We start from the raw sequence: 144,179 nt of genomic DNA on the forward strand, positions 1-144,179 counted from the left end.
ACCGAGTATAGGGCTTCAATAGTCTTCGAATACTAGGCTAGTTCACAACCCTACACCTGTTTGTTAATGATTGTTTGAAGTACTTAATATAACTGTTATAAACGAGTTAGAAACAAGACTGCTTCAACGTCATGGCGAGGTTCTCATTGAAAACTACTCTAGGTCACAACCCTTCCGTACCGCGACGTGTTTGTAAATGATTGCTTGATATGTACTTAATATACGTTTTTAAACGAGTGACTGTTTCAACGCCATGGCGAGCTTATTATTGACTACTACTCTCGTTCACAACCGTACCGCGACGTGTTTGTAAATGATTGCTTGATACGTACTTGACATAAGTTTTTAAATGAGTGAGAGATTTCAACACCATGGAACCCGTGAGGATCCGGGTAAGAATTGATCTTCAGTAACCCATGCTTTTCATAAGAGGCGACGATCGGCATCGAGTGGTCATGCTGACTTGGTTGACATATGTCATTGTATCCCAACTGCGTAGATCGATGTTCATGCTGTTGATCACTGGATTGTCTGGTCTCGATTATTTACAGACCGGCTCCATATTGCTGGAATACTGCTGAGTGTGGCGTAAATCTAAACTCACACACTCACTAACGCAATCGACATATGCAAACGGTGCTAATACGAGGAAGCGGGCGTACAATGCTCCTCCTCGCCCTGCATTCCTCTTGTCAGCTGATTTCCAGTTACAGTTCTTGCTATATACGCTTGTTAAAGGAGAAGATACTCGAAAATAATATAAAATATCCAAACACGTTACAGTAGTAGATATTAGATTCGAGTGTTGGTCTATGATAATAATGAAACATAGCCACCTCTATTGAAGTATGTCAGTTGATGTTATGACAGGCTGAGTGCGTCGTAAAACTAAACTCATTCACTCACTCACTCAACACCATGGCGAGGTCCTGTCTCACAATCTAAATACGTGCGGTATCTTATCTATCTGTTCACTTATCCGGATACCCGGTAGTATTTTTTATGTAACTGATAAGCCTCTGGAAACATACATGCAGCTTGTGTTCTATGTTTCCCAATGGAGTTGATCAGAATGAAAGTCGAGAGAACACTGATCCACAGACAGGTATAGTAATGCAAACACTGAGCATGATTTAGGATGTGGGTTTATAAATATATTTTGAATAAAAACGTGCTCATTATTACTTTACAACATATAAAGGCTTCTCAGAGTGTCGGTTTCGGGAGTATGGACTCTCGTCGCGACAAGCGGTCGCTTTGAACATCCATCTCTAATCAAATCAATATAATATTTGACAAATATGCGTGCACGAGAGCTTTGTGTAGAGAAACAGCTCGAGATCCCTGCAGTTGCCCCAACAGGTTTTCCACTGATGTGATCAAATGGCCATTCGTGATAACAACTAAATGTTGTTGGGAGCTGAGCCACACGGCAAAAGCAAATGAAAAAGGTCATACCTATTTGGTTTTCACTATCCCACGACTATATTTACGGTCCATCACTTTATTGTTTGGTACATCTACAGGCCTCCGTCTTATGGCAGGAGTACAGCTCTATGGTGCCAGGCAGTGGACACAAATAATTGTGCTAATCCTGTCGGTCGGATAATGTTTGTCTTTTAGGAGCACAAGGTATCGCTGGTTTTCGGTGGTCCATTCACGTGGTTTTCCTGTCGTCGTGCCGTTTGCGCTAAGTCGGGTCTGGATGGCTGCCTCTGTTTCTTCTCTGGCGTTGGTGTTTTCTGTTTCCATCTAGTAATTTAGATATTTTGTAGGTTTTGTATTTTGTACATCAAAGTATTTGCAGAGCTATATTGGCTTTAAGAACAGTTAGAACCTCCGGAACTGCTAAAGGGTACTTAGTGAATCTATCCTGAGATGTACACTTCGCCTGAAGAGACTTAACATCAACATGACTTTCTATACTTTCCATTCTGTACAAAAACATAAATATAACAAAACTGGTATAAAAACATTTATAACTGAAGTTTATAATTCTTACTATCACAATTTAAAATACCAAAGCAGGCAAGGATTACCAGTAACTGAACGTAGATCACAATACTGGAGTCCATGGTAACTTACAGTAAGTACCTGGAGAGCAGGTTTTACATCATCCCTTCAGTTAAATGATACTTACTTATTTAGCCGAAAATAAACTGAACACAGTATTAAAACCCCTTTGAAGTTGTATTGCATCCTTTTCCGTAACGACCTAATGATAAATAAACATGTGGTATTTACTATGAACAATGCAGCTAGAATATCCTTGTATCAGTTGTCTTAAACATGAAGGAATACAGCGCCCCATCTCAAGTTTTATGCCCACGCCAGGTCATTGAGTAAATGCTTTTAAGTTTATCGCTGTTGTAACATGTGTACATATGTACTTTGCTTTAGCGAGTTATTGGTTGCCCATGTAGAAACTGAAGTGACATTTATATCATAGTACTGGTTGCCACGTACCCAATGTCAGTGCTTAGTACCATTAAACACAGTATGTATGAGCTTTGGGTTACGCAGTTTCACCAGGGGCAATTACTGCATTGTAGGCTACGAGAACGGTTTCTATAAATAAACTGAATAATTGGACTCCCGTGTATGTTACTTGAATCTATAGACTCTCAGCTCGTTTGCGTTGGTCTGACGGCATAAAACTTCTTCTGTTATATTTAATGTTGACAGCACTATAAACCGGCACCGGTCGTACCATCAGAAACTGATGGAAAGCTATGAAAGCTACGTTCTGCTCCCTATTAACTCTTCGTCATCATTATCATCCCATTTTGTCTTCAGGGTCTTTATTTCGTCTTCATATTTCTACAGTTTTATTATATATACTGAACATCATTGAACATGCACCAGTCTAAAATTGTCCATATTTTCATCAAGATGGATTTCAGCATGACAATGATCAATGAATATAACTAACATGAAGTCGAAGGGCAGTCCCGTTGAAAAAATGCTTTAGAAACAAATTTCTCTCCACAGTATGTCTATTAATTCCAAAATGCATCAACATGCATCCACGCCATGAAAAAAGCGCGAATTTCATTCTGAAATCATGACTCTGACATTAAAAGCAGGTGTATGAGAACAGATTCTCATTGTTTCACTAATGATTGTGAAACGAGGACAGAGATGCCGAGGTTAACACCTCACGAAAGGAAGCACAGTCGCCAGATGTATCCCCCATGGAGCACTTGTGGGACGAAATTGGTCAAAGTCTTTCGCGGCGACAACAGATGCGAAACATCCGGGAACTTGAGGCTGCACTATTGCAGAAGTGGAATGCCATCCTCAAGAACTCTATTCGGACGCTTATTGACTCAATGAGGAGACGTTGAACTGCATGTGTCAATGCAAATGGCGGCCACACACGATATTGACTTTTCGATTTGACCTCACGTGTTTGATCCTTTCTGACTGTGGAACATTTCAATGAATGAGCGTCTTTTCTGTGTTGTTGTGTTTGTCAGTCGTCCATCTGTTATTATCCACTCAAAAAATATCAATTCCTTACACGTGCTTTTAATAATCTGAACTTTTATAAGTGGTGCGTTTTCAATGATGTTCCGTATATAAATGCAGCCAGGCTGGTTAGATCATCACTAGCACGGAAGCGTAGCCTAACCAAATCTACCAAAAACGTTTCTGAGAATGTGGGGACTCCCGAAAATGCATTCTTCTACATTACCCAGATAGTCAGAAAAAGGGATGTGTTCCTTGCAGCAAAGTACGTAGGATGCATTTCTTACGCAGGATCCGCATATTTGTCATGCTTTTCCCGAATCTTGTCGAGCAGTGTCAAAAGAGGGTTGGGTTGAAAGTGTCTGAGGCTGTACACATGCCTGTCCAGAAACTTAAAATGACCAGTTTCTATCTATCATGGGTCGTACCATGGAGGTGAGGTGAGGTGAAATTGGATTTAACGTCGTGCTTGAGAATATTTCGCTCATATGACGACGTGCATGCGTGTGTATGTGTATGTGCGGCTGCTTGTACTAGCCCAGACTTAAGCTGGTTTTATAGTGCTAGCCCACTGAGATACCACGCCGCAGTGAAGCATGAATACCCCACTCAGACACATTATACTGACTCCGAGCCGACCAGTCCTTGTTGTACCCATTAATGCCGAACGCCTGGCAGGGACCAACAAGTACCATATTTTAACGTCTTTTGGTATGACGCGGTCGGGGATCGAACCCGCGACCTTCCGCCCTCCGCGTGGACGCTCTAACCACTACACCACGGAGGCGGTCCGTACCATGGATTAACCTTGGAAAGGGTCTGTTCCTTGGCAGTAAACAGTTTCACTTTGCAGGCCAGACGACTTCATCCAAGTGAATGACCCAGAAGGCTTGCTCCCCTTTTGAACACGTTGCACATAACCTGGAGTAGCAGACATTCAGAGTTTTCCTTTGACATCTGAGCCTGTGCCGAGTTGATGTGGCAGTTCACTTGTTTGAAACTCATTTCTGTGCCATCCAGCACTACAAAATCATCAACACAATCTCTGAGATTATGTCTAAACCTTCTGCTGTTAAAGGAATGCTTTGTTTTCATCATGAGCCTAGGTATGCTTCACAAAAGAATCATTAGACAAATATATGTCCAAAAGTGCGTAATACAATTTTGTCATAAAGAACCTTCTCGTTGATCAAACCACGCCCTTCGTTATAACTGATAGATATACGCGATTATTACATTAAGGTCAACCAAATGACGTAGGTGGGGTTTAACCTTCCTCTTTGTTAGGCTAGAAGCTCAGATTCAGTTACAATATAATATAAAACAAAGGACTAAAATAATCACCCTGGAATATTCATCTTCCTCCTCAAAATGAGTTATGAAGCATAATACATCTCGAGTTGAGTTTACCAGCAATCCATTGACGATTTGAGTACAACCAGTAGTCGCTCGGGTATAGGTAGGTGTGCATGAAATATTCTAATGACTTTAAAATGCACTTGATTTATCAGTTTTTTCAGAGGTGAGGTGAAATTGGGTTTTACATCGGTTTGAGAATATTTCACTCATATGACGACGTGCATGCATGTGTATGTGTATGTGTGGCTGCTTGTACTTGCCCAGACTGAAGCTGGTTTTATAGTGCTAGCCCACTGAGATACCATGCCGCAGTGAAGCATGAATACCCTACTCAGACACATTATACTGACTCCGAGGCGACCAGTCCTTGTTGTACCCTATATAGAACAAACTTTATGGATAACAACTTCTTTTTATTCGTGAGTGCGACGTTTCGATACAGATTCTTGTACCGTTGTCAAGCATATCGAAACGTCGCACTCACGAATAAAAACAACTTGTTATCCATAAAGTTTGTTCTATATTGTACTTCCCAACTTCTAAAATGCCACTCAAAGAAGTTACTTGTACCCATTAATGCCGAACGCCAGGCAGGGACCAACAAGTACCATATTTAAACGTCTTTTTGGTATGACGCGGTCGGGGATCGAACCCGCGACCTTCCGCTCTCCGGGCAGACGCTCTAACCACTACACCACGGAGGCGGTCAGTTTTTTTCTGAAGCCTATCCAAGACGCTTATAACTTCTTGGCATTTTTCTGCTCCAAATAAATAATATCATTGGAAGCGCAGTATGTTGATGCAAGATCCGTAAAACACCCTGCATTTATACTGTACTGTCTATTCAGAGATCGTTCTCATCGGGCTCGTCACGCCGAAGACCCGGGTACGAATCCCCACATGGGTACAATGTGTGAAGCCCATTTCTGGTGTCCCCCGCCGTGATATTGCTGGAATATTGCTAAAAGCGGCGTAAAACCAAACTCAGTCTTTCTCATCGCATTCAGCATCGTCATCGCAATCATAATCATCGTCGTTAGTGACCTTCACATATTGTATTTGTTTGCAGCAGAGACTGCTTATGTTTACGGAACGGACTATACATCATCCGATACATGTCAGCTGGTGTACTGGGATATGTCATTATGTTTCTGTTTTTTTGTTCAATAATGTCTCAGCATGAATCTGCTCATGTAGAGAGTCGACTTAATCTAAAACAGCGCGAACACACGTTCTCTCATGGAAGTCCGTATGATATATGCACGGCCAAACAAGCAGATCAAATGAGTAATGTATACAGCTAGTTCCGGATATTAAGACACTTGTCTCTCACTTGACCAGGTCCTGGACACATAATCCCCTTGATCGGCCCTTCAGCTTTTCCGGAACGTTTGAACATAAGAATTATTCTGTCCAAGTATATTCTCGGTTAATAAGGAATAGGGATTACACACAATCTAGCGACGACGTTTATCTTGGAAAAGCGTACGTTACTGGCGATGTCAGCATCTTCAAAAGTATGACAGACACTGTTACATATTGTTCTTGACTGTTCCATTGCCTTCGACCGCCTCCGTGGTGTAGTGGTTAGAGCGTCCGCCCGGAGAGCGGAAGGTCGCGGGTTCGATGCCCGACCGCGTCATACCAACAGACATTAAAATATGGTATTTGTTGGTCCCTGCCTGGCGCTTGGCATTAATGGGTACACCAAGGACTGGTCGGCTCGGAGTCAGTATAATGTGTCTGAGTGGGGTATTCATGCTTCACTGCGGCGTGGTATCTCAGTGGGCTAGCACTATAAAACCAGCTTAAGTCTGGGCTAGTACAAGCAGCCGCACCTACACATACACACGCATGCACGTCATCATATGAGCGAAATATTCTCAAGCATGACGTTAAACCCAATTTCACCTCACCTCACCTCCATTGCCTTTGATGACGATGCAATACTTGGGAAACTGAAATTAAAACAGTATTCTTTGGCAAGTTGTGGTTGAGGTTGAGTTTTTGTTTAACGCCGCACTCAGCAATATTCCAGCTACATGGCGACGGTCTCTAAAAATATCGAGTCTGGACCAGACAATCCAGTGATCAACAACATGAGCATCGATCTACGCAATTGGGAACAGATGACATGTGTCAACCAAGTCAGCGAGCCTGACCACCCGATCCCGTTAGTCGCCTCTTACGACGAGGATGGGTTACTGAAGACCAATTCTAACCCGGATCTTCACGGGTCAGAAAATTGTGAATTTGTCAGGGGTGTCATTGCGTTTTCACAAATCCGTCAGCTATGTGTGTGCTCTATTACTTGGTCAATCCGCAAGAAATAATGCTAGTAATAATGCTGAGACGCTGAGGTTGTGAAGCATGTTTTTTTGTGGCAAGGCATTTCACATTTTGCAGAATATATTGGCAACATGATATCGCCTAAGATCTTGGAGATACCGACTAACCACACCAGTCCAGAGTCTTTCTGGACAGGGCACTCGCTGCATCCTACACTGCCTGACATTTCCTGGTCTATTTCCAAATGTTCTACTCAGACCTTCAGTTATGGTTTACGAGCTGCAGGAATAGGAGCAAGAACGCACTACTTTGTGTTTCCCCACATAATCGACTTTAGAGGCATTAGTGCTTTCTTTGACATCATCCTTCGTTGGTTAACGTTCACTTACTCAGGAACAGTTTGAATCGGTGACAAAATGTGACTCAAAGTTGTACCGGATGTCGACTTTGTGCAGATAGAGTCATGACGTCGGGAGCCATCTTCTCAAGTTCTTCCTGCTCTGCAAACCATCAGGTGCTATTTTGTCTGTCTGACAGTGCTCAACACTACAAGGTCTGGGAGCTCTGAACATAAATGTACTGCCGTGGTCACTAGAACGCAATGGGAAACAGAATCTACAGCTATTCCGACAAATTCGTCATGAAGTAGGGTTGCTTTTTATTCCAGAATGTGTCATTCGCAGGTTTCATGATTTGATGTATCGTGGTGAGATTCAAGAATTGGGCCGTTTGCAAACTTTTGCTAAGTGCTGCGTTTTTATCGTTTTTTGTCATACACAGTCTCCACAAGCTTGCAGGCATTTCTAGACTACGCATGATTCCTCTAGTTAATCAAGAAGCTTCCAGATTACTCCACACTTCCAGTTTACATACAGTAACTAGATCTGATGTACTGAACTGTAACAGAATCAATGTAGTACTATTACAACAGTTTACACTGCGACACAAAAGATATTTAACAATGCCGCTCTTAACAGACATTCGGAAGTGTTATGCATGTGTCATCCAACACAGGTGTGTGACATGACGCTGCTGTACCACCAGCAAGTGTCCACTGTGAAGACACTATTAAATCCAGTACCAGACACAACAAGCACATTCTCCAAGACGGAGCCTCAGTTAGTGAAGACGCATATGTTAAGCCACAAATAGATATGTCCAGTACAATAAATCCTCTCATGACAATCTGAAATGCCACTAGTTTCGGCTTTCGGTCTTTTGAAGAGCTCCTTATGACGTCAGCATTCATTTCAAGTGGTAAAATAGGACGAAATACAAATACACACGGACAATTCAAATCTAATGTCTGCATCAGATATGTGCGTTGTTCTGTTCCTATAAGGTGTTTGTTTCTCTGATAAAATAGACGCATGATGTTCATCGTTTAACTAACCTTTCTCTTCGTAGTTGTCTAAACACATAACTTTCAACGTACACAGTTGTTGGAGTAACATTTTCATGATCGGAGCAATGACAGTCTTGGCATTTTCACATGAAAAAGTTTACTTTGCTTCTAAACATGAATGTCTGAAACCAGGATCTGGGCCTAGATTTTCGAAGCTCTCTTAGCGCTAAGATAGTCGTAAGTGCCATACGTTAACATTAACTTACAACTATCTTAGCGCTAAGAGAGCTTCGAAAATCTAGGCCCTGGTTCAAAAGAACTTACTATACACTTGAAACTATGTTTGAGCATACAAAAGGGCATACACTATTTGAAGTGTATCAATAGTGTGTTGATTGAAATTACCGCGTTTCTTAATTAGCTAAGTAGCATTTAACTGTGCCGAGTCAACTGCAAGGGAAATGTTTGGTCCGAGACAATATTACCGAACCCACTACAATGTAAAGCAAATCTATTTCGTTTCTATTTCCGAAACGCTTTTTTCTTTGTAAACAAAAGAACCTCTGCACAGTAGTCGTAATTCAAACTGAATATTTGGATTTTCGGATCCATCAATCACTCGATAGTCTGGTTTGTTTACAGGCAGCGCAATTAAGTAAAGTCTTTGAATGTATAAATAGTACCAGGTTGCATTTGTACAAAGCAACTTTAGCACTACGCCAGTCGTAAGTCCAAGTTAAAGGTCACATGCAACGTAAAACACAACTTTGCAGATTCTGATACCTTTCGGTATTGACTTACCGAAACAAATCATCAAAAATGCAAATTCAACTTATAAAGTTAAAAAATAACACGATGAAAACAAACGTTCGAAATCGGAGTTCAAACGAATCACTAATTTTCCCCCAGCGCTTGGGGGAAAAGTGGTTTCAACAGCTGGGCTGCGCTCATAGCACATGCGCAGTGAAATAGGTTCGCGGAGCTTGGAAGCGGGTTGTTACACTTGAGTGCACACCCACCCGATCTGACTGGGCTCGGTATCCCGGCTGCTTCGTTAAAACCCAAGTACCAAATATTGCACTTTTGATTTGCAATTGTACGCTTATAATTTTGTTTATATGTTTTTTCATAATCAGCAATGTATATTATATGTTATGAATAAGTGATAATTGTGTTTTATTTATGTTTTATTTTTTGGTTGCATGTGACCTTTACGGTATGGGAGTTATGTTGAGTTGAGGTGAGTTGGGCTTTACGTCACATCGGCATTACTTCAGCCATATAGTGACGAGAACAGGTCTGCATTCATGAACAAGTACAAGGTCCAAATGAGTTTTAGTTTAAAAACAAATATATTCATTACATTCTTATTTAAAAACAGAATATATCATAGCAACAAATCCAAAAGCAAGCGATTCGTTTTTCACATTACATAGTTACAATTGTATGGGAGTTACGATCACCTTAGCGTTAATATGGCTTTGTGCAACGGCACCCAGAACCACTGAATGTCGACATTGATATATTCATGCAGTTGATACAGATTGTTCGTATTTGTCTCATGTCCAGCCTCAACAAGCAATGGAGTGGGAGAGCGATAAAACATATATCTAAATGAAAGTAAAAATGTATTTAACTAATTGTCTTTATGAATTGTTAATATTTTGATCACTTGGTAATTGTCTTCAAACTTTTTTTAAAATAAATGTAGATGAAGAGAGATCAAGATGACCTTTTCCTCAATGAGTGTGCAAGAGTAAGAGTGTTTTATCAAACCAAGGCACAATTTCCATAGCGCTGAGGCAAAATGAGATACAAAAACCTTATTACTATTTCAAGTCTGAATTAACATTCAGGGGAGGCGAGAAATGAAATAAAACCCCAGTAAATTATACGGGACAGCATTAGAATACCAGTCCTTGGCGTCCTTAAAAGCCAGGGAGTAAAGGTCTGTGTTCTGAATACGACGTACGTCAACTGTTTTCAGGTTCGTTAGCCATGAAAAAATCGGTAGATTCATATTGAGATATCAGTTCAACGAGTAGTCAGACAACCCGATTAATTTGTGTGGATCGATGCTCATAACTTCAGTCACTTGTTTCTCTAGTCCTGACTCAATTATTTACCAGACAGCTGTGATATATTTGGAATATTACTGAATATATATATATATATATATAAGTAAACTGTATATACGTGTTATAGTTTGGACGATTCCGGGTAAGGCTTGTCGTAACAAGAGCGAATACTCGTTGATTTGTTGAGGATGCTTATGATGTCAGTCATGATTTCTGGTCAAATTCCCATTATTTACTGTGAGTGAGTATGGTTTTAAGCCGATTTTAGCAATATTCAAGTTTTATCACGGCGGGGGACACAATAAATGGGCTTCACACATTGTACACATATTGGGATTTGAACACGGGTCATCAACGTGAGTTGACGCGTTAACCATGAACCCCATCGCCCCTGTTAATTACAGACTGCCGTCATACAGCCGAATCTGGCACTAAACCACAAACAAACGAACAAGCAAAGATATTTCAGGTAGAGATAGTACTCTACATTTAATTAAAACTATAAGGCGCAGCAAATCCCAGACGAAGAGAAGAGATGACATAGTTTCGATTTCCGAGATATATTCACGGCAGTAATTATATCCAGGCTTTTGTTAATCTTAGATTTGACGAAAAGTGATCTACATGTGATAAAAGCGGAGCTCCCGTATCTCACAATCAATTGCAACGAGATAAGAGGGTTCATATGAAGGTGAAACTAAACCCCACATTGGGCAATTTGTAGAAGCGTGTCCATAATGTTTTGAATTAACTAGCTAATGGCTGCATTCAGATAACGAAACAGGTAACGAGCAGATCACATTAAGCCCAATCACAAGTAACAGCTTCCGTTGGGATAACTCGGATTTGAACCGTGATACGTTTTCAGTTCCAGCTTTAATGACTAGACGTCACTATTTGGCACCATATTATTGTACGTTCTCTAACTTGTATAAGATGAAATCATTGTTCGCATCCAACAAATTGTCTATTCTTAAGAAATTATCAAAGTTTATATCTATTATCAATAACCGTGTTAAAGCTACGCAAAATCTGTAAATTATGCAACGATCCTCCAACAATGCAATTAAATTTATGTATACTATGTATCCTATGCTCTTGTACAACCGTGGGTGGTTAAAAGAGAATAAAGATTGATTGATTGATTGATACGTTTTCAGTTCCAGCTTTAATGTTTAATAAAGAGTCATCTAATCCAACGGAACATACATGATTGGAAAAACGATACGAATGGTGTCAATACAGCTTTCATATACAGATTACCGATGTGAAGAGGTTTTGCAAAACGAGATGTTAGGATTTGTTATTGAGTACCGATCTGACACACCTCGCGTCAAAGTGTCGACTGTATAGTGTTATGCTCTCAACACCCATGCTCTGCTTTGTAAATGTTTACCAAAGGGGGATTGAGTACATTGGGGGTGTTACAGCATATTAAGAATACAGTGGAGCATTATGCAGGTTTCCAAAGTGTAGAGTATTTTTGTGTTTTTAATGTATGGCTAAATCTCAGCATCAACGCCAATGGCTGAAGGGATGGTGTAAATCCAGCTAGGCTCCATGCAGGTAGCAAAGGTAATGTAAGTCCCCATGGGCCCTAGTATGGTGATCTACCTTCAGTTGTTGGCGATCTATAGCCCGTATGTTATATTGTATTGTCTTCTTTGATTGGAATATTTTAACTTTGCTCGCTAGTTTTATATTTATATCTGTGATTCTCTAGTCTTTTTACTGTCCTTCGTCGGCAGTTTTTTTTATAATATACATATTTTTCTTTTCAATATCAAATGTTCTCGTCACGATATGGCTGAAATATTGGAGTGTGACGTTAAATATTAACTCACTCACTCACTCACTCACTCAAAGTGTAGAGCGGTAAAACCTGCAGATGGCCTAGATACACGGTGGACTCCCTCTAAATGTCGGTTTAGAGGGATGTCAGTTCAGAGGGAGTTTTTAGAAACTCATTACAAGCACTTAACATGCAATTTCACCAATCTATAAATCCATTGAACAAGTAATTATCTGTTTGATTGGCATTTTAGAAGTTGGTGAGTAATTAGCAAGTAATTAACAGTAAATCCTATTACGCCTTGGCAGGCTACCTCTCGTACTCGTGAGTGTTAATTGCTATGCTTTGGCTGATACAATTTCTTGTGAAATTACAATGTCGGTTTAGAGAGAGACAATTTGCACTAAAAACATGTTTTGGGACCGGATTTGTGTGTCGGAATTCGGAATAGAGGGATATCAGATTAGAGGGAGTTTCTTATATGATATTACATAGGGACAAATTCGGAACCAAATAAATATAGGCAGCATTTTTATTTTCTGTGTTTCACATAGCCGGACCGGCCCTTCTAATGTTATTGCCGACTCGAAGCTAAAGCATACCGCCTCGTCATACAAAATGTTTATTCTTTTAATCAGTCGCTGCCACAAGTCCAAAGAACGCGAGTGATTGTAATAAGAATTACAATTAATGAGAATCAAGAACATTACTCTGATAATTTTGTCTTAATTAAGTTTTTTCTTTTTTTTGCCCCGGCCAAGCAACCCATGTTCAGAATTTGATGGCTACGCGAAACATATAAAAATAATGATGCCCGATGTCGGTTTACAGGGAATGCCGGATTAGAGGGATGTAGGTTAAGAGTGAGTCCACTGCACTTTCAAAACACAGTATCTCAATTGCAAATTGGTCATGACATAATTCAGGATGAATTCTTTGAATATTACTGAAGAGAAGGCACTCGAGTTGAGTCCAGCGGTATACACATACATACACAAACATACATTTCTGATACATATGACATGCATTGCGATTGTGACGTACAGATACACTGTAAGCTGTCATGAAGCGGTCACATCCTTACATTGCACCATTAGTTGTGAAAACTAATATCAGGTCACAGACAGAGGCAACGCCAAATCTGAAGCTGTGCCATTGTAGATTGTACACCATTTTCTTACCATGGTGTAAAGTATTGCCCGACACAACAATCACTGATCTTCCTGATCATTTAGAGTTTAAATAAAATACTATAGTTTATCTCACTTATGGTCAAACTTACAGCAAGTGGAATCTTGTCTATATCAGAGATATTATAATTCCACGTGTATCTTCCATATAGCAGTGATGAACTAAAGAGGCAGTATTTCGGAGGCAATGCTATTCTATAGTTTGACAGTCTAATAGTGCTACACATGCAGGTTAAAGCACCCACTGGACGCCGTGTCTGTGACACTAGTATTTCCAGTATCTGACACTGATGGAATATATATAGCGACAAAAACATTCAAGTAAGCAATAGTTTTCTTTAACCAGATCATGATTTAAAAAAGTCGTATTCGAAAACATCCCTTTTCATTTATTTATATCATCCATTGCATTATGTTCACTTTTAATTTTTCGTTAAAGAAATTAGAGATTTCTTTCTGTGTGTTTTGTATAATTCTGAGACTTAACTTAAAAACAAGACAGTGTTTCCAGATTTTCACTTTGTATTAAAGTGAATAAAACTACATTACATTTGGCATTATTATTACTACCAAGATCATGAGACAGTCAGTCACTGCAGCATTTGTGTAGGTCAAATGCTAACTGACAACTACAATGAGACAGTTTAATCATCCGTTGAAATGCAGACGTCTTAGTCATCAGAGAAACAAATATAGCTTTTAGAGACCTACCAATGTACGCCCACATGAGATATGCTGCAAGATCTACAATAGTTTAATAGTTCGGTTGTATTAGTATTTCATCCCATTTTACAACCAGAAATGAATATTGACGTCAGTGGGTACTCTTCAAACATCACCAAGACGTTATATCGACGAAAGCTGAAACTTGTGGCATTTCAGAATGCCGTGAGAGGTTACACGATTAATTATTGTACTGGACATATCTATTTGTGGATTAACATTTGCATCTTTGCGAACTGAAGTTATGCTATACTTGTAGAACAGCGTGTTGCCATACAGACCATATTGGGTCGTGTTCCATGTACACGTTTCCGTTAAAGTTCTGTTAAGGGCGCATTGTTGAATAATGTTCTGTGGCAGTGGTATAAGTTGTGATCAGTTTTATAGCACCACATTGATTCTGCTAAGATTCAGTAGAGGCCAATTTACACTTATCAGAGGTGATCACAAAGTACCTGATCTAAACTACCAGTTGTCCGACTTCCATTTTGGATGGAAGCCTCGGTGGCTGAGTTGGTGTTTGACTTTGTGTGCTGGCGATTAATTGCCTAACTCGGAGAGTGTGAGTTCGAATCCCGGATGGGACTCAACCTAACAAAAGTACTAGAATTGGTACTTTACTGAGAGAGTGTCATCCCAAATATAACATATTTGACCACTTTCTAAATTGCATTGTGTATTCACAGTGGTATGCTAGTAACTATATTTATACTGGGTGTAAGTGAAGAGTAATCTAGAAGTGTGGTGGTACTACCCAAAAAAGACCCCAAAAACTGAGTATTAAGGGAATTTTAAATGGGAGGCCGAATTAGAAAGGTAAAAAATATGAAATAGGTAAAGAGAAATATAGATCCTATGGTCATGTCGCTTGTATTTATTCCAATGATATACGATATCGATGCCACTGATATTTAGCATTGTCATCAGTCTGTATACTCTCAATTTCAAACGTTTATCTCTGCTAGATCCTAGGATAGATGCAAAAAACTCATTAACGTAATATTCAGACAAGAAATGCAGCTTTGAGATGAATGGTTGTGTGTTTATCCATCTCGGATGTACTTTGTGAAACCAGTAGTGTCTATTGGCGGTAGAGTAGAAGATGCTGAGCACAGTTGTACAGAAGTACCGGTCCCCACATTCAACTGGCCCGCTGAGAAAAAACGTATTTCGTTCACGCGTGATGTTTTTAAACGTTGTTTAAAAGAGAGGTATTGTTATTAATCGGGAATATTATGTACGATATTGCTGATGAGGATGTTGTTGGACGGATTACTTAAATCGCCTCAGACAAAGTAAAGAGATTAATGTATGCTATACACAAAGTGTGATGTCCAAAAAACATCTTACGCTGTGTCTCTTTGAGTCATCACAACAGGCCCTTTCTCGTGTATATCCTCACATAATATTTTATCAGGCAGACATATCCGCTAACAGCAACAATGCTTACACGCGAAACATCTTGTTGGACAAGTTATTGACATGTGAGCAAGAGGTTTAGACTTTGTCTTGTGAGAGGAATCAGTTGTGGGGTAAACCACACGAAGGAACAGTATTACCCTCATTTAGACATGAAAGCCTGAATGTGTCAGTCGAGTCCCATATGACCAATGTTTTAAATGTACGTATCATTACGGATCACAATGTGTGTTTATTACGCACCAGGTGCTGTTCTCAATACTCATATTGCAAACAAATTCTAGAAATACCTTGTTTTTATACATCATACTTAGAGAATAGCACATTTCTATATTCGGTTGGGCGCAAAATAGCTGTAAAGTCGTTTTGATTGGATCACTGAAAATCAGATATAACGTCAGGTTTTCACAAAGAGGATTTGAAAGGATGAAATTAGGCAGACATCGTTAGCTCTTAGACGTCATGCCTGCAAGCTGGGCCTGTGTCAATATCCCATGACATTCTGCAACATGTGTGCCAATGTAGGATGTTTCAACAAAGATATCTGAAGCGGTTGCTGGAGACAAGATAGACACTAAGGATTCCAATTATGCAGGTGAAATTGTTTGTCTGTTTGGGGTTTCAGTTAACATGCACTAAGTAAAGAGTCATGCATCATAACAATCATTTCTAATAAACTGTCTTGAAATAGTCAATAAATATTCAAAGGACGCACACACACAAAAACTAGGTTAAGTGTATTTCCTCCCCCTCCCCCTCTCTCTCTCTCTCTCTCTCTCTCTCTCTCTCTCTCTCTCTCTCTCTCTCTCTCTCTCTCTCTCTCTCTCTCACACACATACATCCGATACACTATAGACTATACACGTTTAGTGATACATACGTCAAAGACAGCGACGCAACAGCATGGTGAAATGGCCACATGTGTCATGAACAAGCAAAATCAACAACGCCCACAACGACAACATCATACGTCTCCATTGAACAGACACAGAAACATGGACATTTAAAGACCACACGAAGGAACTTTATGTTCGCCACAGGTAGGTGGAATATTCGCATGTTGACAGAAACGATATTTAATTTCAACGGTTGTGTAATATAACCGTATTATTTTGACAGCATTGGCTCGTTAGCGAGCAGCAGTCACGCCAGCGATGTAATGACTGGTAACATATGGTGACCACCTCTGAAAATTCCTATCATCACTGATACCTCAAGACTGCACTGTACTGACCTGCTGTCGGGTTTTTACTTAACAAGGGCTGATTTGGGAGTATAATGGACATATAGTGAATATAACGTGGAACTATATAACATGTTGTACGTGTTGTAGTCTGCCCCACAGTCCCTGAACCACATATTTTCCCCTCTGCATAGCCCTCCCTTCAATGCTAAAGCTCTAGATGATAAAAGGTCCCATCTCACTCAGCCTCCTTTCCAATTTAAATGGGTGTATTTGCTGCTATCAAAATTATGTGTATTCAGAGTTCGTCTAGACGTGTCGGTACAGTTCCACACACGTATATATGTATGGAGGTTCTGGGAGCTATGAACCGTCTATACAATCATATTATGAACAAATGTTTTTCATTGTTTTTTCAAACATTATTGACATAAATATGTATTTGTTATATCAAAATATCAAACAGTAGTTAATAGCCAATTCCTAAGTAAATCCAAGGTTATCAATCTAATCTTGGTGGATAAATAGTTTGTTTAGTTCTATTTTGTGTTGACACTGGAAATACATATTAGTAATTCACACTCTTCTGGAACTGAAGATATAATGTAAATATGTTTATTTAAGTAGGTGATGTTAAGAATATACAAAAGCATAACCTTGAGCAATCACATTCAACTGAACACAATAAAAAGCCTACAGTCATTTTATAAGACGTTTTTTGAGTTTCCACAGAATACCAGCTTTCTGACATGTTCAAACCTGAAACACACACATGCATGATGATATTCGGAGGAGCTACATGTAGTCGTAGCAGAGGGATATTTCCCCAAAGCGAATTTCTAAGCTGCACATACGAGTATCATGAGTGTTGTGTTAAGTTATATCTGTAGGTAGACCTCCGATAGAATTATGCATTTGCATTTAAACCAGCTGACTGATGGGAACGTCTATAGCAGTAGTTTATGGTATATGAGTGTGTAAGAGAGAGAGAGAGAGAGAGAGAGAGAGAGAGAGAGAGAGTGAAAGAGAGAGAGAGCGAAAGTGAGAGAGAGAGAGCGAAAGAGAGAGAGAGAGAGAGAGAGAGAGAAAGAGAGAGAGAGAGAACGAGATTGTAAGTTTAGTGCAACGTAGGCAACAGCAGTCAGGATCTGTTATATTTCATCGTGTGTGTTTAAATATGGTTGTTCATATGCTCTCTCTCCCTCGCTTTCTCTCACCTCTCTCTCCCTCTCTCTTTGTCCCTTCCTCTACCTTCTCTCCCTCTACCTTTCCCAGTATGTTCTCTTTCTTGATGAAATATAATTTTGCGAAAACAAATACACTCATTGTCAGTTTTTTTGCTACAGACTGAATGCATGAATCATGTATTCCAGATAACCCCATTATTGCATAATGCATGGATGCGAAACATCGCGTTTATTGTATTTCATTCGGCGCTTTGGACCTGTCTTTAAAAAATGGGTAAAGATACTTTTTGAAGATACTGAATCATGTGTTTTAGTAAATGGATATGCAAGTTCCATTTTCAACGTTTCAAGGGGTTGTCGCCAAGATGATCCAATATCACCATAAATATTTTATTCTGTGTGCAGAGATACTAGCTAGCAAATAGGATCAGAAGCAATGTAAGTATACACGGCATACAAATGGGGAAAATTCTATCTCTTCTCGCCCAATTTGCAGAAGATACTATACTAACTCTAGATGGCTCAGAAAAAGGCCTCTACGCAACAATGAACGTTTTATCTTCGTTTGTAAGATTTTCTGGATTGAAGATAAATGCTGAAAAAGTCAAACTGATTTGGATCGGGTCAAAAAGGAGAACAAGATATAAGCTCGGTAAAGAGTAGAAAATGGAAAATGTATTTTAATCGGCGGTTGAAAAACCCAATAGACCGGTACATTAAGCAATGCATGGACGTGCCTGCAAATCCAGTCAGAGCATGCATGACAGAAGTGCACATGCGGCAATTTACAATATGAAAGGAGTAGCTTCAAATAAACGCCCCGACTTAGTGAATAACGAAACCATTCGCAAATCTATGGCGTTAATCGTCTTCTGTATTTGCGTTTGTTTCAATGGTACAAAATCCGTCTTTTGGTCCCGTGGCAGGATACGATGGCCGTTTCACCAAACCTGATGTCATCACTGTTTTCATGTGATTCATAAACACATGCCACTGATTTAGTCGGAATCTTTCAGTGGACTCAGCTTTTAGTAACGATTTATCATGATTATGTAGCTGTTATTTATTCACGTTCTGTACGATACCTTTGACATAAATCCCCATCGAGGCATATACAACCAAAGAAGGAATCGTTTGTCTTGGCCGTCAATGTGACATATAAATTGTTTTCAATGACACGCGGTTTGTCAGACAGCGCAGACAGCTTACCCTTCATTACCAGCATAAAGCCATACAGGTTCAGCCTCTGGTCCAATTTAAGTGGTCATAAAACCGAGCGGCATTTGATGGATCTCACGACTGTTTCTAATCCCACATGCGTATCGCTCAATCTGAGACACGCCAACTTAACAACATGGGAACTATAGACCACATTTGTATAGCCGGTTGCGACTGAGGCAAAAGCTACTGCTGCCTTCTCAAATGGTAATTTCGTCTAATGACCCTGGAGCATGTCCAAAACATCCGGCTTCTTCTTGGGGTCAGAAAGTTGATGGTGTTCCTTCATTTTGCATCAAGCTCAAGAGTAATATAACCCAGGCAGACAGAAAGAATTGATAACAAGACGTAAATGGTTTGAGACGTTATATGTCGTGTAGAGAGACGGCGACCATCAGTGGTGCACTTGTGCCAAATCCTTTGTCTTTTGGACAGTAGAATATGTTTAAACAAAATAGAAAGGGGGTCAGAGAATATGTTCTTTTTCAGGACTGAAGAAAAGTAGAGTTGTACGGAGATTTTGGTCAAACTAATAACAATAGAGTCTTTATGAGAGACTAGGTTTGACCGTCCATGTGCTGGTGGAATCACAGTTACCAACAGAGGTTTAGTTTCCCCTGCGATAAAAACTCAATTTTAGGAAAGTGGTTTTATAAACATTTTACGTGTGTTAAGAAGGGCAGACAGACAGTTCTTTTACCGTCTATAACAGTATGCTATAATGCTCGTTATGCATACTCACAATGTGTATTAAATAGAGGGTTCATAAGATCGAAGTTGAGATCGAATTTCAGTATGAACGTATCTTGTAGACTTACAGCCATGATTCCTACAGTTCCACCATGGTACCTGCCCCTTGAGGTGTTTCATTGTTCTTTTTGCTTCTTTCTGTTATGCCAACGAAGGTCCGGGTTAGAATATTGATCTTCAGTAACCCATGCTTGTCGTAAGAGGCAACTAACGGGATCGGGTGGTCAGGCTCGGTGACTTGGTTGACACACGTCATCGGTTCCCAATTGCGCAGATCGATGCTCATGCTGTTGATCACTGGATTGTATGGTCCAGACTCGATTATTTACAGATCGCCGCCCTATAGCTGGAATATTGCTGAATGCGGCGTAAAACTAAACTCACTCACTCTTTCTGTGTTAGCATATACACGTAAATACCTACACCATTGAGGACAGGTATCTGCTGTGATCATAAAATGATACATAGGTCTGTTCAAAACGCACTCTGGGTATCGGGCAATGTGGATGGATGCTGCATACCGCTCTTCATAAAACGTAAGTGTTGCCAGTTTGTTTTGCAAAGCAATGGTACTCGATCAAATGAATCAGTACTGAAACTAGCATTGCTCCAAAAGGTATGATAGCTGTGGGAATTCCCAACCACTTAAAAGCGCCAACTCAAAATTTGATAGAGATACTTTATTACCAAAATATAATATATGTATATAATTTTTCAACCATCGGAAACTGGACCATAATACAAACATAAAATATGAAACATGAACACTTGTAGACGTTGAAGCATTCTGTTGTAATGGCTGAACAACACCACGATACCATCCACTGTCTTGGTAGTATCACACTGCTTTCCTTTGTCAGACTATTGGTCAGTTGGAAGTATATGAAATGTACATTCTGTTTAAAGAATAATTGATTTGCATATTTTATTGGAACATTGATCGGTAACATGGATATTAAATGAACGTTTTTTATATGAGTGTTTGTGAAAAAGAAATATGTTTAAGTGGACCATTTTCACGGGATGTCAAATTGCTTATGTCCACTACCGGAGGTCTGATTCATTCAAGGATGTTTTTTTCAAAATGCACGGTAAATATATATAACCGCTTATTTGAGAATTCTTCAAGCGACAGTAGTTGAGACACTATTTGGACAGATGCGAACAGTGATGTGAATGAAACCTCTGTGTGTGCAGACATTTCAAACAGGAAGCCGTCCACGACCACTGATCCAAGTTACTATCTTGCTGCAAGGTCGTAATATAGCTGGAATATTGGTGAATGTGGTATCACAAAAACGAACAAACTGAATCTCAAAGAATAAACAACAACCACATCCCTCTATGTCGCAACAGCCAATTGGCCAACTCCATTTCGGCTGCATCTGGCTGCACCTCAGACCTGCTTTTGTGTCTTTGTTCGTTAAAAAACTCACTGATCAATATTCAAGCAATAAGGGCGGTATGTAAATAATCGTGTCTGGACCAGACATTCCAGTAACTGACAACATGTGCATTGATCTACGCAACTGGGTCACAATGACATGTGTCAATGGAAGGGACAAAATCCTTTCCACATTCATAAGAAATCTCTGCCAAAAGCAGAGTCGATTGTACAATGGTGACTATATCATGAGCAGATGTTTGTTTCAGCAGTATTACAGCTGTGTGATGTTGGTTGTAAACAAATCGGGTCTGAACCAGACAATCCAGTGATTGTCACCATGCAATACGATGACAGAGCATGTGTTTATGAAACAGAAACACTTTGAAATAATGATGATACCAGGTGTTCGCTAAAAGGTGAGCATATCCTGCCCCACCGGTGGAATCCGTCATAAAGTCTAGTCATTTGTTCACCTGAAATAATTTGGGGAACGTATGGCATAACCAAGTTCGTTGCATCGACTCTTACGACAAGCATTGATTGCTTAAGATCCACTCATACCCGGATATTCACTGCTAGCCTTATACCTACCTGCCTCATTTACTCCATGCCAGAGAGGCGGTTGGGTAGCCTAGTGGTTACAGCGTTCGCTCGTCACGCCGAAGATCCGGGTTCGATTCCCCACCTGGGTACAATGTGTGAAGCCCATTTCATGGCCGTGGTATTGCTGAAATATTGCTAAAAGCGGCGTAAACCTAAACTCACTCACTCACTCAACACTCCATGCCAGACGCAGACGAAACGTATAATCCATTGAGGTAATCGTCCGTCAACATTTATCAACAAAACAAGAAGTGTACACGTGGATACAAATTGTACTTTCGGATACAAATATAATATAAGCATGTACCATACTTGATCTGCAGTACAACATGTTTCCATTGGCAATACACGACAATAAAAGAGTATATTTCAGCAGTCGGCCTGAAGTTAATGACCAAGGCTTGTGTTAATGTCATCCACAGAGGTCACAAGATTTGTTTCTTCTTTCACGTATATGTCTTCAATTATCTTGGGCATAACCGGTGTGACTGCTGGTGAAGAGCATCGCGACTTGGAGCTCTCTTCCTGTATCGTAGTTGGAATGTTCAACGTATAGTCCATGATCTCTTTAACGTGTTTGTCTGGTTCCACTACACACTGCCCATTGAGGTCTGTTTTCTGGTCATCCACTAAGTGCTTCTTGATTGACGGCAGTTTGTGAAGATGGAGGTGTTCCCGGCCCTTCGGGTCCCGCCTCTTCCCCGAGGAGTTTGAATCTGTGTTCAGGGATCTGAGACTGGTGTTGCTGGACCGGGAGAACCTCAGACTGCCAGACCTGGAGGAACTGTCACTGCCCCTAATGATGCGGATGAGAGGGTTGCGGGACACCCTGGCTTGGACCTGGCCATCCTCGGGGTTGTAGTCCACCATCACCTGCACCTGGTAACAGAGTAGATGAGATGATGATATAACACAGAGGAAAGTCTACATCATTGGTTTTGCGATGTCTTCATGCTGTCAGAAGGTTGCTGTTTCATGTTATATATTTCTATTTCTCAGTTCATTTCTTTATTACAAGACGTCCAGCGAACCATGATTGCAGTTTGTATTTATAGTAACCTGTTTGGTTTTTGTTTAACGCCGACCGCCTCCCTGGTGTAGTGGTTAGAGCGTCCGCCCGGAGAGCGGAAGGTCTCGGGTTCGATCCCCGACCGCGTCATACCAAAAGACGTTAAAATATGGTACTTGTTGGTCCCTGCTTGGCGTTCGGCATTAATGGGTACAACAAGGACTGGTCGGCTCGGAGTCAGTATAATGTGTCTGAGTGGGGTATTCATGCTTCACTGCGGCATGGTATCTCAGTGGGCTAGCACTATAAAACCAGCTTTAGTCTGGGCTAGAACAAGCAGCCGCACATACACATACACACGCATGCACGTCTTCATATGAGCGAAATATTCTCAAACACGACGTTAAACCCAATTTCACCTCACCTCACCTTTGTTTTTAACGCCAAACACAACAGTACAGCTATGAATGCGTTCTGTAAAGAACAGAGACTGGATCAGGCATTCTAGACACTGAAACTATGAGCAATCAATTCACTCAAGTTAGGTACGATGACACGCACCAACCAGGTAACAGAGCGTCAGATCTCAATAGGCATTTTTGCCCGTTTCTTTGAACGAACTAGCTTCCTCTAAAATAGCTCCCAAATACTGAACATCAAATATTGGGAATTAGGGGTATATTGGTTATTACAACACCATTGTCTTAACATATGGAATAATTCACTCGACCATTCTCGAAAAAAACTCCCAAATATTGATAATCAAATACCTGGCATCGTATGGGAATTATGGTTATTACAACACCATTGTCTGAACGTTTGGAATAATTCACTCGACCATTCTCGAAAAAAACTCCCAAATATTGATAATCAAATATTTGGCATCGTATGGGAATTATGGTTATTACAACACCATTGTCTGAACGTTTGGAATAATTCACTTGACCATTCTCGAAAAAAAATTCCCAAATATTGATAATCAAATATTTGGCATCGTATGGGAATTATGGTTATTACAACACCATTGTCTGAACGTTTGGAATCATCAGTCACCGAGTGAGTGGGTAAATGAGTTGAGTCAACTGTTCACTAACTGTATTGTAAATGTAATGCGTTCGGAACAACCCACTTTTGTTGGAGTCATTTATAGTTAAAAATTAAAATATATACATTCAACCTAAAGGCGATTCCGACGATTATTTGGTACAAAAAGGCAGCGTCGATTGTGCGATTCTGACTATATTATAATCACGATGACATCAGGTGTCAGTGAACTGTTGAGTGAAACCTAATCTACCCACTGATCCCGTCATACACATGCACAGGCTAGTCAATTATTCACCTTTACAAAATACGGGGACATGTGGTTTATGTCAAAATATTGTATTTTGGTAACTGATGCGCCAAATGTGGAAATGTCTTCCACATGCCGACCATAAAACTATTTGCCAGATTCACTGAACCTTAACTGTTATAACTTTGATTGAACGACTTCTGAGTGAGGGTCGAATGACACTCTTTGAAATGTTGGTAAACGGAGCATACTCAAGTGTACGTCAAACTGTTGAGAAATGTAAACACCTGCTCAGGCTGGAGCTATTGGAACTTTTCCCGACATTAAGATGATTTTTGGAAAGTTGAAGTCATCATTTATGTCATACAGACCTGTGGAAAGTTTTGTTGTTGTTTCTGATGTTCCTACCTTGCGTCACGAAATATGGCCTTGAACAATAGGTCACAGATAGGACACATGTTTCACGGATATATTTGACTATTTCACTAAGTTGATAGTAAAATAGTCAAATATATCCGTGAAACATATCTTTTGGTTGTTGTTTCATGGTCTATTCAATATTTCTTCAGTTATATGGCGGTATTTTTATGTCTTTCTCATCTCCAGCATCAACCAGAAAGACAGCGGGCAAACAACTAGATAAAGATGTAAACTAAAAACTGTTTTTGTCGCCAACTACGTAACATATTTTATGAAATTTTCAAAATTAGATATCCTGCTAATAATGTTTATTTTTTTATGTCGGTGTAGCTTTTTTCCGACAAAAAATGTTAATAAATGCACATGCAGAATGATCGTACTACGTCGTTTTTATGTGTCTGTACAGGTAAGAATGTAACTATAAATCAGGGTATAACTGTAAACAGCGTCGGGTAAATTTGATGCAATAAATCTTTTTATATTATTTTACGTCGGAATGAAATTTCAGTTCGATGGGAAACACAGAATATACCGACTGCCTTGCGAACGGCTATGGTTGCTGGGCATCTGCTCTAGAATTGAATCTCCAAGGAGGACAATCACACATATCTCGGTCCATGACCTCCCCATACTGTCGGTTATAATGAACTGAAACCACCTGAATCAAACCAGACTGAATTGTCGGTCGGTGCTGTGATATCCGTTTATCGATTTTTTTATATCGATCTGAGCTAAATTGGTCACGGTATGACTAATGATAGATCTACTGATTGTACAAAGGGAAACCTATCAAACTGCTTTCGGTCGAGAGATATTTGCGACATGATATACTGTGCCGTCAATGTCCGGCGTTGTTTTGAATGTGACACGTCAATTCCACTGAAACACCAGTATCGATTTTCCGACGAAACAGATTTCATTGGGCGTAAAAGGCAAATAAGCAGTGAAAATAACAGTGAAATAACATGAATGGATTACTGAAAATCGCTGAAAGCTTAAGCATGTCACTAAAAGGGCAATGTATACGTAATCGGCCTAACAGCGATATCGAACGCAATTTGATTATAGAATTAATATATGTTGTTACTTTCACATATATCCTTATATGAATGTCAGATTCGGGGTAGACGTGGTCTTCAACAACATGTTTGTAGTAAGAGGCCACTGATGGGATCGGGTGGTCGGGCTCGCTGACTTGGTTGACACATGTCATTGTATCCCCATTGCGTAGATCGATGTTTATGCATTTGATCACTGGTTTGGCTGGTGCAGACGCGATTATTTAGAGACCAACGCCATATAGCGTTGAACAAAGACAAACAAAACTAATATGAATGTCAGATTTCTTAATTTTTGAAACATATATATTTCACAGCAGCGTCAGTATCAACCATGTCCGACTCCAAATTGTTTTTTGATTGATTTTGCCACTTTCAGCCAGTGAGACCCTCTCATAAGTAATGTGTATCAGGATGGATGAATTCTAATACTCAACTTGCCTATGTATGTCCATCAATATGCAAGTAACCCTGACTCTGGCTTGTAGATTTTACAACGTATGATGTGCTGTCAAGCAGGTTACGACAACATATTCAAATGGATGTCATATTTGGTTTACGTTGCAACTTTTATAGCCTGGTAAAACTTTCAAAACGTTGACCTTCTGACTTGTTAGATAAAGTTCCAAATTTGACGCATTTGTGACACAAATGATTCCCGAAGCAAATCTTTATTTTATCCTGTACAATCCATGTATGTTCAATTGTAGTTTTCAAAAAGAACAATTGACATGTATCTGCATGTGTTTGTGATGGGAACCAGGGGAAGAGGCATCATGTACAGAACAAGGTGCGAACATCTTGTATCGACACTGTTTGATGGTGATTCAGAACAATTGACATGTATCTGCATGTGTTTGTGATGGGAACCATGGAAGAGGCATCATGTACAGAACAAGGTGCGAATATCTTGTATCGACACTATTTGATGGTGATTCAGAACCACATAATAATGTCGGAATCGTACAATGGAGTCTGAATTAAGCACAAATTACTTGTGAATATGAAATGAAATGAAGTAAAAATGTTTTAACTCCCTGACGCGATAATTTCGTCCTGGCCGCCATATGGCTGTCAACAACATCATCATTCCAATGCATGAGAAGTTTTTTTTAAGAATTTCCCGGCGAAACCAGACAGAACCACTTAATTTAGAGTGCACATTAGTATTGATCCAATTGAAATCTGATAAATTGTCAATGGGTATGTCGTTCTTACAACATATCTGTCAGTTGTAGTTGTGTTAAAGTGACAGCTCAGTTAATATATTTTTCCCCACAGAGAATTTACTTCCTCCAAGACGTCCATTCTATTAATGGAAAAAATCTTTTCACATCGACAAGAAAATAGAAAACCCTCTCCTCATTCATGACAAATCTATGCTAAAAGTCGATTGAAAAAGTGTGCCTATATCATGAGCATATAATTGTTTCAGCAGTATTACAGCTGTACGATGTTGTTTATAAGCAAACCGAGTCAGGACCAGACAATCCAGTGATAAAAGACATATCATCTGGCAGAACTGTGCAAATTCAAAACATCAAAACTAAAGAATGATCAGTCTTAATATTTGCCGAGGCAGATTCCTACTGTCTTCATATTCACAGAAGGTTTAGAGGTTTATTCCAAATTTGACGCATAAGTGCCAAAATTATATCATTGTTTTCATTTGTACCAGAAATTTCCTTGGGTTCTCCTTTAATCGGAACAATTGACGTGCCTTCCTTTTCTGGAACACCAATATTCGTCAATATATGTTTGCTATTTAGTATTTTTGACATAATCGGAATAGTAAGCTTTTGGTAGGGATTTCTTATGATTTACAAAATGGTGTTGTTGCTCTTATTTTCTGACAGGGAACTTGAAGCTTGAAGTACCAACATTTGCAAAAGGTTTCTGAGCGGAAGTGGAGGAATCCATTCTTATATGAAGTCTACACTGATGTAGACAAACGGCATATGTCATGATTTCAGACGATGAGACAACTGATATAGGAAACACGTGTAGCTGAGTTAGGTGATATACTGACAGTACTCACCGGTTTCTCATGACGAACTCCATACCGCTTGCAATGAATAAATTTCCATAAGTACTTTCTGAAGCTTTTACTTGTGTAGAAATATAGAATGGGATTTAAGGCACTGTTTGTGTGTCCAAGGAAGATTGAGAAAGGCAAGATGACAAGAAAATCTGTTGGTTCCTCTTCCGTCTGAAAATCCAGGTACAAACTGACAATATAATACGGAAGCCAGCAGATGGCGAACACTATAGCAAGGGCTATCAACATCTTAGCAACCCTCTTCCTCCCTGCCATTATCCTTTGTGACATTCCCCTACTTATTTCGGACTCACAACGTTTCAGATTCTCGTCCTCTGTCCAAAGTTGCTTCCCAATTAGGCCATAACTGATACAGATACCGGTTCCCGGAATGATGTATACAATGAAGAACAAACTGGCGTCGTACACTTGACGATGTAGGTCATCTGGCCAGTCTTCGTGGCAGAAATGAAACGTCTGTCCAGGGATTATTTCTTCCCTGTCGGTTTTCCGGTATACCAGTAATGGGGACATCACACCGAAGGAAATAACCCAGATGATGGAGATCATCTTTGCAGCCATCTTGCAATTACTTATCCTCTTGAATATCATGGGATGTCGTATGGCTAGGAGACGATCTAGACTCAAGACGGCGATTGTGAAGACGCTTGCACATACCGTCACGCCTGCAAAATACATACATTTCAATGTGAATGGATGTAAAGAACATGTTGGCAGAGGCAAACTGTCAGAAACATCTTCTCCCTACAAATATAGTCTAATCTTAGTTACGATTGTTCTGAGGTTCTATTTGCTATGGTAACAAAGATCATTAGTTCTAATAAACACTTGGGCTAATTGTGTATGTTCGTTCAAGCATTTCCAACATCCAAATAAAGATGAAACAATGTTTAGAACCACAATTTGTGTTACAGTTATTACATCATTTGCAATGTTGGTATTAGAAATATTTAAATATAGTTGTCATTATAGGTCAGAGCGCATATACAATATCAAGTCCACTGAGTGACTGATGTTTCTAATGTCAATGCTCCCTCACAAACTCGCGGACGTCATACCTCTGGCTCCGTCGGTGTAATTAGTTCAGTTTCGAAAACATCATTTGAACAAAGTCAGTAAAATCATATGCAAGCACATCCAGCATTAACTGCAAGAACGTCAAATGCAGGAAATTTAATACACGCCATTCATGTGATTGAACTATCAGCCAATTTTCAAAGCCTACATCTAATTCTTTGTACACTTGAATTATATCTGTTTTCCTTTACATTAAAGGGGTCGAATGCAAATATTAACGAGCATTATTAATCACACATAACCTGATTTACATGTATGAATAGATTCATGTTCAACTAATAAAACTTTAGTTAGTAAAAGTAAGAGATGAAGATGTGTAATATATTTCTATGTCTAGGGCTATGAATCCCATGTAATACTCAGCATGTTTTTGAAACTAGTAAGCGATTGATAAAATATCTGCTGAAGATTTAAGTAAATTTGCAACAGCTACAAAGAACACATCCATAAACACCATGCAGTCAGTTAACACAAAGTAAGATTGAAATCATGTCTCGTGTGTTATTTTTAAACATTTCTCGTCAAACAATGTTTTGTCAAAGTCTTAAGGAAGGGTGAATTTCGCGAAGTTCGCGAAACTAATGATGCGTTTGAGAAGTTAAGCACATAATCGGCAATGCTTATTCGCAAACCGACAGTTACTCCTTAAGTTTCCTCAACATAAAACCAGACTTAATTCTAAATGTGTTGGGTGCGATATTTCCCCTCCTAAATGCCACGAACACGAAAGTCGTCGAGTAGTTAACCTGTTTTACCACCATTTATCATGGCATTGTAAATATACATTTACTCTTAGCCAAATATATCTGGAACATTTACAATGTTTTCAACTTTGCAGCTAGAGATTATGTTTCGGCCGGGGGACATCTAATGGGTACGTTCACCTGAACGTCACAAATCTGTTGGCTTTGATATTAATCACTCATCGATCACGTCTTCTGTCAATTCCTTTAATAACCTCTCAAGTTACTTACTAGGCCATTGTTTGACGATTTATATGAACTGACAATACATATTTGATTTTTATAGCATTGAAGTGCATGAACGCTAGTAGTAATTTGAATGAAGCTTTTGGACAGTGTTCTTTGCGCGCTCGAAAGAAATTGTATTTACGACAACCATTTTTGACGGGAACCTATCAATGACAGTTCTCAGTCTCCTGTCCACCAATTCGTACAAGAATGATTCTTATGCTGCAAGAGGATCACGAGTATTTAGCGAAATTACCGTCTCCATTAGATGTCATCCTCTGATGGATGGTAACACTAAACACATTATTATAAACAAATATTTCAGAGGCGATATATCAAACCACAGACCTTCAGCTCATCATATTCGCTTGATTAAATTCCAATATGATCTTTTCCAAAAGCACAGAAGTTAGCTCCATGTCTTTTTGTGGTTACATGTACCAACAGGAAATATAAGAATAACGCACCGAACGGTGCGGTGCTTGTATGTGAAGCTAATATGATTAGTGTGCATAAACGTATTCTTCGTATAGCATTCCTACGTTGATTTTGGACGGCTAAATGGATTCGCGCTTGTTATATATGCATCACTCCGAGATGAGAAGGGGAGTGTACTGTTTCCCTTAGTTGTACAACTCAAATTGTATTTGTTATTGCACAGACGTAGATGGGAATAGTGCTTATTATATGGGTATTTATATAGCGCTATAGTCCATTCCACATGCATGCTCAAAGCGCTTCTTTGTGTTTCCCTCGATCATTGAATGTCAATCTCAGCGGCACATCTTATTACCAATCTCAACTCCACTAGGCGCACCGAGTTAATTTGACTTCCCCATCCTTACGAGGTACCCATTCACAGCTGGGTGGACTGGGACACATAGTCACAGTACTTTGTTTACTGCACGTTGCTGTACCCGCAACATGTGGCCGTATTCATGTGGCCACCATCTGGTCATTTACCAACGGATTCGTGGGTTCTTTTAAGTGCACTGGGTTGTGTATTGTGCATTATGAGTTGTGACAACACTGAAAGAGTCTGCACACAAAGTTGGTTCCAAAGTTTTTACGCCCGGTCACAGGTGGGCTCGATCCCGACACTTCCAAGCTCGCTGGTTCACCAGCTTGCCGCCTTAGACAGCTCGCCGACCACGTCCCCCGGTGCTTATACTTGTAAAATAATTGTTTCTGTTCACAAAACAATTGTTATCTTTGAGGAGGATTCATCGAAATGCATCTTCTTGGCTCTATCGTCTTAAATTTTTGTTTTTGTGTTTTATGGTCCAAAAATAGTGTGTGCTGATACCAAGTCCACGTACATTCTTAATTTCCCAATAATATTGTACTAGCCGCAGCTTTCTATTGCAGTAATGCAAAATGCACACATCAGTTAAGGCAGAGTTAATAGGACATGGCATCTCGTAGAATGATGATCTCCACAGAGGTGGGGAAGGACTGGAAGGTCGTCAGACGTTTTGATTTATATGACAATGTCCAGAGGAAACCAATCTCGTTTATCTAACTTGGGGGAAGATTGTATTTACATACGATAATGCATATGGCAATCCCATGTGCCACTGTGATTTGATTTTCTGATCCTGTAATCTACTTGTTGTTAAGTGTCACGGAGAAACACCCAAGACTATGTCTGGAAACTGAGATGGCAACAAGTGGCGTCATGTCTGCCATCAAGAACCGGCAACTTACAGTACATATGTCTTGCAATGTCTTAAACTATATATATGCAGGTTTGGGACTCGTATGTTTGGTTGTCTGAAGTTTTTAATTTTGAAATGATTTGTTCCTGCCCAACAACGTTTGTAAATACACAATATTTTAACAAATTTGTGTGTCCTAAATTGGTGAAATGATTTGAAAGAAGGCTGAAGGAAAGGAGGAGTGTATAGACTGTGTGAGATGGGTTTAATGAGTTCGTGTTTCAACAGTCTCTTTGTCAAACATATATCAGACATATGGGCAAAAAGAAACTAAATTATGTCGATGGAGAAATGTCTGTTTCCAAATATGTGTATTGGACCTGAGTGACCTGTGAATAAAATTCAACCAAACCAACACAGCGTGTCAATCCGATTACAGTTATCTGTTTTCGCTGTTTCAATGTCCCACTTATATCAAGGTATAATGTATTTTCGTTGAGCAAATCATTTTGGCTTGTTATTCCTGTTTGCCAAGTTGTAAACATATTTATACTTTTACTAATTTAATTTTTCCCTTGTGTAAATATAGTTTTGGTTGACAAGAATGAACTAATCCAGCATACACGTACTGAAAGTTCAATTAGAATACAAGGTCGTAAATATATCTTGTTTTGTTTGTCTGTTTATTAACGCCACACAATATTCAAGCTTTATTACGACAGTCTGTAAATAATCGACTTTGTACCAGACAACATGATCAACAGCATGAGCATCGATCTACGCAATTGGGATACGATGACATGTGTCAACCAAGTAAGCGAACCCGACAACCTGATCCCGTTAGTGGCCTCTAGCTGTTAGCTGTTGCTGCAGAACTATTCCAATCCGGATCTTCACGAGATCGGGGTTAGAAGGTGATAACCCACACAGCATTATCTTTGTAAGTTTATGTATTTAATGGTCTGCAAGGTTTTGCTTTTGCATATTAATATGAGTTTTTAAATCTATGTTAGTCAGGTACAAAGTTGTATCATCCGAATCTATAAAGGCACGTAATACCACATTCGAAATCATTGCATGAGCATGCTTTGAATGGATTTGAGAGAGATCTTGGCTCAGACTGGGTGATGAGAGCTACCTTCATCTACACCATGACGAAACCTCTCAGGAATTAATTTCGGACAGTTGGCCCGTAAATGGTAGAAAAGTAACTTTTTTTCTATTTTTATATTATTTTGTTAGGGTAATGAACTTCTTGCTTGTGATATACCATTAACAGTCAAGATCCGGGTTAGAATTGGTCGTCAACCCATGTCGTAAAAGACGACTAGCGGGATCGGGTGGTCAGACTCGTTTACATGTCCTCGTAACCCAAATGCGTAGCTTGATGTTTATGATGTTGATCACTGGGTTATCTCTTCCAGATTCGATTATTTATAGACCGCCGCCATATAGCAGGAATATTGCTGAGCTCGGCGTTCAACAACAAACCAACCAATCTTGTACCTCCGATCTGTTTACGTCTATTAATGAGTAATGGTATTTGTTCCATTGCATCCCACTCCAGACATGTAATATCCATATGGTCTCCAGGACATTGATGTACCGGTGGTTATTTGACTTGACCCCGTTCCCCTACGTTATGCAAGATACCGCATGCTTATTTTTATCAGAAAAGACATTCCTCCAGACATTCTTGTTTCAATTTACAATTTCATTTTCAGTGAGACGTTACATATATAATTTCCTCAAGAAAAGACATTTATCTAACGACTTTTTCTGAGTTTCAATTTCCTTCACTGTTAGATGAATTATTTCTTCATTCAAAGACAATCTGTCAAACAATTTTTGTTTCACTTTACAATTTCAGTCACATAGCAGCAATCAGTTTTAGAACTGGCACTTAAATACAGCAATGAAACACCCTTCTATGAGGCATCTGTCCCCGGAGTAACACGTCGTGGTGCACATCAGCTTATGTTGCCATTTCTGGCTTTGACTGCCAGATTTCGGTATCCCATGGGAGGCAGACCATATGCGTGGCAAACAGAGCCTGCCTGTCCTGAAAGCAGCCATATTCATCTGGAAGGCCAGACCAGTAACGCTCATCGTTTTCATAAATGGATGTTCCCGAATGATTTTGGTTCCGGACACAGATTAAAGGCTGCACTTATTATTATTTTTTTAATGTAGAGTGATGCTATTACCAACTGAGATAATTGAAAGCGGTGGACAGTCAGCGAGTTTAAGTAGTGATGATTGATTTCCCCTGCCGGACACTTCTACTAGAATCTATGGTCATCTGTGTTTATCGTTTAAAAAGCTTTCTGTTCCTGGTCATCGTGCAGAAAGACTAAGCACTTCGCTTCCTATTCACCCTAAGCTGGTGGTCCAGCTTTGGTTGTTGGTTGCTAAAAGCATGGCGGAACTACTGCTGTTCTGAGTCAGGCAATGAACCCATTTTAACTTCCTATGCAAACTGGTTGAGGACTACCGCTCGCGCAGCATATGCTTACCCTTCTGGCGAACACCTGGTGTCATCACTGATTTCAGTGACCCACATATCATTTACCTCTGTTAGCCTTTCAGGCAAAAAAGAATCTCCTTCTACGGATAATCGAGAATGGTTGTTTGTTTTATATGGCGAGGTATGATCAAATTTTGTTATCTTGCTCTTAGTGACTGGGGAATGTGATTATCTTCTGTGTTGTTAATGTTACAGATAATCTTTAATCATCAATCTTTAATCATCAGTCCTCATCAACGCCACAAAATATTCGCCATTTCGGACTTAAATCCTACATGACGGCCACACACGGGGTTCAGCTCTTTTACAGGGAGTGAGTTCAGATTGGTGACAGACATATGTACCTTTACAGCGAAAAACTGCAAATACTGATGATCAGCTGATCAATCGCTGTTTTGTATATCAGAAACAAAAGTGAATTTATTCACATTTTGTTTGGTTACTTTTGTCGTTAATTATTTTCGTCATATTCCTCCTCCTCTTTGAATATGCTATAAGAAGATTGTAGGTCACGTCTTGCAGCATTCCATCTGGAACTACCAATATGGTACGGAATGTTTATCTTCCTCGCGGGATAATCATCTCAAATATTATGTATCTCCTGATCATGCACATATGAAGCGGGCCGTTAGTGAAGTCGTGGGAGGAGATTCCAGCTGTCAATCGATGGTTGAGAGCATCTCTTCACCTTCCGTGTTATTGTATTAGAAATACTTCTCTGAACATGCTTATCGTCTACTCAGGTGGAAATCTGATTTCCTGGCAGCAATATCACGAAGATAACTGAAGGGCCATGTCACGTACACAACTGACACAGAACCTGCGCAACTCGGACAAGAAATCTCATTTGCATATAAATCGCTTTGCACGTGTCGGGAACAATATCAATCAGAGATATTTATCACCTCAGCATTCATTGCATTTAAGGGTGTGCCCAACATCGTGAAAAAAATGGTAATGGATGTTCCTGGTCTTACAGAGAGAGTAGTTCATTAAAGTTATCCAACTCACGAATAAGAAGATTGGTGTTTATATTCTATCCCACAACTTACGTTCATAATATATGGCTAGGGGGGTGATGATGATTTTAAGGGGGGGGTCACCCATTTTGATCTGCGGAGCTAGGGGTGTCAGCAATTTTGTACACACGTACTAGGGGGGTCAGCAATTTTGTACATAAAAATATGTATAAAATTATGTTTAGAAATTAAGGGAAGGGGACGGGGGATCATTGATTTTGTACATGACACGCAGGGGGTCACTTATTTTGTACATGAATTTTAGGGGGTCATTCACATTGTACATGCTTCTAAATAAAAATCATCATAACCACCCACCCACCCCCTAGCCATAAATTATGAACGGTCCCTAATAGATTAATTACTGTCCTATACCCATGACTTAAGAAACGTATTAATTACCGCTTCAATAAGGACAAATACAATGCTATACATTTTGACATAGTGTTTTCATGAGTCGGCTTTCTGTAACTGTGGGCCATGTCTCGCTGTAACTTGTATAATGGGCCGGTTGCCTCTTTTCTGTGAGTGAGTTAAAATGAATATCAACGTTTATTTTTTTAGCCATATTGAGACGGGACCAAGTTTTATCATACATACCCCTTTAAGGAATAAACTCTTATTACTCGGTACTTTGAAAAGACCTTGTGAAACAACTGCAGTGTGGACAATCAATCTGTAACACATGCATTGATGTGTGATTGTGTGTTTGTTGGTTAATATAAAATGTTTAAAGAAAATATAAGTTTTGAAAAATACCTTTATCTACCTAAAAACGTCTATTATCCAATCTTGAATATTAGAACAAGAAATCACAATTTACCAATTGAAACCGGACGCTGGTCTGATACCCCAAGAGTGGAACGTTTGTGCCATCTATGTAATTCCCCAGCGGTTGGTGATGAGTTCCACTACCTGTTCAGGTGTGAAGCCCTTCTCCAGCCGCGGTCTATACACATACGTAAAGATCTCTACGAATGGCCTAATATGTTCAAGCTAAAAAAAATGTTTATCTAGCACCAGAGTAAAAAATGTGAAAAACCTGTCTAAATTCATCAACATCATCTTCAGACTAGTTGCAGCTGCATGAGAATCATGCTAACTTACTTTGTCATATTTCATTGAAAATTTCACTATATATATGTATTTACCTTATATTGCTGTCATCATGAGTGATTATATTATCATATGCGAATTTATATTGTACTTTTCTCATGTACCACCGTTGGTGGGTTCTTTTGAGAATAAACTCTCTGTCTGTCTGTCTGTCTGTTAACACCCACTCAGCAATATCACAACGGCATCTAAATAATTAAGTCCGGACCAGACAATCAAATGATTGACAACATGAAGATCGATCTACGTAATCGGGATACGTTGACATGCATCAGCCAAGACACTAAGTCCAATCATCCGTACCAAAGGTGACCACCGCGTGTTGCTGAAGATCAGTTCGAGACCGAATCTTCACGGATATGTTCATTAATGACAAACGTATGTACATTACCTCCTTCATGCATATGCATGGTGCATGCGCTGTGGTTGATGCACAGTCAAACACAGATGTGTCGAAGTTGAAGGAAGCTACCAATGGTACGAGTTACCCGTGGCTCCACAGCACACAAGGAGGACTAGAAAAGGAATACCCAAGGTCCAAGCTTTACAGACAGCAGTAAGTTCGACCTTGTATATTCTGTCTGCCATTGCTCTTTGTGCGATATGATAGATTGTGTTTGTTCAGCAATAACATAGGCATGCGTGTGGTGTTTGTATGTTACACGAGTAGGAGACTGTTGAAATTCATGAATATTTTTATTTCATGTAAAACAAGGGAAACATACGCGAACACGAAGATCGAAGTATTACCCTCTTGACAAGAACGACACTTTCTTTCGTTGGGTGCGCAGGCTCGACTTAGAGGATTACTGCAAAGTGTACTATATAAACATATATTTACATACAATCAGCATATGGAAACGGGACTGTACGTTAATCTGAAATAACTGGTCGCGATATTCACCTCGGGACTGTCCTCAGTGACACATTTACATAAACATATGCGACTTTTCCGTGTTCAGTGTGACTAGTGAAATTGATTTAATTTAAACCAATGAACATCGATTAAGGTATTTGTATTTCAACCTTTTCAATTTAAAAAAATAATTAATCATAAATAATTCCATCTTTTGGGTTTTATTGTTATTTCACTTCCATTTTCGTTTCACTGGTTCTGTCAGAAACCATACACCGTTGTATGGATTCTGGTTTTGTTGATCATTTTTCAGTCCGATAAGGCCTGAAGGGTCGTAGACTATTAGCCTCATTCTTTGGCCATCTGACAGGCAGGTCGCTGTGCGTTGTCTGGTCAAGAGAAAACACCGATACCATCAGCTGACGTCTCTTGTCACGTCCAGTCTCCTTGACCACTGGGGTGCCGGACAATCTGTCCAGCAGAAACCCGTAATATTTCAATCGACGGATTACAGGAAGGGTTCTATTGAGACAAAATCTATAGACTTCCCCGTGATTTCCACTACTGTATATCGAACGACAAGCAATTTCCCCCTCCTGTCCATCTTCTGGATCTAGCGAGGATAAGCCGTACATGCTCTGAAGGATCTCCAGGATCAGGGGGGTAAATATAGCTGACTATTAAATCCAGTTGGTCAGTAACAAGAAAATGTCAAAGTCGCCAAACGGCTTTATGGGACTGCGGTTCGCTGATTATTTTCCGCGCTTTGGCTTTAATATCGCCAGGTACTTTGGCAATGAACAACACACATTAACAGACTAACACACAAGCCTAATCACACATCACCAACACGTAGGAGGTAACGTGTACATGAAAACTTGATATGTGAGAAATGTTAAATTTACCCGTTGACAAAACCATCGTGACAATTACTTGAAGGTTCAGAAAGATACCTTAATTTCCATAATGCCGTTGCACATTTAAATTAATGTAATGCTACAAAACTGAGACATCACATCAGGCAAAATATACATAACATCGTTGAGGGACGCCACGCTGCTACTCACTGCTGTCGGAATCTCCCATTTCCGGGCCTCAGTGTTCTTGCCGATGTTGACATAATGTATCAAAAAAGACGAACGCACGCACGCACGCACGCACACACACACACACCACTCACAGAAGCACAAAAATCACACTAACATGCATAATCAATATGCTATAGGACCTGTTATCACATGCTTCCAGCGCTGAAATTCAGATTAAGAGTGTTGTCACTTACGTTTCGTAAAGTATATCATTCTTCTTTTTTACCACCCAGAGAAAGCATGGGAAATAGGTAATGTCGTTGACAGACGATTGGACGAATCTGAACGCACAGACTAACTTGAATATGATAACAGCAATATGCTGCTATCACCAGAAGTGAATTGCAAGATTGCAGAAAGATATTTGAATTATGTTTCAAATTGAAAAAGGTTGAAATACAAATACCTCAATCGATGTCCCTTGGTGTAGATTAAATTCAAGACGGATGATGGGTATCGTATTTAAATTCCTTTCATTTTTAATTCCGTTACCCAAACAATTCCGACATCTCGGCGTCCTGACTCGTTAATGAAAATAGTTTGTTTTTTTCTTAAAAGAATTGTTTCCTTCACCATTGTGAATTTAAAGTCTTATCAAAAGTGTACTTCAAGAAAACAATGTCTGTCAATGACGCTTGTTAGAGGGAGGGTTGGCTGGGGATCACGCTGGATTCCGCGCAAAGACGTTGCAATGTCCCAAGGGCCAATTTCTGTCTCATTAAACTTCGACACTGTCAGATCTATCACACCGATACGGAACCTCTGTATTAACATCCGACGACACAAATGAAGTCGTGTAAGTCTCAGTCTGCGTGGGTCGTTGAGCCCATCATCTGCCAACTATGTCTCTTCATTTTTGTCCACCTCAAATCAGATATTTCGATGTTGTACAAATAACAACACAATCAGAAACACAAATATTCCTTCGACATGACTCATGGAGAGTGCAGATGCAACGTCGTTTAGAAACGGTAAGTACTCGTAGTTAGAATTATCTTCAACGGCATTGGAACAATTTCAGAACTTCGTTTCAGTTCTGTGGTTTCAGTTCGAGTTCGAGATAAGATGTGCTGGCTGGAATGCGTCACTCACTCGATCCCATAATTCTGAGCCTTAACGCTGATTGACTGATTACAAGCTTCACCCGAAGAGACCTACTGTCACTTTAAACACATGGAGTGAGTGAGTGAGTTAAATTTAACGTCACATCGGCAATATTGCAGCCATATCGTGACAAGGATTTGAATAATAAATAAAGTCAAATTATAAAACCTTGTGAACGAAGTAAAATAACTAGAGGATCACAGATATAGATATAAAACTAGTATGGAAAACTAAAAACTATAGAAGACAATGCTGTACAAAAAAGGCTATATATTGCCAACAACTGAAGGTAGATCACCATACTAGGGACCATGCGGACTTACAGTAGATTAAACACATGGAGATTCACCCTCGAAATGCATGTTTTACTTATATTTATGTTATGGTCTCTCTGATTTAGTTAGATGCATATCAATAAAAATAGTCGTCTTGCACAATCAAGTGTGGTACTTGATTACACCTTGAGAGGAAATATTGATTGATTTTACTCCTTTTGACCATCCAGCAACCATACGATGCATCCGCATTAGAGTAAATGGTCGCAAAGACTCACGTACATCACAGTGAGGCAATCGTGGCTATATCAGCACGAAGGGCGTTAGAAGGATCTATTTACAAACGACTACATTAGGCTTAGGATACGAATACTTTCCTCGTAGAACCGTTTCCTCTAAAAGCCAAGAATAGGTTTTTAGTCAGTCAGTCTGTCAGTCAGTCAGTCGGACCAAAACTCGCCTACAGCATTCATAGAATCAGAGGAACTGGTAAACTCTGTGTCTCTTATTGAAGAAAAATATTTATTATTTAAGTCTTGACAGTTTATATGCTTCTCCTTGTTTCAGAATTGACTTAAATATTGTAGACATCAGTACAAACATAGCCATAAAGCCTGTATGGGACCAACGGTACCCAGAGAGTTCCAGTTCTGACAGCTTAAACATACAGATCTTGCGTCATTCCGAAGTCTGTTGCCTGTCATTGTCTGGAAACAACCATTGTGAACAACGACCATTATGAAATAAGGCTCACTGAATAGTATGCAGTATTTATTGGCACTCCTGTGTGTGTCAGTGAATGTGGTTTTACGCTGATTGTGCAAGAAACCAGCAATAACACGGCGCCGGACATTCCTCCTGAAGAGCTAGCCCAAGCTTGGTGATGTTGGTAGGTGCTGGGTCTCTAGTCGAGATGGTCATGCCAAATACAGTTTTGTGACTCTCAGGTCGTTCCCATCCGTGCAACGTGTCCTGTTATGTTTATTGTGTCTAACATTGTAGTTAGGGAAACTCTGGGATATTGGTTTTCCGTGTACACAACTATCTCCTGCTGTTTTAGGTTGATGTGAAATATTGCTATTGTTATCAGAAGCTGTTTTAAGATTTTCCTTCACGGTATTGTAAAAGTACATCTGAACGACAGTTGCATTCAAATAATTAGTTTCCTTATCTGTTATCAGAAACATTTTTTTCTTAAAATGACACAAATTATCATATCCAGATTAACATATTCAGACCATCATGGTGTAAATTGTAAATGTTCTAGGTATCACCTGGCATGCATACTCAGCTCTTTTGGCTACTGAAATCTGAGTACTGGCACATAGACCTACAGTTAACGTGAAGTAAATGGGTTGTGTTATTTGTTTTTCTTTCTTGAACATAAACAAAATACTTACCTTGTAAGAATGTTGTTATCTTGCACATGAATTCTCCATATATCCACACTTTGTAAACAGCTTGCCCCACGGCCATAGGCACACAGATCAGACACACTGAAAAACATATAGTCATACACTTAATGTGAGATGCATGGTTAGACACAGTTGGAATGCATGGTTTTCACTGAGGATACGACTTTTGAAAAAACAACGGAATTATTGGAAGAAAGAACAGAAACCATGAAATGTACTCTGAAATAAAACAAACTGTCTCAATAAGGAATACACAGATTAATGTGATGAAAGACCAAAATGGGTACAATACTCTTCCTAAAATCAATGTACTGGAGTGGACGCGACTAATCGATTCCTATATTCAGTGAATATTGAAGTGAATATATTCATTGAATCCGACTACAAACGCATGACAATGCACAGGTCAACAGAGTGATGATTCCTTCTTTAGGAGAGATGTCGCATTGTCAAACGAACAATGTAATATGGAAATGAATTGTTTGCTGGAATGTGATTTGGCGCATTCATCACCAACGTATGAACGTATGTTTATGGATAATATGAATATGTGCTTGTAAAACCTACCAGCGGATAATGTCATTACCAACGTGTCTGTGAACATAAATATTTTGAATGTACCATGAAGCATATGTTTGTTTGCCTACTCAGAACATGAAATGTATAAATCCTGTTATTGTGGGGGACAACAACAGTATGGCAGTTCCATAAAAGAAGATTTGAATCTTTATATTGGTGGAATATTCATAAATAGCAAGTCATCCTCATTTCTGTAAACTCATTTCTCCAGAAACGCCCCATGCTGTGAAAACAGCAGCAACTCATTTAAAAAAATGTTTTCAAGGGTTCTTAACTAAGGAAGCACAAATATCCATTGTTCTCCAATGTTTAACCATTTTCACAGTGTGCCAATCAGTCGTGCCATTGATTATTGGATTCAGAAAGATCTTGACGCTGCAAATTCCAAATTAGACTTTTACACAAGAGATACTTCCTATGCAGTAATAAACCTACTATATTGAACATCTAAAGCATTTTATTGTCGATAAGATATACACCATTGATGAATACAATGTTTTGGGCAAGTATGTACTCAGTTTAGATAGGAGCACACATAATTAGATATCCATTCGAACCTATATGAAAAGGAAAAATGAAAGTCTACTGAAGCCATGTCTCAGCACATCTTACAGTCTAGAAACACAGAGAAAGTGTAGGCGCTACAACTCATCTCTGGATTATTGGCTACCCTTTGATCAATGCTGTACGACACTACTGGGTAATCAAACAGACATTACTAGCAAGGAATAAGATCGCCTTCAGTAAATTTCTCCCAATTCCTGGTGAGAAAGAATAGCCGCGGGATGATCGACATTGGCGATATTTTGGGACATTAATACTTGTATATAGACGCAAACCTCAGATTGTCATCACCAGTTGTTTGTATCTTGTGTTCATAAGCCAGTGTAAGTGGTTATGACATTCAGGTAATCAAGTAAAATTAATCAATTTTATATATACTTCTTAGTCAGGATCCTGATTAGAACTGGCCTTCGGTAACAATTGCTGTCTGGAAGATTTCGGTGAACTCAAAGACTTGCTGATAAAATCCATCACTGGAACTTTTAATGGAACAAAAATATATGGGACAATACAGGTGCATGAATAATTATACCTCAAATCGAATAATAAAACGATACAATCTAGAAACCTTCATATGAGTTTATTGATTTACGTGATTTGTGTTTACAAAAAATGCAAACAAATGAACTAGTTTCTTGAGAACAATGCTTGCTTACTGTGAAGTTTATCGTCAATGCCTACAGACTTCCATCGGGAATTACCACTGTCTGCTAAATCATTGCATTCGTTTATCTTTACAAAATATTGAATCCATATTGACCCAGGACAAAATATAGTATATATACAATGCCATATTGCATGAATACTAGTCATGCACGAACATGTATGCACAATTGATCCAACGTAATCTGAAATAGCTAGTTCGCCCTTGCTAGACATGTGATTAAAGTCCTCATTTATCATGGCGGACAATGTCCAGGTTGCTGTAATTGCTCCTCTGTCTTTGAGAGATGCGAGTGTTTTAGTGATAGACGAGATATGTTGTTACATCGCTCTAATGGAATAAACGCTTTTTAACAAATTGAAACACTGAAGCCCGAGTCGTTTGATGTGTAGCGGCCCTAGAATTTCCGAGTGCCGTGGTGGGATTCGAACCACGGACCTCTGATCCAAAGACGGACGTCTTGTCCACATGACAAAAGAGGTTAACCCCGTCAGAATGCTGACATGGTAAGGACGTCATCTGTGGGATGATTCCACGCCCTGGTACAGATGCATTGTACAGAGTTGCGTCCTTTTGACGTTCCTGAAACCTATGACTGACTGAGTTTGGTTTAACGCCGCTTTTAGCAATAATCCAGCAATATCACGGCGGGGGACACCAGAAATGGGCTTCACACATTGTACCCATGTGGGGATTCGAACCCGGGTCTTCGTCGTAACGAGCGAACGCTTTAACCACTAGGCTACCCCACCGTCCCCTGAAACCTATGATCGCTGGTAGTAATCCCAAATTCTTCCTGACAGCAGCATATCCGACCTCATTGAAGTTAAATATGATGAAGACTTGCGTCAGTCAAGATGACAAGCCGTGATGCAACAACCATATTATCCAAATCCATTGGCATTATAGTATTTGTATTAATTCGATCGTTCAGTGAAGGTGACAGAACCCTTTCCCACATTCATTTGAAATCTCAGCCCCAAACAAAGTTGAGTGCACTATTCGGACAATATTGCTATGAATCACTATCAAACAGTGATGACACCAGATGTTTCTGGGAAAGATAAGCATATCTTTACCAACTGGTGACATACGCGTAAGCCACAAACATATGCACATCGATCAGAGTCCATTGTTCTGAAAAGAGCACTGGAATTGATAGTAAAAGTAAAAAATAGTGAATTTCATCAAACGACATCTTTGTCACTGATGCGTCAAATTTTCAATATTCTTCATATGGCCACCATGAAATAACTGAAACGCCTGACTGAGCCTTTGAATCAAACTTGTGGGAGAGAGTCTAATACTTGACCAATGTGAAACTGTTGGTTCCTAAAGTTTGAATTGGTATGGGGCATTTTCGGGAATTGATTTTGGTAACTTGTGTTTTATTAACTGTTTTAGTTACCTTGGTCGCGTTCTTCTGAGGTTCTCCAAGAAGCACCACTTGAAAAACGCCACTCGTAATGATATCATGACAGCACCTACAGACATATACTCATGCCAATAATGGTTGTCACCCCCCTCCCCACCCCAACCCCACACACACCTCACACACCCACCCCACACCCCCTCTCCAATTAAAACAATTGAAGGGGGTGACAACCATTATTGGCATGAGTATATATTTTCATGTACTTGAAAATGTTGCTGAAGCAAAGTGGTATGTGACGCAAGGTCCATGGTTATTGATGCAAAGAATTATGACATTTCTGACTGATAAATATACGTCTGACATTTTGTTCAATTGTATCTATGGGGATAAGATACCATTATCAACCTGGCTGATTTATTTTTGAAAATACCGATTGCTACCGAACGGTCGCTCATAAAATAAGAATTGGTTTCACGACTTGAATAAGTAATGGGACGAAATCTATATCAAAATGACGAAAGACTTTCGAAAATGTCATTTCATATCTTACGCAACTGTCAGCTGGATTAAACAAAACTGTAACAACTTTCTTTCAACGTTCTGACATTTAATGGGATCCCCGGCTAGAATTGATCCCTGTGCCATGTACTAAATGACTAAATAGATTATGTGGACATGCTCGGTGATTACGTGACATCGTACCCGTCAGCGTGGATCGGTGCTCATAACATCCACCAATGGTTTGCGTGGTGTAAATTCGAGCATGTTCATGTCTGTTTCATATAGCTGGAATACTGGGGAGTATTAACAAACAGAAAACGTAAATCTGAAGGACCAGTGAGCTCATCCTGTCAGTGTTTGCCTCTCAAGGTGAACTCCTGAATCTTGTCGTCTTTACAATTGATGCTTAATATCAAAGACCGCCTCCGTGGTGTAGTGGTTAGAGCGTCCGCCCGGAGAGCAGAAGGTCGTGGGTTCGATCCCCGACCGCGTCATACCAAAAGACGTTAAAATATGGTACTTGTTGGTCCCTGCCTGGCGCTCGGCATTAATTGGGACAACAAGGACTGGTCGGCTCGGAGTCATATAATGTGTCTGAGTGGGGTATTCATGCTTCACTGCGGCATGGTATCTCAGTGGGCTAGCACTATAAAACCAGTTTCAGTCTGGGTTAGTACAAGCAGCTGCACATACACATACACACGCTTGCACGTCGTCATATGAGCGAAATATTTTCAAGCACGACGTTAAACCCAATTTCACCTCACCTCACCTTAATATCAAAACATCACAACGCTTGTATGATGTCTGGCATTGTTAAACTAGCGAAATGTATACAGTGCAAGAAACAGACATTCAGGTCACTAAACACACAACATTATACTTCATTGCTGACATTACTATCTATCCCAGGTCGTACCATACCTAGATTCGTTTTAAAAATGATATTTGTTGTTACTTTGCCGTGCGGTCTACCTTAAACAAGTAATCTTAAAGACTGCAATCAAGGTCAGTATTTAAAGTTGGCTTTCCATGTAAAACTGCAGTAAGGCATCTAAGTGACAAGCACTATAAACCTTAAATAAGTTAAAGTACACGCATTCACGCATGCACGTACGCACGCACGCACGCACACATGTCAACGAGATCTTGTTGCCCTCGTTAGGATGTCTGGATCAGCAGCAAAAGGAACTGAATCACATCGATGGGGAAATTAATATTTACTCATGCCAATAATGGTTGTCAGCCCCCTCCCCACCCCAACCCCCACACACCTCACACCCCTACCCACATCCCTCTCCAATTAAAAAAATTGAAGGGGGTGACAACCATTATTGGCATGAGTATACTTATAATTGAAACAATTTTTGAAAGGGCAAGCTCGTGTCTATTCGTGTCTATGTTTAATATACCTTTCTAAATTTAACCACGCATGAGTCATCCTTCATCGGAGTTCTAATTAATCGTACAGGTAATTAATTCTCTGACACTGTACACTTGCGAATTATGTCAGCTACAAGTCCCTTAATCTACTGTCTGTCCTAGAAGCGTCGAGATTCGCGAGGGACGGTAACATTCATCTGAGGTTACTACTTCTTTAATCAGTCCTCACAATGAATCTAATCACATCTCGTGTCTTGCGACAATGTGCATTTCCAATATACTTTATCAGTAATTGGGCTAGATGAACCTGTTTATATCCTCAAATGTGATGAATACCAGTCGATATCTCTTCTGTAAAAATTTGTCATTTTCTCTTGCTTATTTCAAGAGTTTATTTGCAGGATATACAATGATGTTCTGTTTTGTTTCTGTTTTTCCCGTGCAAACATGCAATTCATTAATTCATTAATACATTGATACCTTTTGACTGAGGTATAGCGCCGAGCCGCCCATGTGCTTGTGTCCGTGTTTTCCCTGCCCCAAAACTCAAGGGAGGCAACTCTTCTGCCTTAAAGCAAACAGCGCATACCGCACAAAATAAACATACACTTAGATTTCGAACACATGAAATTAATCTGTCAATAGCACGTACACAGAGGTGGATTAAATAGTGTTGCGGTATAGATTTGTTCAATTAACAGTTTTGCCCGTGTTGGGAGTACATACCGTAAATGTACCTGGAAGCGTGTCCATTCATCTCACACTACAAGCACGATGTTTGTCTTATCTTTTGTCTGTAGCAATACCGATCCAACGATTCCACCTATACTTACATTTCTACTAGATTCCACCTTTACTTACATTTCTACCAGATATACCATTTGGATGGGCCACGCACCGTCACCAACACTACAACCATAGTCCCTTCAAACATACATCAACATATATATTTGAAACCAGTAACAGTATTTAGTGTAATGTCTTTCCTAAAGGGAATATCTGCCACCAAGTGACCAACACGAGTTTAATAGCAACTGATCTAAAACTCCTTTGGCAATTTGTTTAGTTTAGCTTGTAATTGGCTTCCAAAAACAACTTCGATGCCAACATAGGTCGGTTAGTTCACCTCACGTCAATCGGAAATCCTATAATAACCGACTGCTTCTTCGCTCTGGGAGCATCAAGCTGAGATGTAACTGGTGTCGTAGTTGCAGTCACACGGATAACGACGTCACATTTAGCAATTCTCCCTATGGCTACTTTAAATCCTATTTAACGGTTCACACGCTGACGTGCTTCTCGTAAATACAACCGACAAAACCAGTTTCCACACTCATAAGAAATCTCCCCAAGACGTATTCTTTTGGGCGATAGATTCATTATTCGAGGCGAAACATTCCCCCAAAAGACTCCAATCATTGTGTTCTGTCTGTACTTCATAGGCATCTACCATGTATGTCAACATGCTATTATTCATACTGACCCTGGACAAAAGGTATCCAAAAATCACCTCCAAGATCTTCTGAAGAGATTCCGTGGGCTCTCGTGTTAAAGCGTATACATAAACAACTTCAAAATAACAACAAAATATTCATAAAGTATTTCATTTCATAGAAACTAAGTGTATATAATGCTAAACCGAGCACCCGGAATTACATCAACTATCAGGTCCTGTTGTTAGCACCCGTCATAAACACATGTACATGCACGTCAATGGTTTACTTGAAAAACAAGGGTATAAAATACAAGCACAATAGGGACTGCCATGTTGTACATGCAGGTTGTCCACAGACAAGCCTATTCTAATGTGTGTTATGATACTGATAATGTGTTCTGTAGCACGGTGTATAGCAAGCAAAAAATGTTGTGTGGATGGGTGTGAACTTTAAGTACCTCCTCTCCATGGATTTCAATCGACATCGACTATGATCCACATACTGTCCACACTATATCCTATTCGCTTTCGAACTCAGTAAAATTGCTATCTTCCTATTTAGTGCTGTCACTACTGTGGCCTATTTGAACGACACTGACACGAGCTTTACTTTATGTGACCACTAGTGTTGGGAATTGGTTGAATTCTCACAATTTATGATTGATTCATTACCAACGAACAATCATCGAAAAAAATTGGTTAGCGTCATTTTTCAGATTTTCCTATCCAGGTTGTTATTGCAGATATGTATAACATGATGCAACTTGCTACTTTAAAGTGATGACTGATATATCATGAACATAAACTTCCCGGGGTCTTCAAGAAATATTCAGTCATGGCTTTTCAGTTAGTGATGTGAGTTTTCTAAGAGGCCCTGACACTTCAACGATATGTTCCATTGTCAAGTATTTCAAAGACTAAAACAGTAGTTCCAAAATCGTTTATGTTCGATTATGAGAAATGTGATTGATTGCTTGATTGTTTGGTCACTGCGACCAATCTTCGATTATTTCAATCGGAACACCACTAGTGACCACACGGCAACAAAGTATGGTGGTCAATATGAGGACTTGAACTAACATAGTATAATACTATGTTTCAGAGTTCGTTTTCTTTTATTTTTAAACTATTTTAGTTTGAGACAGGTGAGCTACGGAGCCCCTTATTACGCTTCATTATCGGTCTTAACATTGAAACCACACATCAATGAACATATGTTTTGGTTATCGGCGTCTATAAATCATGATGGTGAAGGTCAATACAGATGCCACTAGGACGTCGATGGTCAGTGGTTAAAGCCCTGACTGGTCAAGCTGAAGAACCCAGGTCTATTTCGGTTCACTAGTGTTGTAGTGAAAATGGAACAATCGCGTGGCCAATGAACCTATTTATTCATGCCCATCGGTACTGAGCACAGAATGATGTCTTAATGTCCGATTATGTAGAATGAAGTCCGATGCAAAACCCTGCTTTGATTTATTCCACTTGTTTTCGTTATATTTTCATTCGAACAAATATCACGACTATCTTGTCGCTTTTATTTCCAAAATGATTTCGAGTCTTGTTGTTAAATCATTAACTGGTCATTCGTGTTAGATTCCTTCGCGCCTCCAAGTTTAATGCATGACTGCAATACTTCAAAAAGTCTTTCTTATATACATCGCCCTCAACATTGAATATCAATCACCTTCGTACATTCACGTCGTACATTAGCTCCAGTCCATATAATGGATTTCTTCAACTACCATAATAATAGATACTGCGCTACTTCAAAGGCATTCCAAACTTCATGAATATAGAATATGGAATAAAACCTCGACGCCCTTACAATATTAACATGATAGCCTGAATTAATCGAACGGTTGGCAAAGAAGGAAATGATCAAAGCCTTTTTGCACAAATGTATTATCATCTAACCACCAGTGTATGTAAGCGCACACATCCAACACGCACACCAGAAGAGTAGTCAGTGTTCTTGGAACATCATTAACTAAGTCATTCACACTCCAGTTATTTGTGCATTGATTTTGTGCCATTTCTAAATCTGTATAATGCCATTTCCGAAGGATTCAAAGGATCTGTTTTAAGCTTTTGACAGATGGAACTCTTAATGGGCTCTGGTTTGGCTACATTGCTGTCATCAACTCTGCAAAATACACCATAGTGTCTTAGTAATATATAATTCTACTGATATAGATACTGACATATGACAATATTTACATAATCCTCACATAAATCTATTTGTAAAAAAAATATGAAATGATCGCTATGGTTTGGATTCATTGATTCATGTTGAAGTTTACTGGGAATTTATTATGTGGATGCATGGAGAACGTTGTTAAGCTGGAGGAGGCGGAGAAGGTGGTATGATGCACTCGTCCACCAATCCCAATCTACTGTATAAACTCTGCTTTATAAACATCGCATTATTATTTGTACATCACTGGCTTCCACGCCTGTCTTTGGTCTACTCTCTGGCTTCATCAGCTTTCTGCCTAGCCAATTATGTTAATTATGCTGTTTTCTTTGTTACATTGTTACATCCAGTATATATATACGTCCCCCTTCTTCATGTTCCATTATGCTTGACAACGGTACAAGAATCGGTATCGAAACGTCGCACTCACGAATAAAAAGAAGTTGTTATCCATAAAGTTTGTTCTGTATTGTACTTCCCTACTTCTAAAATGCCACTCAAAGAACTTAACAGTATTGTTCTGAACAACCATAATCTCGGATTCGAGTTATAGGCTTCGAGCAGAATTACAAGATCCATCTCTACATCAAATTATCCCTCCACTCGATGTTGTGCTAACCGTGAATAACAGGCGAGTATCGTTGCTAGTTAGGTCGCCACATTTAAAAATAATGAAGATAAATTCAAGAAATTTAGTAACTAGTCACATTCCATAAATGATAAATGGCACATCGTGGCAAATAAAGAAAAAAAAGATTACTTTGGGATCATATTGCAAAAAAGGCCTAACATTTCCTGCTTGCTAACTCACTCAGATGAGAGAAGATTATCCTGAGACAGAGTACTGCATTTTATGGACACGATTATTGTTTTCATTGACAATTACACACAGAGACTACAGCACGGTCGGTTATAGAAACGTATATGACTGACATCTGATAAGAGTACCGGGCCAATATAAAAGTTGCTCTGTATGAATACAAAGATAAACATGATGGCAGAATTGGATGGTATTATATATCAAATCGTACACTGCGTAAGCTATTGTCAGTGACGAACGTATCTCTAACGTCCGCTGCGGTGGAACGATAGGGTTGCCATTTATCTTATATATTACTAACAATAAATGGGTGTCTGGCACAGCTGCAACTGCAGCTGCAACTGAATCGAATCAGTGGTCAAGTGAGCCATTTTCATGTCTGTACTTTCTTTTCCCCGGAAATTGATACGTTGGATATTTCAAACCAAAGTATGGTGACTGATTTTTTATCTGCGTATCCATAAAATGTAATAAGGTTGCCTTGGTACTGGTATCTGCAAAGAACGTTGGTCTGTGTTGTCCACGATAGGCGGATGCTACTGAGTTAGTGAGTGAGTTTTAGTTCCAGCAATATCACGGCGGGGAACACCAGAAATGGGCTTCACACATTGTACCCATGTAGGGAATAGAACTCGGATCTTCAGCGTGATGAGCGAACGCTTTAACCACTAGGCTACCCCTCCGCCCCACTGATGCTATTGTTCATACGATAAGGTGACTAATGTAATGATTGTGAAGGTAAAAAGATGATAGATTAATTTTGTTCGTGTAGATCGATAATCTGATTTTGCACCAAGTTGGAGGATACATGCTCGACATCTTGATGGTAAACGGCTGATTAACATACGGATGGTGTCCTCGAATAGCCGGAAGCCTTTCGCCGAGTTAATCTGTGACAACCTGGGTAAGATGCGGTCTGGCATTGTCATGTTTCACTTAAAACATTTAATAAAATAATTCTTGCGAATGCAACACCAACGAATAGCACAATTTCGATGGCCTGTCAAACATCTATGAACAAACCAAATCAGTTCGCCTGTTATGTCTACACAGACCCCAACTGATCATGGTCAAGCATTGTTATCGTGTCATCCTGGTCGCCGTTGAGTCGCCAAATGTTTTCTGTCATCTGTGAATCGAAGGCCAAGCCTTGATGGGTCTAATCATGGTTTACACCACAACAACCTGTCTTTGGTGTTCATGAGCCGCACCTAATCATTACTTCCTTTGGCAAACTATTAAGGTCACAGCCTTCCCAGAACGCATGGCGGACTACTTAGAGCTCGCTTTTTGTAGAATCTGATGTTACCTTCCTGTTATTGTGTGGTATTCTCTGTTGATAAAAGGAGCCGATCCGACTCTTTTATAAAGGGCAATTAATGCAATGAGACGACCTTGTCCATGTGTCGGTGTTGAGGGCTGACACGCCCAGGTCTCATTTCAACCCCATCCGTATGGCGGTACTTGTTCAGCATTCGAGAAATTACACGTTTTGATTTGCAAAACATTCGGGCAACTTTGAATATAAACGTTCCACCCTTCTATTGGACTCACAGTTTGTCACGTTGTCTCTTCTTTCGGATACTGTTTCAAGGTCATTTTGAGGTCGGTTGCATTAGCGATAGTGAGTAATCTTTTCGCGCACACACATTGACGTCGGTGTGCACGTGCATCTCGTGCTGTTCATGCATAATTTGAAATTTGATATCATTTAATATTGCGTTCAGATGAACTGTACTGTAAGTATCAATGAAAAATTGATGTACGAATCCGTCAACCAATTCAATCAACAGAATCATATTCTACATGAATTTAACAAATAATTAACCCAACAATAAATGTAATGTGCCATCAATACAAAGTTTCATAGTATAACAAGAATGGCTCTGCTTTAGCCACATCGATGCATTCTCAGCTTTCTAATCATTTTATACCATTTAGCATGGAGATGAACAATACATCACGGAACACCGGTATTGAGGTTCAGTTACCTGACAAGACAGAGTGAAGCTTCGTGTTCAGTTTGATTGAGACTGAACGGCATACGACTCCACACAACACGATAATTACCCACTTAACTGTAATAAACGCTGGCAAAGTACTTTCCGGAACCGTCGGGGATTGATTTCCTGTGCAACTGCAATCATAGGTACCAACTACATCTCGTCAGAGGTATCGTTCTGATTCCTTATTTGAGAGCATCTGGATCCCGGATCCCGGATGCCAGGGGATGTGTGACCTAATCACCCGGCTGTGTATATTTAGTTAGACCTGGACACGGTGTAGTAATGTACTCAAACGTTGGGAATCGATTTTAAAGAACTGGATTCCCTTTGTAAAAATGATAAACTTCAGTGTTGAAGCTTTATACGACTGCCGACAATTTTTTGCTTTGGCATAGACTAATTCACAACTGATCAATGAATATCAATGTGTAAAAGTCAAATACTCTCCTTTAAACAGTTGATAATGTTGTGAGGGGTTTACCTCTACGCCATCCAACTGTACGAATGTCAACATGTGGATAAGGAATGCATATATTAGAGTGACAGACACAAAGTGTAATACGTTTAACACAAAGAATGCATGTATTAGAATGACAGACACTAAGTGTTATACGTTTAACACAAAGAATGCATGTATTAGAATGACAGACACTAAGTTTACACGTTTTACATACTCTTTATATTTTAGGGTGAATTAGAATTTTCCGGAAGCTGTACACTAAACACAAATACAGTGACGTTTTTAAAAAGGTATATGTACGACTGCTGCGGTGATAAACGAGACATAAAGGTAGTTCTCTACCAAATTAGCTACCCTCACCTGCCATGTCCGCCGCTGCCATATTGCACAGGTAAAAATTGGTCATACTCCGTAGTCGGGTAGATGTGAAGACGATGATTACCATGCAGACGTTGCCGACGAGGCCGATGAGCAACACGGGGACGTAGAGGGTGATGAGGACGATGGTGCTGGTGTCTGCAGGGGTGTAGAACAAGTTACCCAACAGCATCGTCTTGTTAAGTAGCTCATACGCGTCGAACATTGTGCTGGTGTCGTTCCCAAATGCCATAGTCAGTCCGACTGGGGGATTGTATTGCATTAATCATGCATAACACGACAAGCTGTTAAATAACCAAAGGATTCATACCATCTGTTTGATTGCAGAATAATATCCCCGGTCAATCGGATGAAACATCCAGCAGGCCTAAACACATTATAAGGAGGCAACGGTGGAATGTTCCCCTTGGCATTTCTGTGTTGGGTAGGTTAAGTCCTTTCATTTACGATTCAAGCCGAAGACTGGAAGGGGTGACCATTGAAACCTCCTAGCTCCAATCCTACCAATCAATTCGTGTCACTCATCTTAATAACCAATCGAAAGCTTATCACAAATGTAGGTAAAGATAATCATCCAGGCAGCTTCTCCAACCACACTTAGTAATCCAGTGAACGCTGTCAGTCTCTTATAGAACGTACCAACGTGACAGTCGGACACTATAACATGGGCTGCCACTAAGGCGAGTAGCATTGGCCTCTCCAGCAGTTACAATAGAAAATGTATTCCACTATCGCGAGTATTGATTCCCGTAAATCAGGTATGCTACACTGTCGGGGGATGCTACAGATAGTGGCGACAACTGGAGCTTACAGTTTCCGTTTGCGTGTTTTACTTAACTAACATAACTAGCTATGATTTTGTATACCATTATACCACAAACAATGACACGCTTTTACATATAAGAGCCGTTGCATTCTTATAGTTTATGTGACTGGCCGATGTGAACTTTGTGGATAAAAGTTACGAAATGTAAAAAGCCTAAATAAAAGTATGAAATACGTTGATTTGAAAATGCACGTTACACGTTATTTCCTATAAAACACAGTTTGAAAGAAGAGAAAAACATGTAATAAACAGAATTGGTGTTATTGTGTTATTTTTACTATATATCATTTCATAAACTTTAAGTTCTATCAACAGACACCTTAGATGCCAATAAACGTCTTAAGATTCTAATTCCAAGTAAATGATTGGGAGTCAGCGATGTTTTGTCCGGAATATTAATAGTCTGTTTCAGAAAGTATTTGGAAAAGGAATCAAAATGAGTTTTACGCCGCACTCAGCAATATTCCTGCTATGTGGCGGCGGTCTGTAAATAATTGAGTCCGGACCAGACAATCCAGTGATCAACAGCATGAACATCGATCTACGCAATTGGGATACAATGGCATGTGTCAACCAAGTCAACGGTCCTGACCACCCGATCCCGTCTGACGTCTCTTATTAGCATGGGTTACTGAAGACCAAATCTAACCCGGATCTTCAAGGGTCTAAGGAATGACACATGACACATTGTATTCAAGAACAGGATAATTACATGCCCCTCCCTTACCGCCACTATAAATATGAACAAATCACTGTTTGTTTTCTGATCTGACACAGCACGGCAGTATTCCTGTCATGCGACGGCAACTTATAAACAAACCAATTAAATTAAACACAATACAGAAATAATTTCGACACGACAAGTTCACACATACATAACCTGACACAACTGTTAACTGTCTGCTAAATGCCCTATATTAAGCGCAACGTGCAAACAGTCTAAATCTTTCAACAGAAACCTTGCGGCGTGACGTCATGAGTATCTTGTTTCTCGTTAACCTGTTAACGTATCCGTGGCCACACACTAGTCTAACATTTAGTCTCTGAAACGATATTTTCAGATTTTGTTTTCAACAGACGAAGGAACAGTTTGTTTCTGTTAGTTTTGTTCCTGGGTCCGCACTGGAGTCTAAAAAGCAACAGTCACTATAAGTAATGTACTTCGGTCTAAGACGAAGCTGTAATCACCTTCGACCGAAACTTGACAGTATCGGGTTCACCCAATATACATATTATTATTAACGAGGCACCCAGGAACTACTCAGTTATATGATGGAGATCTGTAAATATTTGAGTCAGGACAAGACAATCCAGTGATTGGCATCACAAGCATCGATCTAAGCACTTTCGATTCTGGCACACGCATTAGCAAAGTCACCCAGCATCACTGCCGATCCCATTGGTTGGAAATCAATTCTAACTCTGATCTTTACAAGTCAGTTTGCCTTTGAGTAGATGGTTACTTTGATGTCGCAAGTGAACAAGTAAACTACACTAGGTAAGAAGAAGTAGAAAAGAAGAAGGCAGCAGTGTTGGGGAGTCTACATATTCTCCGGAAAGTTCTTGGTGGGTTCGACTAGGCAACGTTCCTGGGAGAAGTCCCATTCGCTGTCTGGCCTGCGTGTAGAGGGGGCAATCAGCCTTACTGCTGCATTTTCATCTTAATTTGTAAAACATAATAATATTTAGGCAACTTGTATAGCGTAACAATCCACACAAGTAAGTATGCTCAAGGCGCTTAAGAAAAAGATAGGAAGTCAGATGATATATTGAGTGATTGTGATATCCAAGATTAGACAGTTTATTGTTGCAATAGGTGGTTTTTCGGAAGAGTGATTTGAAGGAGTCCAATGTGGGCACTGTCTTTACAGAGATTGGAAGATTTTTCCAGCAGAAGGCAGCACAACGGGCAAATGTCTTTGAGCCAAATGTTTTCAACTTCCATCTTGGAACTTGGAGCTTGTGCTGGTCGACTGAGCGAGGACATCCTGATGGTTCATAGCGATGTATCAACTCTGAGAGATATTCTGGAGCTGTGTTGTTAACACATTGGTATGTGTGTGAGAAGATAGTTTGAACTCTATTCTCTCCTTTAATCGAAGCCAGTACAGAGAGACTGACTGACTGACTTTACGCCGCTTTTAGCAATATTCCAGCAATATCACGGCGGGGGACACCAAAAATCGGCTTCACACATTGTACCCATGTGGGGAATTGAACCCGGGTCTTCGACGTGACGAGCGAACGCTTTAACCACTAGGCTACCCCACCACCCAGTACAGAGAGAGGTAGATACAACACTTGATGACGTTTCTGAATGAGGACACATCATAACTCGGCGGACCTTAATGTCAGACTTCTGTTTGAATATAAAGTGATTTAGTCATTGAATTCACGAAAATTACAGCTGTCTAACGGCGCTCAGTAATTAAATAATTGAATTTGTATCAGACAATTTGCAAGCCATTCACTGACGTTAAGCAACGTCTAACGCCGTTAGGTTACCGTGGCACACAATCAAGCCAATCCATCAGGAACCTCTTACGATAATCGAGGTTGTGGTAACCCAATGGGTTTTGAACAGAAATTGAATAGTTAAATAAAGCGCGATACCTTACTACAAACATAACCCAGTTGTCCTAACTTGACCTTCTCGAAGTAAACATAATTACGACAGGAAGGTTTAGAAGGTTTAGACAATGATTTGTGTTCAGATTCTGTGTTAACAGTTCCTAAACTCGAGATTTCTATAGTGCGTGCAGTATTTGGCCACAAGGGAGCTTGAGTACACAAAGTTCTCTTGTCACATCCCATAATACCGGTTTCATTCCAGGGACGAACGAATGATGGACGGAGCTTAACGCCGCTTTGATCATCATCCCGCATATTTCACGCCCTGTTACATACAGAATTGCTCAAATGGCGCTCGTCGTAAACATTCCTAATGTGATGACTGCAGCGAGGAACATAAAGAGGACCTGAGATTCACGGATCCTAGCACAACTAAGGGATGCAACTCTTATGACAGATGCGGTTTGTAACTGTCCGATATCATCCAAAATATCCGGATGGACACAATTTGAACAAAACAATACACATGGACAGAATATTGATTTGTAATTTGGAAACATCTTCTTTTCAAAGAAGACATTGAATCTTATAATACGTTTCAGTCGTTTTCAATTACTACACGCTTGAAATCATAATAGGCAACGACTCATTTGAGCCACACTTCCTCCTTTTGCAAACCGAACCAGAGCAGATTTATCCTCACTGATTGCTATTTCACGGAACTGCAATATTCTGCTCAGTTGTTTCGATTAAGGCCATTTGTTTGCAATAACATCCTGCATAAAATCCTTGGAAACATCAATGTCAGATCGTTACATGAAAGAACTATATTTGGCCTCTTCTGTATATTCTGAACCAAAATCTTTAACATGAGGAAGCCTGAAGTCAAAAGAAATCATCCAAGGAGTTATTTTTGTACTGTGATCAAGGAAGTAGTAAAGCGAGACATGTTTTACATGACATTAGTGATTCAACGATTCTTTGAATTCAATGATAATGCGTAGTCACACCTTAAATTTTGCAAAGGTGATAAGATGTTTCTTTGTAACATAAATACGGGGACAAGGAAAGGGCTTCACAAATTGTAACCATGTTAGGAATTGTACCCACGTTAGGGCCTTGTATATACCGCTTATCTACCGTCGTTTCCCTTTAAGAGTTTTCATGAGCCTGTTGTTTTTTCAGTATTTGATATACCATGGCTGCAACAGCCCTGTTCGTGGCAGTGGTCGATGAAAACAAACTGAACACTAATGACTAATGTTTCCAGTACAACATAATTAAACACTCCAGGTGGTTCGTCTGTGTATTACCCAATGGTACAGGATTTCCATTAGTCTTCATAGTGAACGGACCCGATGAAATATTGAATTGTTGTCTATGCGACCCGAAGTAACTCTGCGTCATATATCGCAGCAATTATTTAAACGCCATTCGCGTACTGGGACAGATAGACAATTATTCTTTGTAGCTCGTTAGTCATTGTCCTGAATACTGAATAGATAACAGATGTTACCGTGTGTTTAATCGTTTAGGAAATTATGTGTCTGTTCAATGTAGGTCAGCGTAGTCACATTAATTTAAAACACAATTTACATTTCATCGAAGAACCATGTCCAAAATTCGTGACCAGATCAAAGGCGGTAAATCACAAGCATTACAAGGAATAATATTGTTGAGAGTGTCAAGAAAATTGGATCATGTTGAATACACTACTACAGGTGCTTGAGGTCTATAAAATATTGGAGTTTCGGTTGCCTCTGTTCCCAGACTAATGCTTAGACTCTGAATACATAAATAATTTTGATAGAAACAAATAATTCCTTTTAATTTGAAAAGAGCCCCAGTGAGAAGAGAGATCCTGAACCTAAAGAAATCTAGAGTTTTCCACAATTGCATTGCAGGGCTGGGCAGCAGGGAAAATAATGTGGTTCAGAGATTGTGAGATGATTACTCATGTTCCTTGTGGTGTGCTTGGAATTCATAAATAACGAAGTGCAAGCTAGCTTCCCCGTGGATCAAGATGTAGTGATGGTTGATCTTGGATCTCTGTCAAGATCCTGCCCCTTTTGTCCATCTTGCCTCTTTCAGTCTAGACAATAGTCTACAGTATGGTAGATGTTATAGCAAAGTGACTGCAACTGTTATCCTCTATTCCTGGTTAGGGCATCGACTGTGTCGTTCCACTTTTGTGATTTAATCTGATGAATCTTTTATATTTGTCCCACCGCATGACACAATGTGGCATGGTTGTCCATTTTAGCAGTTTCCACTTCTTTGCATCCCACTTCTCAAACGGTACACTTCAACGGTATTTCCACATGTGAGCTGACAAAGGATTGTCCTTTGTGTCTCCTTGATGAGCGACGTCTCAAGTTTAATTGCTTCTTTTGAGATTGTTTCTATCCGCCCCGGTCCAAACAAGCAATTTTAACTGTAATTAACACTGTACCCAGTACTAGCAATTAAAAAGAATATGCTCAGAGGCCGATAATCGGCCTAACGTTTATATAAATGATAGTCATTGAAAACGTCCTTATACCACATTACTTACAGAATACGAACTCAAAAAGATCTAATTCAGAAAAGTATCAACATTTTTACCCAGTTTGCCCGAATGGGACACTTTAGGAATCCTGAATGAATTCCTTCTATAACGGTTGAAGATCTCACGATGTTCTTAAACGTGGTTCTGAATATCCAAACATGTAACCAATGATAGATACTAGTTTTTAAACTGTGAAAATTTGTATGGTACGGAGGTGGTCCTAAACATTTCATCCTAAACACATGTTTTATTGATTATAACTCTGTGAGGGTCGCATTGTAATGACTTCAATCTTGTGACAGCTCCTGTCAAGTTAAACAAGCAGCAACTACTTATAGTACTTAAGTATCCTCGACACATCCTGAAGAGGGTTTTCCTTGATTTATTACAGCCAGTCATCTTCAGTCTCCGAAAAGCTATAGTAATCTGCAGGCTCTGCTCACAGCTACTCTCTTATTGAATCATTCTTCTGCTTCTCATAAGGACTTACTACGTCCACTGGTGTTTAATGAGTCTTCAGAAACAGTGCACCTCAGCTGCCGTTTGCCGCTACATTATACAGTATGGGACATGAGTGGGTCATCGGCCCGCCGATCACAGGCCAAGACAAATATCCTAGGTTTGGCTAAAAGTCACAATCCTTAACGAGTCACTTTCGGCTCGAATACCTATGGTAGAGATATATATAATTGTTTAAACTCTAATCTACGCGTTCATGTTTCTTTTTAATTTCAGTGGACTCTTGTTATTTTTATACAGGTTTTATAGAGCTGGCGTCCTGAAGCAAATGGATACTATAATTAATTCCTGTTATTAACTCCCACTTAGATTCTTAAACGATAAAAGTTATCTTTTAAACGGTAACTTCATATGCTGCGAATTGTGGGATTTATATTTTACATATCCTTCAATCCATGCATCACGTGGTTATTAATGCATTACTTCGGGTTTTCGTCCCACATAAAGCTGACATGTTGTTAATACCTAACACTTTTGTGTCGAAAAGAACTACAAGGGTGAATAGTAAACCCATCAGACAAGTAATGATCATACTGAAAACAGCTTCAATAATTGTATTTAAATTATTTCAATATATTTTAAAAGCGCACCTTTGTCTGTTAGTTCAGCATAACCCCTCAATTCATAAAGTCCACCCCTTAATGCACAGCGCTATTCACATATAATATATAAATTATTAAAAATGAAAATGAAACTGTAGGCATGATACAAATAGTTCCCAATTTGCGCTCGGGTGTTGCTAAAAACATCTAAAAAATATCACACAAAATCAATGTGAAAAATCGAAAACATTACACATCGTCATGACAAGTAAAATTGGCTGCCTCAACCTTGTGTTCTGGAGAATATAGCGTAGTGGCCATTGTAGCAATACTTCAGCAGTAATACAAAAGGTACACACAAAATAGTTTTCAAATTGGAGCTGGGGAATCAAACCGAGATCTCAGCCGCACCAAAGGCTACCCATTGCGCCATTTTGCCATAAATGTGTTTGCACTCATGATGGAAGTATGTGCCAGACAATAAAATACTCGTGATAACATCAGTATTAGTAGATAGCAATTGAGCCCTGGTGTATTTAACTAAACCATTGCATGGATTAACGTCTTCATCCTCATCCTCCTCGCATATAATGACATGCAGCAGCAGAATGCTCTGAACAAACAGGGATATATAAAGTACTCAATGTCGTCATCATCCTCTTCTTTTGCATCCCTTCTTAGTAGAACAAAACCAGTTCTCCTTGATTATATGAGTGACTTTCATGGAATGGATGAAGAAAGCTGACTACATTGGTTAATGATTGATCCTCTACCAGACTCATCAATTTTGTTTTAAGACAGTTTAGTTTAGTTTTACGCCGCACTCAGCAATATTCCAGCTATATGGCGGCGATCTGTAAATAATGGAGTCTGGACCAGACAATCCAGTGATCAACAGCATGAGCATCGATCTGCACAATTTGGAATCGATGACATATGTCAACCAAGACAGCGAACCTAACCACCCGATCCCGTTAGTCGCCTCTTACGACAAACATGGGTTACTGAAGGTTCATTCTAACCCGGACCTTCACGGGTGAGTAGTTTATAAATGAATAGAGAAAAAATATTGAGTTACAATATACGAGCGCGAAATGATATGATACCATGGAAAGTAGATAATCTTCTCGCTCGCTCTCTCAGTCAGTTGCTCACGAACGAACGAACGAACGAACCATCCATCCATCAAGATGGGCTCATGCTATGTGCTTGTAATTTTAGTCACGAGGCTGAGACGACCCTCCACAGTAAACATGTCCTGACTTGCCCTGTTTTAAGTAATGACTTCATTTGAAAGGGTTATGAATGACTTCACTTGAAAGGGTTATGAAAAGGTCGTGTCCCCACGATCCCAGAATGACTTTGTTTCAATATCAGAAATTAGATAAGGCATCGCATTTCATTATTGTTCGTGAAGTCTCTGACAACTAACAGTGCACAAGCATCCAATTCACCAGAATCCCCATGACATGACGTCATCTCTCATACACATGGGAGTTACGTGTGCATCATGAGTCGTAAATGTTCAATGAGAAGGAATTCCTGAAACAAATGCCATCTGTTTCTCGATAGCTAAAAAGATTATCCCAAGGACACACAATCACAGACATCATTTAGCAGTTAACGTCATGATAACGAGGTTTGACGTCATGATGTATGCTGACCTCCATGCCTTTGACGCATGGGGTCTTTTTCTAATTTGTTCCCACAAAATGTCATTACCATGTCCAATTCCATCCTTTGATTGGTGTCACATGCTGGATGTTCTTGAATGCCTATTTACAATGCGGCGATCTGGAGAGACAACCACATTAAGATGCTTGTCTCGAATGAGAAACACGTACAAGGGACTTAAAGTGCATTTTTCCCTGGATATTATTGTATACCCCTTGAATTCGACTCATAATGAAAATGTGTATACGGAATTGCGTCGCTTCGATGTATATTATTGTCCTTTTTAACATTTACACTTACTGAGTCCACAAACTGCATTAATGCACGTATCTGAAATATTCATTTTGGGTGACATTGTCTCTTTGTGTCTATTGTGGAATACTAAAGAGGAAGGGGTATTTTAATATACGACCACTATCCCGATGAGATAATATCATTTTGTGTCTGATGTTTAGAAACAGATTTGAGTCGTGTCGAACACACGAATAAGTTGAATATACTTATATCCACGTACTAATACAGTAACTAACCGCCAATTAGACACGATAAGTAGCTTCGGGACTAATAACAATTTTGAACTTTGAAGTCCTTACTTTGCCTTAAAACTTTGTCAAATAAATTATAAATATATTAAAGACGTTTGTTGGTTTTATATTTTCGAACATAAATAGATACACATCCACAACATATCTAAAATTTCCTCAAATTAGTATTGTGATTTGACGTCATCAGACAGTTATTGTCTTCATTTAAAACCCTACTCTGATCTCTTCGCCCACTCATTGTGAATTGGTGTTATTTACAAACACAATGACGAGCCCCAAGACAAGAGAATGCTTAAATCAGCTTGTTTGTATCAGATCGGGGTTATGAATCATCTTTGTATTTTTATCACGACATTCAATGTCTACTTTATTTCCAGGATTCTATATCCTCGTTTTGTCATTGTGAGTCACTGTGGCATATCACGCTGACTTCAATATATACACCAAAGGATATTATTAAAGCAGAATTGTCACGACTAGATAATATATCACCAGGATAAAATACAATCCTTCCTCGGCAAAATTCAAAATTTGACACGACCAGACAATATACCCAGCAATATATAGCTCAGATAATTGTATTAATAGAAGAAGTAACCGTGTTTTCGGATCCAAATGTAGAAAGGAAAATTAATGACGTCAAAAAGACGCAATTCCATGTCACCTGCACATCTATTTTCATTAGAGAAACCTTTTTCACGCAGTTAAAAAAAAACAAGATTTACATCTTCTTGTAAGGCAATCTATTTTCGCTGAGACCTTACACCTTGCATCTGATACGCCTTTTATGGTGTTATTTTCTAACATGGTATTTGGGTTTATTTGAATGGGTTTGTTTACACGTTGACTGAAAATACAAAGCATACAATGATGAAACCAATATCCTGTATAACCAATGTAAGCATCTAAAACAAGCTCAGATGCAGACAATAAGTAAATGTAACATATAACATAAGATGCCAGAAGGCTAATGTTAAAGCCCAAGTGTGGTGAGTTGGTAAGTTGAAGTGGAGTTCGCCTTCAGTATTATTGTAAGTTCATAGCAGGGATCATGCGTGCGTGCGTGTGTTGCGGTTATTACCGGTCCAGACTGACGTTGTTTCTATACTATGCCGATACAATGTCGTATTGAATAAGTCTATGAGATATGAGATACAATGCCGCAGTTTAGCATGAATACTCAACTCCACAACAGGCCACAAACTGACTCCAAAGTCAACAGTCCATGTTTTAGCCTTGAGAATCGTCATGTAGGGTAACAACAAGTCCCACTATTTAACGTCTTTTGGTTTTACGCGGTCGATGATCTCCAACGAATTCCTGACAGACCTAATGTCGCTTGACCAGAGACGAAGTTTTGTAACAACTAGACTATAAGTCTATTACATGCTTATCCCTGACGTGACAAAAATACGATCCGGAAGTGACGTCACATCTGTGTTTATTTTATCAGTACCCTTGACATCGTATCTCTCACGAATGAGTGTGATATGGCTTGATGTTTATTTTAGGTGTGCAGTTGGAATCGTCCTGAAAGCCAGGACATTGTAGCGAATGGACCCAGGTTAATGATTCACACTAAAATGTATCTGACCACATAATACCCTGTATTAGAGGATGATGATTATTGAGTTTGGGTGTACAATGGTTTTACCTTGTCGCTTCGTTACTGTTGGCGAAAACAATATAATGTGACAAAATTGTAAAACCATTATATGGTCATGTTCTTGAGTGTGTCAAAATGACTTGGCAGTCCGCGATAAAGTGGCACGATCCCCAAGTTTATCTTGAATTCGTATGAAACATACATTTATCGTTATGTAAACCTACAGCAACAAATGCAGGTGTCATACATTTGTGTATTAATAATTCCACGAACATCTGTCCTCTGTACATCTGTACATTTAGCTTCCCTGCTAATATATGTATGTAATTCATTTCATATCCAACCTTCATGTAACAGATTTAATTAACTATGAGTCATCGTGATATAAATATGATATTCCTGTTGATAGCGTTGACACTGTGCTTCCCAGCAGTAGGTAGACATGCAGGATGAAGCTGATTTTCGGGATTAGTCATATTGGACTTTTGCTGTTGGTCTAAAAAGGCATGGTAAACACACTATATCTTCTCGTAACAATGTCCAAACATAGAAACAATATTTACATTTTGAACATTTCCGTTACGAAGATACAATAAGAGTTGATATCGTGTCACTACATCGTAGGGATTCAGTTTCCCGCATGTAACAACACTTACCTATTTGAATCTGGTCCTTTATGTGTGTGTTAATACGACCAGCGAGATCTTAAAATGATGGCTTCGTCAATTTCTGTTCAGACAACAAGCATCAGTGGTTCAAGGGAATCTACAGAATCTATATACGAGCGTAAACCTCCTTGACACCCTTCGGTATTGATCATTTTCTAGAACCTCCAGAGGAATGTACAGGGTGTATGGAGCTAACGTACTGTCATGCACATTGATGACTTGCTCTTTGATGAGGACGCTACATCTACGGTGGACAAGAAGAGAAACCTATTCCTTCTAATTTCATCATTAAAACAGATTCCGAAACATGATTAAGTTCGACTCTGATCTGAACAGTACATGAAGCACCACGTTCATTAAGCAAGACAGAATCTAATAGCTTGAGATCGACTGTCGCAAATTGTATTTTACGTGTAATGAATGAAGCTGTTTCCTTGTCTTTGATTCATATATCAAAGGCGGTTCACAGAATACTCATTAAGTGAGGATAATGTGAGGTTTTATCCTTGGCATGTTTCTGTGCTTGCAAATATATCAGGCGATCATATACAAGACAAACGGCGTTATGTTCAGATCAGATATATATTGTTACCATATCGTTTATTGGGACAGTATTGTGTTTCCTATTTGCTAGTGTGACGATGCTTTCCTCCATGTAGTGTCGTGTCGGAATGTGAACATCGCATCATAATTCCTCGATAATTTCCAAGACAAAATGAGTCATATAAAATATTGATGGAAACAATGTTCGTAACGGAGAAAAGACTGAAAATTGTTGAAACTCTAGACTTGTACCAATAAGATTATGGAATTACTGCCTGGGCTGAGTGAAAAGCAGCATTATAGTGTTCATAAGGTGTGAGACAGACGAAGGAGTGAGTGACTTTAGTTTTACACCGCACTCAGCAATATTCCAGCTATATGGCGGCGGTCTGTAAATAATGGAGTCTGGACCAGACAATCCAGTGATCAACAGCATAAGCATCGATCTGCGCAATTGGGAACCGATGACATGTGTCAACCAAGCCAGCGAGCCTGACCACCCGGTCCCGTTAGTCGACAGACGAAGGAACTCCTAACAGATATTTGTATATTCAACCGTCTACATAACCTTCTTAGAAGCAAAATATTTCATCGTCCAGACAGGAATTCTTCGTGAGCGACCATGATCAAGGAATTCCAAGTTGCAAACACAGTTGCATGCAAACATAGTGACAAAATAGGTCTATTACCATAGAAATATCGACTAAATGCCGTTGTCCATTTTACGGCATCACAGGCCTGTGTTATGAACCATTATCAAACAGTAATATTGACGTTGACGAACAGATGTGCGTTTGAGGCTCCATTGGCGGAAATACATGGGACGTAATGTAACAGGTCAAGGCAAACGTACAAACACATGCCGGACATGTACCGATAAAGGAGAAAGCGGAAATTCGTGCACGATTGACGGAATACCGCTATCTTATTACGAACTTGTTTCCATTTATTCAACGCAACTTCTAACCTTTGGCTCGCTGATAACCACGCCATGTCACATTGCCTGGAACAGTGATGTATGTCCTCATCCTTGATGTACTGATGCAGGGGAGCAAGGTCCTTGCTTAATGTCAACACGAGTAACTGTAAACACCCTTCAGTAAACAGCCAATTTCGTCGCTTTCTATACATCACAATATACGCAGGGTCATATCTAATCCATATCCCCTGTGCTTGGAATCATCGTCACCTCGACAGGATTAAGTCATGCGTGTTTAGCACTGACAGGGGTATTTGTTATCTGTGTGTGTAGATCTCGGGAAAAACAATGAATCTCGATTGACATTAACACATAGATGTTTGTTCGGATTGAACACATTATACGTTTGAATTATGGATTGTGATTGTGTGGAAGGGTTAATGTTAAAGGTTAATTAATTAGTCTTACTGACAGATATTTCTCTTGAAGGACAACAACTGGCTCACTTTGAATGTGCAATGTTCTCTATGTCAAGATACCATCTAAAGATGAATCAAAATAATTGTTCTGAAGATGATAGTGGAGCATTGATCATATTAATATAATCAGGACAGGTCAATAGGCATGTTGTAACTCTTACCTTTCACCCTTATGACAGTTGCCTGAACATGCTCGCGGAAGGACCAAAGAATCTCCTTACATACGACCCTTACCGTATATTGGCTCAAAGTTCCAAAACAACACCAAGGAACGATTTGAGCATTCTTTACAATTTGAATTTAACAATATGTATTGGCATCCATTACTCTGATGAACATGTCTTTCATAATATGTCGCACGTCAATGACAGAAAATAACCAGTATCAGTTATTTGTCGAAACAGATTCCACTGAGCGTAAAGAAATGCATCCTCGATTATCTGCAGGGTATACGTTCCGATAAATCTCCACTATACCCTGGATGTATGTACGGCTCGAGCCGATGATTTTATTATCTCCCTTGGTTGGCTTTTTTATCCAATCAGGTGTCTACGCTGGTAAGTTGAGCGTACCAATCACAACTCACTTTCGTTAAATCTGTTAAATTATCTAACAGATTAAAATTGGCAACACAATAATATATTGATCCAGAGGTTCTCTGAAACAGGCAGAAGGAGTTCTTGCATATATATTTTAAGATTTCAGACCTGTCAATTTGTCTGTATGTTTTCCCCCCAAATCTGAGTCGCACTGCGAACAAACTCTTGCGGCTGCGACCGCTATCTCTGTTGACACTGGCAAGCTCGGTTGTTTGGCTACTATGAGAATGCGGATCCAGCAAAGGGGGGTAATAAAATCATGCATCCAGGGTATATTGGAGATTTATCGGAACGTATACCCTGGAGATTATCGAGGATGAAAGAAATTATACGAAGAGGTCACAGGAAGTCAGTGATGATGATAAGGGGTTCTATTGACCGACATCTTTGAAGCAATGTCCAGCTGGACTCTAATGAAGTCAACTTGGAAGTCATCTGTATTGACAAACTTGAAATATCGACTTCATTCGACTTTTGCGTCTCTTGTTCGCATATTCTCGAATCCCTCACATGATGAAGCATGTATGTTTTCCGTTTGTCTCAAACGTTCTTCTACCCAGTTTCTGTGAACAACCATTAGTTATCGATTAGTATCGATCCGTTGGAAATACAGAAAACAATTCTATGTGGTTCAATTTTCAAAATATCCAATAGTTTCCAAATTTAGACGGAATTTACAAGAGTTGATTTTACGATTCAGACTACATGTATATCGTGAGCATGTGTTTATGAATCACCATCAAGCAGTGACAAATAATCAGTTGTGCATAAACATATCACTAGAATCGACGATAAATTAGGCTTATATTACAGTGTCAATACCATTTTAGCCCCTTGGGGCTAACGGTTGCCGAGATATTGGAATGGTAAATAGGGAATCTATTCATGTCACGTGATATTTCAGACTTTCCATCCTCTGGGTATCACCCGAAGGCTTTAAGACCCTCATTTCCATTCATGTTTGCATATGTTCGTTATTTCAATTTCACTTACACATTTTAAACCCATTTGTAAAATTGGTTTAAATAGCATTTGACCTTTGTGACAATAAATATCTGGACGGATAATTGGCATTAACTGTCATAATTCCCTCTTTTTATACATGCCCCTAAAGCCATATTTTGACACAGTGACAATGCCCCTAAAGCTATTTTGACACACAATGTTAAGTATGGTGATCAATTTGCAACGTAGTTCAAAGTTGTTCGTTTGAACCTTCACGTGTCCAAGACCTCCAAAACGCTTGCTTTCTTCAAATGAAACACAATGAAATCTACAAAACGTTGATGCGATGAACAAACGAACCCCAGCATTATCAGAAACTGACGTCCATTAATTTGACTTCTTGTGTATGCATGTTGGGATGCATGTACGCCGGCGTGTTGGCATTGGTAGAGCATTAGTTTATCCTCTAGACATTAATTAAGAAGATGCTTGATTCACAACCACGTCCTCCGTGCTCAAGGACTAACTACACAAACGGTGTATATAGCAATAACACCCATGCATTCATGAGCGTCTTTTTGCCTCTGGGGGGCTTTGAATTTCTTGAAGAACCAGTCGCTGTAATGATATATTGTCGTGTCACCTTCACCTTTCAATTACCGCTATTGTTTTTCTATAATTTCTGGGGAAAGTACATGACGTGATGTTGCTGCAGGACTGTTGAGAATTGGGACGTCGGCAGACATCTTCCTGCATTAGATAAGATAAAGTTGTCGCTTACATCCAATTCTGGGGGGCGGTGGGGTAACAATGGTTAAAGCGTTGGCTCGTCACGCCGAAGACCCGGGTTCGAATCCCCACATGGGCACAATGTGTGAAGCCCATTTCTGGTGTCCCCCGCCGTGATGTTGCTGGAATATTGCTAAAAGCGGCGTAAAACCAAACTCAGTCAGGCAGACAGTCCAATTCTGGTCCGTCATATAGATGGAATACTGCTCAGTGCGGCGTAAAACTAAACTCACTCACTCCAATTATGGATGATATATTCAGCGCCAGAGAATAATCACTGTCGAATATCTACCGACACAGATTCTATGGGAGGTAAAAGACACAATAAGATTAAAATAATTATCACTGATTATCAGGGCCTAGATTTTCGAAGCTCTCTTAGCGCTAAGATAGTCGTAAGTGCCATACATTAACATTAACTTACGACTATCTTAGCGCTAAGAGAGCTTCGAAAATCTAGGCCCAGTAATAATACCAAATTTACAACGTCAAGAATATGTATTCTGCTACCCTCGTGGTTAGTTGTGCATAGGTGTGAAGTAATCACAGCCCTACAGGTTATGTTATCTGGTCTTTCGAACTATTCTTCCCGTCTAATGTAACAGTTGTTATATGATATGAATTCGAATGATACACACCTGTAGTAATTGTGTTACTAACACCACCAGCTGACAGGTTTACATCAGGGCACTGACAGTCATTATTACTACGTGTATGAATGTAATTCTATCTCAAGTATGTGGTTATTCGTCACTGTTGTAATCACGAATTAATCATGTATTGCCCGCAGATATATACAGCTGCACTCAATGTCAAATTATAACTCAAAAGGTAAGGACAAAATAACAAATATGAAACCGTTCAAGAAAATAGTGATCAAATGCGGTTCACAATCCCTGATCTAAATCTGTAAATCTGTTGTAATGTGTGGGCGCTTGCATTCATTTTTCCTTGAGGACATGTGAACTCACAAATGAAATAATCAGGAACCTCTGCATGGATTTCATTGTCATCCAGTGTTCTCTAATTGAAACTGTAGCAATGAAATCTTATTGTTTTGGATAATCTAGACTGATTATTTTGCGGCATTGACATTTTGTATTAATTGAATCTATGGTTCTCATGAGGAATAATGAACTGAATCCAAGACGAGTTTATTAATGTAGCTAGGTAACGTCATATAGCTAAAATATTGCCTCGAATAGTGTCGCCCTAAAAAACTATATCACGTGAGAAATCTATTGTAGACTAAAGGGCTGCTTTATATATAAATACACGAGACTGTCAATGTCTGGTCCTAACCTGGAATTGTCTGTAAAATCATTCGGTCGGGGAAAGTACGATGTGTATTTGTCAACGTCCAGCAATGAAGGCAACGGCTTCGACATAATCGAAAGTATACCAACATTTCAATCAGCAACGATCCCTCTGTAAATACAAAGACCATCATCTAATATCGTCTAAAGCAGCAAAGCTGCTAAACCTGGTAATATTCCAATTGAAATGTAAATGATTCAACCTGGATGAGGCAATTCAGTGATCGAAACTGTGTTCAACGATCCTCGCCAACAGGATGCATGTTTTCTGTTAAGGCAGTGATCCTGGCCACCGGTCCATTACGTTGTCTCTTACGACAAGCACATCTTGCTGGGATGCAACGATCCTCTCCAACAGGATGCATGTTTTCTGTAAAGGCAGTGTTCCTGGCAACCGGTCCATTACGTTGTCTCTTACGACAAGCATATCTTGCTGGGATGCAACGATCCTCTCCAACGGGATGCATGTTTTCTGTAAAGGCAGTGTTCCTGGCAACCGGTCCATTACGTTGTCTCTTACGACAAGCATATCTTGCTGGGGTGCAATTCAAACTCGGAAATGTACATACTCATGAGTACTTCGAGTTGTAATTGAAGGAGCGTGCCATGTCACTCCGATATTGAAACATTTCACTTGAATCTCATTTATAAAACTACATGTACTTATTTTCGGGTGTGATATTTCAGTCATACTCGTAATGACATTTTCTCAATTAAACGTGTGATTGATCAGCAGTCAACCAATAAGCATTTAACTTTCAACAACTTAAAAAGTAATGATAGAAATGATTTGGCACCATTTTTATTTGCAACATCTCAAGGGATACAATACCATCAGTCTTAGAGCATAAATGATCTCGGTGGGACTCATACCAAGATCATCTTGTTACATACACTAAAAGCACAGAACTAAAAGTTCACAGTACCATCCCAAACATCTGTTAAAATGGTGATAATACCAATGTCCATGAATAACTGACTGCTACCTGTCCAATACACCCGTCACACAACCATGCAAAGGCACGTCAATTATTCACTTGAAGTACACGGAGAAACAGGTACAAGTCGACATTTGGAACAGCATAAGACATAGTTTTGGTCAGGTTGGGTAGATGGCCTGCGAATACGATTTGGGCTGTACCTTGCTTATGTAAATCTAATCTCAGGTAATAGTGAAACATTCGTTGTAGTCTCCCACCTTCCGCATGTTCCGAGAGCTATCACATTATCTTATCATGGGTTGAGCAGTATAAAAGCCCAGATATTCTAACCCATGTTCAACACAAGTTATTGAGCTAGTACTGAATCTTGAAAGTGCGCAATTACGAGTGTAGGTTGTCCGTATTAACACAAGGACACGTCTTTATCGCAATAAATTGAAGTTTATGGTCATGCCAAGTTTACATGGATGGAAACAATGTCATTCATAACAAATCCCACACTAATGCGTTCCTATCCTAATACGACAGTCCGCTAGCACTTCTTATCCCACCAATGAAATCTTCTGTCAACCACATTTCCAAAGCAAATTCTATGCCCCTTCTGCTAAAGTCCCCTGACGCCGAACTAAATGACACCTTCATCTTCGGTTTAATACAACTCAGGAGGGACAATTTCATATGACGAAATAAGCTTCTGTTCAGGCAATGCAACTAAAGTATTGAAAATTAAATCCTTTACATTTCGTTTTTGTCCTTGTGTTTGACACTTTAAGGCAGCGCCGAGAGCATGTCGATATGTTGCTTCTTAATTTTATACTTTGACGCCAGAAAGATTTAATATTAAGAAGTTGCTTTCCCCCTGGCATATTCCAGAACAGAATATGAATCCTATGGAACGTAATTTATTGTGTCAAACAATGGCATGACGTGATTGGTCCTTGCACAGGTTCTGAAGAGTCAGATATGAGAGATGGCTAAGAGACAATACGAATCCCTACCTACACGTGGCAGCCGAAGGGGATGGGGTAGGGTGGGTAGGGATGGGGCTTGAATAAATACCAAGCATCGCAACTAGCTAGTCGATAGAGGGGATCATAAATAGACCTGATTCATGGCGTAGGATCACGCCCCGACGTCTGGAATACATGATCACAATATCACAAACTGCAGCGCTAAACAATAAAACATCATAACTGGAGTATGGTCAGATATTAACTTACACCTACAATATACTGAATTCCCCTTTCAAGCTTCTGAGATCGGAAATTCTGTATCTTTGAATATTGCGACATATGTAACATATGCGGTTAAACTTCAGTAATTTCTATATTCCGTCCATTTTTCACTTTTCGATCAACTGAATATGATTCCTCAATTGGTTTATATTTTGATATGTGTGTCTGATTACAAATGTAACTGACAAAGGACGTTTGTGTTGTTGCTTGTTATCGTAATACCGCCGAGCACGAGTTTCATTATGCCAAGCATATGCGTCATTAAGTTAAAGTAAATATCAGAATATCAGTTGGTTTATTCCAGTGTCTTTACTTTTGAATCTCTAACGGACTGAGTGTAAGATTCCAACAATAGTCAGTGTGTATTTATCATGTCATGATGCTAATCACCCTTTTACAACGTTCAACTCGATTCTCTGCTTCATAGGACTGGTACTGTGACGTCTTCATGACAGAAGTAAAGATTAATCCAACTAGACTGTTTGTTAGTATTCTTGTACATCTCGGATCTGATTGTGCACATTGTGTGGACCTCCGAAGCCTATTTGACACTGCTTCATAGGAACTGCTTGCCAGGTTCTATTTGTGTCTCGTGGTCTCTGTATCAAATACAATTAACCACGTCCCATTGTTCTAATTTAGTACATACTATTTACAGTGACACAATATCATTTCATTACCAAACAAAAATAAGATAAGAGAAAAACAAATCAATGTTAATGAGGTTAATTCAAGTAAAGAGAAAACCTTTATATGTTTATATTGGATTAGACAGTTTGTGATGGAATCATTATATCAACAGCAATCTCATTGAAAACCAACTCGTATAACAAAGCACTAAGGCTGTTATAAATATACTGATATTGCCTCTACCCTGATTAAATAAAATTATTACTGACATAAAGGGAAATACGACTTCACATTCAGAGGCAGGGCTGGTGCAAATCTGGAGTGTATTTGTTGAAGTGAATTAGCTGACACACTGCTTCAAGAATACATGTGTTGTTGTTCTTTCTGCTCCTGTACTACATACTTGTAAAGTATACATACCAGACACATATATTCACGGCACATAACTGAATATTTAATTTACAAGAACTATTTACGTGTAGATCTAAAGACAAGCATCATGGTTTTAGGACAATGCCTGTGTGGTTATCATGGCAGTTAATTGTTGGCGAATGTGTCAGTGATTCACAGACACTGAATACAAACCCCATTATCCAGGGTGTTGCACTATCTGTATTCCATTATGATAAGTACCTGTACCCATCTGCTGCCATACCATCGTTAATCTGCCCGCAACCATGTCACATGGGCTAAATTATATGCTGAAAGATATTATCAACTTTATGAGGTGTGTTTAGTAGTGGTGGTCCGATTAATTGAAATAATCGAAGATTGGTCGCAGTGACCAAAACGACCAAGCAATCGAACATGTTTTCTCATGATCGAACACAAACAATTTTGGAACACTTGTTTGCATCAACAATATTTCTCACAAGGTTGGTTTTGTCTGTGTCACTAAATTTACATTTCATAAGCTCTTCAGCTCGTTCCAAGTCATGTTTGAAATTACCTAAAAGACTTCAGGAAAATTATGTTCCTAACATACTAGTCATCCTTTATAGATGTGACATTTGTAAATGCATTTTGTGCAATTTGAAAAAAACCCAACTTTTTTGTGCATTAACAAAGATGACAAGAACATTTGATAAATGTGGCTAACCAATTATTTTCGATGATTGATCGGTTGTAATGGACCAATCATCAATTATGAGATTTTAACCAATTCCCAACACTAGTGTATAGCAGATATGATGTGATTGAGATGACTCAACTGTTCGGGATACACCGGGGAAAGAACGAAGATATAGCATACAGTTTTACTATATGTTCTTTGGATCATTGATGGGCAGGTAACCCTGGTACAAGGATATTGGTCAAGTACTGATGAAACTTGGACGATTCCTTTAGTGGTTTTATTTTTTGCAATTCTTTTAACAAATTCAAGAACACCATATTCATAACATTCGAAAATTGTTTTACGATATTTGCTTATCGCAGTAAATGCGGTAAGTTGAAATTCATGGGTGATGTGAATGTCAAGAGCGGACCAGGTTATAAATACATTAACAAAATTATGTCTGAATATGGCATTCCACATATCACACAATAACTGCAAGTCACACATAAATGGACGGGCAACAGTCACAGATTCAATATAACTGCAGATATTACCTTCTTAGCCAGAGGGGCTTTGCTGACCTGGAAATAGAGATAGCCCCGACCGAGACCCCATTGCGGTACCTGCATCTACAAAGCTATCGGCCTTATGGTATTACGGAGGATGTTGAAAATGTCAAACATCTCGGCCCACCTGTAGCCATTTCTTATCATGAGTTCAACTGATTTATCTTCCATTGTACCTCTTTAGAATGAAACATATTCTGAAATAATCCATCAACAGTGTATTCGTTAAGCGTATTCAAGAGAAACACATGATCAAGTCGAGTTTAAAGTAGTTCCGCTGTATTCGAACAGTGGCTGAAGAAGTAAACTGTCGAGAGGTTTGGTTCTCTGGCTCACATCAGACACCAACCCCCCCTGGCACTGTGACGTTGTTGCCGTTGTAAGATACAATAAAATGAATAAACCAAGGGCTCGGAGTCAGTATAATGTGTCTGAGAGAGGTGTCCATATTAATCTCAGGAGGCATATGAATGGGCTAGCACGACACCACCCAAGTCCTGACTAGCGCGAACAGCCTCAACTACAAGGAAGCGCGTAATGAGTGGAACAATTTAGAACTCCATGGACGTTAAGCCCCATTTTACCTGAGCTCATATCAACATACCGTTGCCTGAAAAAATCACATGTTGTTAATTTTCGAGTGTTCTAAGTTGTCAATTGACCAATGAGCAAGCACAATTTGATCACGTGACATTGAGATTTACCAATTTTAAAGTGATTGTCATCATGGAAATGGAACATTTTAACTCTGTTCTTATTTCTGCTTTATTTAATTAAATATAGTCCTTATGAAGGTAAAACAGGTTTAAACGACAAAAATACAACCTGGTAATAAAGAAATAACAATCAAATATCGATATTATAATAATAAAGCTGAGATTTAGCTGGGTGTTTTGACACTTAGAACACTTTGGTTTTGAGAAAAATCACGATTTTCTTTGGTCAAGTGTTCTCCAATCATTTTTCGTGAGTTTCTTATTTATTTCAATAGTTTGAGCATAGAATTTGATATTTTCTTATACTATTTAACATGTCACATGCATGTGCAAAATTTGAAAGAATTCGATTGAAAAGTTTAGAAGATATTGTTGTCCTAAACTTCAAGATAGAATTTCTCGAAAATAGGTTTTTGTGACTTAGTACACTCTGGTTTTCAGGCGACGATACAGTTCTAAGAAATGTGTTGAATCACAGGAACTAGATAACTGTGAGTGGTCTGTTCATAGGTGGGCATAAGATGTACCAAGAATTGCCGATACGGACAATGGAGCACCCTTCGCTAGTGTATTCATGTTAAATCCTGTTATTTTGCCTTTCCTGAAAAAATGTAAACGTGGCCTTCAGAGCTGACTTTCAGTATCTATGCAGGGATTACGCGATACATGAATTTTCCAAAAAATGAAAAAGTAATTTGTATTCCGCTATTCAGCTTCAGAAACTAACCAGTCTCACCTTATCGCTTGTCACTGGAATCGGCTAAATTAACATGACCAAAAACGTCGTCATGATAAAAACTTGTGCATGTCCAAAAAATTAATTGAATATGATGAATCTCCATAGTATAAATTAAATTTGAAATTTAAGATTTTCAAAGCAAAAAAAGGATACATTTCTTCCTGGGAACTAAACTGACCTCTTATACATATTTTTGTGCTGATGTATGAATTTACCGTTAAGACAAGACCTATAATTTTTGCAGAAGAGAACTAAAGCTGGAGACCCTGGATCATTAATCACATTTGGGATGACTATAGCCTCCCCATAGCTATTACATGTGTTGAATATTCCCGGAGTGTCAGTTAACCTAAATCCTGCCTCGACCCAATAACCCAGAGAGCTTGTGTATTATTAATATTGTGTATGTACCTCATGACTTAGCAAATGGCGGCACGTCATGCAGCAGGGACCTCGTTAAACTCCTCGACACCTCCTCAGAGAATAGCCCTTAATGGAAAATTTGATTGCAACCTTCTATACCGTGTATGACCCGTATAGGTGATAACTGGTAGATAGCTAGAAATGTATTGCCATGAGTACACAAAAGTAAATGTTTCAGCGTTCAAGTAATAATCGGATTCCCAGTAGCATTGGTTGGTATTTGACCTAGAAAGGAATCGATGAAAGTGTATCTTATTCTATGAATTTGGTCAGTCAGAGGCTTTAAATCCAAATAACCACTTCCACGGACTCGTTACCTCGGAAGCTTATATTCCTAAAAATAAGCCATCCTTTTCTCAGCCATGTGTAAAAATAGTTAGTTTGTTTTAGAATAATTACATGCAGCTTTCACGATGCTTAAATATCTAAATACAATTTAGCCTGAAAACACAACAGATATCAAGCCTTAGGGACCAGAGAGAGCTCAAACTTTCGGGGGTTTCTGTAGTCAACTGTGACATCATGTATTCTGCATCATGATATTATGGGCTGTCATACCACAGTGTCTGCTTGAGACACGGTGGTCAACAGATTTACAATGCACAATTTAAACCCCATACAATGCATGTACATATACTCGCTCAGATCAACACATTGGTGAATAATTATTGGAACTTCCTACATGTACATGTAGTGATCCGTGTATCCATGTCCAATACACGGAGATGATCAAATAAGGGGAGCAAAAGGTTGCCTCTCATTTCACATTACATCTTAGGCCACAAGAAGACCAGTATTGTACATGATCATCTATATTCTCTAGATACTCTCCGCCTAACCCTTGGTTCCAAGGGGTGGTGGCGTAGCCCAGTGGTTAAAGCGTTCGCTCGTCACGCCGAAGACCCGGGTTCGAGTCCCCACATGGGTACAATGTGTGAAGCCCATTTATGGTGTCCCCCGCTGTGATATTGCTGGAATATTGCTAAAAGCGGCATAAAACTTAACTCACTCACTCACTTGGTTCCAAGTTGGATCACAGAGAGGTGTTACCATTACGGAGAGGTGGCTATTACCATCATTGTCTTCATTGCATTAGTCAATAGTCAGTGTTCTTCTGTTAAATTACCCCTGATTTGTACTGTTTAAAATGCAACTGTTAATCATATCATATTTCATTCTTTCATTCTTTCCCAGGCTGATTACCTGTTAACATTTTAGTTTTCACTCAGAAATCGTCACGTAAGCATATGCATGAAAGGTTCAATCTTTTATCATGCCTGGTTTGAAATGCAGATGATGAGGTTTAACAGTTTCTTTCAGTATAATCATCCTACAGCTGATTAAAATCCTTCGTCTGTCCGCAGCCTTCCCATGTTTTTTGGTATCCTCTATGTGACCTATTTCATCTATATCAATTTGATTTCCCTCTAAACCTTAGCTGACACTGGTTCATTGCGATTATAAGGGTCGTTAAACCTACCTACTGATGCCAATCATTTCTTTATCGTTTATGTCATATTCAAACTGTCCGTGTAAATATAAGTTCCCTCTCCGAGAAAGTTAAAACATAGTTCAAGTAGGTAAAAACAACCAAGTGAAACAAAAAGACTTCATATGTTCTTTAACACTGCACCAAGGAACATAATAGCAATATGAGGGCGTTCTGTAAGACATCGAGTGTGGTCCACATGGCCGGGCGAGTGCCATCAAGAGCATAAATCTACACAACTTGAATACGATTACATTCCAACCAAGTCATCACACTTCATCATCAGATCCCGTTGGTCGCCTCTCACGATACGCAAAGGTAGCTGAAGACCAAATTCCAGCTTCCGATATTCACGGTTAACAGGAAGACAATCTAAGTCTCCTACTGGGAGGTTATTTCATGCCATGGCGTCGGTTCCGACAGCATGGCAATATCACCAGTATACCAACCACCATTCAAACTCCCGGCACCCATAACCTTGTCTGAAGCCACTTCTTGAGTGTTAGATCTGTCTATGTAAGTTGAAACTTCAGACAAGGGGGATTACCGGCTGACAGACAACAGGCTGGGAGGACGGAGGACTGAAGTTTATGTGATCTCAGGGCTGTTACGTGTCATCACGTGATGGATGGGACTCCACTGGCGTCGGTTCATGACGTCTGAGAGCAATGAATATTCATGATTTCACACATCTCAGAAAAAGCGCAAATTATTGCAAATCATGGCAAAATTATGAATAATGGGGAGAGAAGATTTCATTTGTGACATATCCGGCTTTGTTGCATTAGTGTGCCAGCTAAACAGTGTTCGTAATACATATCTTAAAATAGAAAACTGTTTTATGTTTCGTAGAAGGAATGTAATCAGAATGGCTATGTGATCTCAAATGCCAAAAGGACGAATTAATTTGAAGCTAATATTACTAGTCGACTCTAAGAAGTGATGACAAATGGTAACAAGTCATATTTTGTTCATGTCGGTCATCAGGACGTTGTTTTCCCCAGACATTATATTGATCGTTGACATTTCGGTGTTCTGCTACGGAATCTTGGATTTGAGATACTACAAGACAAGCATTGAGCAATGGTGGCCTACAGTTTGTTGAGACAAGTATTAAGTACTGGGAGTAAAATGTTCTGTCAAAATATCCTCAACCTTACAGTTATGAGGGCTTCCATTCTGTTAAGGTTACCCAACAAGACAAGCACTACAGCAATGAGCTGGATGGCCTTTATTCTGTTAAGGTTTCCTCAGAAGAAAGATATTAAGAACTAGGGGCGTATATTATGTCAAGTTATTCCAATAAGACAAGCATCGGGTACTAGGGGCCTACATTATGTCAAGGTATCCCAATAAGACAAGCATCAGGTACTAGAGGCCTATATTATGTCAAGGTATCTCAAGGTATCCTACATGCAGTGCCGACATCCCTACCAGAAGACCAGTACTGCACATCTATAACCCACAGAGAGTCAAGTTGAGATACATACATCAGGCTGACCAATCTGTCGACCAACAAAAAACTGAAAGTAAACACTGACCCTTGCCTGCATACAGAAGTGATTATAATTAGATATTTATAACCAAATATAGATAACTTAAGCAGTATAGCGACACTGTGTTTACTAGTGAGTCCATCATAGCCACAGTATGGCATCCGGGAAACCGCACGAATCGTATGGCTTTCTCCTTCGCCGTGTTAAATGTCACCGACGTCATCATCAAATACCAACGACGACCAGCCTATTTGGACTTTTTTGTATCTCTCAAACAGATATTTAACAGCGTCTGTAGTTTCAAAGTAGATTTGCTGGAGGGGGTTGTTTGAGCAAAGGCAATGTGAATGGCTGGCCACAATTGATAACGAAGCATTAATACAAAATATACTCCCCATCAAAAGTTTAGACTCACTAGTGTAAATGTAGGTAGCCACTAGGTAGCAATAAATGTTGCAAACTTTCCATACCGTTTAAATGTACTGTTTACACTGTATTGTAATGTATTGTAAAACACATTTGTAACGTTGAAAAGATTATTGTCAGGAGTTCAATAAATGATGAAACTCGACAAATTGACGAATTCGTAACAAAACTTTACACCAAAACGCAGCTGTTGACATGCATGATATCTGCACATGATTTACAGCAATTTGATGCATGATCCTCGTGCAATTCATCTGCATAAGGTTTTCAGTTGGTTCCCCCAAGTTAGTAGAAAAATTCATCTTCGATGTAACCATACATATATACATAACATATAGTGAGTGCTTTTGATAGGTAGTATATGTTGTAAAGTTTCACAACATATATTCATAGCGATAAACTGGCATTTGTTTCAGTGATGGGTGCTACTCGTAAGGCAGGTTACATAATCCTTTTCGCGAACATCCTCTATTATCACCGAGAAAGTGATACATAAAATCGAAATCGTTCCATTTTATGATTATTATATCGGGTTCGGTGCTGTTTACTTTTTTGATAGATCCGTTGAGAGTTTCTTTTGGAACGTGTAGCTTTTTGGGTAAAGAGGATTCAGATTATTAATGTAAAGGAACACAATAAAAGTAACAATACCATAGTTTTGTGATATTCCGCCATGAGCACAGACAAGGTACAATTGGTCAATCCAAATTTTCAAATGAAAATATACACATTGGAACTAGAACAGCGAAATAGTCTGGACTCTTCTTCTTCTTCTTCTTCTTCTTCTTCTTCTTCTTCTCAATATGGACCTGGCACTCACATGGCAACACCAAACTAACGTTTGTACCGAAATATCAGGGTAAATACTAGCATGGGCGTAGGTTGCTTTTCCAAATACTTCTTTCACACTAATGTCATTCAAAGGGAATGGAGAGCACACAAAGGTGGTACTTGGCTAGTAAAATGGAAAAACGATACCATCTTTGAGACGTTTCGCTCTCTTCAAATGCTTACTGATCTAAAGTTGTTCTCATCCTTTCACGTCAATCATCACTGTGTATATGTTAGTAGGTAAGGGGTAGCAATCTCTCTGAGGATCTTGTCTCAGAGCTCCCGAAGGGGTTCTTACGCTGATATTAATGGAACATTATAGCAACTGCCGACAACATATGCCTCAGTGAAGTTACGTGTAAGTATTTCTGCTTTTACCTTGAATGCGTTTCATGTTAAGAAAGGTGTTGGTCAAGGTCGTGCCCTGTCGGCAGGACTGTTTACACTGTATGTCATAAAACACGCGTTTTAGTCCCAGGCAATAATTATCTAAATGTACATTAATACTTTAACGTTTAGTCATGTTTTAATCATTTTCACATTTCTATGTGGATTTACATTTGTTATCGTGTCTCATAGGTCACAGGGCCGTGTGGTCTACATTTTTATTGTGTATTTTATGTGATTTTTAACATGTCAATTGTATACCACGAGACACGTTAATAAACTATTCTTCTTCTATATTCAGTTCATGAATCAGGGCGTGGTTTGTGTCTCCCATGGTGTAATACACCCAGTATTCCGAGTTGTTGAGCAACTCGCCTGACGGACAGCCGCGTCTGTTTACACATGTGTTAATATATGGCTCTTGAAAGATGATGCCAGTGAAGGTGCCTTTTTAATGTTTCGGTTTGTCAAAATGTGTACATAGATACACACGTACTTCCTAAAAAGGGCACTCTGTCTTGATATGTACATGTGAAAAACTCACAATGTTAATCAATATTAATTTCAATTATGGTCAATACTTTGGTGATCTCAATGCTGTCCTAGCTGTTCATATATTGGACAGGCTAACATTATCATGTGGATTATATGCTTGTAATCTGTAGTGTAAACTATCAGCTAAGAAACTCGAATTATTTGAAATTATCCAAAGTTATTTCAGTAAAATGACAAAGGCCTGTAGCAATAGGTGTTGATTAAAAGGTTAAACATGTCTTCCATACCGGTATCCCCCCTAATTTACACAATTTGCAAACAATATATGAACATGTTTCTTGCCTAACGTTCCCAAGGGAGCTCCTAACCATTTGTTGAAGGCATGTAAACAAACCAAGTGATGAACCAGAAATACACAATAGTAAACGTTTATTGAAACTTATCAAAACCAAATGATAATTTTTAGTAACACCTGCTGTTGACAAGGGCAGAGAATCTACTGTTCATAGGACAGAGATGCTTTGAAGAAATAGGGTGGTTTTGCAACACAATTGGGAAGGTGGGGTGGGGGTGGGGGGGTGTGTTTATGTCTCGGCCCAAATTATTCTTTTTAAGTGTCTAACAAAGAAATAGTTCTAAAAGTATCGTGCCAGAAAAACAACATTAAAGAACAATGGAAATAACAGCCAATGAAGGCAACAAATGTGTTCTGATCAACTGTATTTCCTAAAGCGGTTTAACATATATTGGACAAGGGAGACGTTCAATCCGGATTGTCTTCAGATTGATCCAAGACTGTACAAGATAAATCTACTTCACTATAGTACGAGATAAACCTACTTCACCAGTTGGATATTATCAGCACTTCACTGGATTATTTGGGGATACCCTACGCCATTTGAATGTTAATAACACTTTGTTATTTATCAATGTAGGTGATTACAACATCTTAGTCTCAGTCCTTTGCTCAGGAGCGCTATTTTGAAATGGCTTCTACTTATCTTGAGACCCAGGAAGCCTTGTTATGGTTTGACCCAAAACTAAACAAATGAGGCAAGAAATACTAGTCTGGTATGAGGTATTCATTGATCTGATTTCTTTAATATTAATGTCTTTAAGTGATCATCACCGAATAACCTTTTCATCGTTCCTTCAGTGTTGGACAGAGTCACACAAGTAACAGCGTATACTCTTTTTTGACCGGAGGTTTGGTGTACGCTGAGTAAGTATGGTTTAATACTTTTGTCGTTAGCATTATAACATATTTGGTCCAATTTGTTTTATTTGTGGATGTTGCAAACGCTGTCACTGTATCTCCTCGACACATTAAAATCACATTTTACTTGGAAACATATAATTACTCAAAGGAACAAAGGAAACCCTACCGATGTTACAAAATCTTTCACACAAAAAAAACAACATTTTCCAGATTCATTTTATTCTATTTTAATTAAATTTGGTTGCAAATTAAAGTTTTACATTAACAAATTCGCCTTTGGTTTTAATGCACGGGAACAGTAGTTGAAGAAATGTACAGATGTTATGTTCAACTTCGTAAATGTTGACGGATTCCCATTGTATGAATATCAGGTAAATGAGACTGTAGACTTCACCACGTTTTATAGTGTACACATGTTTCAGAACTCCAACCGTCACCTTGACAACAGAATATGAAGATGATATACGGGAGGCACTTCCTCATGCAAAATAAAGCAAACTCGATCAAGACACATTTTCAAGTTCGACCCATACTTCTTTTAATATACTCATGCCAATAATGGTTGTCACCCCCTTCAATTTTTTTAATTGGAGAGGGGGTGTGGGGTTGGGTTGTGTGGGGTTTGGGTGGGGAGGGGGGTGACAACCATTATTGGCATGAGTGTATTAACCACATACCATAATACCGTAACCCTCATACCACAACCATGGTACACAGTGTATGAATTACTTTTGAAAAGTCACTGGCCAAGAAGGCTAGTTAAATAAAAATGTTGCTAATCCACATCATACTTCACTGGCCCTGCAAAATATTAATATCAAAATGCAACAATATGCGCAACGCTATTAACATTTTCAATATTGCGATCTTCGTGTAACAAGAGATAATAAATATCACGAAACGTTTGCGATCTTAAAATTAATAATTGACTTCATCATATCCATGCGCATTAAATTAAGAACAAATTAACAGAGATTTTCAGCTAGCCAGCCGGGATAGCTTTAACAATATATTACTGGCCCGATTCACAATCAGCTAGCAGTTGGCTAGCGGGCCAGTAGCTATTTCGAACGCTCATGGTACAACCTGATCACAAGACTCTTTTGTCCAATCAAATCTCGTTGAGTTCAACCACGCTGGCTGCTAAATAGCTCAGTTGCAAGGTAATTTGGGTGTTTTCAACCGCCGGCTGATATAAAGACACAACAACATAGAGCAGATCAGAGTATACCATATAACGGAGCATCCACAAGTTCAGTCAAGTCAGGTCTATTAGCGTCAGATGTCCAACGCCATTACAAGTACGACCGAGGGTATTTAACGAGTAGGAGTCGCCGACAACCAGGAGTTAATTACCAACAGCAATTGGTCAGTATCCAATTACATGCGCGTAGTTACCCAAACAGCCATTACCACGCACTAAATATGGAACATTCGTCAGCATGCAAGGAAACTGCTAAGTGGACAGGTCATCGTTGTTATAAATCACATGTGGACACTTTCTGAGGAACATGTGGATATGGTCGTCATGACCATTAACCAGTTAACGATTTTAAGATGCTGAGTTCGATTAAAACTAGACTGACAACAGAGATCTCTTCTAATGTCTGTACATGTCACTGGCCACGATCAGTTGATCTTTTAATAGTGGTGTTCCGATTAATTGAAATAATCGAAGATTGGTCGTAGTGGCCAAACGACCAAGCAATCGATCACATTTTCTCATAATCGAACACAAACGATTTTGGAACCGCTGTAATAGAGTTTGAAATACTTGATGATAGAACATATTTAGGACGTTGTCAGAGCCTGAAAACGTGTTTATTTCTAAGAAAATTCACTTCACTTTCTGAAAAGTCATGACTGAATATTTCTTGAAGAATCTGGGAAGTTTATGTTACACTGGAACTGAATCATTTTACACTGGATGTGAAATTTGCATATGTAATTTGTGAGTTTCAAAAAACAACAGAGAACTAAATGTTTTTTCTTTATACTTATCTGCAACTACAACCTGAATAGGAAAATCTAAAAAATGACGCAAACCAATTTTTTTCAACCAATTCCCAACACTATCTTTTAATGTTCGCTTTCAAGGAACTTTGCTTTAGTGGTATGAATAGAGACAGGGGAGCATTAGCACCATAAACGTTCGACCATTTTCGTGTGTACGTGCACACATGTCCACGTTTGTTAAAAATTCATGTAATTTCAAATGACATCGTTGTCCGTACCTTTCGATATCTGAAAGGTCTTCAGCATTAATGGTACAAGTGTTTCTTCATTGGTGACCAGCTACCACAGTTGTCGTTTGAGGAGACCGTAGGTGGCAAATGACGCCAGACGCAGAGCTGGCGCTGTTCTATTGAATGAGCCTTTCATTGGATACTTGGAGATCCGAGTATTTCAAGTGTTTCTATTGTACCCTCAAGACCAACCTCTTCAAAAGCTGACTGACGAACACGCCGTCATACCAAAAGACTTTAAAATATGGTGGGGTATCCATGCTTCACTGCGGCATGGTATCTCAGTGGGCTAGCACTATAAAACCAGCCGCAGTCTGGGCTAGTACAAGCAGCAGCACATACACATACACACGCATGCACGTCGTCATATGAGCGAAATATTCTCAAGCACGACGTTAAACCCAATTTCACCTCACCTCACTACTACTACTACTCAACTAATGTTTGAAGCATTACATGCCAGGCTGTTAATGTCACATTCCGTGATGTCTCTTTAACAGCAACTGAAATATATACCACCATCACACACACCCACACCCCACCCTCACGCACCAGCCCTAAACCTAGAAATAGAGCAAAACAAATCCCATCATAAGTGAACCAAAGCAGCAGGTGCTCGCTCAGTGTTGACCAAAAAGAAGAGATGATTATTGTTCAGGGAAATCGGTCATCATTCTGTATGAAATCCCATCATATCACGGTTGCCAATTTACATGAATGATTGAGACACCGTTGGTGTGATCCCTTCGAGTATGTAACGCAAGTGCTGTATATCGATTCTCCATTGTATCCCTCGTTTTACCACCCTCCAAATGAGTCGCAATAAATGTGTACTAATATTTTACCATATCAATATGCACTTCTTTCTTCCCCTCAATGCCAGAAATAGAGCTGGCAGCCATAGAATTAAGCCTCCGTGTCTGTGATGCAACAGGCAATAGTTCGCTTCCTGTCCCTGTCTCATCAGTCTCCAAAAGAGGGACAAATATCCACACGAATCATATTAAGTTTAAATGATGTGTCTCACAGACACTCCTGAAATAGGGCGACTGTTATGGTCTACAGATAGCACCGGTAACCTTACAAGGCATAAAACAACACGTTATAGCTTTAACATGCCATTCATGCATTATATCACATTAACAGCAAATCAATGGTAAGCTATCCAGTTGACGACCACTCATGGGACCTCCGCTTGTACTTAATGTCACTGCAGATAATAACAGTAACCAAGATCAACAGATGACGGTGGCAACAGTGCTATCAGAGTTTCCTCCCTTGTTCTATCGCTCATCGTTACTGTTCCCTGAACAACCGGCGTTTTCATCCCATGTCAATCAGCTGTAGACCTAAGCTCATCAATATATGCTTATAGACCATATAGCTGTTTACAAACATTTTAGAAATTATGCTTAACGAATATTTCTTTCTTATCCGTATGTTTTGTATGTTGCAATGTTGTTCCTTTTCCAATGTTAATAAGCCACCTGCGATCTTCTATTGGTCTGGAAGTATATTATTAGGTCTTCAGACGACAATCTGGAAGATGTCTTATTATTTGTACGTTTTTTGTACCAGCTCTCCTGACCTTACCTCTGGGTCGATTTTCATGAAACTTTCAGGGATGATAGCCTGTGTGCTGAAATTGATACAGAGTCCTGCTTCCGGTAAGGGCAGATAACCCAAAATGTCGAAATCTGTAAACCTCAATATCTCAAAAAACTACTAGAGATAAATTGACCAAATTTTCACTCAATGTAGACAACACCATTCTCCATCGATTCAAAGCATAGCGGAAGTAAACCGGCAGAAGAAATTTTCCGCAATTTGGGAAAAACTGATTTTTTTTGCCGATTTTCACGTTTTGACGGTGTCTGTGTTTAAAAATCTTCTCCTCCTTAACGGCAAATAGTACAATCGTGTTGGATATATCGTTGTAAAGCCCACACTCCAGATTACATAATAGCCCAAGGCATGTCGATATCTTGAATGGTTTTGGAGTTATCACCCTTGGAATTTGGTGACTTTTTCTAAGACGCATTTTCATAGGGTTAAAAGAAAGGTCACAACTGTGCGAAAACACAATGGATATCATTTTCCAAAGTACCAATCTGTACATAATTGAATGGGAAATAGTTTTGCTTCATATTTTTATTATGTAATTATCAAACATTGCGATTTTTCACATTTACGCACGTTTTGAATGTGCCTGTGTTTCATAATCTTCTCCTCCTGAAAAGGCATAAAGTACAATCCCGTGTGATATATCGTTGAAAAGCCCACACTCTGGACTACATAAATTGCTCAAGGCATGTCGATATCTTTAATAAATTTGGAGTTATCGCCTTTGGAAGTTGGTCAATTTTGTGAAAAAGCGTTTTCATAGGGTTCATATAAATGTCATAGCTCTGCGAAAAAACAACGGATTTCAATTGTGAAGGTACCAAACTGTAGATAATTGAATGGGAGACATTTATGCTTCACATTATTGTTATGTAAAAGTCAATAATGACGTCACAATTACGACACGAACATTAGGATGTTTCGCATTTTGTTAGTGTTCAGATAGCTGGAAGAAGCGTCAGTAAAATCTGAAGAGCAAAATAGCTGAAAGAAGCGTCAGTAAAATATAGCAACAATCCCCACTTCCTGGTTTTCAAATGCCCAAAGAACAATGCGCTTGACTTTTTGACCACAACAAAGTCTGCAACATTTACCAGTTATCTCTCTTTTTGTTTATGCCTCTATATATTCCTAAATTCCATTGCTTTGTTTCATTATGAGTTCCTGTTTGTTAAAATCTGGCACAAAAAATCAACTTCCTGGATTTCCAATGCCCAAGTTGTTGTGGAGTTCGGTTTTACGCCACGTCGGCGTTATTCCAGCCATATAGTGACGATATCAAGTTGAGTTTTACAAATTTTAAATACAAAGTCCAAAAAAGAGTTGTTTTTAACATATATATTCATTACATTACTGTTTACAAGTGAAAAAATGACACAGCACCAAACGCAAAAACAAGCGATCTGTGACTCACATTACATAGTTATAATGTATGGTACAGGTCAACTTCCCTCAGGTAGCTAACAATCAGATGCCGAATACTTTGAACATAGCAAGAGACACACATGGGGGGTCCATCCCCATCCGTTTTCAGCAGATAGTCATGAGTAAACCGACTGTGGCCAATACGACATCGTCGTAAAATTACCTCACCACGTCTTGACTGACAACCCAAGTAGGTATAACCAATTGCTGGCTTTCCAATGCCCAGAGAGCAATGCGCTTTTGGTAAAAACTGGGACAGCAGTTTGTTTACCAGTCTGACTGTACCAGGATCGCGCGAATCCTTTCTGCAACATCACGATTGCAGGAATCCAGCACATAAAAGCACAATATCTTATTCATTTAAAACAGAATAAAACTTCACACACAAAACTGTGGCCATGCCAGTCGTACATGTACTTTCAAATCATCTTAACTGCACCACGGAGATTTTTGAATGGGTGCACATAAATCTATCCGTCATATAGCTAGGATCATGGCGATTCCAGAACACTAATCGTTTTGACCGTAGATCCAAGGACAACGGAGCTACGGCTTGTTAAATAGGGAGCTATTTCTTCTGTAGGAACTATCTGAAAGTACATGACCCCGCGACCCCGGCTGCATTTCACCGATCCGCTCTTTGTGTCAAAAACGTGTTCTGTCTGCGTTTTGGACGGTTTCTTGTCCTTAAATACACTTCAAACTCCCGTAACTCCGAGAGTTAACATGGACGCTCCAGCTGGCGTCCAAAGAAACAGTACAAGTAAAGATAGCCACGGGGAGTGTATGGGAAAGTCTGAAGACCGTCAGTATTGCCCAGGAGGCAATCCTAGTCTAAATTTGTTTTTATGGCTAAAATATTGACGAATTGACTATAAAAATTTAACTCGCTCAATCACACACTCTATTGATCTAAGGAGTTAACGACAAAAGTAAGCTTTACTCTTTCGTGCATTTCTCGTTTGCATGGGTCAATATTAGTGAGTAGTGACATTTCACCTCCAGGTGCAGCTGCTGCTTTCAGTATCTACACATCTAATTTCGAGGTACAATCGCGCATATTTTAAAGGACGTCATATCTGGCCTCATTAACGTTTTAGAAAGTTTATTCAGACTCGTCGTTATCCTTCAAAAATAAATACATGTTAAAACATTAACATCAAGTTCCATCTACAGATTTTGTAATCAATATCAGATTTAATCATTTTCATTCTTCATTATCTACCACACATGTGCTCATTACACTGAATTATTGCAATAAAAGTTACATGTAAAAATAAGGCTATTTTAGAAGTGCTTCTGTTGAGTTTTTGTAACATTCATTAAGACCACGCGATTGAACTTAAAGGAGAATACGAACGAAAACAAAACTTTTGATATATTGTAAAGGATATTCTAAAAGTCACATTCCGTGATTAAAATTGAACAAAAAGTTTGTAAAATAGCAATAAAAACACAAAAACGTACTCGCATTTCCGCCTATTACGGAAACACCCGACAGTTAATGAGCAGAGGGGGTATCACGTGACATGACGTCATAAGTGCCTGTTGCTGATGGCTTCCTCTTTGATTTTACCTCACAACTTAACAGTGTCCGTGGATTCTTAAGCAGTAAAAGGTGTTCCTGATGTCATTTCTGAAATGGATGTTAGACCGTATCAATACGATCCGATTTACATCTTTCAAGACAATCTTCCACTGAAGATGAAGAAGAAGAATCAAGCGAAACGGAGGCACCGCTTGAGGTCAAAATAAATTTAAATATAGACCATATCATTTAACAAGATTACTATTTGTCAGCAAAATGTCATACAGTTCCAGCCAGCAAACTCACCCCTATAAATATATGACCAGTCACTAAGAAGTATTTTTTTAAAAATGTGATTACAGTTCATTTGGTGTCAAATGGGTGACTGTAGGGTGTCTGGGATTTAAAAACAAAATAATTATGCTTCAGACGAGGGAAAAAAAAATTATCTGCTTCAAAAATTACACTGGAATTATTTTGTTGAAAACATAATAACGTATCATTAATAACGTATCAAGTCTCGATACAAGATCCCAGCCTGGTCGAGCAGAGATAATCTTCGCGACGCAGATAAGTTATTCCCCGAAAACTGGTGAATTATAAAATACTAGTCAGGACAACGTATGTTTCCCCATTGTTTGGTTATGTAAATAGTTATGGTACTCGGTCATAGCCCTAGAATGACATCCTGTCAGCCAATGAGAATACAGAACAACTTTCACGGCACACACTACTGACAAATAGCGAGTCTGATGCCGACGTGCGTAATTGGACAAAATGGAAAACAATGAAAGCAACAAGTACTTCATGATTTGCCGTTGTATTCGGCAATGTTTCGAGTTGACTGCATCATTTAGGGCCCCAAACCGAAAAGAACGTTATAGCGAAACATTTTCAAGCTCATGTGAAATCTCTTACTGATTTTGATAATATATATCTCATGTGTACCAGTCGAACTGCCCCAGCTACAAAATGCCCCAGCAAATTTGGTCATTCATTCTAATTTGTTCAAATTTAATTATAATGATTAAATATATGTCGTAAATGCATAGTTTTTGTCAACTTATTATGATATTATGTTCTTCATTTAAACGTTATTAGGAAGTAATATTTCTGATAAATGTTTCATCAGTAAACTCATAACTATGTATATACTTATATATGAAGAACATAATATCAAAGTTGACAAAACTATGCATTTATGGCCTATATTTATTCATTTTAAATAAATTGGGGCATTTTGACTACCCCACTGGGGCAATTTGACCAAATTTGCTGGGTCATTTTGTAGCGGGGGCAATTCGACTGGCAATCGGACTTGATTTAATTTATGTTAAAAATACCACTGACAGTAAGTTGTTACAGGGAATGATGGAGTAATAACTAATGAATCTCGTGGGTATTGTTTTCTTTTTCAGCCTAGCTTGGAGATTCCCATACCCCATGCGTGCATGTCACTTTCATATGCGTCCGACTCGGAATGATCGGTGCATTTCTCCTGCCGAAATCTGTCATTTCACTTGGAAAACGGAAGAAATTGTGGTTCTTTCCCATGTTCGATGATGCCGTGTATCCCCAGGCAATGCAATACGCCATCGTACCATTTAAAAAAAAACGACAGAAACAACACGATTTGTACTACTGTAGCGCTTGGTCTTTGGCAATATGGCGGACTCCAGGCACATTTGACGTCACGAGCGGAAAGGTCACGTGGGTTTCAGCGAAATATGCATAATGGCCGAAGCTGATATTTACAGAAACTGTTTTCGCGATTAAAACATAATTATACATAATTTTTAATTGAAAATTTGGGTATATGTTTCTGATGACTTTATCTTTCACCCATCAAATTATTGCAATTCAATCGTATTCTCCTTTAATCAAGATATCGCTGAGAACCTATCTTCACGATCAATGGCGCAAGTCCTTCAAATTATACCATAACAAGGAGGCGGAAGAATATAATCACTGTCACGGAATCACTTTTATCATATACTCATGCCAATAATGGTTGTCACACCCCTCCTCACCCCAACCCCACACATACACCACACCCCCACCCCACATCCCCTCTCCAATAAAAAAATTGAAGGGGGGTGACAACCATTATTGGCATGAGTATATAATAGAGGGCGTAATCGGTGTAATAAAGCAATCTGATAAACTTGGTATCCAAATCTGATAAATATGCAAATTCGGTCAATACAGGAACTACGTTCACAAAACTCAATACACGCCATGCGAATCCTAAAACGTTTTAACATTTCATTGATGACGTCGTCGCGAGTTTACAGAGTTTCCTTTGCGTCATTAACGACCTTCACCTTGGTGTGCCGCTAAGAATTCTTACGCGAATGCTCGATTCTCTTCATATAAATGCACGTACGATCTGCTTTTTTAAGAGTACTTTTAAAGATAACATTATATGATAAGGAGAGTATTAACCTCGTGTGTTTCCGTATCATTAATGTCATACATTAGGAATATTATGTATTATGCTCGTAAAAGGCTCTCACAATACAGTTCTTATCCTTGATATATGATATTGATGATACGGAAAAACACTCGTTAATAATTCTCTATTTATGAATCATGACATCTTGGCTGCTCTTGATTTCTCTGGAAATCACGGCATGAGTGGAACTGACTTGTGTGAGTATGTGTTTTACGACATGTCCTGAAGCGTGCAGCCGAGAACAGAACCGTTGTTGCCCAACATATATAAAATATAAAGTGGTTAAGAAATTTTACGACATGTCTATTTTCATCTATGGCAAAAAAAGAATGTCAACATCACCATGAAATTACTACATATGTTTATAAAAGGTTCGACACGCTACCATTCCAAAGACGTTAATATCCGCTGTGTGGCTGATCTTGTTGGTGAAAGTCATTATCTTATGACCAAAGCTGTGTGTAGCTCTCGAACCATATCTTGAGCGCTCATCTCATCCAGTACCTATAGCACTGTTAATCTCAACTAAGCCTGATGAACAGGTTCAAAGGCCGTCATTCTATTTTGAAAATGGCCATCAGTGCTGATGAATATGTTACTGATTAACCCTGGCACGCACGAAGACAATTATTCACACTGGAACTAGGAATATCAAAGCTGAAAACCCATATTATTATTATTAATATTATTATAGGATATTTATATAGCGCACATATCCAGGCAACTAGTGCTTGCTCAAGGCGCTGATATATTTTCCCTCGATCATTGGATGCCAATCTCAACGGCACATCGTATCATCAATCTCAACTCCCTGGGGAGTATACAACTGTTGCAGCCACTAGGCGCACCGAGTTATTGTGGCTTTCTCATCCTAACGAGATACCCATTCACAGCTGGGTGGACTGGGACACATAGTCACAGTATTTTGTCCAAGTTCACTGAACGTTGCTGTACCCGCAACTAGGTGTTTGCACGTATTCATTTCGCCACCATCTGGTCATATACCAACGGATTCGTGGGTTCTTTTAAGTGCACAGGGTTGTGTACTGTACTCTAGGGGTTGTGACAACACTGACAGAGTCTGCACACAAAGTTGACTCCAAGGTTTTTACACCCGGTCACAGGTAGGCTCGATCCCGACACCTCAACCTCGCTGGATCACTAGCCTGGCACCTTAGCCAGCTCGCCCACCGCGCCCCATGATAAACAAAACTCTCATGATAAACTAAACGTTGACATTGTCTAGAATCGAGACCTTTATGGATCCAAGGTAAGAAGCATGTTCTTTTGTGTGATGTTGACGAAAATATTTCTGTTTCTGATCCATGACCTTTTGTTTCCTTTGCTTCTTCGCTTTAGCTTTTTTTCTAAATTCATTTCCTTTTTCTTTAAATATGTTTCCTGGAAATTCACACGACAGCCTGGGGGCGGGATGAGGGTTCTCAAGCATTACTCAACGAGTCGATGCCTACATCGCTATGTGTCTATCTGATAAGAAGGATCTTGAAAAGGTTTTCCAAATACATCACGTCTTCCTGGAAGTGATCCTGTCAAGACCAATGATTAAAGAACCCGTGAAGCGCCCGGTGCGACTAACGGGATGGGGTGGTCAGGTTTGCTTACGTGGATGACACATGTCATCGTATCCCAATTATGGAGATCGATGTTCATGCTGTTGATCACTGGATTGTCTGGTCAAGATTATTTACAGACCCCCCGCCATATACCTGGAATATTGCTGAGTGTGGTGTTAGACAGCAAAACCAAACAAATAGTGATAAAAGCACGATTAACAACCGATTACACGCAAACGCGACAGTCACAGGTTCTAGACCATTTCTGGTGTCCCTTGCCGTGATATTGCTGGAATAACGCGAAACGTGACGTTAAACAGAACTCACTCACAGGGTCTGACTACCCATTCCCCTTTTGTCCACTCATTCAGCCAGCCGTAATCACCACAAGAACGACTGAGAGAGTGAGCTGATTACGCAGCTTCAGAAATATCCCAGCAATGTGACGGAGAAAGACACGAAACATAAGCTTGACTATGTGGGGAACGAACCCGGGACTAGGTGTGACGAGAGAACGTAATAAACCACAGGGCTATCCCATTAACGATTGAAGATCGGAGCCAACGTGGATACGTAAAACATCGTTAAGACTGCGTTAAGTCCTTATAATCTCCAAGTTTAGTTTCAAGATGCACAATAGCAATGACATAACAGGCTTGATAAGGTAAGAGCTGTAAAATCTCCCGTCACAGAAGATGGCTGGGAGATCTAATGAAAGGTCATCTGGTCATCTGTTTCCGTGTTCTACAAACCTTTATTTTATGATGACTAGAATATGAAAACAACGCGTTGATGTGTAATATGATCACAATTAGGTCGCAGCATTTAACAATTAGCCTACATACAGAAATCGGTTAGATTTGGCCGCAGTGTTTATGTTTTCAAGGTTATGTACAAATATACAAATGTGACATATGAAAACTGATTATTACACATTTCTCTGGGAGATGCTGGGGAAGGGGTAGTCTTTGTCGTTGTTTTTAAAAAAATTATAATTATGAGCCTACATTTTTTATCATACATATTGCAATGATATCATGTTATATTTGTCTGTTTTGTTTGGTGTATTCCGCTATGAATCTTAATAAAAGATACTGTATAATCAGCATAATCCGAACATTTAGAAATTAGTGTTTCTATGTCCATTACATATTTTAGAAAGAGCTTATGTCTATCTTTATGCTTCAGTGTTAAAGAAAACCAGTAATTAAAGCTGGGTATATATTCTTGATAATATTGATATTAAGGAGATTAGTATAAGAAGAATATTCACTCCTTCATCAAGAATGTAGGACAAATTCTCAATGTCGGTGTTGGCATGTGATATTCTGTCCTGCTGGACGGTATAGGCCAGGAGCCAAGAGCTGAAAATCGACACATTGTTACCAATCAGAGGGACTTTTTGTGTTTTTTATATTTCTTTATGTCTCTACATAATTGATGGCCATGTCGGCTTGGTAGCCTGAACTCAGAACGAGGCTAAATCCAAGCTGGCCACCAAACATACTAAAATTTTCAAAAAATGTCAATTCCAAGCTTTAACCGTGAGTAAAGTTCAGCATATAGGTTGGAATTGAAAATAGGGAGGTAAAATAGTGCTAACATGATTAAAAAGATTTAATTAATATAACGTTGTGTTATTTGATACCTTTAAATCATACTTTTTTCCTGATTTTGTAAGAGTTCAAATTGTAAGTTCAAAGAACTTTTTCGAAAACTCCTCATTTCATTTATTCTGAAGACAGACCAAAACAACTTCAAAAAAACATAAACGTGTTTGGTCCCTCTGAGTGGTACCGAAAATTTGTCTGCCTAGTACAGTCGGTTGAAATAATTGATGATTTTTAATAAATCAGTCGCAGCCGTTCTTTTTTGGCATAATTTTAGAACATATTCCGATTGTCACCTGACCGAGCTGAGAAGTCATGTTTATACTGATCGGATGAAAGGTCATTCTGACTTCACCGGTCACAATGTCCTAAGGTTCTTATACAACGGTAACGAGAACTAAGATGGGATTTTAACGTCGACATGAATGCCAAACTTATTCATGTAATGCACCTTTTAGGTATTAAACCTTTGATATCAGAGACGCCATGAAGCGATTCTGTCATGTACATTAAGAAACCTCAAAGCTTGAACTTCATTAAGACTTTCATCGTCATTGATCTAAGATTTCGTTGTCCCTCAGGTGGTTGCCGCATCCCTTGATACCTAGATAGCCCTGTTTAACACGTTAGAAGAGCTCTGCCAGAAGGAATGAATTTCAATTATCACCTGCTGATCTACTGAGTGTGTGATGCATACTTCATCTGGGGCTTGCTGGCAGCTTCTGGAACACTGACCATATCATTGTCATAACGGGACTCTTTGTCATGATTCAAAATTCTCTCTTAATGTAACACAAAGAAACGACAAAACTATTTCCACATCGGTAAGAACTCTCTGTTAAAAGCAGATTCGACTGTACAATTCCGACAATATCATGATTATGTGTTTGTCTGACGCCGCAATCAGCAGTATCAGAGCTTAGGATACGGTCTGTAAACAATCGAGTCTGGACCAGACAATGCAGTGACACTATGAGCTACGATGACAGAGTATGTGTTTTTGATGATACCAGGTGTTCGTGAAAAGGTAAGCGTATCCTGTCCCCCTGGTGTCATCCCCCGTTGTGCAGTAGATTTTGAGAACCATACCTCAAAAACAGACCCCAAAACCCTCCACTAATTGCGCACAAGGATACATATGTGTACCTATAGCAGCGTTTGATTACTGTTAGATGGAATCACGGCACTCAGACTCCCGACAACGCGGAGCAGATGCAAACATGTCGTTCCCTCATGATTCCAGTCTCGTTCCGAAATTTGTCACGGATCGTGACGAAGAAGGATCCTGAAGGTAAATCATCAATTTGATTCCCAAATTCCCTTCAGCAATGATGTACATGTATTCAAGGGAGATGCCAATGAGTGTTGTGTGAATTCATCGGACGACGAACATCACCAGTGTAGACTAGACTTTGATGAGTGTAAATTATGTTTAATTAAAAAGTGGCAATTTGGGTCTTAAAGTTACTTCTGACGAAGACCTAGTACAATGAAGACCAGAGTTTGATACAATCAGATTGATGGTTTCAGAAAGGGAAGACGTATCTGGATTAACGTTGATTGACAAGTAATAAATACTGCTGGCAAGCAAAACCTGGCAATTCACAAATTTGAGAACACGTAAGCTGAGCAGGAACTGTGCCTTTTGAAACATTCAGCTGAAAAAGAGAAAAAACATGTTGGTTAAAGAACTCAATGGACACTTTGAGAAGTAGTATCTGGGGAGACCTGGGGTTGAAGGAGTGAGTTAGTGAGTGAGTTTAGTTTTACGCCGCTTTTAGCCATGGTTTAGGAATATCACAGACGGGGACACCAGAAATGGGCTTCACACATGGTATCCATGTGGGGAATCGAACCCCTGTCTTCAGCGTGACGACCGAAAGCTTTAACCACTAGACTAACCTTGGATCGAAGGAAGTGTTGGCGAAAATCTATTGGTATTAGTGATGGGGAATAAACCAAATGTCTTGACTTTATTCATTAACAGAAGTCGGAAACGTTCAGAAGGCAGTTGTAAGACTTTTTTGGAATCATGTTCACAAGCTTCACAGGACAAAGAGGTAGAAGCGTGATTCAAGTACTGATTTTGGACGCCATCATGAAACAGATGGCCAAAAGATGGATTGACGTCACGATTTTGTAGCAAGTTATAGTTTGTGTTAATATAACTCACAAAGGAAACGCCACTGATACATATGCTGAAGTGGAGATGGAAAGCAGCACCTTAAAGTGGACATGGTGGCATTTTCGTTTCTATCCACAAATTAACTAAATCTTTTGAAATTTTCTAAAAAGCATGCCTATGAGGAACAGCGGTGGGCTGAACCACAGGTATCTTGTGATTAAAACCTGAAGCACATCTCAAGACATGTCCCTCTAATCAGAACCGTTGCCGTTTCAAGATAATCTGAGCATTTAGAATGTTTGTGTGGATTTTGTTACAGTGGTGTTTTACTAACAAGTTCATCTGTGTCATTGAACACTGATAATACGGTACATGCATCGGCAATCTGCCGACTCTGCCAAACAGAACTGCCACTACCTGTCAACCCCAATAATCTGGAAACTTTTAATCTTGCGACCCGTCAGATCGAGCCAATCTGTGCACCGGTAATCAGGCAATCCCATCACAGAGGAGACAGGTAGTGAGACAACTATGTCTTTCCGGACACCATATTTAGAAAAGATAAGCAATCCGACAACTTGTGGTGAAGGCATAATATGGCTTACCATTTCTCACCGTGTTATTGCGTAGTGTTATTTGGTCACATAATAACTCAAACAAACACACTCACTCACACTCAAAGACATGGGCGCCTCTATAAACCTGCAATAATCTTGAATACGATTAGACAATCTCACACACTGTGTATGTCGCAATATTACCTTGAAAGCGACCTTGTAAGCAGTCTCTCTCTCTCTCTCTCTCTCTCTCTCTCTCTCTCTCTCTCTCTCTCTCTCTCTCTCTCTCTCTCTCTCTCTCTCTCTCTCTCTCTCTCTCTCCTTCTATCTATCTATCTCCTTTTATCTATCTATCTATCACACACACACACGCGCACACGAATGACAGGGTTATCACTTTATAATTGTTATTATTGTACGCGAGTATGCATGAACTCACATGATTATATACAGACACACCGCCTCACACATTGACATCTGACAAGGTTGTCGCTGTGTAAGTACAATAATCTTGTTCGCAGTGTCGCCTCACACGAAGTATGCATCCTCCCCCACGGGGGAGATGTCGCCGTTAGCGTCGGTCACGTTAACGTCTTTACCATATTACCCTAGAAGCGTGATGCGAGTTCTCTTTAGGATACATTACGGAAAGATTAATACATAAATGGTCTAGCGCAAACCAGATTTACGTCTCGTGTCTTATCTTCACATAAGTCGATGACAGAGGCCTGTTGTTTGTCAAGCTTCGGCCGTAACAGTGCACGAGACATATGACCTTTAATAAACGTTTGACAAGGACAGGGTGTTGAGGATTTGTAATTAAATATATTCGATAGATTTGTCGACATAGTGGCTGCGTGGGCGAGATTGCTGATGTTTAGTGCTGGCGACTAGGTGCCTGACAGTGTGGGTTCGAATCCCAGATGGGACAAACAAGTACTGGAATCTGTATTTTACTTAGAACGTGTAAACCCAAATACGACATATGTTGCATTTTACCACATTCTAAATGGCATAGCGTGGTTATATTGATCATATACGCTCCCAAAAAAAAACGCATATAGGAATTTCAACTGTATTTTTATGTTTATTTTGAAACATCTTGTAGGCTTTATGAGTAAATGAAATATAGCGAAATTGCACACTGGGAATGCAGACTTATCCGTCTTTCGCACCAACTCGAGGAAAGTCAGTGTGAGTGTCACATGGAAACGTGTGGTGGCGCTGAAGTCAATATCTCGTGTGACCACCGTGGGCATCCAGAACTGCACGGCATCGCCTCGGCATCGAACGAATAAGTCTCAAAATCTCGTGTTGCCCAATCGCAGCCCACTCTGCCTGTAGTGCCTGTGCGAGTTGCTGAAGTGTCTGGGGCTGAGGGTTACGGCGTCGCACCCGTCTGTCCAGGGCATCCCACAGATGTTCGATCGGGTTTAAGTCCGGTGGACTTGAGGGCCAGGGGAACACATTGATGTTGTGGTTCTGGAGGAAGTCTCTGGTGTGACGTGCTGTGTGGGGCCTGGCATTGTCCTGTTGAAACAACTCCCTCTGGCGATCAATGATTGGAAGGAGGTGTGGGCGTAGGATTTCGTCACAGTACCGTTGAGCTGTCAGGTTGCCCTGGATCATCACCAAATCACTTCTCCTAGGGCAGGTGATCCCTCCCCACATCTTAACACTCCCCCGGCCGAATCTGTCCACCTGGGGAACGCAAGCGTCGGCGAAACGTTCACGTCGACGTCTGTACACCCGCATTCTTCAAACGCGTCGTTCCAATAGAAATCGTGATTCATCACTGAACCAGATTCTGCGCCAGTTCGGTAGGTTCCAGGCCTGAGCGTTGGTGCACCATTGAACTCGATGTCGACGATTTTGTTGTCGAAGCAGAGGGCCAAAATAATGTCTTCTGGCACGTAAACCAGCATCTCTCAACCTGTTCCTGACGGTCTGTGCAGAAAGCCTCCTCAATCCGGGTATTTGTCGAGCGGTACTGGTCGCCGTAGCTGTTCGATGACGCAGGTGATGTACCCGGATGTAGAGATCCTGCGCCGCAGCGGTCGCTCGAGGTTGCCCACTACGAGGGGCATCTGCTACCGCATTCTGCCGACGATATCTCTCCCAGAGCCGTGAAATGGTGCTTTGGTGAACATTCATGCGTCGGGCAACTGCACGTTGAGACTGGCCAGCTTCAAGCAAACCAATGGCGATATGACGGTTGGCTTCACTTAGACGTGGCATTTTGCGTTCGTCAACAACATTCCAAATACAGTGAATAATCGACAGACAACGATCAACCTTTCATACCCATCATTGAGACTATCTGATCCCCAAGTTTCACGTGCATTGCATGTGAATTGTGTATTCTGTGACACTAAACGCCGAAATTGAAATTCATGCTGTTAAATACGGGTATTTTACGGATGGTGCGTTTTGTTGTGATGTTTCAAAACATAAACACCATAGGACTCATAAACAGAGCAAAACCTTTTGTAAAATGAATCACGTTTTAATTCATTGCTACATGAAATTGCTATTTTAATGATGCGTTTCTTTTTTGGGAGAGTATATTATATCAACCCCTACATAGAGTTTTTGACGAATGACGTACCCGCATGGGCAGTATTTTTATTAATCGTTCTAACGTCTACCCGCATAATAAAACATTGCCTAACGCTCGTAATACATTTCGGTCTGTGTTTTCAGATGCATTGTTGTGTTTGTACAAGAACATGGCTACAATCAGTCATCAAATGGGCGGTTCAACCTGGCTTTTTATTGTATTTGAAGTTTCGCTTCATCAGTTGTTTCAAGAATGTCTGATACGCGATTTAGGGAGTATGGTTATTCTATCAACATTCCAGCAATCACGGAATCTCTCCAGAACATAAGAGATACAGCTCACACGCCATGTGGGCAATTGAACCTGGATTTGGGCAACATGAGTCTGCAACCACAAGACCACCCCGCCGCCCCTGACAAAGCAATTCTCAAGCTCGTGTGTAACCATTGTAAATATCATATACAGAGAATAATATAATACAATGTTTGCGATTTATTAAATTGACAATACGAAAGCACGCTCCTAAACATATATAAAATATTTGAAAGTATCTGCTGACCGTTATTTTTCACGAAAACAAAACCAGTAGCATTTTCAATTACCATTGCATTATTCTGAGAAATCACACCAAGAAATGGATGGCAAATCGAATCGGATACAGTGTCTCTAACGATGTTCACATACACCATCGACCACGTTGGAAACATCTCGTTACGGAAACAAAGCTGAGTCATACTATTGTCCATCACGGTAGTTACCTTCGGGAAATGGTGTTCAGCAAGCCGACAAATTCGCTCACTTGTAATGTCATCTGTTCAACTATTAAGGACATGTTTTTCTCATTTTTCACACATGATGACAGCCAAAGTCATGCGCGCCGTGACAAATTCAACGGCATTCGTATTAGGCTCCGTGTTGTTGCAGTCAACAGCATGCTTATCCACAGCACATGTGTCATAATAGTCAACAGCACGTGTGGCATGTCAGTCAACATCAACTGTGATAAGACAGTCAACAATAACCGAGTCATGCAAATTCACATCATGATAGTCGATAAGACAGTAGACAGCACAGTCAACAGCAACTGTGACATTGCAGTCAACAGTAAACAGGTAGGCATTTCCACAGCACACGTGTCATGATACTCCACAGCAGGTGTGTCATGCTAGTCAACAACACGTGTGTCATGCAAATCCACTGCACACGTGTCATAACAGTCAACAACATGTACGGCATGACAGTCAACAAGAAAAAAGTCATGCATTCCACAACGCACGTGTCATAACAGTCAGCATCAAATGTATCATGGCAGTCAAAAGCACGTGCGTCATACAAAGCAACAGTACACGTGTGATCACTGTAATCAAAATGGTTGTCCTTATCATAACGCCAACAGTACTAGCGTCAAAATTCAAATAAGTTATTGTTTTGCAGAGATATGATGTGTGCACGTTTACATTTTACCTTTTTAATAATAACTCATAAATTTTGAAGCATGGCCTAACAAAAGTTTCTCTTCGCGGTCCATATGTTAAAGTCGCCTCAGATTGAAGCACCCGATCTCTAAATAATCCATGTAAAAAACCATGCAGATACTATTATACTCAAAACATATGCTGCAACTGAGATAGAGAACAAATGAATTCTTACCTGATAGGTCAGCCATAGCAAGATTAAGTAACAGCAAATTCGTCATAGTTTTCATGGAAGTATTTGATAGGACAATTGTAAGGATGAGTAAGTTTCCCACAAGCGCCATCACAAACACCGGCACATACACCGCAGTGAGGAGTATATTCGGTGTCTCATCGTGCGCCTCCAGCTCGTCCTTAAAATCATCCATAATTGAAATCCAACTTCGGTTATGAGTAGTATTAAATAAATTCAAGGTTGAAGTGTTCGCATCACTAATGTGTAAAAACCAATTGAGAATTTCCGTCAACATCAGATCTTCATATGAGCGCGGCATGATTCTGACGGACTTGAATCTCTTGATGAAGTCAGCTACTGATGCCATGATGAGATGTCTTGATGTGTCACTTAGACCCGATCTGATAGTCCGATGACGCTATAAACGACCAAAACACCAGTCCGATCCTCTTTACTACCAGGAATCATGCTACGCACCTCAAAGCAGGTAACTGGGTTTTATGTTAGTACTCGATCAATACAAGGGCCCAGTTAACCATTCGCTGATGTCGACTGGAGACAGTTCTTGACAATGGATGTGCTAATATATGTGATTCCTTAGGTCCACTGTAGTTACTTTCATGCACACTCGATGTGTGACAGGAAGCTATTTTGAAGAGTGAAATATGGTTTCAAGTCACGGTAATGACGTCATGACTTCTGAAATAACGATTGACAATTATTTAATTTCCGCCACCACGTGGAAGACATAGCCAGTCATTGGCGTTTTCTGTTCCGCTAACCTTCTCATTAACACTGTACAACCAGTTTAAACATATATCTGTTGAAGTGTTATAAAGGGAAATCATCGTGAAGGAAGATAATCCGATTCATGTTCATTACAAACAACGCCTTGTGACCTTGGTCTCCATTTTCTTTACCTGTTTGTACAGTCTATTGATTTGACCTTGTTTATGCAGAAATAATCACGCAAATGTGTTTTTGGATAGCATTGTAATTATCGGGCCTTGGCGAGCTAAATGCACAGTGTTAATTCCTTAGACAGCGTCCTAATCCACAAGCGCCCCGATCAACAGTTACGGCTTGTCGTAACCATTTAGTTTGCCATAAGCTTACGAATGCCCTAGCGCTACGAAAGCTTTGTGGAGCGGGGCCCAAGATATTTACCATCAAATACACAACCTCCTTATCATAAAGTATCATTCTCGATTTCTGTCATCTAAAGAGCTGTTCTCATCAAAAACATTAACTAACCATCACACATTGTCCTCGGATGCGCCCATTAATTTATACATGGTCAGACGGACAATCACAACAGGCAAGATAGTTGGAAACACACATTACTCCTATACTGTACACTCTCCACTTGCTTCCAGTCGAGTTCAGGATCCAGTTCAAACTCTAATGCCTTGTTTTCCGCTGTCTCACTGGAACTGCACCTTCTTATATATCCAATCTTCTAACCGTGTACACGCCTTCCCGATCTCTCCGCTCACAGGAAAAGACCTTGCTTGTTGTTCCCAAAGTAAAGACAGTGATGTATGGAAAGAGGTCCTTTGTCCATGCAGGATCTATAGCCTGGAACAGTCTCCGCGGAGCCTCAGAGACTGTTGTTCAAGATAGCCTTTTAACTGTAGCTCTTTACCATTAATCTCATCTTTATCTTGTGCGCTTTGAGCATGCTTTAGCATGGATATATGCGCGTAACAAATATGCTATTATTATTATGTTTTACAGATTAAAGATTGTATGCAGCAGAGAGGGTTCGGGTGATCCTGGCACGGTCAGGCTGGTAAGGCTCATCATCAGCTCAGGGCCCTTGCCCCCTCTACACGCAGCCCAGACAGCGAATGGGACTTCTCCCAGGAAACGCTGCCTAGTCGAACCCACCAAGAACCTTCCGGAGAATATGAAGGCTCCCCAACACTGCAGCCTTCTGCATTACCCAGAGTGTCAGAAGGGCTGTACTCCCGGTGGAGAACCCGGGCACTCTCCTGATCTGCGCCAAGAGATCAGGAGGTACCAAACCAAGGGCACCGAGAACAATGGGGAGCCTGACGACAGTGTACTTGGGATGCAAGTGAGACATTTCAAAGGCGAGGTCCGCATATTTATCATGCTTTTCCTTAATCTTGCCAATCACATTGGTGTCAAAAGGGACAGAAAATTCTATGATATAAATAAATTCATTGGCTTTATCAAAAAGGACAAGATCAGGTTTGTTAGCTGGAATTCTTCTGAGGCTGTATATGGGCCTATTCCACAGAAGTTTGAAAGCATCATTTTCCATGACGCCCTGGACATGTTCAGGGTCGTACCATGGATGGACCTCGGAGTCAAAGCCACAGGCATGTCGGAGACGGTAGTAAAAGCAACGAGCCATGCCATCATGTCGTTTAAGATATGCTGTTTGTGCCAAGGAAGGGCATCCACTGACAAGGTGTTGGACAGTCTCTGTAAATTCATTGCAAAGTCGACATTTCATGTTAATATTCTCTTTAAGAATCACATTTAGGCGATTACGAGTGGGAAGTGACTGGTCCTGAGCAGCAAAAAAGGAAGCCCTCAGTTTCACATTTAAGACCAGCCGACTTCATCCAGGCGAAGGAGTCGGTGGGATTGCTATTCTGTTCAACACACTGCATGTACACACGATGCAATGGCTTCTCAGAAAGCTTCTCCACAAACGACCGACTCTGGGCAGACTTGGTAAAGGACTTCACCTGGTTTACTCCCATTGCTGTACCGTCCAGCAGTACATTGCCATCAGCAAAGTCAACCTCAAATCTCAGATTCTGTCCAACAACCTTGGCACGCTTAAAATAACTGTGGAATTCCTTGCTTTCATCATGAGTCTTCACATGCATCACCAGAGGATCATCCGATAAATAAATATGTACAAAAGTACACAATAACATTCTGTCATGAAGAGCCTCCACATTAATCAAACCCCGACCTCCAGAATTGATTGGCATGTATAAACGGTTAAGAGAGGAACGAGGGTGGTGGGCTCTGTTATCAGACATGATCCTTCTGGTCAGACGGTCAAGACTCTGGATGTCTTGTTTTGTCCAATCAACTACTCCAAAGGAATAGGAGAGGACTGGCACAGCAAAAGTATTGGTGGCTTTGACCTTGTTACGAGCATTTAGCTCTGAGCTCCAGATTTTCTTTAAACGAGATGTATACTCGGCCCGAAGTTTTTCTTGAATCTGGGCATTCTGGAGCTTGTCTCGAACTTGCATTCCAAGATAGGTGTAGGCCTGATCTTCCACAAGATGCTCAATAACTCCTCCCCCTTGTAACCTGACCGATCCATCATTAATTACCTTGCCTCGTTTCAAATGAAGAGTATTACATTTGTCGAGTCCAAATGTCATGCCAATATCATTAGAAAAGGACTCGACAAGGAGAACCTGCTCTTTCAATTGGAATCTCCTTTGGCAAGGAGTTCGATGTCATCCATGTAAAGGAGATGAGTAAGAGGTGTTGGGGATCTGTGCTGAGGAGGTCCGGGATGGTAACCCTCCTCTTTATTGAGCAGAAAGCTCAAAGGATTTAGAGACAGACAAAAAAGCAAAGGACTAAAGGAATCCCCTGAAATATTCCCCTTCTGATTGGAATAGATTCCGAAGTCTGCACCTGCCCTTTGTGAGTACATCTCAAGTTGAGTCGACCAGCAACTCATCAAAGACTTGAGTAAATCAAGTAGTCGCTCAGGGAGGTCAATACAATGAAGAGACTTCAGAATCCATTCGTGAGGGACAGAGTCGTATGCTTTTTTGTAGTCAATCCAGCACATGGAGAGGTTGCGGTGATAAGTTTTAGCCTCTTCCAAAATCATTTTCTGTACAAGAAGTTGATCCTTGCACCCCAACATCCCTTTCTTGCTCCCCCTTCTGCTCTCTGTAAATGATATCATTGGAAGAGCAGTAAGATGACACGAGGTTTGTCAAACACCCTGTGAATATTTTGTATTGTGTATTCAAACATGTGATAGGGCGGAAGTTTTGGGATCAGTCAAGTCTCCTTTCTTGGGGAGAAGTATTGTGCGACCTTTGCAGAACCATGGAGGAACATCACCTGTGTCCACGAGAGTATTAAAACAGTGTAGTAACGGTGTTTGGACACAGGGGAACAGTTTCCAATACCGGTTTCGAATGCCATCAGGCCCTGGAGCTGTATTAGATTTGGACTTTTTTATAACACTTTTCAGGCAATCTGGTGAGATGTAACAGACAAACGACCTAGTTACCTTCTCATGCATTGCATGGTCATAATCACGGACCCATGGTGCCTCAAGGTTACAGTTGCCGGGTACAGACCACAACTGTTTCCAGAACCTTTCATTGGCATCCATGGGAGGCCGTTTGTCATGTTCACCATCACCTTTTGTTTTCAGTTGCCTGTAGAGGTGTTTTTCATTGGTTCTAAAAAGTTTATTTTGTTTGATGAATTTATTTTTCTTTTCCCATTTTTTCTTTCTTTCAGTCCAAACCTTTATTTTGGCCTTAAGGGAATCGACAATTTGGAGAAGTACCTTTTCCTTTGTTGTCTTGTATTGTAATTATTATTATTATTATTATTATTATTATTATTATTATTATTATTATTATTATATAGTTCCAACCTTTTGCTTAGACGTTTTGCTTTGTTTGTTTTCCAACGCCGCTCTCTCAGCAATATTCCAGCTATAACATGGCGGTCTGTAAATAATCGAGCCTGGACAAGGCAATCCAGTGATCAACAGCATGAGCATCGATCTACGCAAATGGGACACGATGACATGTGTCAATGAAGGTAGCAAGCCTGACCACCCGATCGCTTTAGTCGCCTCCAACGGCAAGCATGGGTTGCTGAAGACCCGGACCTTCACAGGTTCTTTCTTAGACGTAACTTCAGATAGGGAAAATAGCAGTTCCTACAAACACTGTTTCAAGTTGCCCTGTACGGCAATGTAAAGGTGTGACAGACAGATTAACTGTCCTTTAGCAAAGTGGCGCTACAATTTACTCAAACACTAGTCTCTGGCCAATGAGATGTCCTGTTTCCTTGGGGTTCGCATGACCTTTCCTCAGCTGGTCAAATTGTGGAGTCAGATGTACAGACACAGACAAAATGAAACGAAGTAACGAATCGGACACATTTTGGCCAAATTCATTACTATAATTTGGGAAAAGAACCAAGTTGCAGCGGTCTACAAGTTCAGATATGGACACTGTTCTCACTCGGCTAGACTGGGGTACTCACTAATTTGTCACGCAATATATATCTCCAAAGCTCCACAAACTGTTGGTTGGTGTCCAAACTAATGATGAAGATTATTTTGGGGGGATATTCCAACCATAAGGTTCAAAATGTCATGAGTAAGTGTTCAGTACCTCAATACACCACGTACCCAATGTCAATAATATCAGATGCGTTGGGTATGGTGGTATATACGTGCATGCGTGCGTGCGTGCGTGTGTGTTCTGCGGTCAACTGAACTGAGGTTAACTGCGAAATAAATTTCATTCGAAGATTCTTGTAATCATACAACGACTTTCTTACACGGACAGACAGACAAAAGTTTATTTCAGTCTTTCTACATTTACACCATAAAAGGTATGGACAAGTAAAAAACAGCACCACTCCTCTAAGGAGTTATAGGAGAATATAACACAGACCGCCTCCGTGGTGTAGTGGTTAGAGCGTCCGCCCAGAGAGCGGAAGGTTGCGGGTTCGATCCCCGACCGCGTCATACCAAAAGACGTTAAAATATGGTACTTGTTGGTCCCTGCCTGGCGCTCGGCATTAATGGGTACAACAAGGACTGGTCGGCTCGGAGTCAGTATAATGTGTCTGAGTGGGGTATCCATGCTTCACTGCGGCATGGTATCTCAGTGGGTTAGCACTATAAAACCAGCTTAGGTCTGGGCTAGTACAAGCAGCCGCACATACACACACACACAAGCACGTCGTCATATGAGCGAAATATTCTCAAGCACGACGTTAAATCCAATTTCACCTCACCTCACCTCACCTCACCTCACCTCACCTATAACACAGTTTAAAATACAGTAAAAGAATAACAAGTTTATACATATAGCGTCTAACGACGCTTCAATAGAATTCCTTGGAAGGTTTTGGCTGCAACAAAACAAATATCACCGACGTGTAAAATGGTGGCCAGTTTATCTATATCTGGCATATTAATAAAACCAGGAAATTTACCCTTACATATATTCAGGAGGTCAGATCTGATAGCATTTTATAAAGGACAGTGAAGAATGACGTGTGCCTCGTCATCAACAACATCTTTACAGTGGAAACAAGTACGTTTACGTTGAATCTTCTCATGTCTCCCGGTTTTAATCCTGATAGGAGCAACGCCACAGCGAAACTTTGATAGTGCAGGACCTAGATTTTCGAAGCTCTCTAAGCGCTAAGGTAGTCGTAAGTGTCATTCATCAACATTAACTTACGACTATCTTAGCGCTAAGAGAGCTTCGAAAATCTAGGCCCAGATCTGTAACATTTAGGCATTTGTCTCAGTAGATATGTCTCAGCAGTATACACTGACTTGAACTTGTTATAGAGTCTTAGCTTGCTACTTCCTTGACGTCGCCTTTCTGGCGTAAGATCATCTTTCCACTGACTGATATCATCATTAATACATGTGTATGTGTGTTGTACGCGCGTCCGTGCGTGCGTGCGCTTATATGTGTGCCCGCTTGTCTGGGGTCAACGCTTACAGTGCTAGATCACTCAGATACCACATCACTGTTTAAAATGGACCCCCCTCTCATGCACATATTTCGTCTAATTACAAATTATTGTAATGAAATTATTATTCATAAAATGTGGGATGGAATGAAAATATTATTCATAAAATGTGGGATGAAAGACTCATGGGACCTTCCAAGACTATCAATCAAATAGTCCTCCTCCCGGCTCAGATCAGAAAGGTCCCTAGCTAATGCGTGAAAGTTCAAACATGCCATGATTTACAGTATACTTAGCCACAGAACCCGGTATCTGTACCAGCGATGAAGACTTAAAAAGAATGGTCGTTAAAGGAAAGCTCTACTCAGTCATGCAAACGTTATTTATTACCAATCGTCACGACCATTCTTCAATATCATATTTCAGTGATTGACGAGCTGTGCATACTGTCGACTGTGGTGATGTAAAGGTGACCAGGTTTTCTTGTAATTGGTATCTAACGATGGCGACACAGGTGCCCTCTTGGAATAGACTCTGACACATGGCACTAGAGCCGGGACATTAATTGGAGTGAAGTCACATGTCATCTTACCATTGACGTTAATATACATATACGTATACCGAGGGACCAAAAGACTCGTGCTGGGATAGTTCATTTGTTCATTTTATCCGGAGATGTATGACACTGACATGATATTTTGAGCGAGTTTCTTATATGGTGTCACATATCACGCACAAAACATGTATACTGAGGTACAAAAGAAAATACACATACATGATTGTTTAGGGATCATTTTCCTAAAATTAACGTAAATGCACGTGCACAACGTTTTGTTACACTCAAAACACATTTCAAAATAGTCACGCTGATTTGAGAAAAGAATCCCATAGCACCATGCGTGTAGCTTCTTTTGTACGACACACACACGCGCACCCGCACGCACATCACGGGGAAGTGGTAGTCCCTCTGTGGGCTGTCAGGAAACAGACGCCTACTTGTATACCAGAGCATGCTTACTCTTTTCTAGAGGTGGGTATTGCAGAGAATTTTCACATTGCGATATATTGCGATGCAAAAGCATATATTGCGATATGTATTGCAATATATTGCAAGAAGTTTTTTTAAACAAAAAAGTACTTATAATCGAGTTAATGCTTGATTTATAAAGCAAAAACACAACAAAATTACTATGCTTGATTAAGTTTTAATAAAAACTTTCAATCATGACAAAATAAAAATGTGAATAATTTTTGGCACAAATGAAACAAGGAAACCAACAATTTAAAAAAACGGAAATATCCGAAGATTTCCGAGTGTTTCGAAGTTTTCCGAATGCATGTCAAAATACCGGTTTTCGATCAGCGTATCGCAATACGTATCGTTTTCATGTCTGAACCGGTAAATACTGGTAAACCGGTTATATTGCGCAGCCCTACTCTTTTCGAAAACATTTTGTGTCATTACGGATTTTCGATGATACATTCATATAATTTTGACACTAGTTTTATGTTCAGTGGTATCTGTTCCTGCAGATAGTCTCCACTGGTTATTCTCTGGTATTGAAGTTTGTCTTTGTCCTATTTTATCATGACGACAAGCGGTGAAAAAGTTTATATAAGACCAGGGCTTCATGACAAATATGAAGCTCATATGAAGTTCATAAGAATTTTTACAACCACAAATCATCGAAATGGTGAATATTTATTTCATTAAACAAAGCAATTCATCATGGATTTTAATATTAACATCTTTAAACGAATCTCTGTTTACCATTTATCAAGCTTGTGAACCGTCATCCAAGAACGGGAAAAACATCGGGACCTTTGCGATTGAGATCGGTCATATTTGAGGCTGGCCTTAGGTTTCTTCACCCACATTTTGTACTTCTTCATCCTCCAGCAGCTGGATGTGAAAACACCCCTGATCGAACATGGAATATTTGGATGGCTTCAATACACTTTTAAGTTAAAGCTTCAAAGGCAGTTATTTGACCTTATCTTAATGCTCCAAAGAGTATATTTACTGATGCAACGGAACATTACTCACCCATGTGAACACATCGTAATTACGCCGTAAAGAATGTTGATTTTTATCTGAATTTCATTCGATATTTTTTAATGTGTAATTACGCGCAAAAAGTGATGTCAAATTTGCATCTTCGTTTCATATCAACCAAACTACCGAGCTGAGGCAATATGCTGAAGGGGCATCATAGCATGATGATTAGCTGGTGGTTTTATTTGTCGATCGGGCGTCAAATACGTCGATCGGGCGTCAAATACGTCAGTGAAACATTATTAACCCCTATCTCCACACACTTCGGGTTATCCGTACTTGAGTACGGCAATTTTGAACTAAGGACTCGTACAATGACATCGTTCTGAACCAATGTTTCTTATGAGTGAGTGAGTGAGTTTAGTTTTATCCCGCATTCAGCAATATCCCAGCTATATGGCGGCGGTCTGTAAATAATCCAGTGATCAACAGCATGAGCATCGATCTGCGCAATTGGGAACCGATGACATGTGTCAACCAAGTCAGCAAGCCTGACCACCCGATCCCGTTAGTCGACTCTTAAGACAAGCATGGGTTACTGAAGGCCAATATTCTAACCCGGACCTTCACGGGTAATGTTTCTTTTGAAATGGCCGTATTAGAATTTATCATTCATAACTGGTTGATATCGAGGTACAGGCGATTGGTTGGTATTGCCTTGTCATTGCTGCTAAAGAGCTAAAAGAAGTATAAAACACACCTCATTCACACAGGGACAAAGATATCACGTCAAACGCTGTCTAAATTCAACTCCAACGTGTGATTGTTGCACAGCACAAAGAATTGTGGATTGGTTTCTTTCATTTCAGTAGTCAGATATGATAAGTGAATAATGATTTTTATATTGTCATTTGACCTCTTGACTCCATCACGGAGAAGTTAGAAGGTCTCTTCGCAGATCTTGGTTCGAATCTATCAATGGGAAACAATGTCAATAGCGTCTCAGCTATGATTAGTGATAGAAATGGCCTTGGTCAGTTCCTTGCCATGAGGTGTTTCTCTGCACTCCGTCCACAGTGGATATTTGAAGGCTTCAAGAACACCAGATACTGATATAAACAGACTTGTATCATTACCAAGAGGTTTTATATATGATACTCATCAGACTCTTCGTCGAGGAAAAGAAACCCTTCGAAAGATTAACTGTCAGACAGCGAAATCTTAATGTTGTTACACAGACAACTTGGCTTCAGTCGCTCCTGTGTACGTGACGTTTTTACAAGTGAGCACTACACTCAGTGACATGTTGAAATTTTAATAAATTATTAATCAGACAATAAAATGTGTGTTATTTTCGAGTTCCTCCTGCCAGTCATTCAATTTGGTTTTATGGACCGCCTCCGTGGTGTAGTGGTTAGAGCGTCCGCCCGGAGAGCGGAAGGTCGCGGGTTCAATCCCCGACCGCGTCATACCAAAAGACGTTAAAATATGGTACATGTTGGCCCCTGCCTGGCGCTCGGCATTAATGGGTACAACACGGACTGGTCGGCTCGGAGTCAGTATAATGTGTCTGAGTAGGGTATTCATGCTTCACTGCGGCTTGGTATCTCAGCGGGCTAGCACTATAAAACCAGCTTCAGTCTGGGCTAGTACAAGCAGCCGCACATACACATACACACGCATGCACGTCGTCATATGAGCGAAATATTCTTCAGCGCGACGTTAAACCCAATTTCACCTCACCTTACCTCAATTTGGTTTTATAGATACGTTTGGCAGTGCAATCTTCCCACATGCACAGGAACAGCTGACAACGTTAACAGAAACTTTTGAAAGCAATGGCGTCAGTCATACTATAGAGGTTCTAGTCCAAAGTAAGACAAAATAAGAAGAACTGATCCTACGCTTTACAAAAACATAGTAGCCGCCAAAACAAACAGTATAACATGTGCAATGTTGACTATCATAACACGCATTCTCTCAATATGCTTTCTGCTATACAACTATACACGTGGGAAAAGGTTTCACAGAACCTAATACTTCTTTCTCTCAGTATCTTAAATATTGCCATAAAACTACATTATGAAAATGTAATAAAAACAAAAATTTATTACGTGTCTCAGACGCAACAATTGCCTTATAACTACATTATGAAAATTTAATAAAAACAAAAATTTATTACGTGTCTCAGACGCAACAATTGCCTTATAACTACATTATGAAAATTTAATAAAACAAAATTTATTACGTGTCTCAGACGCAACAATTGCCTTATAACTACATTATGAAAATTTAATAAAAACAAAAATTTATTACGTGTCTCAGACGCAACAATTGCCTTATAACTACATTATGAAAATTTAATAAAAACAAAAATTTATTACGTGTCTCAGACGCAACAATTGCCTTATAACTACATTATGAAAATGTAATAAAAACCAAAATTTATTACGTGTCTCAGACGCAACAATTGCCTTATAACTACATTATGAAAATTTAATAAAAACAAAAATTTATTACGTGTCTCAGACGCAACAATTGCCTTATAACTACATTATGAAAATTTAATAAAAACAAAAATTTATTACGTGTCTCAGACGCAACAATTGCCTTATAACTACATTATGAAAATGTAATAAAAACAAAAACTTATTACGTGTCTCAGACGCAACAAATCACGACACACGTGCTGTAGGTAACAACTGTCTAGTAGTGGTGGTCCAATTAATTGAAATAATCGAAGATTGGTCGCAATGACTAAACGACCAAGCAATCGATCACATTTTGTCATAATCGAACACAAACAATTTTGGAACACTTGTTTGCATTAACAATATTTATCACAAGGTTGGTTTTGAATGTTACGTTTCATAAGCACTACAAGCTCGTTCCATGTCGTGAGTGCATTCATTTTGAAGACTCCAGGAAATTTATTTTCCTAACATACTAGTCATCCTTTAAAGACTCCGAAAGAACTGCATGTTTTTTACATTATTTTTTGTGCATTAACAAACATAACCAGGACAATTTGATAAATGACGCTAACCAATTATTTTCGATGATTGATCGGTTGTAATGGACCAATCATCAATTATGAGATTTTAACCAATTCCCAACACTAGTGTCTAGCATGTGAAACACTTGCACCCTCGTGGCATGAAAATACAGTTTCAATTATCATTCACTCTTGTTAGATAACTGAGCTAAAACGCTTAAACCACTCTATGGCACCCTCCCAAATAACGGCAGCCACATGATGACAGGTTATAGGTATGGTTTATGCCGGGTTGTCCATGAGACAAATTGCCAGACAATTAGGTCATCATCCCTCAATCAGTCAATTAGTGAGGTAATATCACCAAGCAAATGGTGCAAGGATATGCATCGTTCAAGCAGACCACGCAAGACATAAGCAAGACAAGACGCAGCCTTACTTAAGATTTGCTCGGCGATTTCCCTTTGCACCAAGTCCAATGTTAAAACGGCAATGGCTTCCACATCAATGTTCAACTCTGTCATAAAACTGTTAGAAATCGACTGCTGAAAACAGCAGAGTATAAGTTCAGGAGGCCTGTCCGACGACCTTTGTTGACACGTGCCCACATGGATGCAAGATTCCGGGTGGGGCCGTAACCGGCATCGGTGGAACCTAGCCACTTGGAGGAAGATCCAATTTTCAAACGAGAGTCGGATTTTGCTGTTTGCTCCTGGCGGAGGGACGCGTGTATGGCAACATTGGAACATGACATATTATGCTCAAAGGAACATCCTGGAAGAAGTTCCATTCGGCGGAGGATCCTTGATGGTATGGGGCTGTGTATCGTATGACTGCAAACTTCAGCTTGTTACAGTGAGAGGAAATCTGAATGGACAAAGATACCAAGAGGAGTCATGTAGTGCCTCATTTTGATAATTATCCGGTATTAACAAGGCCAATCTTTATGGATGACAATGCCAGGCCACATCGCACACGCGCAGTCATTGATTTCCTGTATCAAGAAGCCATTACCACCCTTCAATGGCCAGCCAGAAGCCGTGGTTTGAACGCTATCGAGCATGTTTGGGACATTCTGGGGCGTAAGGGTCGTCAGAGAGATCCGCCAGTCAAGAATATTGATGAATTAGAGCAAACATTGCACCAAGAATGGAACAGGTGCCCCAGCATCGGATTCAGCGTCTTGTGCACTCAATGAGGGTTCAAAACGTTATCCAGGTTGGTGGAGGCCGTGTGTGAAATAGCCACTGGCCCGCTAATCTCCACAGTCACTGGCCCGACTGGCTAGTGAATTTTCATGGGGTCATTTTGTAAATACCTCACTCTCTCCGACTTGTTAAGTTGTAATACACTTTTAAACTATGCAAGATTATGGCCAGATAAAAATGTTCATCATATTAGCAGCTTGATGTTGCCGACAATATCTTATTCTCATCTATTTTTGTAATCTTTGGCATTGTTTCTACATTCAAAATTCGGACTAGTGAATTATTTTGTAGGCTAGTAATTTTAATAACTGGCTAGCGAAATTTGAAAACTTACACAATATACTGACTGTGTCTTCTGTTCCTGAAACTAGAGATCTTATTGGGGATTGGGTGTATGAATTAAGACTACTGAGACTATGCATCGTGTTACCCGTTTGGGATGACCATATTTTATTTGACACATTATGTTATCTTAATTTCTTTTTTATTACAGGACCAATGTTTAATCAAATTACCCCATTCAGATTCTTTATTGATGGTTTTTGTGTTAATGAAAAGTCTTTTCACAATTGGGCTGCAAAATAATTCCCTGTGGAGATGCATATGACATATAAACTGTGATCAAGTATAGGTCCAGTCATAAAACGTGGGTGTTGCGATACTTTTTTCCATCTGTATATATAGTATGTAACTAGGTATATTTGACATGGAAGGAATATTGATATAAATGCTAGTCTGCAACGTTTTTACTTTTTGCCTGGCAGTCTATATTGTTCCTCAGTTTGTGAATTTCCCACGACTGTATTTTGCAGGAAACAAGCTGACAAAGGATGACTATAAATAGATTGTAATGGCTCGTAGACATAATGAAAATCCTATCTCGCTGTTCACCGTGGGAAATCACACAATGTGGAGGTTTCTCAGGGACCGTCAGTTTAGAATTTGCTTAAACTCTGTGATCACTGGGCACTGTCTGTATGTTTAATCACTATGATATTAAGAATGTATGATTACACCTTCATGATTTTATGTTGTGTCTTATTGGAAAACTGACTATTCTTGTTGAGACTAAATGAAAGGGACACGAGATCTTCCAAGAAATAAAAAACATCTTGGCATTCTATCATTTCACTGTATGTCAATGGTAAGCGAGGTTTGAGGCAAGGTGAGATAAAACAGTGTAAATTCATGGCTTCATGTGTCATGTTTTGGGAGTTTAACTGTCCTTTAAATGTTTGTTTGTTCGTTTGGTTGTTTGCTCACTGAGTCTGCCACCGAACGCATGACATCGAACAGTATAATCAGGATAGGTTGCAGAAGGTCTATATCAACTTCTAATCACCTTGAGACGTAAGATACTGCATACATTACAATGCTATACATCCATTCAAAAGATTTCACATTTAAGCATTTTCAGAACAAACATTCAATCAGTTCGAATGCATTTTGTATACATTCGTTGATTTTAGAAATAAATCTGAGTGGTCAGAATACACTCGACAAAATGAAATCTCAAGACAGACTATCCAACTTTATTCAATCAAATCCACACAACGATTAAAGACTCCTCTACGTTAACAATAAAGAGCCCGCTTCCCTAGGTGGCATAGGTACGTGGCACCATGTGTGTCCACGGAAGTAGAACAGACGTTTCTGGCGCTGCAATCGGGGCATCAAACCGTGGTATTTCAGCGAGCTAGCATTATAAAATCGGATAAAGTTCAGATAAATTCGGACAACTGCGTCACAACTGTGACGTCAAACCCCATTTCACCTGACAGATTACTCCAGCAGATTAATTGAAATATTACATAAGAAATTAGTTTCGTTCCGTCTGCAAGACGGAAATTTTGCTATTTTACTTGGCGGCCCTTCTTCTTTGCTGCTTCTTCACGTTGTGAATACGTTTTTCTATAATCTCCATCATTATGTTTCACATCGTTTGTCACATCCGGCTTCACTTTCCTGAAAACCGTGTTGATCCGTGTTGCAATTGGTCTTTAGCAACCCATGCATGCTTGGCGACCTGATCGGGTGGTCAGGCTCGCAGGCTTGGTTGACACATGTCATTGTATCCGAATTGCGTAGATCGTTGCTCATGCTGTTGATCACTGGATTGTCGAGTTCTAGCCTTGAGTATTTTACAGACAGCCACCATGTAGCTGGACAAATGTTGATTGTAGCGTTTAACAACGAACAAACAATAAATAAATAGTGTAACACAATAATAACAAACAGACAAAAACAAAAACTGTAACCGAGATCTGTCGTAAGAGAGAACCAGGATTCGCTTATAAAGCTCGTTGACTTTGCCTGATCGATACTCATGATCTTAGCCAGTGGTTATCGATTCGATCTGATTAGCTTGGATGGCTGGCATTTTATTGTTTAACTGCAGCCTTTTCGTTGATGGTGATGAATAAAATTCGTTAACTCTCTCACGTATTCATTTACCCTTTCTCCCTATACAGCCAATGCTTCCCTATCCAGCTACCTCACATGCATTTGGTCTATTTAGAAATGTCATGTTTCTCACTCTGACAATAATTCGTCAGATCGCAGAGTACCGTTAGGTTTGAATCAACCATGAACTGCCAAGCCAGTAATCTGACTTCGGCTATTTCTATGTTGTTCGGATGTTGTTAATGACCAGAGAAGACCGTAATAAGGTGGTAGTTATCTCATAATGAACTGTTAATGTCTTGGTAATGCTCAACGGTCAACGCGTAGGTGACTGGGAATGAGGCACACGTGATGCAAGGGTCATTCATAAACCTTTCATCATTATTTTACCCTTTACGCCCACCATCAGCTAGATGTTCCATTCGTGCTGATGACATTTATTATGGGTGGTAATAATATGTGATCTGGTTCAAAGTGTAAAAGCATCAGATTGTCAAGATCTCAAACCTGGCTGACTGCGTGTGATTCTGAACCGATTGTGAACCGACTGCGCTGTCGATGTTCATTTTATCAATCCCTAACCGCCAGGTACAGACAAAACGCGATGTCGCTGGAGACTTTTTGAAACTGTCATCATCCCAACCTAACGGAAATTATATAAAAACATTCAAATTCCATTAAATGGATGTAAGAGAGTTGACGTGAAGCGGACGCCCCCAGGAATGCTGACGTGATCTTAAAAAGAAATAGCAATAGCAAAACCAACTAACGAGGAATTCCAGGCTGTTTTTCTCTACTTACAACAAACTCGTGACGGCATCTGACTGCACTTTTCGCAATGGCAAACAGATCTGATGAGATACTGCTGACTTGATGAGACCCTCGCGGCGGACCCAAAGATACTCATCACTGGAAACTTGAGCAGTCAAACCTTTTTACATGAGCTTCAGTCAATTCTTGCATTAACGAGCTCAAAACATCCAGTTCGTTCATATTGTTTTCGTTCAAGCTGACTGTATATAGCTAACCTTTCTATTTGACCTTCATTTGACTTATCACGTGTACACCAGGTTCTGTAATAATTAATGGCTCAAAGACCACTGAAGAAGAGATGTTGAACTTTACGTACTGGTACCCATCAGTGGCGATATTATACTCTATGACATTTCATTTGACTTTTTGGGGCGGTGGGGTAGCCTAGTGGTTAAAGCGTTGGCTCGTCACGCCGAAGACCCGGGTTCGATTCCCCACATGGGCACAATGTGTGAAGCCCATTTCTGGTGTCCCCCCGCCGTGATATTGCTGGAATATTGCTATAAGCGGCGTAAATCTAAACTCAGTCAGTCAGTCATTTGACTTTTAAACTGGACCTCACCCTTCAATTCTCTCAAAACGTATTTCCTCATAGTGAAAATATCATCTCTACACAAACCACTCGACCAGTACTACTAAATCTTCCCGTTCAACCAGCCCTATGAAGAAAATTATCTATCACACTTAACTCTGTCAGAAAAAAAATAGTTATGAAATTGTTTTGATATTCTCGTCAAATTGCTCTAAGGTAAGGAGAGAAGCATAATATTTGAATGTACAGTCAAAACCATTTTTGTGTCGAAGTTGAAAGAGTCCAGGTTAGTACTGCGAGTTATCAGAGGTTCGACGCAACAGAAAATTAAGTGAATAAAAAAAACGAATACGAAGGGACAACATGTTTTAATTCGACACATCCGTACGTTCGACACAATGGTGTTTGTATCTCTCTGCCTTTGATGACAGTATAGAATATATACCGATTGTAGATAGAACTTCTATGTCGTGACCAAGATTGTGTGAAACTGCTGTATTTAGTGAAATATTAGATTGATGTCGACGTTTTGAAAGTGGTGCAAAAAAAAGTCCAGGTGAGCTACAGTGTTTTTGCTCGTAGTTTTGCATTGTCTACTTTTCGGTTGTAAGCACTACTATCAATTATTCAAGTCCCCTGTTCCCGTCTGGCTAGCAATATACATACATCAAGGAAGAACCCGTTTACTCTGATCAACAATCTCACGTCTCATGAATATAATTACACGAGACAACATTTAAACTGATAAATGAGGATAATTAACGATTTGTAAAACAACAAAAATATCCACCACACCGCTTTGTCATATCTGCGTCAAAAAGTGACCATCTTTGTCACATGCTGCCATGGAAACTTGACCATTCTGTAGTTTTCTGCTCTATTGATCTATTGAAAACAAACAACATAATCTGATTGTTTTCCCTTTTACCGAACGTGTATTGTCCTCGAGCGTTTACCAATGTGTATTTTCTTTATTTATAGAACATAAATCTAACCCAATACATATAATCACATATGAGGGTGTTCAGAAGGCGATATATGTAATTGTGTCTGTCTAAATTAGGCGTAACACGAATGTTATGGCTGACTGACTGAGTTTGGTTTTACGCCGCTTTTAGCAATATTCCAGCAACATCATGGCGGGGGACACCAGAAATGGGCTTCAAACAATGTACCCATGTGGGAATTCGAACCCGGGTCTTCGGCGTGACGAGCCAACGCTTTAACCACTAGGCTACCCCACCGCCCCTCCGTATGTTATGGATTGAAGTAGAAAGTATTGAACTTTTGTGGGAGATCTACTTCATCAGTGATCTGGTTCGTGTGCCAAGTGTACTAATGAACCTAATTGAAAGAGTTTTTTGCAACTAAGCTCACGAAAGATGAACGTCTGTACGGATTAGGATGGAGATGCGGTCAATGAAAGTATCCGGTTATACAAGTAGCTGCAGACCACAATCCTCGTGACAAAGTACATATACGTACTTTTAGTTAAGTCTGTAATCGCTTTTCCATAGTGACTGTCACCACATAATATTTCATTATGGCTAGTCTTGGTTACTAACAGCCAGAAAGGTGCGTTGTAGTTTCATTCATTCATTCATTCATTCATTCATTCATTTTAATGGAGGTCAGTTCCAGACAACACGTATCCCGATATTCTCACGCATACCTCGCCGTTGATTCAATAAGTAAAGAAGAGATGCTTGCAACTGTATCCATGTATGCATGATACGTAAATCACTAAAAAGGGAAGAAAAAAACAAAACCAAATTGACGTTTTTCAGGAGCGTACAATTCCGTCATTGAAGAACTAGGGTGCTCTGAAGATTGGAAACAACACTGCTCATTACAAGCTGTTGCTACTATTCGTACCGTGACCTTGCAAACTAAACAAACAATAACAGACATGTTCTGCTGCAAACACGATTTGTCTACCATTATGAACACAACAAGCTCTGTATCGTGATATGACTTCCCTACTGGTGTCAGCTTGGCCTAATTGTGAAGACATCAATTTCTCAACGAAGATATGTTTTGATAATCAGCTGTCATCAAATCATCTTTGCTGTAAGGTTTGGTTAGTGATTCATCATTCCGTAAGAGGAATCTTCATTATAGTTCTGTTCATTTTTTGTTTGTTTGTTTGTTTGTTTGTTTGTTTGTTTTTTTCTCGTTCTTGATAATGATGGGGGAAAGTATTTGTTACATGATGCAACAAAATATGTTGCAAGTGAAAAAAGACTTTTCAGATATTTGGTTTATCACACTCAGACACAGACACAGACACGCACGCACACACGCACGCACATACACATGCGACAGTGTATGAACGGATGGTCCCAAATTGAATAGAGATCGTTAAGTGTAGGTTCGTTAATCCAGAGAGTGTCAAGGACGGCTATGTACCTGACCGGACTGTCGATGACTAAAAGACAGATAATCGCCTGGCATTAGATCGTGTGAGCTCTATATAATTAAATGACAAACTAATAAACTACAACAATCCTATAAGTCTCGTACGCACCTTATTTGCGGTATCTAATCTCAGTGCCCTCATACCGTCGTATTGACAAAACACAGATCGATGCTTGCAAAGCTACGTAATTATACACTTTCATAAATGGCACGTCAACACTTTCACTTGTCCTTGTGATCCTCAGCACCGTCAGCACCAGAAACAAAACATCGATCATCTACCGAAATAGATTCCATTGAACGTAAAATGCAAAACAGAAGTGCAAACAAAATGAATAAACGTACATGGGGTGCATCATCGTAATTTCGCTGTACAGAGTTGCGTCCCTTTGCCGTGACAGGACCCGGGCGCGGGTGTCAGCACTTCGACTGTCGTAAGTCTATTTTAAGGTATGTGAGTTGCGATCACCCAAATTAGCACTAGGATTTCCCTGTACAACGGCACCTGTGACTCATCGATTTGAATCCTTGCTACTGATACGCAGCGACCCCAACATTGTTAATGTCTACGACAGGGATGATGTTTACGCCATTATACACTGTTAAAACTAATGTGGTTTCTCAACAACAAAAAACAAACGAGACATTTAAACCCACTCGACGCTCACATATGAAGCAGAATTACTTCATAGGAGATCTCTAATTTTCTTTGTTTTTTTGGTGCATTTAGGTGAGGTGGGTGAGGTGAAACTGGGTTTAACGTCGTGCTTGAGAATATTTCGCTCATATGACGACGTGCATGCGTGTGTATGTGTATGTGAGACTGCTTGTACTAGTCCAGACTGAAGCTGGTTTTATAGTGCTAGCCCACTGAGATACCATGCCGCAGTGAAGCATGAATACCCCACTCAGACACATTATACTGACTCCGAGCCGACCAGTCCTTGTTGTACCCATTAATGCCGAGCGTCAGGCAGGGACCGACAAGTACCATATTTTAACGTCTTTTGGTATGACGCGGTCGGGGATTGAACCCGCGACCTTCCGCTCTCCGGGCGGACGCTCTAACCACTACACCACGGAGGCGGTCTTGTTGCATTGAGATGGATGGATGATTTTGGACAAGGCAGGTTGAGTGTACGTATTAAATACAAATACAAGTCACTAATATCCCTTTAATTGTCAGTTGATTACATATTGTCATAATTGCGTATACCAACAAATTCTAGACAGTAAATACATTCTAAACAGTAAATACAAATGCCACTCAAACAAGTAAATACATTGTCCATTTACATAGAACATAAATTCAGCATAAGTCTATGGTAATTGTTTGTGATAAAGGCAATGTACTATGGTAAGCGCCAATCTCCCCCTGGCATATATCATAAAAGAAGCATTGTCTCACGAATTTGTTTTGGATAAAAATATTCAGATAGCTTTCAATACCAGATTGAGTTCCCTATTTGTCTGTGTTCTATAATGGTAGCTATCTGATACCTACTGGGATCACAAACTACTGGGATCACTGAAAACGTTGTCGTAGAACAAAATGAATTAAAATAATGTGGATTCTCAACAACAAAAATCAAAGGATCTGCCTGGCTCAGAATGTCAAACATTATATTTTTCAACTATGTACTTTCTCGCATGACAAACCTCATTCTTGATCCGTGTGATAATGGTCACTACACATGGGAACATATAGGCACTGATCAACCTTCCGAGGTTCAGGGTACCCTGTCAAAAAGGGGAAAAGTTCACTGAGAAATTATTTGAATTACTGAACTTTCTCACTTATAATACATGTACAATTTGAGGATACGGCATTTAGGCATGCAGTGAGCATCTCCAGAGGCACTACTTCTGTTCTTCGTGACTATCTAATCCCTTCATTGATATGGATCGGAATATTCTTCTTGGACTGGCAAAGTTGAAATGAGGCAATCTGGCAAAGAAGCGGATGATCTGATATCGGTTATCACCCATCCAATTTCTAGCTCTGATCTATCCATCTGAATTAGATATAAAGGAGACTAGTGAGACTGCCTGATCTGCTTCATAGTTCGATCTATGCGTAACAACTCAGAGCGACAAAAACACTCCCACATGAATGTACATGTATGACAACAGGAATGACTTCAACTTTACAGTAATGAACTTTCCCTTTACGTCGAAAATGATTCTAGTAGCTCCAGCCTTTGGCGGTGGTGGGGTAGCCTAGTGGTTCCGGCGTTCGCTCGTCACGCCGAAGACCCGGGTTCGAGTCCCCACATGGGTACAATGTGTGAAGCACATTTCTGGTGTCCCCCGTCGTGATATTGCTGGAATATTGCTAAAAGCGGCGTAAAACTAAACTCACTCACTCACTCACTCCAGCCTTTGGTGTTCACATTTCACAACTTTTGAGGTACATGCTCCTTTTAACGAAGATTTAACGAGTCTATTTAATTGAAGTTACAACTTGCAAGACTTCAGCAAAGCTTTTTCTGAAAAATACAAAGTGTAGACTTGTGAGGGACATTTCCATATTTGACCCACCAGTGTTAATACCCTAGTTAGACTTTACCATTTGCTCAAGTGTTTCTCAAATGAATCATTAACAAAGTACAAGCCTATCTGTCAAATATGTAATACGTCCTGGTTGCACGTGTGATTCTTAATCGTACGTCTGATTCCTTGATCGTTCATCAAGCTGATCAACTCATCATCAACGTGACCTGAATCAACATGACTCTTGATTATTTTTCAACACGACACACACATTAACGATCAGAATGGATAGTAACGTACACCAGAAATTGCCCCAGTCATCAACCTTCTTTCTGAACAATTGTGTTAATAGAGGATGCTGCTGGTAAAGCCCCTTGATGTCTGTTTACCTTCGTCTGAGCATCGGACACTGACATTTCCTTTCCTCCGAGAGCGGTTCTCTATCCCTGTACGAGTGTCTGGAATATTACTAGCTCTTAGAGGGGCTTATTTTGGTATTCAGCCTGCAGCAAAGACCATTAGGACAGTAGAAATCAGTCGAAGACAGCTGTAAGTTGCTAAGAGCAATTAGGAGAGCAACATCACGATGGAGACACCGTCACCGCGATAACAAACACGTAGTCTCGTTCGTGTACTGCTATAATCAAAAGCACCATTTACTCATATTTTTTTCCCCGCCGTGATGTTGTTGGAATATTGCTAAAAGCGGCGTAAAACTCAACTCAGTCAGTCAGTCATATTTTTTTTTTCTTAAAACAGGTATATTTTATATCGGAGTCGTGGAACGTTAGATAAATATTAAAATTAAATCAATACAAAAACTTTAAAAACGTCAGGTGAAGTAACTGTGTTTTTTAGGTGACTAAACTTTGTATATGCATGATTTCTGCACATTTATGTTCCTTTGTAATTACAGGCAGGTTCCGACTCAAGGTAATCTGCCATAAGTGTTGCGAAGTAGACATATGGTTATGGGGGAGGGGGGTTCAGATGCAGTGAATCTGGATGTGTACTTTGGTTTGTGGTGTTTAACTGGTGGTGAGTCATTGCCGTTGTTTTGTTCACTTTCTAAAAATGAATTAACGGTAACATTTTATGGGTTCCGATCTGGTTCTGACAATATATAGCCACAATTGCCCATTTGTACACTTTTCCAAATGATTGCAAAGAAGAATTTTTACAGAGGTGGGACAGTTTCAGCAGTTGTTGGGGTTTTCATCCGATTGTGTCAGAATTTTGAACTGAGTATGGTGTGTATATGTACGATAGACAGCCACTTTTAAGTAAAGAAAAACGTTCCAGAAATATCTGAGGGACAATTATTATGTCTATCCACATGCAAAATTTCCTCCTCGGACAACCGTTTTCAGAAAGTGATGAACTGAGCATTAAATACCCTGTAACTGAGTGAGTAAATTTTACACCGCCTTTGGCAATATTCCAGCAATATCGTGACGGGGACACCAGAAATGGACTTCACTCATTGTTCCCATGTGATATCGATCCGGTTCTTCGACGTGACGAGCGAGCGCTTTAACGACAAGGCTACCCCACTGCCCCGTAAATATCTATTAAATATATATATATGTATTTTACGAAAGTTCTTCAAACATTTTATCTATCAGTGTTTAATTATCCTCTTTGCGTTTATGACTTGTATTGGTTCTTAACTTTAACAGGATGCTGTTATCAGCATCTGGACTTTCAACACAGTTATATACTGTCAAAGGCGGAAAGGTGTGAGCCGCGCTGGTTTGTTAATTGGATCAGTTTCCTGCACCAATCAACATCTCATTGACTGACTTCGGCTTATGTATACAAGATTGCTGTTGTTTGAATCTCATGGGACCAAATGTCCTTCTCGAGTGATCGTGTGTATTTATGAGACGAGTTCGTGTAACCGGAAATCAAATAATGACAACAATAACAGGGAATGGTCGGGACCGACAGGTACTTCGAGTTATGCATAATATTCGAGACACCGGCATTCGACTCATCGGGATACTTAAATGCAAGGTAATTAGTTGTGTAGTAGATGCCAGAGACATGATTTCAGCTGCCAGTGTAGTTCATTATCACGGCCGATCTAATCCCAATCCCATGGGTAGTCCGACTGCATACTGTTTGCTGCCGTTTTCACGTCACTGACTGCAGATCAAAAAGGAAATTGTGTTGAATACGTAACAATTCAATGACGCTAACCTTTAACTACAGGTGATGCTTTGCAGAATACATATTCTTGCTTTTAATGATAGATATGGTAATTCATGTTGTGAAATTTACCTTAGCTTGCCATTAATGTCCAGATGGTCAGTCAGGTTCGATGTCACGAACAAGCACGAACTGGAACCAATTGCCGGGTCGTCTCTCGGTTTCAGTCGCTGCAAGTTGTCGGAACCATGGGGCTGAGTACAAAACGTTGCTGGTGTTTTATCAAGGTATCAGGATATCGACTTTCTCTATCAGGTAAAAATACATAATCGTTTTCTCATAAAATGAGATGTAGAAAATGTATTTACAAATGTGTTATATATACTTTAGAATGGCAACAACCAGTTGGCACATGGTAGCATCTGAACTCAGATAGGTTCCTTCAATTGGTGGCAGGTTGTTGCGTGTTGATTTGCAAGTTGAAACGTTATGTTAACTGGAAATCAGTCCGTGTGAAACCAACCAACAACAAAGAGATGTTAATATACGATTAATAATTGTATTCCAAAATTCATTCAATTTGTAAATCCATAGACAGGAACTCGTGAAGATCCAGGTTAGAAATTGTTTTCAGCAACCCATGTATGTGGTAAGAGGCGACTAACGGGTATCGGGTGGTCAGGCTTGCTGCGTAGATCGTTGATCACTGGATTGTCTGGTCTAGACACGATTATTTACAGACCGCCGCCATATAGCTGGAATATTGTTGAGTGCAGCGTTATAATTAAACATCAAACAGACACAGGTCTTGTTTCCTGACTGGATTATAATTGGCTGGTGTTGCATCCGTCCGTAGCCACTGATTTCTGATCGTGTTTTACAATATTTGTTTTATAAATATATTTATTTAGCAGTGGCTGTTTTTATTATTCAATTGTGCATTAACCACAACTGGAATCAATGTTTTCAACAGAGGGGATTTACATGGAATACAACGATGCATAAATAACTCCATATACATCCATTCTTAACTTTTTCACCTAAAGCAAGTCTTTAAATGTGTAATATATTCCTTATACATGATCATGACACTGCCATGATGTATGGGAGTCTTGTGTATCTTTGGTGTCTGGAGATAGCTTCATGTGGCTAGTAAAATGAAGAATGTTGCTGTAAGGACACGCTCAATTCGTCGTTTATGGACGATTAGTCAATTTGTCCCGAATTCCAGTTGACCAAACCTTACTTCAGCTGAAATGCTGTGAGGAATATTTTACGCCGGAAACTATGTACTATTCGATAATTTGGTAGTCAAAGAAGCGGGAGTAAAATGTGTGAAACAGCTGTTGCTTTCAGGTTTTCAGCTGGAACCTGTCAGGATATAATGTGAGAACACATCTACATTGGGTGAGTACACATCTACATTGGGTGAGTACACATCTACATTGGGTGAGTACACATCTACACATGTATGTACACATACATCACAGCCGGGTGTGCGAGAAAGGCTGGAGACGGCACAGCACAGGCTAATGAATCAATAACGTTGTCGACACTTGTGCACGTGCTTCTCTAACACCTGGCTGTCCCTTTCTCTGCACTCCTCCCTCGTAACAAATAGGGAACTGTGTCAATATTTTAATGATAGTTTGTTAAACAACTTTTTTAATTTTAGGACATAAATTCTGCAAACAAATCACAGAGTTGGTCTGATGTTTTGATTATGATCAGCGTTTCATTGAGTATTATATGTTTATTAGTTTTTGAGTTAGATTGCAATTCATCGGTCCGCTTTTGAGCCAAACGCACTATTTTTTTTATAAGGTGATAGTGAGTCACTAAGGTAACCTTAGTGCAATGTTAAAGAATGGGAAGTAACGTTAACCTTAGTAAAGGTTGCTTCGTGAAAGGAGTCCCTGAATTGCAGCTGCACGGAAAATCGTTTATAGCCGTCCTTGCTGTTATTAAGACACAATACGAGGTTGACATCATATTAACAACAGGTAACTCTAACTCATCTCTTGAATATATTGAGCCATGGGAACGGAATTGTAGTTAGAGACGGAACACGAATTTATTGGTTTTTAAATCTACTACTATAAAAGTAGGAGATGCATATGGAATACTGTAAGGGACATTCTCGCGATCTCGCATTCTCGCACTTTTAGCACTTTTAGCTTGTTTCCAAAGGTCGAGATCGCGAGAATGCGAGATCGCGAGAATGTCCCTTACAGTATTCCATAGATACACTATAACAAGGTGTCACATTCATTGTCATTGTATATCTTAAATGGGGTTGTTTAAATATTTTCACAGAGTAATACAGACTGTGATTAAGATTTGCTTAAGTCGCTGAACGTCAGATGATTTTGTTAGACGACTGCCAAAAGCGCCCCACTGTCTGTCACTTCACTAATCATGGGAAATCAAACTAATTAACATCGTGTGAATCCGCATCTGTTCTCACGACATCCCGGAGTCGACGAAGTATCCTCCTAATCAAAAGTCCAATGATGCTCAGTAGGGGTGGGTATTGCAGAGAATTTTCACATTGCGATATATTGCGATGCGAAAGCATATATTGCGATATGTATTGCAATATATTGCAAGAAGTATTTTTAAACATAAAACTACTTATAATCGAGTTAATGCTTGATTCATAAAGCAAAAACACAACAAAATAACAACGCTTGATTAAGCTTTATCAACAACCTTTAATTAAGACAAAATAAAATGTAAATAATATTTGGCACAAATGAAACACGGAAATGTCCGAAGATTTCCGAGCGTTACGATGTCAAAATACCGGTTTTTGATCACCGTATCGCAATACGTATCGTTTTCATGTTTGAACCGGTAAATACCGGTAAACCGGTTATATTGCGCAGCCCTAATGCTCAGGCCATAAGGCTCAGTCTTGTTCCAGCCTCCGAAGGGCGGTTGGGTAGCATAGTGGTTAATGCGTTCGCTCGTCACGCCGTTACACTCCAACCTCCGACATGCCAATTGCACGTAGCTGTTCCTGTCGTAACAGACGCAGCGTGTCAAAACCATTTAATTGATCTTTAAACGATATCAGAACAACGTTCAGTCTGGTTTTATCACTCAAATATCCAGGAAAACACTAACGTTTTACAGTAAATTTCGAATTTTAATCCAATATGTTTACGTGCACGTCATAATAAACGCTTGTCCGAAATTGACATGTTTGCACGAAATTGATAACTGATTTAATTTAATGATCATTTTCTAAGACCATATGCTATCATACAATTTGGTTCCTAAATAATATCACTCCAAAATATCCCCTGCTTTTTGTGAACAGTATAATACAAGATCAAGCGTAAAATCGCGAAAATCAACTAAGGCACTCTTCATAAAATCAATAAAACGTCATGTGTAAACCGAAACAGCTGTGACCCCACGGAAGGATGACTGTATTTCTGAATGTCATTGCAGAATGGAAGCTACTATTTCATGTCTAACCACCTGTTGCCTGCCATGGCATTGATTTGTAGCCGCACGCTTTACCAGATTATTTATGAGCAATTACATTTATTACACTTCCATGAATAACATCAAACACTAAGTGTGTATCATATTACCTGAGTCTCGCTTGACAACGTTCCAATCCTCAACAGTAAAAATACTGTAACCCCATTTAACTCTAACTCGTATAGCTGAAAATGGGTACCGTATGTACCTATTGAACCATGTATACGGCTTTGAATCGGCATTCCGCTTGTCTCGAACAACGGAAAACTCGACATGGTTGCCACAGGTTCGTGTTTCGTGGCTGTAGATCGTATAGAGACACAACGCCATCATTTACACGTGTATAACGTTATCTATCAACATCTCTTTGATGGATCTGTGTGTTCAATGTCCGCCCTTATTATAAGCTCCGTGACACTGACATATCTTGTCAGGAGACTTAGCTACATCACCAGCTTACCCTATCGATCTACGGTCAGGCTGACTTTGCAGAATCTCCCACCGTCACACAGCCTTGCTCGACAACTGCCAGCTGCTATAGATTTCAGAGTATTGCAGTTATGTGTCCCACCTGTGCCGTGCGTCCCACACATATGCATTCCACATTCATATACAACTTACTTTGAAGTAGTCCAGCCCCACAGACACAGTGTTTACTTAAATAAGTCATCGCCATCATCACCACCACCCCACCACCGCCACCATCATCATCATCATCATCATCATCATCATCATCATCATCATCATCATCATCATCATCATCATCACCACCATCATCACCACCACCACCACAACTATCATCATCATCATCATCATCATCATCATCATCATCATCATCATCATCATCACCATCATCATCATCATCATCATCATCACCATCATCATCATCATCATCACCATCATCATCATCATCATCATCATCATCATCATCATCATCATCACCACCACCATCATCATCATCATCATCATAACCATCATCATCATCGTCGTCACCATCATCACCAACATCATCACCATCACCATCATCATCGTCATCATTTACCAATTATAATTGTACATCAACAAAAATGTTCGGATGATAGGGAGAGAGTATTAACACAATCATTATTATTATGCGTTTATATGATAATTATAATTGAATGCAGCAATGATGGTTCAGGTGGTCCTGATACAGTCAGGATGGTTCAGCTCATCATCCACTCAGGTCCTTTACTCTCTCTACACGCAGCCCAAACAACGAATGGGGCAGCGAATTTGCACTGGAACTCTCCCACACCGGCCCTCGTGTCTTTTTAAAAATATATATAAAACTTTGAGATGGACCCGACTCGAAATGCTTCACAGTACAATACATCATGATGTATTGTACTATGAAGTATTTTGAGTCGGGGGTCATCTCAAAAACAATATTTTAAAAATCTTTAATCCTCGCAAAGACACGACGGCCTGTGCTCTCCCTGTGTCAGTCAAGGATCGGCAGGTCAGACAATAAACAATGGATCGGACAACATGGTTCTCGGAATGCAAGCGTTACATTTCGTAAGGTACGTCCGCATAATTGCTTTTTTTTCCTAAACCTTGCTAATCACAATAGTGTCAAAAGGGACAACAAATTCAGTAAACTAAATAATTTAATTTGTTTCATCAAAGAGGCAATGTTAGGTTTATTGGTGTGGATACGGGCCTATTCTAAAGAAGCTTATAATTGTCCAATTCTATTACTACCTCTACAAGCACATTGTCCCATGATTTATAATGTAGCTTCAAATCAACAAGCATGGCGAAGATGGACCTAAGGGTCGAGACACTCACCATGTTACTTAAAATACCGTTTTGTACCAAGGCTGGACATCCACTGACAAGATATTGGTCAGTCTCATTTTATTTAATACATAAATGTACCTATGTTATGTACATCTTCGTGCAAAACTATACTCTGACGGTTACGAGTCGAAAGTGCCAGTTCCTGAGAGGCAAACATAATGTTTCATTTGTCAGGCCAGTCCAGTTCATTCAAGTGTAGGACTCTCTTCTGCTCTCTTCTTCTCAAAAACACTGCACAGAAACCTGGGGCAGTGGTCGTTCACAAAGTCTTCCTTTGAAAAACTCAAACTGAGACTCAGCTGATTTGATATGTCACTTCGCTTGGTTGAAACTCAGTTCTGTCCCGCCGATTCAATATTGCGCCATCAACAAAATCAACCTTCAGATTGGCTGATGTAATGAAACTGTGGAATGCCATTTTCATCACGAGTCCCGACATGCTTCACAAGAGGATCACCAGACAGTATATGTATGCCAAAGTACACTAAATCTCTGCCATGAAGAGCTTTTGCGTAAATCAGACCACGCCCTCGTATTATGACTGGTAAGTAAAGGCAACAGGGAGACGAACGAAGGTGATGGTATTGCTTGTCTAACATGATGATTCTTCGAGGGAGGGTGTCATCACCATGAATTATTTTTGTCGCCCAATTTACACCAAACGAATATGTATGGACGGGTCGGTGGGAGTGTTTCTGGCTCTTCCAAGTTTTCTAAAGTCCACATATCTATTCAGCCCGATTTGTATCATTTGTATGGACTTTTCATAGTAGTAGTAGTAGTAGTAGTAGTAGTAGTAGTAGTAGCTATGCGGACACGTGAAGGTCCGGGATAGAATGAGCCTTCAGTAACCCATGCTTGTCGTAAGAGGCAACTGACGGGATCGGGTGGTCAGGCTCGCTGACTTGGTTGACACATGCCATCAGTTCCCAATTGCGCAGATCGATGCTTATGCTGTTGATCACTAGATTTTCTGGTACAGACTCGATTATTTACAGACCGCCGCCAAATAGCTGGAATATTGCTGAGTGCGGCGTAAAACTCAACTCACTCACACTCACCACACTGTAGCTACGCGAGTAGTATGCCGAGCGTCATCACAAGGAGAATCAACAGGTTGTGTGAACCGTTACAAGGATACAGGATCAAATACCTTGCAAGGACTCATATATGCTCAGTCGTGCCAGACACCAATATTGTCTCTGCCGTGTTACGTACATTACAGTGGATTGTATTACAAAGGCACACGTTGTCTCCCTGGCATCTACCCAAGGCGGCTCAGCACCTTACTACCCCGCACCTGATAGCAGGACAATACATTGTGTGGCGGTGATTCCAAAGGAACAGCCAACCGTTATATTCATGGTCTAGAACATACAGCGGTGAAGCACACGTGCCTACCCATCCCATCACGCAAATCACTAATACGCAAAACATTTATCCACCTTTTTGATAACATTTAAAAACGTGAAGCATGGGTACTTATTTACTTCGAAGGAACTTGTAATGTGAAGCAACACTACCCGAGTCCTGTTATGTGAAGCAATAGCACCTATATACTAGTGTTGGGAATTGGTTAAAATCTCATTATTGATGATTGGTTCATTACCACCAATCAATCATCGAAAATAATTGGTGAGCGTCATTTATGAAATTTGTTAATGCACAAAAAAATAAGGAAAAACCATGTAGTTATTTTTGGGGTGTTTTTGGCAAGTTTCACATCTTTAAAGGATGACTAGTATGTCAGGAAGATAAATTTCTTGGTGTCTTTAAGATGAATTCAATCACGACTCCGAACAAGCTTGTAGTGCTTATGAAATGTAATAGATAAAACCAACCTTGTGAAAAATATTGTTGATGAAAACAAGTGTTCAAGAATTGTTTGTGTTCGATTATGAGAAAACATGATCGATTGCTTGGTCGTTTAGTCACTGCGACAAATCTTCGATTATTTCAATTAATCGGACCACCACTAATATACTGCAACAGATCAACACCGCCATGTGAAGCAACGATACCTACATGAAAACAGAGTAATATCAGTTCATGAAGTAATAACAATATTTACACAACAGTGAAATTGATACGTGAAGTAATTATACCTACATTACAACGGATCAACTGCATGTCCATGTTTAAGCTATGCGCAGCATGTATAGTGTAAAGTTTGTTTTATTGAACAATATAGTGAATAATACAATGACGAGGGAAATATTTGCACCTATCCTGACATGTAGGTTGTATTTTTGCATGAAGCAATAGTATCTATACAGACATGAATATCGAGTATAATGGGCTTCACGCAGTTTAGGCGACTCGAACCCATATTCTGCGGCGTTACGAATGCTTTAACCACTAGGCTACCCCACCGCCCCGACATGACTAGATGAAGCAACAGCGTGTTTACTGTTATGACGAGCACGTTTGCAGTACCGCAGCTGTAGTAGTACACGTAGACTAAGGCTTAGTCTCTGAATATATATAATTTTGATAGTAACAAACAAGCCCATTTATATTGAAAAGGAGCCCTATGGAGACCAGAGATTCAGAACCTGAGGAAATCTAGACTTGCTTTATTTAGGGCTTTAGCACTGCAGAGAGGGCTTGGCAGTAGGGAAATTAATGTGGTTCAGGGACTGTGAGACTATAGTACACGCTATTGTAGTGGTAGTAGCAGTGATAGTAGCAGCAGCAGCAATGGTCGTAGCAGCGGTGCTGGGATGGCAGTTCTAGTAGTGGTTTTGGTAGCAGTGAGAGGACCAGGAATAGTAGAGTAGCAGTAGTAGTAGCAGCAGAAGAAAAAGAATTTGTTTATAGAAGAAACCATTGTACGTACATTCTTACACAGCTCTGTCCCCATGAGATCCTCGACAGATATACAACAGTGTACGATTCGTTAAAAAAGTGTATTTTCTTACATATGAAATCACATTCCTTCAACAAGCACAAATAGACAAATTATACAATACTTCTCTGATAAAATATGAAAATGCAAAAATGTCACTGGATAAATATGATACAGAATTAATTCATCTCACACTTCCTGTAAAGGTATCACGTTGAAACGTCCATTAGTGTTAATCTTTGGTATAGTTTTGGACACAACACCTTCCTCGGCTGCCTCGCTCTCTGGTGTGAAACTGTCGTTTGTTTCTACGTTTGTACTCTCCGACAAGGGCGACACTTCACTACTTGAATTACCCTTGTGATATCTCACCGAATTTAATTCCATGTCTATAGGGGAATTATTTGCACCTGCCTTTAAATCTGCTGATACACTCCCCTTGTCCGTTTCATAATTCAATACTGACCCAAATGACCTTAAACTTGATGGTGTCTGGCCAGGGGGGAAGGTCACTGACTCTTCTTCTTCTTCTTCCGTTTCCGGTATAGACTCCTGTCTCTCTATGGTGAAGGCTGATATACACCTGACGAATTCTGGTCTTCTGTGACTAAAGGTTAATGGGACTCCCTCCATTGCATCCGGTGACCCTACAGAATGAACGTCAACACCACAGCGCTTCAGGGACAACGTTAACGGGTTCATGTCTGGCGTCATCACCGGCGTTGACGCCGCCGTGGAAGATGGAGTGTATTTCCAAGCGCTCCCATGGATGGAGTTGATGAGGTTGTGAACCGCCGAGAGCTGCCGCTTCTTTTCAAGAAGATCCCGATGCTCCTGCAACCCTTTCACAAACATATCGGTATCTCTCTCAATTGAATAACTACGACGGCGTCTCACGTAGATACCGAGGACGCCGATCACCCCAATGCCATACACCAACACAACGGCAACGGTGAACTTCATAGCGCCCTGGTGGTCATACGCCTCTGTTGTTGGCCCGGAACAAGGGTACCCTGTCGTTGTCGGTGATCCACTGCCTGTCACAGGAACACTCATATTCCCTGGTATTGCCGTTGTGTTAACACCCATCGTTGATTCCAGCCTTTCTTTATATTCTCACATCCACACGAGCAGTCTATGAAACACCACTTACGCAAATGGAGTAAATATGCCTCTCCAGTGATTGTTCCTTCCTGCAGTCTACCACATTAGCATTAGTCATCATCCAACCCGATTACGCCAAGCTTATGGAGATCTTACGAGCTTTACGTCAGAGCACCGCACACACACCCTCTGATCGGACAGACTTGTCCTCGTGTAACCATTCACTCAACTATGGGACAAACAATTAACGATGTCACGTGGTTCGTGTCGGCCACAGCTGGTATCCGAGGAGAATAAGTCAGTTATACAGATCTCTATCAATCCTCCGTGAGCGCTGACCGACAAAAGGTTCTACATGGTGTGTGCTTATACATGACCTGTGGGCTAATGCGGAGCCTGATCGTATTACAGTGTTATGTTTTACAATAGGTGTATACGTCACTTGTAGGTAATGTGTGTTAGGATTGGGCCATGAAGCATAACTACAACGCTTGAGCTGTTATAAGCAATTATGAGCAATTACTCCCAGCTTTTTGTAAAAAAAAATAAAATGTTAATGCTTTTGTTGTAAACCGCAGGTCAAAAACACTGGATGTACACCAATATTTGATAGTGGCTAAAACATAAACACAAAAATGTTTTCCACCGCGATGTATTTGATATGGATATCACTGTTGAATTGTCAACCTTAACTCTACAGTGTATAGGTGACTGTTTCCACCTCCGTATCGTTTTTGGTAACGTTTGTGATATTACTGTCAATTCACATTTTAAAATGTGTTCGGTTTTCTCACAAAATTTTAAACTTTTATGTTACAGCAGCCGTCAATTTTTCAATTCGTTTCTCTGAATTTTCAATTCAACTTTCAATTTTCAATTCGTTCATGGATCAGTAATGTTGTTCTTCCATGTGTCCATTACTATGTTGACCAGTAGGGGCTACACTCTTGTCTATAGCATGTCCATCAAGGGAACATCTGACCAGCACTTAACCAAGGGACCGTGATTCTAAAAAAGGCAACTTGTCCTTCACGTTTGAGCCCCGTTCCCCAAACAGACAGAGAACTGAGAACCGAGACTCCCAACGCGTTTAACTAGACTTATCCCAAACGCAACTCTGGAGTTTTTTTGTCAATCGGACAAGAGGGAGGACAATATTGATGATCTTCTAATTATTTTCAGTCAGTGTCACAGGTAAAGATCACATGCTACAGATGACCATTCAACATTTAGAAACACAATGAGTATTGTACAAGTGTACAATATCTAAATACAACGTGGCTTAAAGCAATGGACTAAATGTTTCCTAGAAGATGACAGTGTTCACTATATGCCCTGAACCACACATATTAGGATATTATACCACATTGCTTTTAACACTTGCTCTGCTTAATATACAGTGCATTAGGGCCATGTATCCATTACACAGATAAGACAAATATGATAAAAACATATTCTTAATTAGGCTCATTAACATTCATTATTCTTCAGACGAAAACATAAATATTTGTTCCTTTCTATATTTCCTGAGAAGTACGATGTAAACCTTTAGTTTAATATAGTCACCACAACCAAACTGTTATTTCGATATTATTTTTAAAAGAAATTCAATTCTATTTTCAACTACACTGCACATGTAAAATCCATAACAGTCGACCGTCTATCTCAAAGATAGTCTGTGTGAATATATGATATAAGTCCCCTGCTAACTATTGTTTTGTACGAGGAGCTGGTACAAAATCAATTTCTAGTCGTCTCGTGTCTTGCACATATGGTGAATTATAAACATGCAGATGTGGTGTGGATAATAGTATTCTTTTTTCATTTCAAGAAGGTTTTATTTGCTGCTGTGAATCAATGAAATCTGTATGGTGTGCTCCGGTGCATAAAGACGCGAAAATAAGTTAACTGGTAAGTCAGATTGAAATATACTTTATCGATCGTTATTCGAGGACATGAGCATGTTAACAAAGAATGAAACAAATGACACATTGACGCCTTACCCGAGATCGCAAAATGGATATGGTGCAATTTGGAGTTACCTCCCTTGAATCGCCTGCGACATTAGTTGTGTAATGTAACGGAGCTCTCTGTGTTCACAGCCTATCTGGTGTCAACACTTATTCAGTATTCCGTTTGAACTGAAACAAAGGATAATCGATACTGGCTTATCTCTGGCATTGACGTTTTACATATGTTAGAAATCTTATTCTCCTCACAACTCTCTATATGGTCCTTGTGGGCGCCTCCGTGGTGTAGTGGTTAGAGTGTCCGCCCGGAGATACACACGCATGCACGTCGTCATATGAACGAAATATTCTCAAGCACGACGTTAAACCTCTCTCTCTCTCTCTCTCTCTCTCTCTCTCTCTCTCTCTCTCTCTCTCTCTCTCTCTCTCTCTCTCTCTCTCTCTCTCTCTCTCTCTCTCTCTCTCTCTCTCTCTCTCTCTCTCTCTCTCTCTCTCTCTCTCTCTCTCTCTCTCTCTCTCTCTCTCTCACACACACACACACTGTTCGAATTCTAGCCTTGTTTTTCATGGGAGTGCCAAGGCTCGGCTGTGCAGGAGAGACACTAATCGATAATTAAATGACAAATAAAGTAGCTTCCTTGTACCAGTAATAATCTCGATGACAAGAGTAAACGTGGATAACGTGTAAGGACATCTACTTATACGGCTTTAAACCCTACCGTTGCAATTGAACGAGATGTTGTGTCAGTCATAACGACTCGTGACATACTCTCGTGACAACGACGACAATAGCCACCTCAGATGCAGATTACACTTATGCTTACAAGATATATATTGACTTGTTATCGATTCTTATACACACCTGGACAATTTGCACGAGACATCGGAGGAATGAGAGCAGCTGAATAATATGAGTTTTTTCGCTTACAAATATCCCAATTCCTGTTTTAAAATAAGGAATACTTAGGAAGTGATGAAATGTGACTTTTGATAACGAAAGTGTCAGTTTGTATGGTGCAAACCAGTGTTAATTATTCAGTCGCAATATAATCTGAAGTTGTTTGAATGAGTTTAGACGCTACCACCACAAAAAAACCTTTTTCAATGCATATTCCCTCTCCTTTCCTCAACTGCAACACCTTAACACATGCTCAAAGGACTATTTCCGTAACAGCGCCACCTATGTGTTTCCAAAACACATTTTTATGAACTTTCAATAAAAAAAAAAGTTCGAAAGTTCACTAAGCAATAAATTATTGTATGCAATGTAGTTCATTGCTAGATTCACACACTGTCCGAGCGTAGGAATACTTTCCGGATGCGCCAGGAACTATTTTGACTCTTGTTTTATCAACCTTTTTCAATAACAAAATGACAATAAATGTTTAATCAAGTATGTAACTAAAGAACAGTTTGCTCCGTTCAATATGTTATCAAATACCTTGACAATAAAGATATTTTTGGTCTTTGGACTTTTATATTGGTTATTTGGTGATGGCACAATCTGTCATGTTGCATTTGTTGGTGCAGTAAGATCACGATTTTGCAATCCAGGGCCCCGTTCCTCAAAGCGATCGTAGCGCTACGACAGTCGTAAGTCTATGTTAAAGTATGGGAGTTACGATGCGATACGATCGTTGTGAGGAACGGGGCCCTGGTATGCTATCTAGAATGTGATAGCATCCCGGCATTATTCATATCGGTCGTAGATTGTTCCGGTGTTACATGCCGACAAACATGGCACTTGTCACTTAAACCACACACAAATGATACCTTGTATCCACAGTCTCGATGTCGCAGGAACAGCTGCCAACGATCATCATGTCGATCCGAAACACACAAAACGCCCTTGAACGTGGTTTTGTTTGTTTGTTGCTTAAAGCCGCACTCAGCAATATTCCAGCTGTAAATAATCGAGTCTGGAACAGACAATCCAGTCATCGCAACTTGAGCATGGATTTACGCAACTGGGACACGATGATATGTCAACCAAGTCAGCTAAGCTGACCACCCGATCCCGTTAGTCGCCCCTTTCGACAAGCATGCGTTGCTGAAGATCAATTCAAATACTGACTCACTGACTGAGTTTGGTTTTACGCCGCTTTTAACAATATTCCAGCAACATCACGGCGGGGGACACCAGAAATGGGCTTCACACATTGTACCCATGTGGGGATTCGATCCCGGGTCTTTGGCGTGACGAGCCAACGCTTTAACCACTAGGCTACCCCACCGCCCCCTTATACTGATCTTTACGGGTACCTTGAGTGTGTTGTCAAATATTGGGAGGCGTCAGTTCATACCATCTGCAGATGTGCATTAAAACATTTAAGCCACCAAGAACAATGTCTCAGCAACGTCTCATCTTTCACTTAAATAGACTGGTGCAGCCTATTTAATGCAACCCATTTAAACCCATCACTATATTCTCCTAAGTTTCTTCCGGATCATTAGAAAACGTAAAGTGGTAACTGTCATCTGAGGGCAGTATATTCCGAAAAAAAAAGGATATAGGTATTTCTATTTGTATATATAAATTTATATGAGAGATAAGTTTTAAGATTTGCATGTTGCATTGTACCAGCGACGAGTCGTGCAATAATGTAGGCAGTTCATTTCTGGAAACATTATTGTTATCATTTTACAAAATAAATATTTACTATTATACTAACATTCGTATAACGCCAATATCCAGCTCAGTTGCTCAAAGCGCTTAGTTTTTACCTCGATGAATGGATGTCTCAAACAGCACATCGAATTATCAATCTCAACTCCCTGAGGAACATACAACCCTTGCAGCCACTAGGCGCACCGAGTTAATGTGGATTTCCCCATCCTTACGAGGTATCCATTCACAGCATAGTCACAGTACTCTCTCCACGTGTACTGCACGTTGCTGTACCCGCAACTAAGTGTGTGCACATACTCCTGTGTCCACAATGAGATCATTTACAGCTTGTTCAGCTTGACCTGATCAAGTGGATACAAATGAATTGCATGACCAGTCACAACTGGTTTGGTCTATTATTGTGAAGGGGTGCACCTTTGTCAGTTGATTGTCAATATGTCCGAACAGCCAAGACAAGGTCGCCGTTTCACATCTCAGTGTCGAGAAATCGTCAGCAATATCCTAACTTTTTTTTAAAAATGAAGCTACAAACATATTGCAGTTGAACATGAAATAGAAAACGTGATAACTGAACTGGGTGTAGAGAGTGATAGCGAGACTGAATCGGATTGTGAAAGTAACTGACGTCTGTACGTTGTAAAGTTAGTAAACCAAACAAGATACCGTATGACTGCATAAACAATTTAATTAAAACATGAAATGATTGTTTTTTTAGAAGTGTTCTTTTCCGGGACAAGTTCTGTAACGAATCCATGTATGCATGCTTCGCACGAACGCAACATTAATAGCCTTCTCTGCTCCTCTATTTAATGAAGTTAACTCGACCTGTCGTTTGTGCCATTTGACCTTCCGGGTCATGCATATGTAGAGTAGCTCAGGTCAAGCTGAACGCACTGTACCAACGGATTCCGGGGTTCTTTTAACTGCACAGGGTCGTGTACATAGTTCAAATAGTGAGTCGGTCAATGAAAGATTTGAGTATCGGGGGCGGGTTTAAACGTATTATTATGGTAAGAATCTCACTTTCGCAATGATAATGTTCCTTAGTTTGCTGGCATCTTGGTTTCACTACAGTTTTAAAAGAACATCATTTCGACCGCTCTGAAGCATTTTTGCAATCAACGGTCATGTAAGCAGTATGACAGCTGTTGTGTATGCGGGATAGTGGCGTGTGTGTGTGTGTGTGTGTGTGTGTGTGTGTGTGTGTGTCTGTGTGTGTGTGTGTGTGTGTGTGTGTGTGTGTGTGTGTGTGTGTGTGTGTGTGTGTGTGTGTGTGTGTGTGTGCATGCGTACGTGCGTGTGTTACAAACTACCTTCACACATCAAAGAGCCCCCATGGCGTGTTATCTTTGGTTTTCGCACTGCATTAGGTAGACTGAAATACTTTCCAAGATGGCGTTGATCTAAATTCAGAATACTGCGTAATAATTTGAGACTCTCTTTCCCGTTGCCCTTTTATTTTGCTTGCTTTCCGTTCTCCAACCTTATGGTCGGTGCAAGAAGTGAAAGGTTGTGTGTTCCATTAAGGTTTTTCTGCAAGAGAACCACTAGGTTTCATAACTTACTTTGATTTGAATGACAGCCTTCATGTCCACATAGTTGTTTAGTAACATTTAACGTAAGGCGACGACAGAAGACCACAACAATCATAGAAACGAGGGAGGGCGGTGGGGTAGTCTAGTGATTAAAGCGTTGGCTCGTCACGCCGAAGACCCGGGTTCGAATCCCCACATGAGTACAATGAGTGAAGCCCATTTCTAGTGTCCCCCGCCTTGATATTGCTGGAATATTGCTAAAAGCGGCGTAAAACCAAACTCAGTCAGTCAGTCAGTAGAAACGAGGGATAGTGCACGAAGCGTGCATAAAATCTCCGTATATGCAAAACGCCAATCTGTTCATTTCAAACGTCCCATTCTGCAGCCACGTTGCCAATGACAAGCGACGCCGCTAAAACGATTAAAAAGGCTTTATATGTTCGTATAATCATTATTCGTGGTGGTCAGATCAAATATGGTTTCCCCTACTGCAATTAATATCACGAACGCCTCAATTATTGAGAGCTATAAGTACTTGCTGCACATTGCAAGTACCTAAAAGGATTTAGCTGAATTATAGATTGGTCCATTGTAACTTGTGTACTTACTCGAGCGAGGAGCCTTGATGGGTTCTGTTGAAACACTGTCGACAATTCTGATCACAGAAGCGCGGATATTATTACTGCAGCAACTCACACTATAGTGTCAATTTAGGAGGCCTTTTCAATCTTTTATGGGTTTATCGGAGGATAACAATCACAAATTCTATGCCATCGTGTAGCGAATGTTGATGGAGTTGCGCCTTGACGCAAGGTCAACACTTTTCGGGAAGTAGTTCAGATTATTAAGTCTTTCAGCTTTCAAGTTTGATTGACGTCAGTCTGATCATTTCAAAATTGTACACTAGTAACCCATTTTATATACTTGTGTACTGGAACAATTTCGTTCTCTGTCACACTGGCAGAGACTCCGGAGACAACAGATCCAAGAATCTGTTCTTTGAGGACGTAAGAATCCCTTCCATTGGCGTGGGTGGATGCAATTCGAGGTTTGCAAGCCCTGTTTCCACTGAACCATTGTGCACCATTCTCTCACTCAGTACAATAAAATTTGGCGTCTGGAATGTTTCATTTATTTAATAGCATTTACAAACCTGCAAACGTCGGTGTAACATGCTTATAAAATTATGGTATCTTTATATATCATCCCATGACCTTTAAATACCAGACACTAAAGCATCTAACCAGATTCCTATGATTCCTTGTCCCTGGGTTCTTCGAAGGTTACAAAATGGAAAAGTGCATTGCCTCCTAAAATCAAATCCTGAATATTTCACTCCTGACTGAATAGAAATTTAAAGAAAGCACATTATACGAACAGTGGAAAAATTGATTAATTCAAGAACGAAATTAAATTACTCAACGCTTAACATTGAGATATTCAATGCGGCACTGATGAGAATTATTCACATCACTAGGGTTCTATAAATATTCAACCTGACAAGCATTCTGTAATCATTCGTTAATCGAAGCAAGGTGTCCCAGGTCACTGTACCTTTTTCTGACAAATTACTTTGAACACGTGTGCAGCGTCACTGCACACGAGGGCACGGATGTGCAATGGCATTCCGTTGACCCTTGTGGAAAAAGATCTTTAAAAACAAAACGGTAATATCCGATCATTCCTTTTTTCTAACAAATCTGAGATCCTGTCCTAACAGGTGGGGCATCAAGAACGGATAAACACATTGTACAGTTATACATGAGGAATACTTGCTTCTTGAATACACAATGCCATTTAGAAAGTGGTCAAATGTTACACATGAAATATTTGGGATTACACTTTCTCAGCAATGTACAGATTAGCTGCCTGACTTTGAGAGTGCGGGTTCGAATCCCGAATGGAGCTCCACCCAACAAAAATACTACACTCTGTACTTTACTGAGAAAGTGTAATCCCAAATATTTCATGTGTTAAACTTGTTTGATGTTGCCGAAGGTAATATGTGATCGGTGAGTCGAATGTTTTGGGTATGTTGCCGGTTAGAATTGTTAAAGGGTTTAATAAACTACTATACCTTTAAAGAAAGTATACAACTATCTGATACGAGGCATAAACGTGAAACCAACAAATATGATTCTGCGATGGTAATGTTGTTACTTGGAAATATTTTTTTCATTTAATTTGAAATTTAACAAAATCGATTATTTTAAGATTCTGTAAAGATTCTGGAATTTTTTTATACATAAAGGGGTACGCGCATGTCATCTCACATTTCATCAAGACCACAATCTATTAAGATCGATATTTCCATCCTTGCCTGTTTCACTTGCATAATCACCGTAGACGAACATATTTATTATTCACAGTGTGGTCATTACCTCTGACATTTTGTAACATAACACCATTGTGATTGCACCGCCATTGTAATTATTTTGCAGCAAATTTTAAAGATTTGTTAACCATGTCACATCTTTGGTTGCACACGAAATACTCTTTAACTTCTGGTTCTCAATATAGACATCGACTCTTGAGAGTTTATATTAGATTCAGCGATGGCAGCATAATACCGTTATGCAAACGGTGTCAGTATTTCTTGAATTTTGCTACGGATCACCATTCTGAATGTAAATACGTACAAGTTCCATCTCCACCTGTTGATATAG

At 39.8% G+C, this 144,179-nt stretch overlaps 1 protein-coding gene across 1 annotated transcript; it reads right to left on the minus strand.

Annotated features, from left to right (window-relative positions):
* Window positions 1–22,250: 22,250 nt before the first annotated feature.
* Window positions 22,251–102,587, minus strand: LOC124255020 (galanin receptor 2a-like). The gene is made up of 4 exons (XM_046688857.1): window positions 102,395–102,587; window positions 40,926–41,021; window positions 27,814–28,499; window positions 22,251–22,873 (listed from the first exon to the last, which is right to left on the minus strand). Exons 1-4 carry the CDS (start codon window positions 102,585–102,587, stop codon window positions 22,382–22,384), a joined length of 1,467 nt encoding a protein of 488 aa, XP_046544813.1. The 3' UTR covers window positions 22,251–22,381.
* Between the last annotated feature and the right edge of the window lie 41,592 nt (window positions 102,588–144,179).

The sequence above is a fragment of the Haliotis rubra genome, unplaced genomic scaffold (genome assembly GCF_003918875.1).
Source record: "Haliotis rubra isolate DU_JTF1 unplaced genomic scaffold, ASM391887v1 Scf59, whole genome shotgun sequence".
In the NCBI taxonomy this organism is placed as follows: Eukaryota; Metazoa; Mollusca; class Gastropoda; order Lepetellida; family Haliotidae; genus Haliotis; species Haliotis rubra.

What these genes read in the sequence shown, in the direction of transcription:
- LOC124255020 (XM_046688857.1), bottom strand. Translation starts at nt 102,587, where the DNA reads ATGGATGATTTTAAGGACGAGCTGGAGGCGCACGATGAGACACCGAAT. An exon ending in TGCTATGGCTGACCTATCAG is followed by an intron (nt 41,022 to 102,394) that starts GTAAGAATTCAT and finishes TATGTTTTTCAG; the next exon opens with TGTGTCTGATCTGTGTGCCT. An exon ending in GATAACAACATTCTTACAAG is followed by an intron (nt 28,500 to 40,925) that starts GTAAGTATTTTG and finishes TGTATTTTGCAG; the next exon opens with GCGTGACGGTATGTGCAAGC.